General features: G+C 39.8%; 10 protein-coding genes and 2 pseudogenes across 10 annotated transcripts; 2 read left to right on the plus strand and 10 right to left on the minus strand.

Annotated features, from left to right (window-relative positions):
• Nucleotides 1–7536: 7536 nt before the first annotated feature.
• LOC137282606 (uncharacterized) lies at nucleotides 7537–12190 on the minus strand. The gene is made up of 4 exons (XM_067814384.1): nucleotides 11348–12190; nucleotides 10773–10841; nucleotides 8474–8563; nucleotides 7537–8197 (listed from the first exon to the last, which is right to left on the minus strand). The coding sequence occupies exons 1-4, from the start codon at nucleotides 12173–12175 to the stop codon at nucleotides 8090–8092; spliced, it is 1095 nt and encodes a 364-aa protein (XP_067670485.1). The 5' UTR covers nucleotides 12176–12190; the 3' UTR covers nucleotides 7537–8089.
• Nucleotides 12191–17768: 5578 nt separating this feature from the next.
• On the minus strand, nucleotides 17769–21850 carry LOC137282613 (uncharacterized; annotated as a pseudogene).
• A 4682-nt stretch (nucleotides 21851–26532) lies between these two features.
• On the minus strand, nucleotides 26533–30132 carry LOC137275264 (uncharacterized; annotated as a pseudogene).
• Nucleotides 30133–39344: 9212 nt separating this feature from the next.
• Nucleotides 39345–62698, plus strand: LOC137297162 (inactive peptidyl-prolyl cis-trans isomerase FKBP6-like). The gene is made up of 14 exons (XM_067829179.1): nucleotides 39345–39406; nucleotides 41160–41177; nucleotides 41797–41896; nucleotides 42871–43089; nucleotides 45014–45103; nucleotides 46306–46437; nucleotides 47063–47133; nucleotides 48927–48986; nucleotides 49804–50061; nucleotides 55415–55524; nucleotides 56653–56729; nucleotides 58807–58894; nucleotides 59516–59642; nucleotides 60196–62698. Exons 1-14 carry the CDS (start codon nucleotides 39401–39403, stop codon nucleotides 60235–60237), a joined length of 1398 nt encoding a protein of 465 aa, XP_067685280.1. The 5' UTR covers nucleotides 39345–39400; the 3' UTR covers nucleotides 60238–62698.
• A 13022-nt stretch (nucleotides 62699–75720) lies between these two features.
• Nucleotides 75721–76833, plus strand: LOC137275280 (uncharacterized). Its single transcript, XM_067808162.1, has one exon. The coding sequence runs from the start codon at nucleotides 75721–75723 to the stop codon at nucleotides 76831–76833; it is 1113 nt and encodes a 370-aa protein (XP_067664263.1).
• Nucleotides 76834–81071: 4238 nt separating this feature from the next.
• Nucleotides 81072–83753, minus strand: LOC137282623 (uncharacterized). The gene is made up of 3 exons (XM_067814406.1): nucleotides 83669–83753; nucleotides 81701–81759; nucleotides 81072–81299 (listed from the first exon to the last, which is right to left on the minus strand). Exons 1-3 carry the CDS (start codon nucleotides 83685–83687, stop codon nucleotides 81072–81074), a joined length of 306 nt encoding a protein of 101 aa, XP_067670507.1. The 5' UTR covers nucleotides 83688–83753.
• A 4438-nt stretch (nucleotides 83754–88191) lies between these two features.
• Nucleotides 88192–90517, minus strand: LOC137282630 (uncharacterized). The gene is made up of 3 exons (XM_067814417.1): nucleotides 90433–90517; nucleotides 88763–88821; nucleotides 88192–88419 (listed from the first exon to the last, which is right to left on the minus strand). The coding sequence occupies exons 1-3, from the start codon at nucleotides 90449–90451 to the stop codon at nucleotides 88192–88194; spliced, it is 306 nt and encodes a 101-aa protein (XP_067670518.1). The 5' UTR covers nucleotides 90452–90517.
• Nucleotides 90518–94972: 4455 nt separating this feature from the next.
• Nucleotides 94973–97321, minus strand: LOC137282640 (uncharacterized). The gene is made up of 3 exons (XM_067814429.1): nucleotides 97237–97321; nucleotides 95572–95630; nucleotides 94973–95200 (listed from the first exon to the last, which is right to left on the minus strand). The coding sequence occupies exons 1-3, from the start codon at nucleotides 97253–97255 to the stop codon at nucleotides 94973–94975; spliced, it is 306 nt and encodes a 101-aa protein (XP_067670530.1). The 5' UTR covers nucleotides 97256–97321.
• A 4433-nt stretch (nucleotides 97322–101754) lies between these two features.
• LOC137282649 (uncharacterized) lies at nucleotides 101755–104117 on the minus strand. The gene is made up of 3 exons (XM_067814440.1): nucleotides 104033–104117; nucleotides 102368–102426; nucleotides 101755–101982 (listed from the first exon to the last, which is right to left on the minus strand). The coding sequence occupies exons 1-3, from the start codon at nucleotides 104049–104051 to the stop codon at nucleotides 101755–101757; spliced, it is 306 nt and encodes a 101-aa protein (XP_067670541.1). The 5' UTR covers nucleotides 104052–104117.
• A 4452-nt stretch (nucleotides 104118–108569) lies between these two features.
• Nucleotides 108570–110934, minus strand: LOC137282660 (uncharacterized). The gene is made up of 3 exons (XM_067814451.1): nucleotides 110850–110934; nucleotides 109185–109243; nucleotides 108570–108797 (listed from the first exon to the last, which is right to left on the minus strand). Exons 1-3 carry the CDS (start codon nucleotides 110866–110868, stop codon nucleotides 108570–108572), a joined length of 306 nt encoding a protein of 101 aa, XP_067670552.1. The 5' UTR covers nucleotides 110869–110934.
• A 4449-nt stretch (nucleotides 110935–115383) lies between these two features.
• On the minus strand, nucleotides 115384–117664 carry LOC137282670 (uncharacterized). The gene is made up of 3 exons (XM_067814460.1): nucleotides 117646–117664; nucleotides 115981–116039; nucleotides 115384–115611 (listed from the first exon to the last, which is right to left on the minus strand). The coding sequence occupies exons 1-3, from the start codon at nucleotides 117662–117664 to the stop codon at nucleotides 115384–115386; spliced, it is 306 nt and encodes a 101-aa protein (XP_067670561.1).
• Nucleotides 117665–123117: 5453 nt separating this feature from the next.
• Nucleotides 123118–128116, minus strand: LOC137282680 (uncharacterized). Its single transcript, XM_067814470.1, has 3 exons — nucleotides 128098–128116; nucleotides 123638–123696; nucleotides 123118–123345 (listed from the first exon to the last, which is right to left on the minus strand). The coding sequence occupies exons 1-3, from the start codon at nucleotides 128114–128116 to the stop codon at nucleotides 123118–123120; spliced, it is 306 nt and encodes a 101-aa protein (XP_067670571.1).
• Between the last annotated feature and the right edge of the window lie 15702 nt (nucleotides 128117–143818).

Here is a 143818-nt window from a genome sequence, read left to right on the forward strand (position 1 = left end):
GAGTATTGATTCCGAAAATAGATGGAGAAATAGGCACTTGGAGGAAAATATGAAAGATTATCAACCTAACAGGAATTAATCAACAATGAGGAATGAGAAAACAATCTGAAATCGGGGAAATATCAACTGACAAACGACGACCAGAATAAAACGCCAGCCAGACAGCGGAAGGCATTTGAGAAGTGAGAGAAGTATTAGAGAATGTACGTACACTGAAAGAAAACGTTTGTATGCAGTCAAGTCGCAACAAACTGATATAGAAAAATTCAGATACAAGCATCTCGGGCAATAAACACTTGCATCGGAGATCCCTATTGAGAGTCACTAGGGAACGATACTACGGCGATGCACCTATTGGATCGGAAGGCAAAACGATACACACTTAGCAAAGTGTCCTATTCACCTGAGAAATCGGAATGTGGCCCTACAGGCAGTCGGCGAAGGAAGGATGATGATCATCTCATTTCCTCTGCATCGACGGTTGACAAAATTACCATTGTTAGACTTAATGACTTAAGAAAAGATCCCGCCAGTGTTTCTAAGTGGAGGGAAATAAAACAATGTTCACGAATAAGAACTGAAAGTATTAGAAAACTTTCGAAATGTATATTGTAACAAGACATTCTACATTATAATGCGTTTAACGAAATGACAGAATTTATGAATCGCCACAATCATTTCAATGATATCTAGCATGAGGCTGTGCCTCTAAAGTAACGGATACTGTACTGCGTATACAAACAAAAACAACAATAAATTTATTATCCAACCATTCTTGTCACCATGGAAATGAACGGTCCATGACGCTCAACATGAGAAACGTTAACGGACTGTGAACATCAGTGAAAAGCATATACCGCACCTTAAAGGTTCCAGGGGTGCAAATCTGTCTGACTGACCCTGTAAAACTCATCCAAATGAAAAGTCACATCACAGATATTAAAGAACGCTTATAATTTCAACAAAGGTTGAAGAGACAACTGTTTTGGCCATTTTTGTGAAGGGTCAAATCCGTATGCGAGGTACCTTATGTGAGAAAATCACACAAACGATGTGTTTTACCATGACCTGTGGCAATTGAAAGAAGAGAATCTTGCCAACAGAAGATCAATGGACATCTGAGGAAGCGATGAAGCGGAAGCATAAGGATCAGAAAATATGTTTTCAAGAACGTAAAACATTTCCCTGAAGATCTGAGATGAAACTCGGTGATTAAAACTAAGACGATAACAATAGACGCAACTAAAACACCATCAGCATCATGGCGAGGCCATGAATATTGGTCACACTTTTATGTGTGGTACAGTACTTGTGAATTTCGTGGCTGCAACTGACTATTGTACGTAGCCTGTATTTCTTTTCTATGAGGAAGATACCGTTAACCGTAATATCCTTGTTCCTTCATATGTCACATTGCTGTTGATAGTTTCGCCGACATATTAGCACCAATGTTGCTGTTCAATCATTATTCTATTTTAATTACATCATTTGTATTGGATTAAGATGGTATAATTCTAAAGAGACGTTGTGGCGGATTTCTTGTGCTAATCATTCTCATTATGCTCATGGCATGTGTTTATAGTAGTTCTAGCAGATCTTGAGGAATATTTCCTTACACAGAGTATAGGAAAACAATTAAATGAATATCACTCTGTCGTATCGTTTACCTGGATAATGATAAGCGAATGTTTCATTTTGTAAGGTTAAATATTTCAGTTAATGTTAATTTGGCATGTCTATAATTTGTTGCTTAACTTTTCTAAAAATTCACAGGCAAACACTTTAGAAGTCCACATTCATTACTCAGTTTTGTGTTGTTCTAAACGTTCATCAAACAGATCTTAAGTAAAGGTACAGGCAGTTTGAAATACACAAATAATGATTAAGTGTTCATGGTTCACTGGTTAATGTCGGGAAGGCGGGTACGTTAGTGGTTACAATGTTCGCCCGACACGTCAACTCATTTCTGGTGTCACCCGTCATGATAATGCTGGAATAGTACTAAAGCCCAACTCACTCACTCACTCACTTACGGCTGTATGCAATTAAAAACACAATATTCACCATATATTCATTCATATATTCATGTGCCATCGAATTAGTTTCTGGTGTGGTCTTTAGAATAAGGCTGGAGTGCAGCTTCTAAAACCTAATAGTCTGATAATTGGTATTCTCCTGATCACACGGAATGCCTAGAATCACAGAATACTGATAATGATAACAGTCCTCTGTTACAAATGATGTTTCCATTTACATATCACTCCCTGTGACATCCCTGAAACAGTTGCACAGACACGACGAATCTGATGGCTTGAACTGTACGACCACAATTATATAGGTCACCAGAATTCCGGCAATCTGGAAATAGAGGACAAATATGGTTCTAAGCATTCCACATGTTTCGTCATCTTGAATTCCTATTCTAAGACGATTATCAACTTTCACTTTCATTTTTTTTCTTGATAATGGCTATTCCTTAAAGACATGTGTAAACAGTAACAGTAATAACCCTGTTCGATTATTAAAAATACAAAAAAGTAACGCAAATAGCTGTCATACGTTCATATATGTATGCAAACACTTTCAATGAGCAAGCTGTGCCTCGCTATTTTCATGTTTTTGTTATGGACATAATGACTCACCCCAAATAGTGTTGGCATGGTGATGGTGAAGAGGCCGTGAATGTTGTAGCCTATACTGTCTCCCGTCAATCTTGACACAAACAGGCTCACCTACAATACGAATGAATCTTTCAAACCTGTTTAAAACCTCTGCAAATAGATATGTTTTGATAGGTTCAGGTAATATAAGTGTCATAAAAGACGGAAAGGAACCCTTTGTATACATTACACGTCTGACAAAATAACCTTGACCTTGTACAAAAGTACCTAGCTGAATGATATTAACAAATATGTAAAAAGAGAGGAACGGTTAAAGAAACTGCTGTCGTGGTTAAAACCTACAGAACCTGTGTTACAGATCACAAATAACTGTGGTTACGTCCGATGAAATAAATTCCATTTCCATTCTCAGGTCTGATGATCTGATCAAGATCAGTGGTCTCTTTTTAACTGTTCTAGCGTTTGATTAATTTAACAACAATCACAACGTAAGCACCTGATATTCTTTGATACTCCGTCCCAGAATCAGGTTTTACAATGTCCAAAAGTAACTTCAAAAAAGGGAAAGGATCTAATTATGTGTCTGTTTTAGTCGACATGTGTCGAATCTACGCTGAGGGTTGCATTGCTTTATGCCATCAACTTGCAGACCACATGGATTACTACTGAATGTTGTTGGGTTGTTTTCAATATTTTCTCCAATGACGTTGTCTTTGTAGAGATAGTGCAACATTCTAACATATATTGGCATCTGGGCGTGATAATCAAAATTAGATACTTATACTACGTCAGATGAATATAATCATCAAGGCAAGAATTCGTTGATATTCAATTTAGCAAAATAATTCGTACCAGCATAAGTAAAAATATAAAGCAGTTTAACATGAAACAAATTTGGTTTTTATCTTTCAGTATCACATCATTACATTTAATGGTGTATTGGTAAATTAGGTACAGTAGGTGACATGAAAGTCGATGAACCAGAGAGTGTAAGGGTAGCTTCCTGAATACCTTCTCCTTCGGCCTTTGCCAGAGAAACGTACTTTATCCAGCCCCCAAATATACTGAAGGGTCCCATGAGCCATAATGGTATACTGCGTATCTAGCAACTTTCAAATATGTTACAGCTCTGTCCATCAGAGCTTCTGATTCTTGGGGCATTAATCAGCCTCACAATGTGTAATAATTACCCAGTATTGTTTTCAGCAAATTGGTAAGCATATAGGAACTGTAGTCGTTTTGGTTTTCCTCTCACATTCACATTAGGTGCAATGAAATAGTATCAATAGTCATTATTATCTATGTCTAATGACACAAAAGAGCAAAACATTTACCTTCAAACTGACAAGTGCATCAATAAACAGTCCAAAGCTTACACATACAAGGGCCCACACACACCCTACACTGTACACCATCACGTCTTCAAAAGTGACTTGCTTGAATAGAATGGAATGTATGATGGCACAGGTCTTCTTCTTTTTCTTCTTCCAATTTGTTAGTTGCACTGCTTCAAAGTTTAACGTGTGTACGATAACAAATAACATCCCAGAGCACAATATCCCACAGCACAGTGTCAGTCATGGTCACCTTCTCTGCATTCACATTAACAGTACATTATAAACGACAGTGTGTTTTAAGTTTTTTATCTTTGATTGCCAACCACATGCAAATTAAACCTCTCTTGGTGTGTGTGTGTTATGTCGCTTCACTGTGACTCTCTAATACAGGCATCTGTAATGGAAAGCTAATGCCATGATTCGCCATCTAATATATTTCAATTAAACGGAATGCATTAGCACCCTTGAACGATTGCATAGGCTAGATGACTCAAATGCATTTGTGCCCACTCTCCAAACATTGTCAACAAATGTTTATAGAATCTAATGTCTTCTGCGATTAATCAATACTGGTTTGTTTGTCTTTGTGTAGTTCTGTTGTGTTGGTTCGTAAAAACAAATTGATTGATGGCATTGACAAGAACTTTGTTATTCCGGGTTCTATGTAGTGTTTGCCTATGGGGCATTGCCTTTCATCATACGTTAAGCAGTTCTTGTAATGTTTAACTGCTATAAACGCAAAGTGAAAACTGTTCTGAAATTAAGATCAGATATTCACGTGAGGAACACATGAACGAAACTGTGACGTTACCGTCTTGTCTTCTGATGGTTGCATGTTCTGTCCAAATATGACTCGCGTTATTATATGATCCGTCTATAAACCTCTGTTAAAGAACCACAACTTATGCAGCGACCAGAACTAGGAGAACAGTCCATAATTTCCTAAACCGTTAACCCTAAAAACTTTACGCGATCAGTAAGGGGAATATGATTTAGTTCATGTTACTCCCACATACAGAAACGAATTATCAAAAATGAAAATTCAGCTTAGAAAATTGCCGGGAATACCGAACCCAGTCAAAGCAGGTGGGCGTGAACGCAAATGTAAAGAAGACGTTCATTGACTGGTTTATTTGCCGATACGCCCTGGTGTGGGTAAATGGGGATGTTGGGTTTTGTGAATACATGCTCAATTTTTCTGCATTTGCCTTCGATTCAATCAATACTGGCATGGTGAATTTAAATGACCGACCCTGTGAAATCAGAATCAAATGAAAGGCCATATCCTTGATATGAATGCATATTAAATGCCAGGGCAAGTATATTCATCACTCTTTAAGTGACAGCAGTTTCAAACCATCAATGTGTGATCTTGAAATGTCTGCTGCAAAACTACGCGCGGTCCAAAATATTTTCCGTTACCGGACATCTTTCTCACATTGGAGCTAAATATGGCATTTATCTGTTAAATATTTTGCGGACTTATGTTCAGTAGTGAAAGTTGCTGTGCAATTATTTTCAAGTATTTGCTGGTATAAATCTATATAGATATAGATCTATATAGAATATAGATCTTGTGTTTCTGTTTTATCGTGGTCATCTTTTTTCATGATTTTTTTATACTTTCAGCCAGTCTTGAAGAACCAGTCTAACACTGATACTGAAAATTGGGGTGGTCCTTAACTTTTATTGCTGTTGTTGTTGTTGTTGTTGTTGTTGTTGTTGTTGTTGTTGTTGTTGTTGTTGTCGCTGTTGAATATGCTAAAACTATGACTGAAATACTATCCTGTCTTATTACTTAGGTCACATGCAACGTAAAACACAACTTTACGTTGCTGAAACCTTTCTGTATGCACTTACCGAAACAAATCATCAGACATGCCAATTCAAACTATAAAGATGAAAAAAGTGCGATGAAAAAAGCCCGCGAAATCGGAGGTGAAACGATTCAACATTTTTCTACAAGCGCTGTCGGAAAACGTGGTTTCAGCAGCTATGTTGCGCTGCGATCGTAACACATGCGCAGTGAGTAGGTTCGCGGAGCTTGAAACAGTATGCCTGCCCAGACTATGAGCCCGTGAGCAGTAGTCTTATCTTGGTTGTGTACACAAACAAATAAATAATATAATCGTTACATAAAACACTTGTTGAAAGCAGCCTCTGTCACAGAGAAAACTCAATGTCTGGTTTACTGACACTTATATGTCTGTCTGTCTGATCATGACAATATACAATGCACAACTTCAATCACTGACCACATGCAATTAACACCTATCGGGCTTATAAGCTATAAACAAAGAGCCCGCTAAACGTATCGGCCGATGAAAATTCTGTTTTACACTTGAGTGCACATCCACCAGATCTGACCGGGTTCGGTATCACGGCTGCTTTGTTTTGAGAGAGGGAAACCCAAGTACTAAATATTGCACTTTTGATTTGCGATTATACGCTTACATTTTTGTTTATTTGGGTTATTTTTCTTTATCAGCAACACATTCTATGTATCTTGAATAAGTGATAACTGTGTTTTAACTGTGGTTGATGTTTTGGTTGCATGTGACCTTTGTTACCAGTGTGTTTATTTCTGTATAACTTGTTATTAATTAGGTAATAAATATCATTGGGTCACAACGTTTAGTGTTTTGAATAATAATTATGATGGGTCACATTTCGTATAATAGATGGTCAATACTTTTAGGATTCTGGCAGCAGGTTTTCCGGATATTATGTGCCCTTGGCTGTCTATTATTTGACTTCCGGGAGACATTGTTCGAGGGCATTCTACGGTGTTGGCAATGGCCGTAAGTGCTGGAACTTTCGGAAAGGACTGAAAGTATATATAAAGGCTAGTTGCCGTGTTGTGGGGGACACGTTCACATTCATTCACTGGAGTAGTATCATCAATCGCTGCCAACGTTCGATCTTCCTAGCCGCCGTCAGTGCGCTTACTGTGTTACATTCTGCACAACTGTTTCTCTCTCGCACTAAGACTTTGGTGAGTTTGTTATATATGTGACCCATTGCCTTAGATTTTGTCGCTTTTGTATTGTACTTGAAATCGGGATTGTGAAATTGACTTGTGCCTTTGTATAACTTGCTCTCGTTGCCGAAATAATACAATTTTTGAATGTTTTAGACTTGTCTTTGTTCTGTTTTGCTGGTTCACAAGGGGGTTTCCTACATCATTTGTCACTTGAGTGTACATCCACCGGCTCTGACTGGGTTCGGTATTACGACTGCTTCGTTTCAAGCGTGTGGGCCAATGAAAAAGCTGTGTTACACTTGAGTGCACATCCACCGGCTCTGACTGGCTTCGGTTTCAAGGGAGGTAAACCTAAGTACTAAATATTGTACTTTTGATTTGCGATTATACGCTTATGGTTTTGTTTATTTGTTTTTACTATATCAGGAACGCATTTTATGTATCCTTTTATGATAACTGTGCTTTAATTATGGTTGATTTTTTGGTTGCATGTAACTCGAATATGAGAATATGTCATTGTTAGGTGTAAATCTTTTTTCAGCAAATGATACATTTTCGTGTTTAGTTTGTTTTAAACATTAATGATCAAACACCATTTGTTCTTTAACCTTTAATATAGTACTCCACACGCATTTTACTGTAATACAGTCTTGTGCAGATCAAAGAGTTAATCAAACATAGCCTAAATAAACAGATGCGTGCATACTTAATTACGCAAATAATAAAATGTCTTCATGCACCTCCTGTCTCTGGTGAGCTGGTGCAGCTGCTAAAGATTCCTCTTCATCACAACGAGAGATATAAGACAGTAAAAGCCTTCTCTTTGTAACACATATGGTGCTCTTATTCACACATCACTCCCTGGGACATTCCCAAACCAGATGCACTGACACGATGAATCTGATGTTTTGAACCGAACAACGATACAATTTCTGAAATGCCTCTCAAAGAACACAATTATGAAAATGGATGGCATTGGTACAGTCACGTTTTGAGAGTGTCAGTCAGAATATATGATGTCATTGGTGATATTAATGCAGTTTTTAGAGTATTCACCATCTAAACGAAATGCCTCACATTACAAGGACCAATCAATAGTGTTAGTGATGGTAAAACCATTCTCTTAATAACATAATTAGTGTTCCAATTCACATATCATTCCCTGTAAAATTCCTGAAACCGTTGCACTGATACGACGAGTCTGATGGTTTGAACTGAACAACCACAATTATGTAGGTGATCAGTGTTCCAGCGATCTGAAAATAGGTGACATTTTGGTTGTATGTATCGGATATATGTATATAAGTACATATGAAAATTTGTGATATATTAAGAGTATTGGACATAGACACGTTTCAGGTACATTGTGTCTTGACATCGTTAATCATGGATCATACCTATTTAATAATGATAGTACTTACTTATGTAATAAAGGATTACTTGTCAAAATATAAGTGATATTTCTGTGCAAAGTTACCATGTCATTGTGTCTTGTTTTTTTCGTGATTTTTGTTATAGACATTATGACTTACCCCAAGCAGTGTTGGCAGGGTGATGGTGAAGAGGCCGTGAATGTTGTAGCCAATAGTGTCTCCCGTCAATCTTGACACAAACAGGTTCACCTACAATACGAACGAATCTTTCAAATCTGTTATAGTCTCTGCAAAGATATATGTTTCCACTAGTATTATCAATCAGGTGTCATAAAAGACAGAAAGGAATATTTTGCCACCTAAAATATGTTACAAGAACCCAACAGTGAAAAGCTTTCAAATTGCTATCATGAATAACAGAGGTAAAGCCGTTGTTATCTATGGTACAAAAAAAGTTTATCTATATCGTCAAATATAACGTCTATTTGTCTAGTACTCATAGAATTAGGAAACATCTACCTACTGCATTGGAATGTAATTGAATGCTTTATGCCAATATCTCTCACCATAGTAATGTAAGAGTCTCACACCATAACATATAATTCCTATCTCGTAAATGGTAATTGCCACTTTTGAGAAAACAGGATTTCTGACAAGACATTTCTTCTAAATGTTTCAAAACAAATACTTAATAATGTTTCTACGGTCATATCAAAAGTAATGACATGTTTATAATGTGATTTAATTAACTTAACAAGTTTCTCTTTTAAACGTTGATACACGTTGTAAGCACCTGGTCATCATTGATACATTGTCCCAGTATCAGTTTCACCAAATCTCAGGAACCTATACTGTACGCAGTGTTCTTTACGCCTATACCTTTGTGTGACCAAATCGATTTGAACTGTTGAACCCTTAAGCCCACTTGTAGATGACGAGGATTGGACCATGTGTGTGTGTGTGTGTGCGTGCGTGCGTGTGTGTGTCTGTCACTCTCTCGCTCTCCCCACACTCTCTCTCTCCCACTCTCTCTCTCTCTGTCTGCGTGTGTGTGTCTCTCACTCTCCCCACTCTCTCTCTCCCACTCTCTCTGTGTGTGTGTGTGTGTGTGACATTAGTTGTCAGTGACAGTAACATCTGCTAGTTTCTCACGTTGTCACATAGTTGTCTGATTAAATGCATGTTCATTTCAAGGCGTAGGGAAATAAGAACACACGAGCACTCCATCCTACCTTACTGGCCCAATAAAAAAAATCTGCAGTTATGTTATAAGTGGTATGAGTTTGCCGACTCTAGTGTTCACACAGCTAAATATTTCATTGATTTGTTTTAATTAATACCATATTATGCATATGAGGGGGATGTTAGCTGCTATTTGTTAGGTCAAAAGGGCATATCAGAGCGCATTTTCTTGTATCAATGGTGTTAATAGGCCGTTTATAATAAATTGTCATTGGTGATTTAGTGCACAAGGACAACACCGAAGATTTCATATCTGTGAACAATAAACGATTGTAGCTGTCTGAATGGGTCGCGTGGCCTATGCACTACACTATAGCAGAGATCCCTTGCTCACTGAGCCGGATCGTAACGAAAGAGACATGTGACAACTGTGATTGGATCAAATAATGTAAGATGTTTATGTTTCTTAAACACACCAGTTTATAAAACTGACCACCATTTTAAGTACTTAGTGCTGTTGTTCCTTTCACCATGCCTTATGTGTACAGATATGTTCAAGTAGGTGCGGGCCTGGGGCTGATGTGTTCAGCTTCCTGTGGGTGGCTTCCCGTGCAATAGTTGCTACAGCTGAGGACTAATGATCACTGAACATCTCAAGTAGGGTTTCAAGTAGTTGTACACGTTGCTGGGCAGTGATGAAATGGTTTATCATTTGTTATCATGTTAATGAAAACAAGGGGACACTCATCTACAAGGGGACTTAAGGGTTCAACAGTCCAAATGGATGAGGTCACACGAAGGTCACACACATATATATATGCATGTGACGCAATGAAAGCAAAATGGTGGATATAGGCCTAAAGAACCCTGTGTACATCAAACCTACGGGTTTGTTGGAGCTGATAACTAGAATCCACACTGAGGCTTCGGCCCAAGGCAATAATGAATGTCATTAAGTCTTGGACATCATGAAATAATTTCTAATTGCTTTGTGGTAATATTTTCGATAATCACATTGACCTTTTATAATTGTTACACCAATTTAACATTTATAGATATTGGGTCATGATAAATAAGAATAAGATATATTCAAGTCTTCTTTTCATAGGTGATTGTTGGAAATCTAAAAAAAACATATTGGCACTAATATTGGTCAGAAAATGCAGTAGTTTAAGATGAAAGAAATGTTTTCTTTATCATTTAGTGGCAAATTTCATACGGATTTAACATGAATCACACATACACGTAACAAGTGTAGACATAGTTTCTTAGATACCTTCTGCAGGCCTGTGCCAGAGAAACGGTCTTTATCCAACCCCCAAACATACTGAAGAGCCCCATGAGCCTGCAAAGAGAGCCATAGTGGTAAACTGCATATCCAACAATTTTCAAATATGTTAGAATTCTATCCATCAGATCTTCTGATTCTTTGGGAATTAATCACTCACAATGGGTAATAACTAATCATCCTACAACAATAATGTTTTGCAGCAAATTGGTAAACATCTAGGATCTGTAGTCATTTTCGTTTTCAAGTCACATTCAGATTACGTGCACTGAAAAAACTATCAATAATTACACTCCAAAGCCTACACATACAATCGCCCACACACACCCTACACCGTAAACCATCACTTCTTCAGAAGTGACTTGGTGGGATAGAATGGAATATAGTACACTACTTCTCAAATACTTTCAGATGACGTAGCTGTATCCGACTAAATTGTTTCTAGGACCTTCCGTCCTTTTGATTTCTTATTAACTCATGAAGCTCTTGTGAAATAATTATTTTTAAAGCAGCATATCTTTTCATTGTCGAAATCTTGAGACATGAAACAATAAAACCCTTACCTTCAAACTGACATGTGCATCAAGCAGTAGTTTACCGCCAATACATAGAAGGATCCATGCACACCATACACTGTAAACCATCACTTCTTCAGAATTGATGTTCTTGGATAGAATGGAATATAGGACAGCACTGGTCACAGGCACAGTCATGAATACATAAGTGAAAAGAGAATGTTGTACATAGTTGCTGACATCCTCAAGGACTTCAGTAATGTGGCCATGATGGATGACCAACGCGTTGAACCTAGTTTCAGTGTCTACACGGTGACTGTTGGGAAGTTCCTTGAATTGTGTTTCAACACGTTTGAATTCATGAAACAAAAACAGCGAAAGAAATGGTATAGCAATATAGTTACCTGTCCACTGAAACTCTGACAATAAGTATCCAAGGCACATGATACCTAGACCAAATGATTTCCAAGGTTCGGTGAAAGACATTGCAGGGAACATATCGTACATAACTTCAGGGTAGCTTTGTGTCATGTAGTATTTCAGTGGAGCAAATGATGTCATGTACAAAAGACTGAAAACAAGCATTGGTCTCAGCCTCTTCACCCATTTCTTGAATTCATCAGTCAATCCATACAGTTCCTCGTACTTGCGGAACCGTACATGCAGCTGATGGTACGTTTTTGAGAGAAAGATGTTGTAGATCAATGATAAGTATAAATTAATGGCTATCAGGGTACAGAAGTATACAAGACGCAAAACTGGTCTAGAGCCAATTGCATAGATATACGTTGCAACGAGAAAGAAAACAATGCAGGTCAGAAATATTATTTCAACAAATATGACATACACACGTTTAAGTCTGTCACAGCATGTCATTTTCTTCCCATGATTCGCACGACGATAGATTCCTCCTAGACAAGAAATGAGACACAAATGTTTGAAGAGTACATCTGAAACGACGGGCTGTTCATCATTGTGCTCAGTTGGTCTTCCATCTGTGTGAGGATGTTCCTTGGGAAACATTTTGTCTGACTGTTATTTGAAAATAATAATGACACTGCTTGAAAAAATAGTACAGTCCTCTCACTTCCACTTTGTCTCTGTGAGAATGTTTTGTGACGTTCCTGTACCAGAGACAGCTATTCGAGAAGGACAGCACGAAACACTAGAGTTGTGTTATCTGACTTGTCAGACCAGAAATATCTCACAATGACGCCTTTAGTAGAAAGGGGTCAAACTGTGAAACAAGTAGTTGCACCACTAGACGTTTGCAATGTGTTCACGATTCAAATCTCTCTTTCAGAAGTCTATAACTATTTGGTATACACGTTCGTTGCAGTGTATAGCGTTGAGCAAATGTCCTTTTACTTCAGAAAGTTTGAGTTGGTAAAAACACGATCTCTCCAAATACCTTGTTTTTGTGTCTACAGGAGACTTTTCCTGTTGAATTTCCAAAATTGCATTCAACCCTTCCTGCGTTTCTGATTTCATACGATGTTCTGTTTCATTCCATAATCTATAAAAATATTCCAGAGCAAACTGCACCTCAAATATTATGAGTCCGTTGATTTCCTCATGTACCAATAACAGTGTATGACCAGAGTCATTCCTGTACACCGTGACAGTGAAGTAGACTCTGGAAACTCAAAATCCCAAACCGTTCATAAATACTATCTCCACTGTTTGTGTTCCACTCCACATTGTCACCAATCCACTCACACCTTACAACGCCACGTTAAATCATCACGTCATTATTGCCCACGTGTAATCAATACTGTTTAATGATATTGTTGATTCTGTGTTTCTGGTTTGCAGGATTGTGGGGCCGTGCAATTTATGGCTTTCCCAGACGTGTACTTTGCTAGTTCTCATAAATACTTCGTGCCCGGCTATTGTTCTTGTTTGTCCCACAAATAAAGCAACATATTTACATTGTACATGCTTCTTTACTTTTGGAATAACAGGTGCATCAACGACTTCGTTCGATCGTTTGTTCGATTTACTGATGTGTCTCCCCGCCTTGATCTTGCTGGAATATTGTTCAAAGCGGACTAAATCTAAAAGGCACTCACTCATAAATCATAAACCATCTCGGCCAAAAACCAGTGCACAATTCTGACTATATTACGTATTTTATCAAGCAGGTGTTCATGAAACACTCGGGGCGGTGGGGTAGACTTATAGTTAAAGCGTTCAAGTCGAAGACCCGGGATCGATTCCGTAAAGTGATCTTCCCCACCGTGACATTGCTGGAAACCTATTTTCGCTTTCACGAAACACTCTGAAATAGTTCTAGTACCACATGTTCGCGAAAACATGTCATTTCACTACGTGATTGGTCTTTAAATCAATATGGAAATCAATCGGATCATTATTTAATTGTCACAGGTGGTGGTGGGACAGCCTAGTCGTTAAAGTGTTTGTCCGTCGCACCGAAGACTAGGGTTCGATTCGTCACATAGGTACAATGTATGAAACCCATTTCTGGCGTCTTTCCGCCACCATAATATTGATGGAATATTGCCAAAGGCAGCGTAAAAATGAACTCACTCACTCACTAATTGTGACAGACACCAAATACGTCCGTGTAGGTTAAAATGCTGTCTGATTTTCCTAATGCTGTAAGTAACGATATTCGACACCACACTTTCCTGTGTTCCCATCACATGACAATGGCAGTCACAGCGATCGCGTGTGAGCACTGTTTGCACTACTCTCATCTAGTCAGACTGATAAAATATCAATTTACATGGCGTTTTACCTTGTTGACGTAACGGAGCCGCATTTCTGATTATTGCTGGGAGGGGGGTGTTGACGGGTGTAGTGGTTGTCTCGTGGTTCTTCCTTGTAGATCTTGTTTGGCTGTGTTGATGTTGTTGGCGTTAGGGGATTTGGGCGTGTTGTTTGCTTGGTTGTTGTAGGTGTTGTTCTTGTTGTCGTCGTCATCGTCGTTGTTAATTGAATGGAGGTGGATGCGGATTACCTAATGGTTTACTTATAATTATATGAACACTTAATTGATTACTTTACTAACTCGTGCTACACACCGCCTGTATTCTGGACATATCACTAAAATGTGTAAACAACTAAATACCAGGTACCAGAGTAAAACTAACATTTAACAAACCACTGGCTTCCATGTAACGGAGAAAGAGACAGACAGACAGACAGAGAAAGGGGCAAAGAGAGACAGAGAGACAGAAACAGAGAGAAGCCTGAACCTGCTCTAGAAGTTTCCTGAATACACCTGACAGCTAAAGCATTAAAATGTAGTAACACCAAACAGTTACTTATGATAGGTGGTAATAAATTACGGACAACAAATTATTGTTACAACACAATATCATCAACTTCTTTTGGATCTTGACAAAAACAATGAAAGTTTATGACAACAATATTTAACAATACATTGCCATAAATAATAGCTATTTTAACATTTCCATCATACCGGCTATTTAGACTTCTTGATTTTTATCATTAAACTACTTTTAACTCCATTCCATTTACGTAGAATATACACAACACTGGAAAAAAAGTTCACCTTTACAAGCTTGTAAATCTGTTGTAAAGATGATGTTTACAAGACATTTACAATTTTGGAAAGATGATGTTTACAAGACATTTACAATTTGTAAAGATCCACAAGGGGAGATAACTGGTGGGTGATGGTAAAACGGTCTGCAGGGCCTCAAGTTCACACCTAATAAATCCCAAAGGCTAATTACAGTTTGACCCCTCGACATAATTAATGACATAATTAATTTTAACATTTCCATGATACCGGCTATTTACACTTCTTGATTTTTATCATCAAACTATATTTAACTCCATTCCATTTACGTAGAATATACACAACACTGGAAAAAAAGTTCACCTTTACAAGCTTGTAAATCTGTTGTAAAGATGATGTTTACAAGACATTTACAATTTTGGAAAGACGATGTTTACAAGACATTTACAATTTGTAAAGATCCACAAGGGGAGATAACTGGTGGGTGATGGTAAAACGGTCTGCAGGGCCTCAAGTTCACACCTAATAAATCCCAAAGGCTAATTACAGTTTGACCCCTCGACATAATTAATGACATAATTAATTTTAACATTTCCATGATACCGGCTATTTACACTTCTTGATTTTTATCATCAAACTATATTTAACTCCATTCCATTTACGTAGAATATACACAATTCTCGCCATTTAGTGAAACTTTAATAGTAAATAGTAAATGCCGTTATTCATCCATTAGACGGACTGACTGGGCATAATATTTGTAGTCGGTTCATGCATATTAAGCAAAACAGTGAAAAGGAGCATTGATTCCGAAAATAGATGGAGAAATAGGCACTTGGAGGAAAATATGAAAGATTATCAACCTAACAGGAATTAATCAACAATGAATGAGAAAACAATCTGAAATCGGGGAAATATCAACTGACAAACGACGACCAGAATAAAACGCCAACCAGACAGCGGAAGGCATTTGAGAAGTGAGAGAAGTATTAGAGAATGTACGTACACTGAAAGAAAACGTTTGTATGCAGTCAAGTCGCAACAAACTGATATAGAAAAATTCAGATACAAGCATCTCGGGCAATAAACACTTGCATCGGAGATCCCTATTGAGAGTCACTAGGGAACGATACTACGGCGATGCACCTATTGGATCGAAAGGCAAAACGATACACACTTAGCAAAGTGTCCTGTTCAGCTGAGAAATCTGAATGTGGCCCTTCAGGAAGTCGGCGAAGGAAATCAAGATGATGATCATCTCATTTCCTCTGCATCGACGATTGACAAAATTACCATTGTTAGACTTAATGACTTAAGGAAAGGTCCCGCCAGTGTTTCTAAGTGCAGGGAAATAAAATAATGTTTACGAATAAGAACTGAAAGTATTAGAAAACTTTCGAAACATACATAGTAACAAGATCCAGACATTCTATATTATAAATGCATTTAGGGAAATGACAGAAGATATGAATCGACACAATCATTTCAATGGTATCTTGCATGAGGCTATGCCCCTAAAGTAACGGATACTGTACTGCGTATACAAACAAAAACAACAATAAATTTATTATCCAACTATTCTTGTCCTCGTGGAAATGAACGTTCCATGACGCTCAACATGAGAAACGTTAACGGACTGTGAACATCAGTGAAAAGCATTTACCGCACCTTAAAGGTTCCAGGGGTGCAAAATCTGTCTGACTGACCCTGTAAAACTCATCCAAATGAAAAGTCACATCACAGATATTAAAGAACGCTTATAATTTGAGAAAAGGTTCAAGAGACAACTGTTTTGGCCATTTTTGTGAAGGGTCAAATCCGTATACGAGATACCTTATGTGAGAAAATCACACAAAGGATGTGTTTTACTATGACCTGTGGCAATTGAAAGAAGAGAATCTTGCCAACAGAAGATCTATGAACATCTCAGGAAGCGATGAAGCAGAAGCATAAGGATCAGAAAATATGTTTTCAAGAACGTAAAACATTTCCCTGAAGATCTGAGATGAAACTCGGTAATTGAAACTAAGACGATAACAATAGACGCAACTAAAACACCATCAGCATCTTTGAGGCGAGGCCAAGAATAATGGTCACACTTTTATTTGTGGTACAGTACTTGTGAATTTTGTCGCTGCAACTGACTCAATTATTGTACGTAGCCTGTATTTGTTTTCTATGAGGAAGATACCGTTAACCGTAATATCCTTGTTCCTTAATATGTCACATTGCTGTTGATTGTTTCGCCGACATATTAGCAACAATGTTGCTGTTCAATCATTATTCTATTTTAATTACATCATTTGTATTGGATTAAGATGGTATAATTCTAAAGAGACGTTGTGGCGGATTTCTTGTGCTAATCATTCTCATTATGCTCATGGCATGTGTTTATAGTAGTTCTAGCAGATCTTGAGGAATATTTCCTTACACAGAGTATAGGAAAACAATTAAATGAATATCACTCTGTCGTATCGTTTACCTGGATAATGATAAGCGAATGCTTCATTTTGTAAGGTTAAATATTTCAGTTAATGTTAATTTGTCCTGTCTATAATTTGTTGCTTAACTTTCCTAAAAAATGCACAGGCAAACACTTTTTAGTAGTCCACATTCATTACTCAGTTTTGTATTGTTCTAAACGTTAATCAAACATATCTTAAGTAAAGGCACAGGCAATTCGAAATACACAAACAATGATTAAGTGTTCATGGTTCACTGTTTTATGTCGGGAAGGCGGGTGCGTTAGTGGTTATAATGTTCGCCCGACACGTCAACTCATTTCTGGTGTCACCCGTCATGATAATGTTGGAATAGTACTAAAGCCCAACTCACTCACTCACTCACTTACGGCTTTATGCAAGTAAAAACACAATATTCACCATTTATTCATTCATATATTCATGTAACAGCGAATTAGTGTCTGGTGTGGTCTTTAGAATAAGGCTGAATTGCAGCTTCTGAAACAAGATGGATACTGTTGTGTTCCTCAGTCGGGGTTGAGTGTCAATCATCACCTAATAGTTTCATGATTCGGAATCTGATGGCTTGAACTGTACGACCACAATTATATAGATGACCAGAGTTCCGACAATCTGGAATTAGAGAACAAATATGGTTTTAAGCATTCCATACGTTTCGTCATCTTGAATTCCTATTCTAAGACGATTATCAACTTTCACTTTCATATTTTTTCTTGATCATGGCTATTTCTTAAAGACATGTGTAAACAGTAACAGTAATAACCCTGCTCGATTATTAAAAATGCAAAATAGTAACGCAAAGAGGTGTCATGCGTTCATATTTGTATGCAAACCTGTCAAAGCTTAGGTAAACGAAACTTCCAATGAGCAAGCTGCGCCTCGCTATTTTCATGTTTTTGTTATGGACATAATTTATGTAATTTATGTAATAAATTATTAATTGTCAAAATATAATTGATATTTGTGCCTTGGTTTTCTCGTGATTTTTGTTATAGACATTATGACTTACCCCAAGGAGTGTTGGCATGGTGATGGTGAAGAGGCCGTGAATGTTGTAGCCGATAGTGTCTGCCGTCAATCTTGACACAAACAGGTTCACCTACAATACGAATGAATCTTTCAAACCTGTTTAAAACCTCTGCAAATATATAGTCTGGTTCATAATTATTGAGAATTTTTCTTCTTACTTTGAGCTATCCTAACACCTCAACTGATTCACTGATACTTAAAACTAAGTAATGGTATAAGGGAGGTAACTCATCTTGGCCTACTGAGTATAGTACAATTAGAGTTACCTCCCCTGAATTTGTAGCAGACGTCATTTTCCTCAGCACTGTCAACAATGTCTGCTGAAGATTAAAGAAGGTTGATTTTTGAGTTGTGTAATCAAGGAATTGATGATGTAAATACATTGGCAGAGAGAACAGGAACTCCTCTTTCTTCTGTGTATAGGATTAGGAAGAATTTTAAAGAGGGAAAGGATTTTGGGCACTAGAAAGGAGCAGGGAGACCCACAAAATTGGACTTCTCAGATCGCGTCCGGCTGGGAATTTTAGCGTCTAAAAAGCAAAGGGCAAGCATCTCCAACATCAGGTATGAAATGATAGAAAGGGGATCAACAGTTGTATCAAAATCTACAGTTAGAAGAAATTTGATTGATTTTGGATGGGAGAAAAAGACTGGAATTCCTTCTCCTCTCATGAAACAAGAACATAAAGACAGGCGTGTTGAGTGGTGTTTGGCACATGAAAACTTTGACTGGGAAAATGTGATTTTTACTGATGAAAGCTCAATATGGGTATATCCCAATAATGTGAAAATATGGACAAAGTCTGCTTCAGCACCGTTGTATCGACGACCTAAATACAGCCCAAAGTTTCATGTGTGGGGAGGGATATCCTTATTAGGAACGACCCCGCTGTGTGTGTTTGAGGGAAATCTGACAAGTCAACGCTACACTAACATATTAGATAATTTTCTCATTCCAAGTGCACATGTGTTTTATGGAAATGACTGGATTTTGCAGCAAGATAATGATCCTAAACACACCGCAAAACATGCCAAGCAGTGGTTTCAGGAGAAAAATGTGACTGCATTACCATTTCCTGCATATAGTCCTGACTTAAATCCCATTGAGAACATTTGGGGGATGATGAAGGAATGTGTGAATCAAAAGGGGTTGACAAAAATTGAAGACATGAAGAGAGAAGTGGTCCGATACTGGGACAGCATAACTCATGAGACACTAACCTCTCTGATAGGAAGTATGCCTACCCGTCTTAGACTGTGCCGTGAAGCTCAAGGAGACTTGATAAAATATTAAATTGTTACCTACACAACATGAAAAGGTCAGTTCACTTTCACAATACATTCAATTTTATCTGATTTGTTCTCGTTTAATAATATGAAATGCTTTAGCTATTCTCAATAATTTTGAACCATACTGTATATGTTTTGATAGGTTCAGGTAATATAAGTGTCATAAAAGACAGAAAATAACCCTTTGTATACATTGACAAAATAACCTTGACCTTGTACAAAAGTACATAGCTCAATGATATTAACAAGTATGTAAAAAAAGAGGAAGGGTTAAAGAAACTGCTCTCGTGGTTAAAACCGACAGAACCTGTGTTACAGATCACAAATAGCTGTAGTCACGTTCAATGACAAACAAACTTTTATTTTCAAGTATCATGATCTGATCAAGATCAGTGGTCTCTTTTTAACTGTTCTAGCGTTTGATTAGTTTTACACTACGAAAGCACCTGATATTCTTTGATACTCCGTCCCAGAATCAGTTTTTAAAATGTCCAAAAGTAACTTCAAAAAAGGGAAGGATCTAATTATGTGTCGAATCTACACTGAGGGTTGCATCACTCTATGCCATCAACTTGCAGACCACATGGATAACTACTGAATGTTGCTGGGGGGTTTTCAATATTTTCTCCAATGTCGTTGTTCTTGTACGGATAATGCAACATTCTAACATATATTGGCATCTGGGCGTGATAATCAAGATTAAATACATATATTACGTCAGATGAATATAATCATCAGTGCAAGAATTCGTTGATATTCAATTTAGCAAAATAATTCGTACCAGCAAAAGTAAGAAAATATAGCAGTTTAACGTGAAAGAAATTTGACATTTTTATCTCTCAGTATCACGTCATTACATTTAATGGTGAATTAGTACATTAGGTAGGTATGACATGAAAGTCGATGAACCAGAGAGTGTAAGGGTAGTTTTCTAGATACCTTCTGCAGACCTTTGCCAGAGAAACGGTCTTTATCAAGCCCCCAAACATACTGAAGGGTCCCATGAGCCTGCAAAGAGAGCCATAATGGTATACTAGGAATCTAGCAGCTTTCAAATATATTACAGCTCTATTCATCATATCTTCTGGTTTTGGTTGCATGAATCAGCCTCACAATGTCTACTAACTACCCATTATTGTTTCACCAAATTGGTAAGCATAAAGGAACTGTAGTCGTTTTGGCTGTTCTCTCCCATTCAGATCAAATGCAATGAAATAATATCAATAGTTATTATTATCTTTCTCTAATGACACAAAAGAACAAACATTTACCTTCAAACTGACAAGTGCATCAATAAACAGTCCAAAGCCTGCACATACAAGGGCCCACACACACCCTGCACTGTACACCATCAGTTCTTCAGAAGTGACTTGATTGGATAGAATGGAATATATGATGGCACAAGTCACAGTCAAAGTCAGGAATACAGTCGTGAAAATAGAATGTTGTAGATAGTTGCTGATATCCTCGAGCACTTCCGTGATCTGATCAAAATGGACGACTAAAGCATTGAACCTGGATTCACTGTCTTCACGGTAACTTTTTGCAAGCTCCTTGTATTGTGGTTGAACGCGGTTCAGTTCTTGCCACAAAAGCATTGAAAGAATGTTTTCAATAATGTAATTGCCGTTCCAGTGCATCTCCATAAACATGTACCCCAGAAATGTGATACTTAAACCCACTATCTCCCAGGCTCAATGAATGTGCTAGAAGGGAAGGGATCGTTCATTACATTAGGATAGACCCCCATCAAGAAGTACTTTATTGGCGTAGATAATGCAGTTAGTAGAGAAACGACAATATCGATTGCTCTCAACTACTTCACCCATTTCTTGAACCCATAGCTGAATCCGTCCCGTTCTTCGTACTTGCAACAACGTGCATACAAGATTTGGAAAGATTTTGATAGACAGGTGCTGTATACAAAGGATAAGTACAAACATATGAGAAAAACAAAAAAGAACGACAAAAGACGGGTAACTGGTCCATTGCATAGTTGTTGGTCGCAAAGATGTAGAACACAATGTTTGTCAGTAGTACTATTTCAAAACATATGACGTGCACCAGTTTAAGTATGTCCCTCCATGTCATTTTTGCTCCAGGGTTCGCACTACGATAGATCCCTCCGAAACACGAAATGGCACGCAAATGTTTAAAGAGTGAAGCTGTAACAACAGATCGTTTGACTTGATTTTGATTTTGCATCTCCCCAGTATGGTTCATTTTCTCTTCAAACATTTTCTTTAATATGTGAAAAAGTACTTTGCTTCCAGATATTGACGACCATGCAGTTGTCACAAAAACTGGTTGCGATTCAAAAATGATTTACACCTCTTCTGTAGAGTCCATGAAGAATGTGCGCCATCTTCTTCTTCGTCTTCGTTGCACTGCTTCAATGTTTAACGAGTGTACGATAACTTATACCATCCCAGAGCACAATATCCCACAGCACAATGTCAGCCGTTGTCACCTTGTCTGTATTCACACTAACAGTACAGTATACACGACAGTGTGTTTTAAGTGGTTTATCTTTGATTCCCAACCACATGCAGAATAAACCCCTCTTGGTGCTTGTGTTATGTCACTTCACTGTGACCCTCTAATGCAGGCATCTGTAATGGAAAGCTAATGCCATGATTCGCCATCTAATATACTTTATTCAAACAGAATACATTAGCATTCCTGAATGATTGAATTAGTTTGATGACTCATTTCTGCCCATTCCCCAAACATTGTCAACAAATGGTCATAGAATCTAATGTATCTTGCGATCAATCAATACTGGTTTGTTTGTCTTTGTGTAGTTCTGTGATATTGGTTTGTAGAAACGAAAAGATTGATGGCATTCCCGGTGGTATCTAGTGCTTTGTATGTGGCATGGTCTTCCAATGGGGCAATAAGCTAAACACTTATTGTAATGTTTAACTGCTATAAATCAAAATGAAAACTGTTCTGAAACTAAGTTGAGATATTGCGACGTTACCGTTGAGTCTTGTGATGATTGCAAATACACAAAATAGCACGGGAATGTAGAGAATTGTCATGTTCTGTCCAAATATGACTCGCGTCATTAACCATCCGTTGTCTACAAGATCGCGTTTTGGTTGTTCTTTGTTAAAGAACTTCAATATATGCCGCGACCAGAATTAGGATAACAGTCCACAATTTCCTAAAACCCTATCTACGGCCATACTACTACTGGTTAACCCTAAAAACTTTACGCGATCACTAAGGGGAATATGATTTAGTTAATGCTTTCGTTGAGAAACACCCAAAATTATCATTTGCATACTCCCACACATAGAAACGAATTATCAAAAATGAAAATTCAACTTAGAAAAATGCCGGGAATACCGAACCCAGTCAGAGCGGGTGGGCGTGAACGCAAGTGTAAAGAAGACGTTCATTGGCTGGTTTATTTGCCGATACGCCCTGGTGTGGCTAAATGGGGCATTTGCGTTCGATTCAATCAACAAATACTGGGATGGTGAATTTAGATGACCAACCGTCTGAAACTAGAATCAAATGATGTGAATGCACATTGAATGCCAGGGCAAGTTTATTCATCACTCTTTAAGTGACAGCAGTTTCAAACCATCAATGTGTGATCTTGAAATGTCTGCTGTAAAACTACGCGCGATCCAAAATATTTTCCGTTACCGGATATCTTTATCACATTGGAGCTAAATATGGCATTTATCTGTTAAATATTTTACGGACATATGTTCAGTAGTGAAAGTTGTTGTTCAATTATTTTCAAGTATTTGCTTGTTTAAATCTAAACTAACATTGATCTTATGTTTCTGTTTTATCGTGGTCATCTTGTTTTCATGATTCACTTATACTTTCAGGTAGTCTTGAAGAACCAATCTAATATTCACTGTTTAGGTGATAAATGGATCACAACATGAACTATTGACTACTTTGATAATGAACATTGGGGTGGTCCTTAACTTTTGTTATGACTATGACTATGACTGAAATGCTATCCTGTCTTATTACTTAGGTCACATGCAACGTAAAACACAACTTTACAGATTCTGATACCTTTCTGTATGCACTTACCGAAACAAATCATCAAACATGCCAATTCAACCTATAAAGTTGAAAAAAATGCGATGAAAAAAAGACCGCGAAGTCGGAGTTCATACGATGCAATAATTTTCTCCAAGCGCTGTCGGAAAACGTGGTTTCAACACCTATGCTGCGCTGCGATCGTAACACATGCGCACTGAGTAGGTTCGCGGAGCTTGAAACAGTATGCCTGCCCAGAGTATGAGGCCGTGAGAAGTAGTCTTATCTTGATTGTGTACACAAACAAATATAATCTACTCGTTACATAAAAAACTTGTTAACTGTGGTAAGCACCCAAAGAAAGCTCAATGTCTGGTTTATTGACACTTATATGTCTGCCTGTCTGTCTGATCATGACAATATGCAATGCACAACTTCAATCACTGACCACATGCAGTTAACACCTATCGGGCTTATAAGCTATAAACAAAGAGCCGGCTAACCGTATCGGCCAATGAAAAGGCTGTGTTACACTTGAGTGCACATCCACCAGATCTGACTGGGTTTGATACTAAATATTGCATTTTTGATTTCCGATTATACGCTTACATTTTTATTTATATATTTTTTTCTTTATCAGCAACGCATTTTATGTATCATGAATAAGTGATAACTGTGTTTCAATTATGGTTGACTTTTTGGTTGCATGTGACCTTTGTTACTAGTGTGTTTTTTCTGTATAATTTGTTATTAATTAAGTAATAATTATTATTGGCTCACAACATTTAGTGTTTTGAATAATAATTATGATGGGTCACATTTCGTTTTAATAAATGGTCAACACTTTTAGGATTCTGGCAGCATGTTGTCCGGAAATTATGTGCCCCTGGCTGTCTATTATGGCGATGGCCATAAGTGCTGGAACTTTCGGGAAATGACTGAAAGTATTGTAATATACAACCCAAATTAACATCTGGCCTCGGAATAATTCCGCAGGTATTTGCATGCGACGAGTTTTCCCATATTGACATAGTGGCAGGGAGCGTCATCGCATTTATCCTCAGTCTTTAGATTAGGAGACGTAATACAGTTTGAATGACATTCAATAGATATTCAGTGTTATGTACACTCTAATGCATATCCTTGTTACCTGACAAAAACTTATACTTAACTGCCGTCTCGTCAGAGCTATTGCTACGGCAATGTTATCCATCGAGGCGGGCATATTGATGATGACGTCATGAGTTTATGTGTACACAGTTCGTTGACAAAATTACTTTTGCAAATTCTATATTTTGAGCGTCAAAAGGCATTTCCGTATTTATATTGAGACTCACAACGCTCTACATGTAATAGTACTGCACCGCTACTGCACCAATAGGAAATTAAAATATTTTGCTTGTTTATGTAAACAAATTACGTCAAGAGGATTGTGACGTAATTCTCGTCAGTTAGCAGTTCCTGACAGTTGGTAGTTGTTGACTAACTGCGGCGCCTGCAAGTAGAGGTTTCTCCGTTGTGTAACACTACGAATGTAAGTGTTTTACTGCCCAAGCTTTGCTTGAGACTTTTATTCATAGACAATTACACTCGTCGATATCAAAATTTAGTGAAGCGTCCCATAAATGTTCTATGACTGACTGTAGAAATTGAAAAACTGCTCTGTTTCGTTTTGGGGAAACCGCCATCTTTAATGTTTGTCATTATTAATTCAGATAAATTTATATGTAATAAATTCTTGTTCATTGTTTCAACCATTTGTGAACAAGTTATTTCTTAATCAGTAAAAATTGTAATTAACAGGGTAAAGTGAGAGTGGCTACTTAAACTAGTACTTACCTGAAGAATAACTTTCTCATTTTACCTCAGTAACCGTTACAGTATGTATAAAGGCTAGCTGCCATGTTGTGGGGTCACATTCACATTCATTCACTGGAGTACGATCTTCCTAGCCGCCGTCAGTGCGCTTGCTGTGTTACATTCTGAACAACTGTTTCTCTCTCACACTAAGACTTTGGTGAGTTTGCTATATATGTGACCCATTGCCTTAGATTTTGTCGCATTTGTATTGTACTTGAAATCGGAGTTGTGAAATTGACTTGTGACTTTGTATAACTTGCTCTCTTTGCCTAAATAATACAATTTCTTAATGTTTTAGACTTGTCTGTGTTGTTTTGCTGGTCCACAATGAGGTTTCCTACATCGTTTGCAAATTCTTAACCGTAACACCTTTAACTCGATTTTGAGAATATGTTACTGTTAGGTGTAAATCTTTTTTTCAGTAAATGATACATTTTCGTGTTTAATTTGTTTTAAACATAAATGATGAAACACCACTTATTCGGTAAACTTTACTATAGTACTCCACACGCATTTTACTGTAATACAATCTTGTGCAGATCAAAGGGTTAATCAAACATAGCCTAAATAAACAGATGCGGGCACACTTAAATACGCAAATAATAAAATGTGGTCATGAACCTCCTGTCTCTGGTGAGCTGGTGCAGCTGCTAAAGATTCTTCTACATCACAACGAGAGATATAAGACAGTAAAAGCCTTCCCTTTGTAACATATATGGTGCTGTTATTCACACATCACTCCCTGGGACATTCCCAAATCAGATCCACTGGCACGATGATTCTGATGTTTTGAACTGAACAACCGCAATTTTCCTTCCCCGATACAATTTCTAAAATGCCTCTCAAACAACACAATTATGAAAATGGATGGCATTGGTACAGTCACGTTTTGAGAGTGTCTGTCAGAATATATGATGTCATTGGTGATATTAATGCAGTTTTTAGAGTATTCGCCATCTAAACGAAATGCCTCACACTACAAGGGCCAAACACTAGTGTTAGTGATGGTAAAAGCATTCTCTTAATAACATAAATAGTGTTCCAATTCACATATCACTCCCTGTCAAATTGCTGAAACCGTTGCATTGATACGATGAGTCTGATGGCTTGAACTGAACAACCACAATTATGTAGGTGATCAGTGTTCCTGCGATCTGAGAATAGATGACATTTTGCTTGTATGTATCGGATATATATATATATATACATGAAAATTTGTGATATATTAAGAGTATTGGACATTGGACATAGACACCTTTCAGGTACATTGTGTCTTGACGTCGCGAAGCAAAGCAAAGGTTAATCATGGATCATACCTATTTAATAATGATAGTAGTACTTACTTATGTAATAAATGATTAATTGTCAAAATATAATTGATATTTGTGTGCAAAGCTATCATGTTATTCTGTCTTGGTTTTTTGGTGAAGAGGCCGTGAATGTTGTAGCCGATAGTGTCTCCCGTCAATCTTGACACAAACAGGTTCACCTACAATACGAATGAATCTTTCAAATCTGTTAGAACCCCTGCAAAGATATATGTTTCCTCTAGTATTATTAATCAAGTGTCATAAAAGACAGAAAGGAACATTTTGCCACCTAAAATATGTTGCAAGAACCCAACAGTGAAAAGCTTCTAAACTGCTATCATGAATAACAGAGCTAAAGCCGTTGTTATCTGTGGTACAGAAAAAGTCAATTTATATCGTCAAGTACGACGTCTATTTGTCTAGTACTCTAAACATCTACCTACTGCATTGGAATTTAATTGAATGCTTTGTGCCAATATCTCTTACCATAGTAATGTAAGGGTCTCACTACAATAAGATATAATTCCTATCTTGTAAATGGTAATTGCCACTTTTGAGAAGACAGGATTTCTGACATTTCTTTTAAATTTTTCAAAACAAATACTTAATAATGTTTCTACGGTCATATCAAAAGTAATGACATGTTTGTAATGTGACTTTTTTAAGTTTCTCTTTTAAACGTTGATACACGGTGTAAGCACCTGGTCATCATTGATACATTGTCCCAGTATCAGTTTCACCAAATCTCAGAAACCTATACTGTACGCAGTGTTCTTTAGGCCTATACCTTTGTGTGACCAAATCAATTAGGACTGTTGAACCCTTAAGCCCCCTTGTAGATGACGAGGATCGGACCAGGTGTGCGTGCGTGCGTGCGTGCGTGCGTGCGAGCGAGCGTGCGTGCGTGCGTGCGTGCGTGCGTGTGTGTGTTTGTGTGTCTGGGTCTGTCTGTGTGTCTGCGTGTGTCTCTCTCTCCCCCTCCCTCCCTCCCTCTCTCTCCCTCTCTGTGTGTTTGTGTGACCTCAGTTGTCAGTGACAGTAACATCTGCTAGTTTCTCACGTTATCACATAGTTGTGTGATTAAATGCATGTTCATTTCAAGGCGTGGGGAAATAAGGACACACGAGGATTCCATCCTCCCTTACTGGCCCATTCAAAAAAATGTTCAGTTATGTTATAAGTGGTATGAGTTTGCCGACTCTAGTGTTCACACAGCTAAATATTTCATTGATTTTTAAAAATTAATATCACATTATGCATATGAGGGGGTGTTAGCTGCTATTTGTTAGGCCAACAGAGCATATCAGAGCGCATTTTCCTGTATCAAAGGTGTCAATAGGCTGTTTATAATAAATTGTCATTGGTGATTTAGTGCACAAGGACAACACCGAAGTTTTCATATCTGTGAACAATAAACGATAGTAGCTGTCTGAATGGGTCGCGTGGCTTATGCACTACACTATAGCAGAGGGTTCAACAGTCCAAATGGATGAGGTCACACGAAGGTCACATACATGTGACGCAATGAAAACAAAATGGTGGATATAGGCCTAAAGAACCCTGTGTGCATCAAACCTATGGGTTTGTTAGAGCTGACAACTAGTATCCACACTGAGGCTTCGACCCAAGGCAATAATGAATGTCATTAAGTCTTGGACGTCATGAAATAATTTCTAATTGCTTTGTGGTAATATTTTCTTAAGTCACATTGACCTCTTACAAATGTTATACCAATTTAACATTTATAGATATTGGGTCATGATAATTAAGAATAAGATATATTCATGTCTTCTTTTCATAGGTGATTGTTGGAAATCTGAAAAAAACACTAATATTGGTCAGAAAATGCAGCAGTTTAAAATGAAAAAAATGTTTTCTTTATCATTTAGTGACAAATTTCATACGCATTTAACATGAATCACACATACGCATAACACGTATAGACATAGTTTCTTAGATACCTTCTGCAGGCCTTTGCCAGAGAAAAGGTCTTTATCCAAGCCCCAAACATACTGAAGGGTCCCATGAGCCTGCAAAGAGAGCTATAATGGTATACTGCATATCCAACAACATTCAAATATGTTAGAGCTCTATCCATTAGATCTTCTGATTCTTGGGGCATTAATAAGCCTCACAATGGGTAATAACTAACCATTATACAATAATAATGTTTTGCAGCAAATTGGTAAGCATCTAGAATCTGTAGTCATTTTCGTTTCCTGTCACAATCAGATTAAGTGCAATAAAAAAGCTATCAATAATTATCATTATCTATATCTAAAGACACAAAAGAACAAAAACCTTAGTTTGGAACAGACAGGTGCACCAATACACACTCCAAAGACTACAAATACAATCGCCCACACATCCCCTACACCGTAAACCATCACTTCTTCAGAAGTGACTTGATGGGATAGAATGGAATATAGTATACTACTTCTCGAATACTTTCAGATGGTGTAGCTGTATCCAACTAAATTGTTTCTTAGACCTTCCGTCCTTTTGATTACTTACCAAATAATGAAGTTCTTGTGAAATAATTTTCAAAGCAGCATATCTTTTCATTGTCGAAATCTTATGACATTAAACAATAAAACCCTTACCTTCAAACTGACATGTGCATCAAGCAGTAGTTTACCGCCAATACATAGAAGGATCCATGCACACCATACACTGTAAACCATCACTTCTTCAGAATTGATGTTCTTGGATAGAATGGAATATAGGACAGCACTGGTCACAGGCACAGTCATGAATACACGGTGTCTTCACGGTGATTGTTGGAAAGTTCCTTAATAATGTTTCAACACGTTTGAATTCATGCCACAAAAACAGCGAAAGAAATGGTATAGCAATATAGTTACCTGTCCACTGAAACTCCGACAATGTGTATCCAAGACATATGATACCTAGACCAACTGATTTCCAAGGTTCGGTGAAAGACATTGCAGGGATGATATCGTACATAAGTTCAGGGTAGCTCTTCGCCATGTAGTATTTCAGTGGAGCAAATGATGTCGTGTACAAAAGACTGAAAACAAGCATTGGCCTCAGTCTCTTCACCCATTTCTTGAATTCATCAGCCAATCCATACTGTTCCTCATATTTGCGGAAACGTACATGCAGTTGATGGAACGCTTTTGAGAGAAAGATGCTGTAGATCAATGATAAGTATAAATTAATGGCTATCATCACACAGAAGTACACAAGACGCAAAACCGGTCTAGAGCCAACTGCATAGATGTAGGTAGCAACGAGAAAGAAAAGAATGCAGGTCAAAAATACCATTTCAACAAATATGACATACACAAGTTTAAGTCTGTCCCAGCATGTCATTTTCTTCCCATGATTCGCACGACAATAGATTCCTCCTAGACAAGAAATGTGACACAAATGTTTGAAGAATACATCTGGAACGAAATGGGAAACATTTTGTCTAACTATTATTTGAAAATAGTAATGACACTGCTTGAAAAAATAGTACAGTTCTTTCACTTCCACGTTGTCTCTGTGACAATGTTTCGCAACGTTCCTGTACCAGAGACAGCTATTCGAGAAGGACAGCACGAAACACTAGAGTTGTGTTATCCGACTTGTCAGACCAGAAATATCTCACAATGACGTCTTTGGTAGAAAGGTGCCAATCTATGAAACCAGTAGTTCCACCACTAGAAGTTTGCAATGTGTTCCAGGATTCAAATCTCTCTTTCAGAAGCCTATAACTATTTGGTATACACTTTCGTTGCAGTGTATAGCGTTGAGCAAATGTCCTTTTACTTCAGAAGGTTTGAGTTGGTGAAAACACGATCTCTCCAAATACCTTTCTTGTGTGTCTACAGGAGACGTTTCCTATTGAATTTCCAAAATTGCATTGAGCCCTCTTCCAGCGTTTCTGATTTCATACGATGTTTTGCTTCATTCCATAATCTGCACAGACAAGTAAATATTCCAGCGCAAACTGCTGCTCAAATATTATGAGCCCGTTGATTACCTCATGTACCAATAACAGTGTACGACCAAAGTCATTCCTGTACACCATGACAGTGAAGTACACTCTGGAAAATCAAAATCCTAAAACGTTCATGTCGATATTTCTCATTATAATGACAAAATACGATCTCCACTGTTTTTGTCCTCTCACACCTTACAACGCCATGTTAAATCATCACGTTATTATTGTCCACGTTTAATCAATACTATTTAATGACACCGTTGATTCTGTGTTTCTGGTTGGCAGGATTGTGGGGTCGTGCAATTCATGGCTTTCCCAGACGTGTACTTTGCTAGTTCTCATAAATACTTCGTGCCAGGCTATTGTTCTTGTTTGTCCCACAAACAGAGCAACGCATTTACATTGTTCATGCTTCTTTACTTTTTTACTAAGTGCATCAACGAGTCTGTTCGATCGTTTGTTCGATTTACTGATGTATCTCCCCGCTTTGATCTTGCTGAAATATTGCTCAAAGCGGGCTAAATCTAAAAGTCACTCACTCATAAATCATAAACCACCTCGGAAAAAACAGTCCACAATTCAGACTATATCACATATTTTTAACAAGCATGTGTTCATGCAACACTCGGGGCGGCGGGTTAGCCTTGTGGTTAACGCATTCGCTCGTCAAGTCGAACACCCGGGTTCGATTCCCCACATCGGTACAGTGTGTAAAGTCCATTTCTGATGTTCCCCACCGTGACAATGTTGGAATACTGCTAAACACGTTGTAAACTTATACTCGCTGTCACGAAATTCTCTGAAATAGTTCTAATACCACGTGTTCGCGAAAACATGTCATTTTACTACGTGACTGGTTTGGGAAATCAATCGGATCATGTGCGTGTTTTCATTTTCGAAACTCATTATTTACTTGTCACAGGTGGCGGTGGGGCAGCCTAGTGGTTAAAGTGTTTGTCCGTCACGAGGAAAGCTCGGGTTCGATTCCCCACATAGGTACAATGTATGAAGCCTATTTCTGGTGTCTTTCCGCCATGATATTGATGGAATATTGCTAAAAGCTGAAAGTTAAAAACTGAAATCATTCGCTCACTAACTGTGGCAAATATTGAGACTTGGGATCGATTTCGTGTAGGTTAAAATGCTGACTGGTTTTTCCAATGTTGTAAGTAACGAGATTCGACACCACACTTCGGTTCCTGCTTCCCATCATATGACAATGGCAGCAACAGCGATTGCGTGTGAGCACTGTTGGCGTTACTCTCATCTAGTCCGACTGATAAAATGTTAATTTACATGGAGTTTTACATTGTTGACGTAATGCTTTAACGGAACCGCATTGCTGATTATTGCACTATTCATCTGGTTAATGGAGTGAGTGAATCAGTTTAGGTTTACGCCGACTATAGCAGTACTCCAACGAGGCGGGGAACACCAGTGATGGGCTGCACCTATTGCACACATTTGCTGAGGGGTTGAGTGGTTGTCTTGGAGTTGTTTTTTGTTCTGTTCTGTTTTGGTTGTGTTGAGTTGTTGCTCTCTCTCTCTCGCTCTCTCTCTCTCTCTCTCTCTCTCTCTCTCTCTCTCTCTCACTGTGTGTGTGTGTTGTTGTTGTTGTTTGAAGGGGAGGGGGAGTGTAGGTTTCCTAATGGACTGCTTCTAATTATATCAACACTTTACTGACATACGCAACTCGTGCTAAACACCGCCAGGCCCTGTATTCTGAACATGTACTAAAATGTGGCTGAGATTGATCGTTTTGAACAATCCATGAGGTCCGACAGGATTGAAACAAGGGGTTACACTCCCTGTTTGTTTTTAATAATAGCACATACCTGATCCTTTAGGACGTTTGTTCTGCATGCAATGTAATTCGATTTAAACATAAATTAGCCTTCAATAGTTTGTGATAAGTAAACCCCCATCACGTAACTAGATCGTCAATAGTTTCCAAAAGGCCTTCAATAGTTTTTTAACCATTCAATAGTTTGCAACTATTGACCGCTACTTTTGATGAAACGGATATAGGGGGAGGGGTGTTAATTACATGTATCTGCATCAGGGAGGTGGGGTGCCCTCGAATATGAAACATGCAACGACTTTATTACATTTTTTATTGAATTTCGTCATTACAACCAAATGTTTACATTTGGAGTGTAGCTTTAGCTCCGTCTCTTTCTACGGTGAAACTGATGGGAGCGTTCGAGACGTCACCAATGATACTTTCAGCTTTGGAGACAGCGGTGCCGATGTTGGGAAGCGCTGGGAAACGTTTTTCCACCACGGACGTCGATGGTGACGAGGACGCCACATAGAACTTTGGTGCGAGAGGACGGGTGTCTAAAGTATTTGTCACCTTACCCTGCACGACATCGTCGACAACCTGTAGCATTTCCTCGCTTGTCTTTTGTAGCTGAAACATTCATTTGATAAACGTTTAATCCATGGGTACGTGAAGTATATTCGCCCTTGTTAAACATCCTCCTAAATATTCATTGGCGTTTACTTATTCTCTCCAAGTAACTAGACTGTAGGCTACAGTTATTTGGTTAAACGTGTATGACAGCGAGTCTGGGTTGTTGATACGTTGTAACTGGTATCGTGTCAGCGGAAATACGATGAGCATTAACACTCTTCTTATGTATAACCTATTACAGTGTTTCTGTATTGTATGGTTATGATTTCAACTTGAGTGTTTTCAGTTCTCACTAGCTAGAGAATGCGGTGCAATATTTAAGTTGTTTGGTTTAATTTTAACATTCAAACACACTACTCACCCTCGGGTAGCAGATGACCTGTGACCTGTCCGCTCCGCAATTAGCTGTTCATCAAGCCCGATCTCGTACAGTCGGGTTGCCGTGGTTGCTCGCAATGAGTAGTTGGTACAGTAGCCCTCAAATCCTGCGGCTCTGCAGAGTCTCCGCATGGTCCCTCTCACCGTCTGCCTACCAATGGGTAAGGCGCAGTACCACACATCCGATCTCTGGTACATTTGCCGGCCTGCATCAAACGAAAGGCATTTACGTTCACAGGGCTCAACACAACTAGTAACCTGTGTAACAGTACCAGCAAAAATTTTGCCCACCCTCTTCATTTAAAAAACTCTCAGTCCTTCGAGTGAGTAAGTGAGTGAGTGAGTGAATACAATATCAGGTTAATGAGGGAAAAAGCGCCCGAAGTCATGCAAGTCTCTCACGTTTGTCCTTTAGGTGGAGCCCAAGAGCACGAGTATGCTGTTGACACACTCACAACCATCACCGCAGCGATACGGAATCGAACCCACCATCACTCTATTCCGTTTAAAGAGGGATGCAGTAACAAATGTGATATAATTTATAATTTTCAAGAATAAATTATCGATCAATAATTCCATTGTCTACAATTGACAGCCTAATGTAATAGTTACCTGAGTGACATGTACTTTTCGTGAAGCCGGACAGGACATCTCAGAGGATTTTCTATATTGAGTCCAACTGTGACACACTTTCAAGGAATATTCTTGTGGTTCAATCCATCGATGTTGGTTTTAGTCACACCTTCTAAATACCTCAAATGCTTTGAACCATACTTCATGATAATTTCAAAATTACCAAATTCTCCAACCGATAAATCATGGTGTTCAGCACCAGCCCTCAAACAAAAGCAGATGCCGTATAAGTAGAATACTGTGTCTAACAGTTTTTGCGGCGTGTCTTCTCCTAGGATCCCCATTTCCCACAGTATTTCCTCCTGTCTACGGGTCAACAAATCGGCTTTCCTCTTGTGAATTCCAATGCCTTTTCGCGCGAGAGCTTTCATTTTTGCGTCCAAAATTCGGCGAACAGCAGCAAATTCATAATGACTAAATATGTTTATATCTTTGCCGTTTTGTCTAAGAAAGTACTGAAATGAGCTCAAAATTTCATTGATGGTGTTCCCATGATACTCCTCCCCTTTCTGGTTCTTTGCTTCCGTTATACAGGAAACCAAATGTCTACAGAAATCGTCTTCACTGAGATTGAGGAGACACTGTCCCAGACCACAACTGACACCTTTCCTTTCAAGATACCGTGCATCAAAAACCCGTACAGCCCACTGACTTTTCTTTTCCGTATGTTTATTTTTGGCCAACCTTTCCAAATTGGAGATTTCCTCGACAGTTAGAGGTGTGCCGAATCGGGACTCAGATTCTTTATTTAATACATTTTCAGGGAGCTGTTCTTGCGCCTTTTCAAAGTTTTGTGTTGCATGTAATAGTTCTTCATCAGAAGAATTATTTTGGTCAAAGTCATCTTGCACTGACACAACAAAGTCTAGATCTATATTAGAAATGTCACTTTCAAGAAGATGTTCAAAGTCTGAATTAATATCACTTTCCGTAAATCTATCTGGCGAAAACATATTCTGTGTCAAAAATAGGTTATCATCACTATCATCCGTCATTGCTGCCTCCGTACCTTTCACCGTGCAGTCACGCTTGTGTATGCATGGACACTATGGTTTGTGAGTTTTATATAGCGTCAATAGGAATTTACACGTCTGTGCGGCCAGTTCGAAGCGTGCAGCAATATGCACGTGCTCTTACGGCGAATACTACACTGAAACCCGTTTCGATATTCCGAATGCCGAAACCGGTTACGAATTTAGGTTTAAGTAGAATAGACTCTGAAGAGCACGGGAGGAGTTGCCATAGGTACCAATGCACCTCACGATGGGACGTACGACATTTGCATCTCTCTCCATGACCGCCCGCCCGTACATACAACTGTTTATTAGCATATCATTTTGTGGAAACACGAACTGAAAAACAAACAAAAAAGGCGGTTTAACAAGAAAGGTGCCAATGTCATACGTTTCAGAGACAGGAATCACACATTTGTTTCACATAACAACCGACGACAACATGTATAGGACACCCACTATTTGTTATGAACAATCATTGCACACACGCACATACGCGGGAGACGCCAAATAGCGAGTCGTCGTCAGGGTCGAATCCGGGAGACTTCACCCGAAGCTGTGATAGATTATCCCTGGTTTAACAGAGCTTCAGTCAGTTTATTGTATCAGTCGGAATTTTACAATGAATGAATGAATGAATTATAATAAGAATTAAGAGCAAGAATTATGTGAATGAATGAAAGAAAGAAAGAAAAAGAATAAAAGAAAGAAGTTCATATGTGAATGAATGAAAGAATAAATGATACACCGCGGCCTTCCCTCCAAAAACATGTTAAAGAAGAACACGTGTTAACATCAGCTGTCCTTTTAAAAAATCTACTTTGAAACATTTTTGTTTACATTAATAATTAATTCAGATATCTTATTACATGTGGGGAATGGAATGGACATTAACAAAATGTTAACTGACACTGTCACACTGCCCTCATAAATAAAGTGTAAAACTCTCACAAAGCGCCCTAATACACCTTTCCAGTTTGTCAAATAATAAGATCAACAAGACAGAAAGAAGTTATGGAACTATAACCCTCAAGCATCAATGGCGAATCAGATCAGATCGGCAATATGTCATATTTTTCAAGCACCTCAAATATATCCTCACATTTTGTTTTAGATTATGAAAATATCACTATTACTTGCAATCACATTTCACCTGATAGTATATTCCCCTCATAAGAATTAAAGGTGTATGTGAAAGATGTATTTGAAGTAATAACTAGAAACACTCAAACAACGGCGTATAGTATTTTAATGGCGGATCAGAGCAGATCGCCGATATGTCACATTTTTCACACACCTCAAATACACCCTAACATTTTGTTTTAGATTATGGAGCTATCACTATTACTTGCAATCACATTTCACCTGATAGTATATTCTCCTCATAAGAATTAAAGGTGTATGTGAAAGATGTTTTTGAAGTAATAACTAGAAACACTCAAACAACGGCGTATAGTATTTCAATGGCGGATCAGAGCAGATCGCCGATATGTCACATTTTTCACACACCTCAAATACACCCTAACATTCTTTTTTTAGATTATGAAACTATCACTATATTACTTGCAAACACATTTTGCCTGATAGTATATTCCCCTCATACGAATTAAAGGTGTATGCGAAAGATGTTTTGAGGAAGTAACTAGGAATACTAAAACAACGGCGTATAGCATTTCAATGGCAAAATGTCATATTTTTCACACACCTCAATTACACCCGAACACTTTTTAAGCCATAAAACTGTCACTAATACTTGCGAATACATTCCAACTAAAGGTATGTTCTCCTAAAAATTAAACGAATGTGTGAAAGAAGTTTCTATCGGCACAATTTAGTCTATCTTCGCGGTGAATCGAGAATAGAAGCCAGTGAGCTATAACATACCGACTTGAAACTTTACTACAAATCTACTGTCCTAATACGGACACTAATACCAATTATTTCACTTAAATTGAAGCGACAAAATAGTTACCCTATCTACTACATGTTGGATTTCAGTTGTTATAACAACAGCGAACGAAATCACCTGTTGAAAATAAACCGGGCTCGCTTATGGCTAACCAGAAGTCTTTCATACGCAGTGATAAAAAGAGTACCCAAAAATTCAGTTTAGTGGTCCTTTAAATACTACGCTGCCACCATATTGGCTACACTGGTTACGTAACGACCCGAGACATACGTTCAGCGGCTTTTAGAGGAGTTTTTTCTCCCCCTCTATATAGTCTCCCTGATCACAGACAAATCAGGAGCACACAACAAGCAACGTCATGTCATTAACATTGGGGACCACTGGCCTCTCAAAACATGCAAGAAGGTCATCAGTAGCTGGTAGGACCCCCTTTCCTTCCTCGAGACATGTTGCGTTAGTCTCTTACCGTGCGCTAGCTCGCTTCTTCGCCTCTTCTCGTCTTTGTCGGCCTTCCAACCAACGCATTTTTGCTCTCATACAGGGCGTCGCGTCCTTTAATGCACAGGTCCGTCTCTCCTTTCCCCGGATCTCTGTTGCGTTACTCCCTCACCCACGGCGAACCACCGTATATGAGATAGACCCCGGTGTATATTCCGTTTTTGCAACCTGCCGACGGCCACCTCCCTCACTAGCAGCACTCATCCGTTGTACATCAACGATACGTCCCGCTGCTCGGTAGTGAATGATCGGGGTACTCCGGTCATTCCTCCTCCAGGACAATGCCGAACGCACACCACCCCGGAAATCGTATCTTTTCAGGAGACGGGAAGAACCTGTACCCCGCCTTGTACAACCCGGGTAAACCAGCTAACAAATTCAGCATACACCTGTTTTTTTAATCCAACGCGCGACACACAGACGGGGCAAGGTCCGTTCAAACTTCCATGAATAACATGAGTCAATATTTACGAAACATTACCCTATATGTGTCATTACAACTTAGACTCCGCCAAAGTTTACAAGGCACGTACATTTAGACAAATTTCAGCAAATTAACGTTACTCAAAATTTGCCGTTGCCCTATTTACGGGCATGTGGATACGCGTATTAGCCACTCACAGCTAAATCAGTGTGACTGCCCACTATAGGCCTTATGTGAGTGCATAGGGGTTTGCATTAAAGTATCTATGTTCAAGAACTTGTTTTACTGGCTCGTCAACTGTTTCGTGATAAAGTCATGTCAGTTGGTCTTCACTCTTGGTTTCTACATAGATAATCAATTGTTGTTACCCTTCGCATTTCAGGGTTACTTATTCAACCATCGCCACATACATACGCATTTCCAAATAACATTCACACTTGGATACCTAAATCGTGAAAGTTTTAATCACAGTTCATACTTTTGACGTGATCTCCGTTCAGTGGAGTTTCGGGAGAAGAAATTCAGTGTAGTGTTACTCAATATGTCAGTTTAAAGCCAAAATGTATTCACTGTATTAAGTCTAAGCAAACATCAATCCTAATTTTCATATTTAACCACGATCAAGTTTCGTTGACTATTTGACGTATCGTCTATAGTCCGTTTGCAGTAAAATCCTACCGATGAATTTCACTTTAAACAAAAAAGTAAAGGTAAAAAAGTAACCAATTGAAATGAAGATTGCGAATTCTCATAATTTTATCTTACCAGTTGTATATTATATTTTAAAATTTTATTTACCTCAAGACAAGAGTGGTTTACGAATGAGATAGTTTCAGATCGCTATTATCGGTCAGTATTACAAGGGGATGTGAATATTAAATGAAACACCGAAAACAGCTAGGGTTGGTCGATGCTAACGCTGATCAGGTACTGTACGTGCATTTGTTTGAAATTTTGGATGTGCATGTATTTTTAATGTACAAATAAAGAGTGTGCACTGACTCACACGCCGACTGATGCCAATTCCAATCGATGGTTTCAACTTTATTACCACGTTTCTAGAAGAGATTGAATGAAAGCATTGCTGTTAGTAAACTCCTTTTATCTCTTGCTTGAAAACGGTATATGAATCTATACCGAAACATCGCATGATAGAAATAAAGAAGTTGTTATCCATAAAGTATTATACTTTCCTTTTATCTTGTTTTCGATTTCAGTGAAGAATATGCAGTCCAAAGCCATGAAAAGGCTTGTGCTAATAATCCTGGTTCGTTGCAGACATAGCTTGGGGGAAATCCATCTTTTCTAATTTTTTCCCAACTTCCGGTTCACCAGGCGGCTGCTTCAAGGGAACGGAAAGTTGAGAATTGTTTAGTACGAGATGAGTGTGAGTGTAAACATTATGCACTTTTGAGTCATGCTTTTTGTATGTGCAACTTATCCTTATCGTAAATGTAAAGCTGGCATTGCCTATGAGGTATTATTTCAGTTCAATGGAATCGTAAACGTGCATCTTCAGCTGCGGCGATACACCATGGCTTTTACCAAGTTTAGTTTTACTTGACAGTTAGGACCCTGTCGCGTTAAAACACCTCAGTGTAACGCGAATGATCACTGTTAAGTGTGTGATGTTTTTAAAAGGGGGTCACTCATTTTGTTCTGGGTAGATGTGGCAATTTGGGGGATTTTGTCCATCTTGAACTTGAAAATATTTCAAATTGTTCAGGTCATTGATTTTGTATATGACATGCAGATATGTACTTACACCGCACATGAATTTTAGGGTGGATTAAGCGGGTGGGGTGTTGGATGGGGTTGTCATTCATATTGTACATGATTCTCCATAGAATTTACATATCATCATTATCATCATCCCCCTAGAGCTAAATTATGAATGGTCCCTTACTATTACATACTTGTCAATAATTACCATTAGGTATGTTTTGTTTCATAACACTTCATGTCATATATTTATTACCTTGTTATGTGCACATAGTTTTAATGGGTAGGTTTTATTAATCTTGAAGGATGTGACATAACAGATATATGGTTCATACTCTATGTTTACTACACTGTGCCCAACTCAGAAATTCAAAAGCAGCCTTACCTGCAGTCACAGCACTTTTTGCTCCTTGACATGCACAGTAATCTACTACACTGGCTGCCAAACAGTTATCACCATATGTTAGCAGCATATACAAAATTACTCTGCCGTTTGTTAAATTCGTGAAAGAGATTTTATTGATACGTAATCGTGTTAATTAGCTATTTGCTGATATGTCCAGCACATTCACTGCCAACAATATGTTTTTATATTACAGGGTGGAAGGGAATCATGGCAGTATAAATAAGTGTTTTCTCACAACAAACTTGAACAGTTATCACCATTTCAGAATTTTGCATGTCATTCGTAAAATAAGATAAATTTACATCATAAAGTAATCTCAAATAATTGATTGTGTGACTAGTTTAGTGTTTTTTACAATACATTGATAGGGAATGAAGCAATATGAATTTTGTGAACTTAAATTTAATTCATAGGATTCATAATCATATTAATCATAACATTTTCTTAATTTTTCTCTTATGCTACTTACCATGGAGAATTTTCTTTTGCTGTCAAATTGTTGTCGAATGCCATGGGAAAAAAATAGTGGCATTGTAATTGACCAGAGCTGCACACACTTAAATACTGATGGATTGATGATGACTGGTAAGCAGTGATAAGATCAGTGTTCACGAATAGTCTGACCCTCCGACAAGTCCAGCAGATTCTCCGACAGTCCACTGGAAGTCTACAACCCTCCAACCCTAGTGTCTGGCTGTATATTCACAATGACTTAGGCTGAAGTTGTCATAGTGTGACACGTCACACTTGTTTGTTTTGTATCAATTTGTGTTTGTTAATAATTTCAATGCCCGTTACAAGGACTGTTGAATCTGAAACGTGTGTTTAATTTTTATTCTATGGGTCTGTGAATTTTCAGTGGGTCAGACAGACATCAGAAACTTACAGGAGCCAATGTCTTCTGACCTTCAAACACCATTCTTGAACTCTATGAGATAATGCATTCTATTCACATGTAATGTTTAGCTTCTGAAGACTTTTTATCACATCTACCATTGTTCTCTCTTTTCAGGCTGATCTGCAGTTGGAGGTATGTCTTCTTATCAACATTTCCCACTGTGATTTCAAACAGTATGATAATGATACTGATATGAAGTACAGTTCCAATTAGATACTTAATAGAGATAACTAATTAACCAGAAGAACAAAGGGATTAAAGGTGGATTAGAGAGAAACCAGTCCAATCAATGATTTCAACTAATATGTAACAATAAGAGAGCAGTACTTAAGTAAGTAACGACACCAAAAATCAGACTCTTCCACTTTTTCTTGTGGGGAGGTAGGGTCAAGCAGTATCTATCACTTTCTCATTTTGCCTGCACAGTTGTGACCAACAGACCATGACTTGTGTTGTTTTTAGCTGTAGGCAGAATGAGAGAACGCCGAAAAGTAAAATAGACACTGGCTTCATTATGGTATGGGATCGAATGATCTGATACAAGGAAGAAATAATAATGTGACAACCACTCCGCTAAAAGTTGTGATCATGGCATGTCAGTCTGTGAGGTTTTCTTGTTATGTAAATGGGGTTGTCTAGCGGGCTTTATTCCCCTCATGAGCACAGTTTGTGAAGCCTATTTCTGGTGTCCCCTACCAAGATATTGCTGGAAAACTAAAACTGCACTCACTCACATTCTTGTGTTATCCAGGCTGACAACATGGCAGTTCGTCTGCAGGAAGGTATCGACCTGAATGACCTGAGAGAAAGTAAAGACGTAATCCTTTCCTTGGCAGAGAATCAGGAACAAGGTATGGACATCACATCTTTGATTTTCATCTGCATATCAAAGAGGAGTTAAACCAAACATGTTTTAACATGTTTGTTTATTGGTATTTCAAGGTTGTTTAAAGTTCTGTCTTTTTCTAGAGTCCTGTTACGGACAGGAGCTATTAACCAGGATTACATCAAGTTTCCAGGCATGAAAACTGAAAGTGTTATATGGGAGTCACAAGCTTCTGCCAATACACTCATTTACACTACAACCCATAAAGATCAGTGTTGGAATTGGTCTTCAGTAACCCATGCTTGTCGTAAGAGGCGACTAATGGAATTGGGTGGTCAGAGTGCTGACTTAGCTGATACAGAGCATCATATCCCATCTGCGCAGAATGATGCACATACTGTTGATCAGTGGATTGTGTGGTCCAGACTCAATGATTTGCAGCTTGCCACCAGAGATTTGCAGTCTGCCAAATATGGTGTAAAACTAAACTCACCCACTCACTCGCATTCACACTGGTCTACTTCACACTCAAACACAAGCACACACATTCAGCAGGTTTGCAACAAGTACAGTATGACTCAGAGTATTTTTTTCAAATTTGTAGTGGCAAATACAAATATTTGTTTATGAATACATGTTCTGCATGCTAACTGTCTTGTGTTTCAGGAACAAGTAACCACAAAACATTTTTAGCAGAAGGAACAGCAAAATAAATTAAAGTTTCTCTCGTCAAATTTTGTTTGCAAATGATGACAGCATGCTCAAAAATTAATATTTGTATGGGGGAATCCCCCAGGAAACCTTGCTGCTTTATGGCTGGAACATACGTCTGCTGTGCATGTATATGCAACATTGATAGGGCTGTGTTTTAGGAATGCAAAGTGTTTTTCCTACTGCAAACACTGTACATTATTTTTAAAAAATTGCACTGCTGACTTCTATGCGCTGAAAATATTTGAAAGTCACACCCTCCAATTTGGATGTTTCATTCATTTTCAGACGAAAGTCGAGACCTCCAACTGGACAATGATTATTTTGATCCAGAAGATGTGCTACAAAATGTTTTTCCTATGGAGGAATGTGACTCAGATGAGTCGGAACCATTTTTTGTTCGGATGGCCAGAAACATGCTTGATGTGACAGGAGATGGTGGAGTGATGAAGAAGATCCTCACCCCAGGGGTTGGTTCAGAAATAGATCCAGATGCCCTTGTACGGGGTAAGGTTCTCTTCCAGAGCTCTAGATAGCTTTTGCAATCTGGGTATTGTCCCTTGGTGTCTGTAATAAGTGGGTACTACTGATCTTCAGTGGGTACTCACATTTTCTGATACCCACTCTTTTTTCAAAATGTTGGTATTTTCTATGTGAATACAGTCTAAGTAAACTTATCCTCAGTACTTTTCATTACACTCCATGACTGAGTCTAACAAAACCTTATAGGAGGTCATGTCAGGTAACCTTTGAGATTGACCAATCAGAACACAGCTTACCAAATTGCAAAGGTGAACATTCTCACATACCTTTTGAACTTTTTATCTCGAAAAGGTTTGTACCCGAACTATTCCGACTGCTATTTAGCGTATGCTCGCTTCCGGGTGATGCACGTACAAGCATGATAACTGTAAGTCAACTATCGCTGAAAATAGTGTTTTTGGCAATATTCAAGGATGTCATCTTGCGGAAATATTAGCTAATTGTAACCATGTCAACAGAAACCCCCCAAGCGTATATACTGCAGGTCAAATAACTGTGTCATATGCGGATTTTTGTTTGTGGAGAGATCTGTGTCAGTGACCTGAATATTTTGAAAGTCCCTCCCATCCCTAAATAGTAGCCGTTCTGATTGGTTAAATCTCTCTAACTGTCTCACGTTTGATTGGACGGTTGTTAGTCGCTCAAAGGTTTCCTGACGCAACCTTCTACTAGGTTTTGTTAGACTCAGTGGTGGAGTGTACCAAAATACACTGACACTAAGTTTACTTAGACTTTGTCAATATTGTGAAAAAATGTTTAAGAAGATAATTATAACCAGTTGTTTGTACTTCAGCTGTTTATGTGGTTGTTTAAAAAGAAATGCAAAAAATGTGAAGCCTTAACAAGAAGAGCGATTTCATTGGATGCTGTTTTCATAAGAACTGATAAAAATGAGTGTTACAAACATAATTGGCTGGATTGTGCAAATGTTTCTTTCACACACGAATGTTTCTTTCACACACATCCATCATTCATAAAGTGTACAGTTACATAGTGAAATTCATTCGGTAATCCACCCCGTCCACTCGTAACATTTGACAGTTGGCTACTTTCTGTTACACATTTGTTTTCACTGGTATATGTGTGCAAATCAGCAACTAACCAAAGTGTTCCTGTAATTTCCTTGGTATATCTGGGACACTACAAGTACATTTTAATGTATATTTTGGAAATTTCGACGCATATTTTACACGGATATGCAGGTTATCTAGACTTATGTTTTACTTGAGTGTAGCAGCATCAAAACTTTGTCTTTTGTGGAGACTTGGAGTGTAGTTTTCAACGGAATCACAAAAGAACACGCAGAACTGAAATTAGCTTCCTTTTTCACATGATATAAGCATGATAGAGTCAGGTTGTCAGTGATGGCTAGTGTTTAATGGTTACCAAACATTCAGTTATCAGGCCATCTGATTTAATAGTTAAATACATGTATGTAATCTGACAAACTGTGTAGTACTGACATGTATTCCATGATGTGAAATACAGTCGTCCCCCGCAAAAACGCGGGTCTCAGGGGGTCTCTAACCCCCCGCGTTATTAGACACCCACGTTATTGCTCACATGAATATAGGTCAAGTGAAAGACCCAGCAACAAGAGCGTATATATACATTGCATTTGGTACATGTGTGCGTGTGTATATACAAAACGTAACCATACAATATGTGCATCTGTGAATGGTTACGAAACTAGCCTTTGATGGAGAAAATAAAACTTACAAAAGTGTTTCTGTGTTTTCTTTCCGATGCAAATCTGTTTAACCGAATCCGCGGTATCGCGAAGTGCGTTATTGCAAGGGACGACTGTACTGGCATATTGCATCTTTAAATTATACTGCAGCATCAAACCTACGTCATTAACTCACTAACGTACTTTTGCTGTTTTCAGTACACTATAATGCATATTTAGAAGATGCGATTGAGCCTTTCGATTCCAGTCGTTTGCGAAAAACTATCAAGAAATTTCGACTCAACAAAGGTAATGAAATGTTTGGACATTGAAATGAGAAATGTGATGTTTCACCTGTGTCTTTGACTGGGACCCGTGAAGGTCCAGGGGTAGAATAGGCCTTCAACAACCCATGCTTGCCGTAAAAGGCGACTATGCTTGTCGTAAGAGGCGACTAACGGGATCGGGTGGTCAGGCTCACTGACTTGGTTGACACGTCATCGCTTCCCAATTGCGCAGATCGATGCTCATGTTGTTGATCACTGGATTGTCTGGTCCAGACTCGATTACTTACAGACCGCCGCCATATAGCTGGGATATTGCTGAGTGCGGCGTAGAACTAAACTCACTCACTCACTCTTTGACTGGTATGGTTATGGGAGAGAATGTCTTTGTCCTTATGAATACTTTTTCTACCCTTAGAAATATACAGAATATATCCAAGTCTTTAATCCCAGCTTACTCAGATTATGTGTTTGGTTTGTAGTGCCCCATATATGCTGGTCGGTTTTGAAAACACATGCATCCCTTTAGGATTTTAGGTACCTCTTAGATGCTAGGATATGGCATGATGTAATTGAAAGCACTGTAAAAGAATATGAAAACCCAACTCACTCACTAGGGTTGGTAATTGCTAAACATTCCAAATCGCGATATATTGTGATGTGTTGGCGTATTGCAGTAGGTATTGTAGCATATTTTGAAAGTGAAGCACATGGTTGAAGTAATGAAATTACTTTTTCCTTTCTTTTGAAACAATGCCACAGGGCATTGTCAGGACTCAGTTGTGATTGTACAAGAGATCAATTGAAAATAGACTTCGCTCTGGAGTTTGGAACTTGAGTAAAAGCTTCCCATCTTCCATTTTGCTTTGTTTATCCCTAAGAGTGCCTGTGATTTATCTATAATGATGTAAAGGAAACACAAATGTTATCAGTTTCCTTACTACATCATGAAAATTACCGATCATGTTTGCAGTAATTGCCAATTATATTGGGTGAACCAGTGCACAAGAATGTACCATAATATATCACCCACCCCATCTCTTATCTACTCATCAACTCTTTCTGTAACATGCAACATCCTCTGAAAAATGGAAAGATTTAACTGCAATTTGAGACCAGATTGTGCACACACTATTTACGTTTTTGTGATGAAACCACATAAAGAAAAAACTACTAAACACAAAAAAGTACCCTATTTAACAAAATATCTTTGAACTGTGTTTGCAGGAGAAGTTTTCACCGGGTTTAACGTGGCTGTGAGTTCCATGAAGAAAGGGGAATTATCCAGGTTCCTTATTAAACCTGAGTATGCCTTCGGAGCCATGGGCTGTCCTCCTCGTATCCCGGCTGATGCAACATGTAAGACATTCCTTCCTGGATTTAAGTTCAATTAGGTCTCCATTTCAGGTGATTTCTGGGCCAGAACAGTCTTTGACTGTATATTACCAAATCATCGTATCTCCATGGTGTGGATCTCTCGCATTGTGATAGAGTGACTGTTTTGTATGGTTTGACCTCGATTAATTACTGCCTGCTGTGGTTTAACTTTAGGCTTTAGCAAGGTGAATGTCTGTCTGTCTCTGTTTCTGGAACAGAGCCCGGATCCACAAAGTGTTCTGAGCACTATGTAAATTTTGTGGATAGAGATTTTCTTCATAAGTTTGATTTGATAATTTGCAGTGGGGGATTATCCCACCTTAGTGACAATGCATGTAGTTCATAAAAAACACAGAAAGATGACTGGCCATTGTGAGTTGTGATCCTGGGTTGTAGGATTGAGACCTGGTTGGTTGCCTGTCACGATACTCTAATCAGTGGTTGAACTGCTCTGTCTGAGTTTCATTGTAGAAATTGATGAGCAATACGAAAACTGGCATGTTAAGGGATGACAACTTCTTTATTATGTTATGATGTGGTTTCTTATTCAGTTGTCAAGCTTGATGATGATGATGATGATGATGATGATGATGATGTCTTATTTCAGTAATGTATGAGATCCAGCTGTTGAGTTTTGTGGAAAAGGAAGGAGTTGACGACTACTACAGCATGACGGATGTAAGAGAAATGTTTACACCATACAACTGTTGCCTTTCTTAGTAATGTTAATACATTGGTACTGCTCCCTATATGAATGTTGCCAAACATTATAGCCTGTGAAGATCTGGTTTATGATTGCTCTTTAGTAAACCCTGCTTGTAGAAAGGATTTGACTTATGGGATCGAGTGGTCAGATTCGCTGACTTCGTTGACACGTCATCATATCCCTTTTGCGTGGATTGATGCTCATGACTTTGACCACTGAATTGCCTGTTCCATTTACAGACTTCCGCTATATGGCTGGCATATTGCTGAGTGTGGTATAAAACTAAAGTCACTCACTCACCAGCCTATTTTGCCAAAATATATTGCACTAATTTACATGTGACTGAAAAAAAAGTCATCTAATCAAATTGTCTTTTTTCACATTTGTGTGACGGAATGTATGAAAATATTGAGGATAAATGCTCTTTGCTGCAGTTATTTCAAATTACTTTAGTTACCTCCCTTCCTCTGTGCAGCACCTGCTCTCAACAAATACTTCCGTTTATGGTTTTAAGCATTATTGATAACCTCCAGGGTATACATTCTGATAAATCTCCTGTATTCCCTGGATGGATCTACCAGCATTTTATCCAAGCAGGTGTCTACTTTGGGAAATTGAGCATACCAATCACATCTCACTTTCGCTCCTTAAATTGTTAAGATGATTAAACCTGGTAACACAGATGATGCAGAGGTACTCTGAAAGAGGAAGGAGTTCTTGCTTATGGTTATTTATTGTTGCAGACCTGATTTGTCTGTATGAGTTCCCCCTCCAAATCTGAGTGGCACTTAGAACAAATGTCATAGCTGTGATCATTGGTTGTAATGGTGGCTTAACCGATTGGCTACTGTGAGAATGCAGAGCCATGGGAGGTAATAAAATTAGATGCATCCAGGGTATGGTGGAGATTTACTGGAACATTTAGCCTGGAGATTATCGAGGATGGGTTTTTAAGTTGCCTACCAACCAGTGTAACTGCATTTTAATGCTGGAAGCCTAGATGGCAATGAACTCATGGTGGACAAAACCATTCTGTTGCCTTATTGCTGAAATATGTCCTTGAAAATGTTCATTCATTGCCCGAAACAGCATAAAATGTCAGAATTTTACTGAGCTGCATTTACTTGAGCATATAGTAGAATAACCTTTCAAAACATCTTCCCAGCTATGTCATGACGCATGTGGATTGAGATACTTGAGGTGATGCAGCTGTTAGACCTTTTTCTACTTTGGTGATGACACACTATGAAACATACTCGTAATATAATTTATGTAAAAGGTTCACTTCTGAAAGTTTTTAAAAGATACATTCAAAGTTGAAAAATATATTTCCAAACAAAACACTGATTTTGATATATTTTCATCAAAATGGCCCTTATTCTCCGTCTTGGAGCCTGATGACTTTGGTTAACTGGTGATATTTTACATGTATTTTTTCCAGTTGTATGAACAAAGTCTGTTTACACTTTATATACTTTGCATACTTGATTTGTGATCAATAAAAATACATCCATGCATGTATCCATCCATCTGAGGTACACATGCACTGAACTGGGACACATACAGTACTTTGTCCAAGTCCTTTGCACGTTGCTGAACCCGCAACTAAAAGTTTGCACATGTTCATGTGGCCACCATATGGTCATATACCAGTGGAGGTCTGCAAAGTCAGTTGCTGCGCCTTAGACAACTCTGCCACAAGATCACCAAATTTTGTAGCCATAGTGACTGACAAGGCATGTTTTATTTCATTGCTTTCTTTCAGGAGGAAAGAAGACAGCTGCCATTTTCTAAGTTACGTCAAGTTGCTCACTCAGAAAAGCAGGTATGTTGCAGTTTATGTGCACCCTAACAGGAGAGTTCATGAATCATGTTTGATAAAACTTAGAACTGATATCTGTGTTGGATGACCTATAAATGATGAAACTTTGTTCAAGGTTCATAAACCTTTGGATGGATGAAAACTCCAAAGTTTTTGCAGAAATAATTCATATTAGTATGAACTTGAGTAACGCTTAACACTTATCATGTGTGAAATTTGTTTTAGAGGTCAAGGTCAGAGGTTATGGTCACTTTCTCATGACAAGTTATGTCTGTATCATAAGAAGACCACGTATTTGATGCACCACATACATATGCAACGTTTGATGTTTATGTATGTGATTTCTGGATGTGGGAGGTCAAGGTCAAATTTCTATTTGGAATTGACAACACTCGAAACTTCCATACTTATATACTTGCAAAGCCTGTTGTAGTGTTGCAATCACTTTAAGGACCTTATCTGTAGGCAGTTCAGTGTTGTGACTTAAGGTCAAGGTCATCAGACCAAAAACGCTTTGACCATTGTTGTGATGGGGACAAGAGGCTAGCATTGGTGGATGCAGAAGGTGTATCTGCCCCAGGATTGTGTTTCCGGTCTCACTATTGTGCTTTGGTGGGTTTTTCCAAACCAAACGTTTGGTTTTAGAAGGTTTAGACTGGAAATTTATTGGCAGGGATGTATTGTTTCAGATTTCAGATTCAGATAACAGACATATAAAGATAAGCATTCATGTGGAGTGTAATCTCCTTTCAAATAATCAAGGATCCATTTTCAACCAATCAGAATGCAGCACACATTTATTCAGGCTACAATATTTTAGGAAGGCAATGAGTACTACCATTGCAACAACTTTCGCAAAGCTGTGGGGAAGTACCAGCTGGCGGTGAGGATCATGGAGGATGCACACCTGAAGGACTACAAGGAACAGCAGGAGCAACGAAAGCTGCTACTGAAGCTCTACCTCAACCTGGCCCTGTGCTGTGAGAAGATGGGGGAGGTCAGACGTGCCCTCCACAACTGCGCCAGTGCCTACAGGCTGGATCCAAAGAATGCCAAAGTGCTTTACCATTATGGAAAGGTAAGATATTGTTTGCTCTTTGGTGTATGTTTGATCAGTGATTGTTGCACTGTTGAAAGAAAATGTGACCAAATTTTACAGTGAAAAGTGTCAACTATTTACATTAATGTACAGTTTGTTCAGCTTGACCTGAGCTACTCTACATATGCATGATCCGGGAGGTCAAATGGCACAAACAGCTGGTCGAGTTGCTGCGAAACATGCGTACATGGATTCGTTACAGAACTTGTCCCAGAGAAAACAATTCTTCTGAAAAAACAATCCTTTTCATGTTTTAATTGGATTGTTTTTTTATAGTCATAAGCTGTCTAGTATGGTTTACTAACTTTACAACGTAGAGTCGGTTTCTTTCAAAATCCGATTCACTGCTGCTGCTCACTGCCTAAATGCCTCAAAAGGAAACAATAAACCATCTGTAGCTAATAGTTGATATCAAATGGCGACCTCATGTCGGCTGTTCAAAAATGTTGACCATCAGCTGATGATGAAGTGGTCGCAGAATCAACAGTCTACTACAAAGAAGTCCTTTGGTGACGAGATCGTCCCTCTACAGGAGCAACATGTCTACGATGAGTCGGTGTTGATGCTACACTTGGAGCAGTCAGTCATCAAAGCAGACATCTCTATGAGTCAGCCATGACTGCACTCAACGCAGCTGTGTGCAACATGAGCCTGGTAAAGGTCATGTTGAAGAAGAACAAAGACTATAATCTCCAACTACATCGACTGCTGCTCCAGGTGAGCACTCAACTAGGTGTGCACTCACTCCAGAGGATGAAGAGGAGGCGTATGCACACACCTTTCAGGAAGATCGTCACCATCATTCTTATCATCCCGTTTCGGAGAGAGATCCTCTTGGGTCGAGTGAGTGCACCCGCACAGGTGAGTGCACTCACGTGGATGACTACGCTCGCTTGAGTGAGAAAGCTAACGTGGGTGTGCACTCACAGGTCACCTCGTCAACGGAGAAGATCTTCAGCAGTCTCCCCAGTTTGTCAAAGGCGCCGTCAGTACTTGTCCCCTTCAGACCCGGACTGGCATAAGAAGGATCGTCGGGATTCATCGAATGCATCGCACTCACGGAAGGATGAAGACGGATATTACTGATCGTCTTCTGTGAAGGAAGTTCTCAGACTCAGAAGTCATATCGTGAATCACAAATAGTGTGGACTTAGTCTCACCATCCAAGGACTCCAACTCACCCAACTTTTGCCACCTTTCAACGCTCGTCGCTTTCCTCTTCACCATAGGGAGCCCTCCATCAGAAGGACACCTCTACAAGGCGCACCTTCTTTCGGAGCCGATTTAGAACCGTCAACGAGACTCTCATCTCAAGGTCAGCAATCCTGCGAACAAGGAATGATCCTATCAACTTTCATCACTCAGAAGGATCAGTAGTTTTTGTTCGAATACATCGTCTCAACTACCAAGGGACGGAATTTACTTCCTTGACAAGATTGAAGAGATAGCAAGGATGATCGCCCAAGACTTCAGAGAAGTCATGATGTCAAGTCCATTGTCAACTTGACAACGGTGCTCATGCAGACAAGTCAGCTTTGCACTAACAAATCCGAGTTCTCCAGAGTCCAGAGAACGAGAGATAAGAAGTTTATTACCGGTGCACCCAGGAGGTTGAAGATCAGGGTCGGAACGACTGGAGTTTTCCACCCTCAGCCATTCCCATACAACCGTCTCCAGTGGGTGAATGTTTTCAACTCTACTGGAAGAATTGGGGAATTCTTAATGATGAATACGTCACAAAGGTTTTTGGAGACGACTACATACCACTGCAAACTACACCTCCGATCACAAGAGATGATGGTATTATCTTCGGGGACATATCTACCTGGAAGACAAATTGTCTACATCAGCTTCAAGAGGCTGAAGTTTTTTCGCGCGCTTTACTCATCTAGACACATGCTCGCCAAACAGCATGGTTGCAAACAAACCTAAATACTAGCAAGGGTATCACTGTTTGAACCGATTTCATGATGATCAGTTGTCTGCTACACAGGTGACATCACGTCTACAGTCTGATTGGTCTGACTGGCAAAGAAAGCTGGTGATGTTACATCTACATTCTGATTTGTCATTGAGAGACAACGCCCTGCGCTGAATGTCGTGTTATTGTTCCAGTATCAGGAAGTTGTCAGTGACTTTCAGTGCTGGAAAGATGTTGATTACACACTAGATTAACAGTTTAGAGCATCATTTGATTTGTCAGGCAGCATAGAGATCTTCTAACAGCAGACTCAATGTGGCCTATCAATGAATGACAGCTCCTGATCGGACAGGCTTCCAGCTATAACTAGACTTCCTGCAAATGTCAACACGCTCATAATGAATAGTATTGACAATCTGGACACGAAGAATGACGTATCTTCACAGCTTACAAGTTCATCATGAGAGAATTCAACTCAGTCTACAGTTGGATTTCACTATCAGGCTACTAACTCAGCTCGGATGGAATGTGAATCTAAATTCCTCTGGATTTGATTCATCACTACATGGAAATACACCGCTGTCCCAGAGAATCGGTGGGTCAAAGTTCAAGTTGATGTTAGAACAAGTTCTACTCTCTCCGCTATCATTACGATAGGGTCAGTGTCTACTCGGTCTGCTCGCATCTTCTCAGAATATGACCAGAAGAAAACGCCTACAACTATGTCTATGACAGCGATTCCTGAGTCATGGTTTCACGTCTTGACGGGTTTACGATGGACAACTTGAAACCAGACCCGCTATGGGGAACTCGCCAGTCAGATGTCTGTGCAGGAAGTTATATGTTACAGTTGGCATTCAAAAACCATCTCTATGTAGACAAGTCTCTCCAAGGATGGGGTGCCCATCTGAACAACGATGTTGCAGTAGGAATCTAGAAGACAGAAGATCGAACTCTTCCCATCAACCAGTTGGAAAGTGGTGATTCATGCTATCCATCACTGGTCGACAACACTGGGAGACAAGCTACTGATGATCCACACAGACAACAGTGGCTTTCTGCTTAAACAAGCAAGGGTAAATGAGATCGCCATCTCTACTACACCTGTTGTTTCAACTTTTCGACATGGTCGGAATCTCCAAATAAAAGCATGTCACATACCAGGAGTCTGCATCATTATGGCATAAGCGCTCACCTTATCTCGTCCTCTTCGTCCATCACCAACAGAGTGGATGCTGCTTCGAGAGGCGTTTTAACTAATCAGACAGACATTTGGATCGCCGCAAATAGACTTATTTGCAACAAGGTTCCACAAACAGACTACAACCTTTGTGTCACCGGTACCAGATCCTTTAGCCTGGACAACAGACACTCTCAGCATCCCATGGGAAGGACTAAACGCATTCGCGTTTCCCCTCGGTGCTGCTACCAAAAGTCATCAAGAAAATAAAACAGACCAGGAGGCTACAATTGACTTTGGTTGCGCCTTACTGGCCAACGAGACATTGGTTTCCAACACACATAGAGGAGTTAGGACAACCAACACTACAACTACTAGATTGGGAAAATCTTCTTGCCGATCCCTACACGAAAGCGGCACACAGCAACCCATCTGCGTTCCGACTTCACGTGTGGAATGTATCAAAATCTGTTTAAAACACAGGATACTCAATGAGAGCAGGGAAAGCAGTTACCTTAGCCTTACGGGAATCCACTCACAGCCTTTATGATGAAAAGTGGAAGCGTTCTGAGACATACACCAAGAAGAATGGCTTCACGGTGATAAGGCAGCATATCCACAGATAGCAGAATATTTATGTCACTTACGACATTCCTGAGGTCTGAAAGGCTCTACATTATCTGTATACTTAGCAGTTCTCAGCTCAGTTGTCACCATGGAAACAGGGACCAAGCTGACTAAAGTACCTGAGCTACTTGCCTTGCTGCACTCCTTCAAGTTGGAAGGTCATTAACATAGATTTAAAGTTCCAGCATGGGATCTAAACATCATACTCCGAAATCTCGCACGTGATGCGTACAAGACACTTGATCGGACCTCATTTGAACTGCTAACTCAGAAGACGCTGTTGTAACTTGCCTTGGCTACAGCTTCACGAATGTCAGAAATTCATGCTCTAGACTTCAACCACACAAGCTTTGATGCAAGTCATCAACAGACAGTGCATCGTGGTCTACGATGGGATTTTATTGCAAAAATCAACTGCCAGATCAACCGGATAGACAGTTCCACACACCGGCACTATCTTCAATCCCTAGACCCCATGATACTCAAGATTTATCATTATGTCCAGTCAGAGCATTGAAGATATACATCGCAAGTACCAAGTCTAGAAGCCAACGTTTCAAGCGCCTGTTCATCCCTATATCTACTGAGACACTTACGGAAGTGTCCCGCAACACTATCTTAGTGTGAATCAGAGCTGTTATATTGAAAGTCTTTAAAGCAGCAGGATTGGAACCTCCACAAGCCTTGAACCCACCTAATTTTCGTCGTTACAAGTTTCTGTTGGGGGGGGAATTATTGGACGTAATTTTGAACAGCCAGCAGAATCCAGCGTGGTCAGAATAAGGAAAAATATGTAATTTTCTGAATAAAATTGATATTTTACACTTATCCTGACTCATGACGAAAGCCCTCCCAGCCGCCCTCACAGACACACTGAATTCTCATATTCTCATGTCAGGCGATAATAGAAGAGAGTGAGTATCATGGCCGATCAGCTGACCATGTGTTCAGGAGGGAAGGTAACTCATGGGTGAGTGTGAATTTTACGTCCGCTTCTTTTAGAAGCGAACATCATGGGATTTCAAGGGATAAGCAATTAAGCATGAGTCAAGATAAGTATAAAATATCTCTGAACAACTGTAACCTTTGTCTTCAAATTTGGTGACACGAGTTGATTTAGATGATATTGACTTCATCTCAAGATCACCCAGACTCTATGACCACTTTTCAAATTCGTGTTAACGTGATATCTCATGCGCTGTTGTACACAATGTCATCAAATCTGTTAACAGCCTACATTACATTGGGGGATTGCGGAGACACCAGTTGATTTGGGTGACCTTGACCTTATTTTCAAGTTCACCATGATTATTGTTGACAGAATATCTCATGAACTGTTGTACCCAACGTCTTCAAATTTGGTGACAGCCTACATTGACCTTATTTTCAGACTTATGTTAACATGATATCTCATGAAACATTGCAACCAGTGTCTTCAAATTTTTTTATCATGTTGACAGCCTACATTGGATTATTATGCAGACACCTGTCATTTCATGCATCTTGTGTGTGACCAAAAAGTAAGAAGTAGTGAGTATGTTATAAATTCTTGATTCTTGTTTAGCAGCTATATCACTGGCAAATACTTGTTTTACTTGTTTCAGTCCTACAGAATGGATAAGAATTTCAAAATGGCAAGACAATTTCTTGAGAGGGCCCAGAAGCTGCAGCCAAATGATTCGAAACTCAACAAAGAGATTCAAGAGCTGAACAAGTGGGTTTATATATGAAAACTTAATAGAAGGCTAAAACCACATTGTAATACAGGAAATGACTTTAAGTCTCAATGGAGTTTTTGAACATTTTTTTTTAATATACACCTGAAGTCATGTTTGAGGAAAATATGAATTGTGTTTACAAAGCCTGTTTTGCCAAAAAAGTATTGTATGAGGTTAGAAATGTTTTTGTTTGTGGAAAGGGAAGAGTTTGCACACACACTACAATGACATCGAGATGTATGTGCACCTGCATGCATTGAATCTTAAATTGCCAGCTTGAATGGCAATTGTTTACTTGTTTTCTGAACATAGCAGCTATGGCTAGTTTAACGAGACAACAATGACAAGCCATTGGACGTCTACCCAATCTCCTGCGATGTTTCTTATTGCCTTTCAGTATAGTTGTGACAGGGTCAGTGCATAAGTGATGACAAGCAGAATGGGTTGAAAGTATTTGTCTCATCAACATGATTTGAGGCATGCACAGTATCTGGTACTATATGCTTTTTCCTCTGTGGAGATATTGGGCATGGTCAGTTTCCTGTACCTAATACCTAAAACCAGATTGGACCTGGTCCCAATGGTTGTGTCCCCAACAAGATTTTGGTCGTGCTCAGTTTCCAGTTCTAAAAGTCTGTTTCCCTCTGTATGAGAAACACACCTCTGGCTTTTTGTCAAGTTTTTTAAGAGAAGACCTAAACATGAATGCTTACTTTTATGAAATTTCCTTCTCTTTCTTTTTTTATCAAAAATTGCATTTCTTCTGCTGTAAAGCATCTAATAATGGAATGTTTTTCAAAACATGGTTTTCTGTTGGCGTTTTCAGCATTGCTTGGATAGTAGAACTCTAATGAAACCAGGCTACCACAGACTGGTAGTCATAGATATTTGTAGAATATTTGTAGAATAGAACCACAGGCTCTGGGCTCTTCCTGAAGTATATGCAATGAAATTGTTAGTTTTCTGTAAATGCTGAAACTGCATTGCCATGGTAACAATATTGCTTATATCATTTTGCTCACTACTTAGCTATTTCTGAAATGAGACAGGATGAAACAGAACAAGAAAACACATTCAACTGCTCTTTTGTTTCTCCTATGCTTTGACCTGTTTATGTGTTGCAGGTTTGAGAGGCAATTTGCTGAAATAGAGAGGGAGACTTGCAGAAGGATGTTCTCACAGCCAACCGGCATCACTGAAGGTGACCTGACACATCCTGCTGTTTGTTTTTTGTTTGTTTAATGCTACTCTGAGCAGTATACCAACCATATGTTGGCAGTCTGAAAATGGTTGAGTCTAGACCAGCCAATCCCGTGATCAACATCATGAGCACTGATCTATGCATTTGAGATAGGATGGCATGTGTTAAACAAGTCGGTGTTCCAGACCTATGGGGCCTCTCAGCATGTAACAGTGTCCTGCCCATCTGTGTCATCCTAGGATCCATGTCTTGGATTCAAAATTGGAAATTATTATTTGAATATTCAAGATTTATATTTTTCACTGAATTTAGTTTAATAGTAATAGTAAACTAAAATATGTCCTTTTGGTTCCTGCTGTCCATCACAGGTCAGTTCTAGATTACGCAGCATTGCAGTGAAAGCCCTCTAAACTGTCAGCTTTCCAATCAATCATGCTCTCATTCTCAATATCAGCACCAGAAGAAGCTAGTTAATTTATGATCATTTTCATGCCCTTTTATCTGACATCAGTCTGTTCCATATTTCACAACAAAAAACGCCTAAATGGCTGGCATCCAGTATCTCGGCTCTCTGATTGGCTGAACATGTATTAAGAACAAAGTGGATTACCATCGTTTTTAAGCTGGGCTACTACCATTTGTGAGACTCACACATTGAAGTGATACAGTGAAGGGAGTAATTAACAAAGAAAACACACCATACTCCATATGTGACAGAATGAATTAACCCTTGCTAGCTAGGGATTAGTTACGTAACTGGATATTGTGACAGACCAGGACAGACATTTTATTCTAAAAAGTCCCATATAGTGACATGCAGTACATAACCATAACCATATCTTTAAGCCAAACAATGCTAGGTACAAATTGGGTGAGCAAAATATAATACTACAATCCAGTATCCTGTTGGATACACTTGACACTTGTTAACAGTGGAAAATTAAAATCAGCATTTGAAGAACATAGAGTATACATACACATTATAAAATATTGTATTTAACTTGCTATTTCATCGTAACATTTTAGATGTTAGACTCAGCAATATTGCAGCTATATGATGAAAGGCTGTAAATAAGCGAGTCTGGACCTGGCAGTCCAGTGATCAACAGCATGAGGATTGATCTTCGCTTTTGGGAAACAATGACATGTCAAAAAAGTCAACAACCCTGACCACCCGATCCTGTTAGTTGCCTCTTATGACAAGCTTAGTCACCTTTTATGGCAAGCATGGGTTTCTGGAAGCCTGTCCATAACCCAGGACCTTCATGGGTCTCCAGTTTTGAAAAAGAACATGAAAAGTCATGCAAGTGAACTGTTTACAGCTTGGATAAGGTGGAGAGATTCTTCCCTGGACCTTGAGGGGCCTAGTTTACAGTCATGACGCTAGCAATACAGAGCATTGTTCATAAGTTTCTGGCTGCTCTCTTTTGAACTGGCGTTATAGAAACGAACTAATGTTAAGTGGGGCGTAATAAACAACATTCTTTCCTTTCACTTTGACATTAACAGGTCGCTATGATAGTTTGATAGCTGTAAAGTGACTATGGGGGCTGTGGAATAGTCTATAGTGGTGTTCCAGTGATTGAAAATAATCAAAAATCTATCAGAATAAGGATCCTAGGAATATTCACAAACCAACATGCACTCAACAGCTTTGTGCATTGTAGTCATAGTTTTACATCTATTGTGAACATAGTGAGATATACTGATTAATATTTGTTGTGTAAATAAACAGAATCAATACATTAACATTAACTAGAAAACGACTGGAGAAAAACCCTTAAAATTTGTGATTACATTGAAAATGTTTATATTTCAATTATAGTCGATGATTTTTCACCACAAGTCCTCTGATAATTGATAGTGGATTTGGTTTCTGATTCCCAACACTTGTTGTCAAGCATTCGGATGTCTCACTGAAGATCTGGCTTCAATTCCCCACATGGTTGCAATGTGTGAACCTTGTTTCTGTTGTCCCCTGTCTAACTATGGCTTGATTATGGCTTAAACCACTCACTATGATGAACATAGTGAGAACAATACTTGCTCACTTAATCACTCTCTCATTTACTTGTAGACCCTGCTGTGGAGGAGGCCAAGAAGAAAGCAAGAAAAAAGGAGGAATGTAGCCCAGATTTCAGGAAGTCAGTGTACCAAAAACTCAGGTGAGGCAACTTACCTAATCTACCCTGATACAATAATATCAGGGAGCATATTTGACATTAAGTTAGAGAGTCATGTTTTGTTATTCAGGTACGGCCTGATGTTTTATCCTAAACTAATTAGTTACAGTCCAAATGACTCAAACTCAGAAATGCAATATAACTCAACAACTAATAAACATATATACTCCATGAAATACTGATCATAATCCAAACATCAGACCAACTGTGTGAGGTTTTTGCAGAATTTATGCCTTAAAAATAAGAAATAAGTTTTCTAACAAATGGTCATTAAAATTCTGACACAGTTCATTATTTGCTATGAGGGAGGAGTGCAGTGAAAAGGACAACCATGTGTGCTAGAAAGGATGGAAATGGCACTGCACAGGTTAATGAATCAATAGGTTATTTGGCACTAGTGCACGTGCCTCAACCACACAGGTAACCCGTCATTACAGTAATTTTCACAGTTAACCCACACCACACAGTCAACCCACACCACACAGTTAACCCCTCGTCACTGTTAACCCCTCATCACACAGTCAACCCACACCACACAGTCAACTCACACCACACAGTTAACCCCTCATCACACAGTTAACCGTTAACCGTTTCTTGCTTCAGTGAGTTGAAAGAGGACAGTAGTATTGATGAGTTACCTATGACAACTTGCCAGCTCTCTCAACCTGAAATAGCGTGTATCTTGGAAATAGCAGAAGAGCTGGACCTTGATCCTGTCCTCCGTGGAACTGTGAGTAGCAGATAAGTCTGGTCTTACTATGAAGTGTGATGATAATGCTCTGTTGTAAGAAAGAAGGATGTACTTGGACTGAACTTCATGACACAGTGTGTCATTGGACAGAATGAATACCAAGGTTGTTGTGAAGCTCAATATGCCTATGGAAGAGGGTAGGTCCACATTACCTTTCTGTTATTATTTGGGGGCAGACTGGGTACAGAGAATTGGTTTTCTGCTCAAATTGCGACAACAGCATATTCTCTATGTGCAGAGTTGTATCTCATGTGCAAAAAGATAATACTGTCATTGATGATTACAATCATGATTAATGTCTAATTTCATTGGCACCAAACCCATGTTCATAGATTTTACCAGAGTGGTATACTTTAAGACCTGCATACTGTATCATTCATGGCTTCCTCCCATAGAATCATGATATGCTGTGAAGGACATGAAATTCTGCTCAAAGCCAAAGTCAACCTGAAGCAAACTCCCTAGCAGTCCCTAGCAGAATGATCAGTGATATAATCTCAGATCAGTTTGTACAGTAAATGTTGTTTTTCAGGGACAAAGTTCACATATGGTGGTGAAAAAGAAGAAGTCATAACAAGAGGGAGTTGGTGAGTGTCTCCCAGAGAGCTTCTAAATAAGTGGACTTGAGGACATTATCGTGACAATATTGTCAGATGGATCTTGTTTGCTTTATTCAGCTTCTGTTAGGATAAACTGGAGTTGTCCCACTTGTTTTATGGTCAGGTCCAAGAGAAGGATGCCTGGATAAAAACAGTTCAAGCACAGGACTGATCACATAATAGCCGATGATGTCAATGAAGATCTGTTCATATCTCATTTGGGTGAATGTCACCACTGGAACTTCATCATTACCATTGTCAAACAAATATCAAAATCTACTCAGTCTTTCCAGACACAAGGACCACGTTTCCCAAAGGTGTCATAGCTTAGGCTCACGCAGTATGGTATTGACTTGGGATAGATTCAGTGCTACCATGGCTGTGTTGAAGACCAGATACTGTTCTGTTTTTACATTCCTGCTGTATTACAAAGGCACCACTTGCACAGAGATCTTAGTGACTAATGATCTTAGTATCTTTGACTAATGTAGCTGTTTCAAATGCCGAATTAAGTAGATTACTGTGTGCCTTAGTGACTTGTGATCTCAGTGTCTAAAGATTACTACATGCAAGTGGGCCACTGGTCTTGGAGCTATCTTAGCACTATCATATTGTCGCTCATAAACCCCATGCATTAACACAGACTTATGACAGCCCTAAGACTATGATGGCTTTGTGAAACTGGGACCTGGTGGTAAGGTGCAAGGATGATAATCATCCACAGATTTCAGTAAGTAAAGAATCAATTTTATTATAAATGCCATGACGATGTACCCAGAAATCATGTAGTCCATCTAACATCTAACTTTCTCAACTGTGAATGTAATGGACCCACTAAACGCGAGCTTCCTCATAAACAGTGCATGGTATAAAACAAACCTTATACCATGTGTATTACATTAATGTTTTTGTTGGGTTTTTGTAGATTTCTGTACTTTTAGTTTGGGGATATATGCTGAGGGAAAGAAATAAGAGAATTCTACCTTATCACTGTCTTCGAGTCTTTGTTCTACGACTATCCACATTGTAATTTGAAGCTTGTCAGGGAAACCAGAAGAGATTAGTCCTTGCATATGTTCCCTCATTTATTTCTCACAGCATGTTATATTGATTTTAAAAAGATATCCATTAGGATTTGTTTGACGTAATCTTAGCTGTTTATTCTGAGGCTGGCCAGTATTCCAGTGCCAGTGTTCAAGAGTGGTTTATTCATTTTTCATTGAAACTTTTCTCATTAGTACACCTAGTATAGGTCAACAGTAAGTCTTTGCTTCTGGTTAATTATGTTATGCTGACAAATTCACATATCATTGTCATAAGACTCTTTCCAGTGTTTGTTTTTTCATTGTTAGTTTTATGTCACCTAAATCATTGTGGATTTATGTGAGGCAAGGTTAGTGTCACTAATCATTGAAAACAAAATTTTGTAACAATGGCAAAACATGAGTGCTTTCAAAAGTACTTTCAGAATCATGGCATCCATACAGAAAATGTCAGTTCTGTTCAGAATGCTCCCCCACACTTGAATGTTGTATTCTTGTATTAAACATCTGGCTATTTAGGTTTATGGTTTTGTACATGGATTTGAGATCTGTTAAAGCCTTCAAACTTGAAGCTCCATGTAATTCAAACATTGTGAGGGATATGGAAGTGACTCTGCCATATTTTGTAAACAGCACTAGTGATGTCCCAGAGACAGTAGTTTAAGCATTGAGAAGATGCGGACATCACACTGCCTTGTGGAGCAACGAAAAACACTGATCTCTATTGCAGAATTTTGTTTTATTTGTCAAAAGTATTTTTCCACAGTTTCTGTGATCTAACAGCTTGAAGACCAAGAGTTCGAGGTCTGCTTGAAATTGCCAGTCGTTCAGATCTTGGGAGATGTGCTTCCAAATATATTTTATTTCACTGGAAATCAACAAAATCAGTATGAGCTGCTGACAAATTTGAATACACTAAGTGCCTCTCACTGAGTGTGTTAATGACATCTGTGCCTAGTAAATATCAGGCAAGTATTACCATGGATTCAAGCCACTTTCAGTAATAATTTAGGGGTGATAAAGGCATGAAACTGGTGGTCTGAGGGTTCTGCTCTCTTGCCATCATGCCATTATGCTACTACAGTCATTTACAGTTGACTTCCATGATTAGTTGAACAGATATATAACCTTTGATAATTAGTTTTCTCATTGATCAAGTACAGTTTTGATAATTGTTTCAAGCAGGGGAACAGAGATCATGATGTTATTGGTTTTGTCCATTTTTATGTGCACAAGATGCAATATTTTGTGTTAATTGTAAGCCTGAATTCTGTCGGCAAAGTTGTGCAGATACATCACTTCAGATACTTCTGGATGTTAAGTGGATCCACATGGTGGTCTTATGTACACTTTGCTGTGAAATATATCAGCTTTTAATAAATTATTTATGTTTTGTGTTTTGTGGTGGTTTTTTTTTGTTGTTTTTTTCATTCAAACTATTTTCTGGCTCAAAACAAACTATCATAAAAATATTGACACAGTTCACTGTTATGAGGGAGGAGTGCACAGAAAGGGACAGCCAGATGTACGAGAAAGCATGGAAACAGCAAAGCACAGGTTAATGAATCAAAAACTTTGTTGGCACTTGTACACATGCTTCTCGAAATTAAAGTAATTTTTAGATATTCCAACTCTCATGCCTCTGATAGTAAAGTAGGCGTCCACAGGAGATGGCGTCTGCTTACATAATTTAGTCAGCTGTTGTCTGCAATCACTTGTCTGTGGACTATCACTTCACCTATCGATAAGTTGTTTACCTGCCCAGGTTTCAATTCATTTCTTTCCCACATTTCCCTACATCAGAATAAATAAAGTAAATAAGTCATGATAGAAAGGAAAAAGTTAACTAATGTAAAAATTTAGAAATGCCTTGATTGTTGGAATGCAACGTTACAACAACTGGCAATGAGCATATTATGGGTCAAGTGTCAGCTTAAAGTCAGTTGTATCACCAATGTATGACAGCATAAAAAAAGCAGTATCTGAAGTGTGTATCTCGTACAGTGCTGTGGACTGTGAACTGCAGTCGAAACATGGTTGGTGCTGTTTTCGCTCTTTTTGTGCCTTGTTTAAACTTCAAGCAAATAATGTCGAATTGTCACATGCACCTATTGATCACGCTCAGGGAAGGATAATGTCTTTACTTTTGGCTAATATCAAGTGTTCTGTGTTCTACAGTAGTGAGCCCTAACTATTTTGTATGACACTCAGACTGCCAAAATGCGAAGTACAATGAATAAACACGATTTGTGAAGAATGTTGTTGCTAATGGTCACAAGTAGTCAAAATAGGAAGTGAATTTGTGTGCGATTTTCCATTCATATCCCACTAAGATACCAAGCCATGTGCCGGGAAGTAAACCACAGGGTATTAACAGCAGCTCGCAAAGGTCCTGAATCAAGAGAGGCATGATAATAGTGTAACTACTAGTATGTGCTCAACCAGACAATGTAGTCATCCAATCCTTTGGGGAAGATCAGAGTGAGTGAGTTTAGGTTTACGCCGCACTCAGCAATATTCCAGTTACATGGTGGCGGTCTGTAAATAATCAAGTCTGGCCCAGACAATCCAGTGTTTAACAGCATGAGCATCGATCTGCGCAATTGGGAACCGAGGTAATGTGTCAACCAAGTCAGTGAGCCTGACCACCTGATCCCATGTCACCCCTTATGACAAGCATAGTCGCCTTTTATGGCAAGCATGGGTTGGTGAAGGCCTATTCTACCTCGGACCATGACAGGTCCTGGAAGATCAGATCTCAGAATACCACGACAGTGTCAGGAAGTGAATGCTTTGGCTCCCATTAGTGGATGTGTGACAGTACATGTCATTGATTCTCATCACTTCATGATTTCCTCCCAGGGATATAGTTATACCATAACATTCTGTAATGAGCTATACAGAAACCAGATCTGCTATGTTTCCATAGATTTTTTTACATTTGAGTGACATGTTCAGAACTGATGCGATACACATAACAAGGAGATGTTCGCTTTGATGATGGCTGATAGGTGACAAGTCTCTACTGAGAGGAGGGTAGCTTATCTGTGGACAGAAATGAGAAACTTCATAAAAATCCCTCCTAATAACAACTAAACGTATGATTTAATTATAAAACAAGTGTCTATGAATCACATCCCTGTACGAATGATTGATGTACATATATTGTGAATGCTCTGTGGAATGGTGGCAATACATTAGCATACGCAACTATGTATTACTTGTATATATACATATTAAACACAGGGCAAATGTATAAATGATTGGGGGCATTGTGAATGAATGTGCATATCCCAAATTAAATTGTGATGATGCTTATGTGTGTGCATGCATGTGTGAGGGGTGGGGAGAGTGGCACGTTTTCGTACATGTGGTTTTGCAACTACATCATTGTTTATGTACTGACACTTTTTGTTGTTTCATGCCACACTGAGCAATATTCCAGCTTTATGGCAATCTGTAAATCTCTTATGATGCGACTATGCTTGTCGTGAGAGGCGATGAGCGGGATCGGGTGGTCAAGCTAACTGACTTGGTTGACACGTCATCAGTTCCCAATTGCACAGATCGATGCTCATGTTGTTGATCACTGGATTGTCTGGTTCACTCAACTACTTACAGACCGCCGCCATATAGCTGGAATATTGCTGAGTACGGCGAAAAACTAAACTCACTCACTCATCTCTTATGACAATTATGGGTTGCTGGAGACCAATTCTAACCTGGATGGATATTCAGTGACACCCCTACACCCCTGGCCAAATTCACTTTGTGTTAATATTTATTTTGTAAGTGCAATAGAGGTGTTCCAGTATTTCATGTACTATGAAAGAGAGGCTCCAAGGGGTGCTGTCTAAATCATGTTTATCATTTCTGTACACATTTGATCAAATTATATTTCATCAGTACATCCACAGTTCTAGTCTGGAATATGTTCAGTTACAAAACAAACGAGAAAACAAGTTGGAAAGTGAAAGCAATATTTATTAGTTAATACGGATATGTGCCGAATAAATATTTTTAAAATGTCTCAAATCATGTCCAAAAAAGCCAAAATGAGCAAGGAGAAATAGTCCTTATGAAACAGATTTTATCTAGTATTAATAATCCAAAAACCACTAAATGTCTCGAAGATCCAAAAGAATGTCCGAAAGGTCCAAAAGTGTGGAAAGCCATCAAACATTCTGAAGTTAGCACAAAATGCAATTGATCATTACATTATAGAGCTTCCAAAGTGGTAACATATCACTCAAGGCATCCATCTTTAACACACTCAAGAATTCAAAAAATTTGCAACATGTCACTGTGAGCGTCCACCTCAAACACACTGCTCAATAATTCAAACAATTCCAAGATGTCACTCTAAGCGTCCATCTTAAACACACTCCTCAAGAATTCAAACAATTTCCAACATGTCACTCGAAGTGTCCATCTTAAACACACTGCTCAAGAATTCAAACAATTCCAAGATGAAACTCTAAGCGTCCATCTGAAAAAGACTCCTCAAGAATTCAAACAATTGAAAGATGTCACTCTAAGCGTCCACCTTAAACACACTCCTCAAGAATTCACACAATTTCAAGATGTCTCTCTATCCGTCCATCTCAAACACACTCCGCAAGAATTCAAACAATTGCAAGATGTCACTCTATGCGTCCACCTCAAACACACTGCTCAATAATTCAAACAACAGCAAGATGTCACTCTATGCGTCCATCTGAAACACACTCCTCAAGAATTAAAAAAATTGCAAGATGTCACTTGAAGCGTCCATCTGAAACACACTCCTCAAGAATTCAAACAATTTTCAAGATGTCACTCTAAGCGCCCACCTTAAACACACTCCGCAAGAATTCACACAATTTCAAGATGTCACTCTATCCGTCCATCTCAAACACACTCCGCAAGAATTCAAACAACAGCAAGATGTCACTCTATGCGTCCATCTCAAACACACTCCTCAAGAATTAAAAAAATTGCAAGATGTCACTTCAACGGTCCATCTCAAACACACTCCTCAAGAATTCAAACAACTGCAAGATGTCACTTGAAGCGTCCATCTTAAACACACTCCTCAAGAATTCAAACAATTTGCAAGATGTCACTCTAAGCGTCCACCTTAAACACTCCTCAAGAATTCAAACAATTGCAAGATGTCACTTGAAGCGTCCATCTTCAACACACTCCACAAGAATACAAACAATTACAAGATGTTACTCTAAGCGTCCACCTCAAACACACACCGCAAGAATTCAAACAACTGCAAGATGTCACTCTAAGCGTCCATCTTGAACATGCACCTCAAGAATTCAAACAATTTGCAAGATGTCGCTCTCAACGTCCACCTTCAACACACTCCTCAAGAATTCAAGGCTGATTTGCTAGATGTCACTCTAACGGTCCATATTAAACACACTCCTCAAGAATTCAAACAATTTCCAACATGTCACTTGAAGCGTCCATCTCAAACACACTCCTCAAGAATTCAAACAATTGCAATATGTCACTCTAAGCGTCCATCTTAAACACACTTCTCAAGAATCCAAACAATTTCAAAATGTCACTTTAAGCTTCCATCTCAAACACACTCCTCAACAATCCAGCCAATTTCAAGATGTCACTCTAAGCGTCCATCTTGACATGGAACACTCTCCTCAAGAATCCAGACACACGTGAAAGGAAGACTCGAAACGGGGACTGGGTCGGGGTGTCATCATCATCAAGGTTGATGTCAACGAAGTAGGGGCCAGCACAGAGGATAGGGGTAGAGAGAGGGGCAAGGAGAGAAGTGGAAGGAGTAGGCAGCTCCGACAGGGGTTCAAGGATGGTCATGTGCCTCCCAGTAGGACGCTAAGAGGGAGGGAGAAAAGAACATGTACAGAGTGATAGAAGATAGACGTACAGAAAGAGGGTACATGTTCATAAATGATCGACAGAGCTGTACCCATACTGTAAAAGGATTGTGCTTTAGATGTAGAATTCTTATTGCGCGAACACCTACACAAACACATGCACACACACACACACACACACACACACACACACACACACACACACACACACATATTGAGAATTGTGTCCAAATAAATAGTATATGTGGCAGTATGACTTTGTATTAGTGACAAATACGATGGTTAGATCCAGACACAAAACAGACAACACACAATTTCAGTTTTACAACAACACTATAAAAATGCTGATTCCCCAAGACACAAACTTGGCGAGGAGGGGCCCAGATGTCAAAGTTCAACGGGAACCGGATGACGAGGTCAAGGGCTGAGGGAAAAGAAGGAATGAAAGTCTTAGAAATAACCAAACAACAAAGTGAACCTGGTTCTATCAAAACTGAGTAAACCAGGACATTACGATGAGTAATCATTAAGCTGTGACACTAGATGTACCTAATTCATAAAGATGATATCAATAAATTATTACCCCATGTTTTCTGTACACAACCTTTTACTTTACCCCCCTGGATGCCGAGGTGTTTTTTTCAGGCGCACATTTTCGTAAGGTTTGAAAAGTGAGCGTTGTGCGAGATTTGCCCTCGCGTGGTACTGGATCTGCGTATGGCTATAAAATTGCACATGATATTAATACTGCCCCATGTTTCTGCACACAACGTTTTACTTTAAGCAGACAAGAATCTGTTTCATGTGCTGGTGCTGGCAATGTATGAAACAAAATCAAGTCACCATAATTGCACAGGTTTTTTTTCTTAAATATCAAAGATAGTGAATAGACACAAAGTCATCCAAACCAATGTTCACAGGACACAGAAATAAAGACTCCAGTGCTTATTTAGTTAATGGGGTTAATGTTTGGGGGTTAAACATTGAGCAATTATTTATCCTCCAACTGTGAGTACAAGGGGCCAATCTCACAATAAGACTTAGTGGCATTATTTATTTGGGATGACTTTGACATGTTGATTTGTCATAATCACGGACTGGTCAGACTTTCAATCTTGGTTATCCAAGTACTCGTAGGACCACCACCATACTGTAAAGGTGCTCGTAGCGTTGGAGTATGTTTCAGTAGAAACTAGACAAAGCGACACTTCATTCTCACCTCTGCCACTTCTGATGACTAGCAAGATCTTACAAAACATATACCTAAGGGCAACTTCACAACTTTATAAGGCAGCTCAAGAAGAATGTTCATTAACCACTTCAGCCGCGTTTTAGAAGTATTCGTAAAAGCATCACGACAATGGCCACTGTTCGTACTGCCAGTTGTTAACTGAACTTGCAGAATTCTCTTGGGTAACAATAAATAGCTAGCATGATCGAGACGCCCGTGTAGATATCTTTATCAACATGTTGGGAACTGACTTATCTGGGCGTTCCTGTCAAGATTGTCAATGTAACACTACAGTACAGCTGTGAACAACTGAACATGCTTCCTTATGAAGAATCAAACATTTGACCTTTTTGTACCTTTTCAAGACAAAATTTATAGGAACCCGGTTAACCCATAAAAGTAGTTAAAATATCCATTTGGTTAGTCACACGCGAAACGACCATCAGTGAGAAATAACGTTTAGTTACATTCTTCAACTGGGAAAGTTTTGATTCGTGATCGAGACTAATGACTGTCATAACGTAACACTTTTAGAAGTATTTCATTTAAAGTTGACACATTTTGCTAAATATAGGAGCTTTCTAGGACAATTCAGTGGCAGTTGAGGTCATTTACGGTTAACATTTCCATATTAAGGCTTGTTCAAGCCTGGGCTAACCCTGTAGAATACCAGCATGGGCACCCATACGAAAAAAACCTCATTACCCACCAGTTATCAGCTTAAAATGTTTATTTATTATATAATTGTGTGGAGCGACGTTGTATTCCTGTTGTCTGTAAACACTCTGAAACTTTGAATGGCCTCAATATTAATGTGAAAAAGATGCTAGAACAGGTGAATATTTGATGGCAGCCGGCAAGATCTTCTTAGCTTCCCTACAGCAGAATGAATGAAGTAAATAAGTTATTAACCCCCTGGATGCCGAGTTTTTTTTCAGGCGCACATTTTCGTAACGTTTGAAAAGTGAGCGTTGTGCGAAAATTGCGCTCGCGTGGTCCTGGATCTGTGTACGGTTATAAAATTGCACCCAAATGTGGAATATTTGATTTCCTATCCGTTGGTATAAATATAACTGCGACTACCTCAGGGGTCTGAGAAATAGACACTGCTAAATGTTGTGCAAAACTTTTGTGTGCGTTGAAAAACAGTAAATTTCTCCTTTTTTTATCGTGCACCGATAAAAGCACTCTGCTATGATTTCTTTCATTTGTCATCTTTACGTAAAGTGTGAGAGAAGAAAATATAGCTTGATATCTGAACGACATATGTGTATATGAAATGGATTTATGTGCTAATGCATAACGTCATACGCACAAAGTAAAAAATGACCCTCAATAAATGTAAAAAATCGATTTTCTCCAATGACGTCAAGCGTCGACAGAGAGGTCATGCACGTATGAAGATAAGGGGGCATAAGTCAGCTATGGTTTACATTAGGTCAATGTAACTCCGATCACATGGAGAGAATTTGCTGTGGGTACGGACAGTATATTTCCCTTATGTTTTGTTCACAGTGAACCAAACTATTCCAGAACACAGTTCCCCAATGTGAGAGGATACCTTTTGGTACTTTCACAATTTGTAAGAAAAGGTGCCAGTGTACTACATGAAGAAGCAGGTAATAACGATTTGGATGTCCCTATCCGATGCATATTTTAGTTCTTAGATTCCCATATTCTCTTGTTTGTGTAGATGTATTTTTATTAATTTTGCATCATTATTAACGGAGTAACAGCCACATTTTCAAATGTAATGAAATAACTGAAAATAATGCGACATTTTAGTTGACGTCACGACACGTTTTGTGCATTTTGTGACGTTGGAAAAAGACGACTCTGGTTGCTGAGTAGTATATATCTAACCTAATTTCCATTCAATGTGTAAAAGATCTCGGCTTCTGTGTCAGAATCCAACACTTTTTAGCCAAAATATAAAATGAATGGTTTTATCACTGAAATAGGGTCCTGAATATATCAACAATTGCACGGTTTTACTACATATCTTATTATAAGCAACACGTGCACCTGTCTAGCATCAATTTAGCGTAAATCACAATTTCACGACACCTGAATATTCATTGAGTATTTTCATTTAGGAAATAGACTTTTCTTCTTATGATTATGAAATCATTTCACTTCATATGTATGCAATGAAAGGTACAAAGAGATCGCTTTTTCAGTACAGAACTATTAGAATATTGACGTAAGGCTTGTCCAAATTAAGACATGACCTGGTTTATATATTTTTAACAATTTTCGTATAAATATTGTTTGAGTTAGATATTCTGCCATCAGATATATTTTATTCGAATTTGAATTGACTTTATGATCGAAAAAACTGATAATGAATCATGAAACGTTTTTGACAAACTCGCACCTGGTCAATCAATGTTCATAATTGTTTTGTCTATAAAAACGACACAAACCAATACACTGAACAAGACAATTCCTTTTTAAATACATGTAGTAGTATGTGTGCCCCTACATTTCATACAACGTACAAATCATTTTCATTAATATTATCAGTTTTACTTGGAATTAAATCGCTGTCTATTAACCTGTTCATATGAAACTGCAATATTTGTCCCAACGTATTGAATATTGTACATCACGGGAACTAAAGCACATGTTGCAGTAATGGCTACGTGTGATCTTCCAACACTTGTGTAGAGGATTAAAATGTGGTATAGAACACTTACTGAGTCAATTTCCCACGTAAATATTATTCAAACAATCAAAAGCTTTCAAAGAATAAAAACGCATACCTTAAATCCACAAATGATACGGTGTTGAACATGGACATATGTAGATACTGAAATCAGTTTCATGAAAAAATATCGGAACGATACGCAAAATATACATCACAATACAAAAAGTGCAATCGGAATGCTATGGGCATTGTGTTTACTCTTCTTCAACCGACCTTCACCTCAAAGAAATTGCCTAATATGTGCAACAATGTTGACGTGTGACATCGCTACCGATCACCGATTTCTTTCAAAATGGCGGCTTCGCTGACAAGAGTACACAGGATTTTGCGAGGACGTTTTCCTTGATTCGGGGATCTTTTGTATATAAATGTGAGATGTAAGTAATCAGAATTATTCTGAGTATCTGTGTATTGTTATATGTTTTTATCGTTTACACTGTAAATGACGGAAGAAGCCAGAAATGCCGACAAGTACCGTTGTCGTTCTGCGTGATTTTGCGTCAGTCATGGCGTCACGCTGCACTAAAGTTTGACAGTTTCTTATGAATTACCAGATTATTTCATTGTATCTATTTTTAATTTTTTTTAACTTAATCTTTTGCTACGACACTCTTCCCAGAATATACTAAGCGTATTGAGCCATTGTAAGCAATGATTAGACGCCTGGATGTTGGAATATTACCGAAAATGCTACGCAGTGTAAAATTGGATTTTTTTCTTTGGTACATTTCAAACAAGCGCTGTCTTTCGAGCACAGCGTTCGTTTTCATACCAATTATCTTTCGTTTCGTTTCGCCTAGACAGTTGGTATTGGTGACAAAGACCATTTGTAATTTGATTCTAAGATGAGTGGGGAATTCAATTATGCATTTGTCGCAGCTGACTATGAAATATACGTGATGCTATAGGCGTCTCAATACCGGCATTCTCGAAACGTGATTTTGTAAACACTAACCAATATGCCGGAAAGCGCACTTCGGCGTTCGTGTAAGTGTGTTTTCAAAAACATCCCAACCGATTCTGGATTCATCGGCGACGTTTCAGAATTATCATTACTGGTTACATGAAAACTTGACATCAGTGATCATTAATATGCTGTTTTTGAAATTCAATACTCCCAGTAATTATCCGATTTTCACATTTCAAAACATACTGCAAATAACGCTGTGAATCTCGATTTAGTACAGTTTGCAAAATGACGACATTTACGATGAAACCTATTTTGAAAGGCAATTTTGAGCACTTTAGCTTGGTCTGAGGTAATAGTGGATGGTATCAAGAAACAGGGAATTTTCCGCACCAAAACTGTGAGGTGCTTATATATACGTGGTATATTTAGAATGTTATTGGATTTCAAAGTGAGGGATGTAGAGGAGGGACATATATGTCCCTGTGGCATCCAGGGGGTTAAAGAAAGAAAAACAGGCAACAATAATTATCTTAGAAATAAAGAAATACCTTGGCTGTAGGAGTACATAGTGACAATAACTGGTGATGAGCAGATCGTGAGGCAAATGTCAGCAGAAATTCAACAGTATCACAGAGGTATGATAGCGTCAAAATGGCGGCATCAAAAGTGAAGCTGTCGTCATAGCGACGTCATAAATCTCGCGAGATCGTCATAGCATTACGTGAAGTTAATGACTAGTTCTCCCGTACCCTGCTCAAGTCACCTTTACCCAGCACTCATAGCAAGTCCCATTTACCCATCACTCAGCAGTATTCTAGCTATGTGCAAGCCGTCTGTATATAATGGAGTCTTGACTATACAATTCAGTGATCAACAGCATGAACATCGATCTACCACACAGATACGATGACATGTGTAAACCAAGTACACACCCACCCCACCCCACCCTAAAATACCCATGGGGTGACCTAGTTGTTTGAGTGCTCGTTCGTCACGCCGAAGACCCGGGTTCCATTCCCTTCATGTGAAAAATATCTGAAACGAATTTCTAGTGTCCCCGCCATGATATTGCTGGAATATTGTTAAACGTGGCGTAAAACCTAACACTCTCACCCACTTACCTACTTACCAGTTTGCTTTGTTGTTTAACACCGTATTGAGAAATATATTTCACCTATATGGCAACGGTATCTAAATAATCGTGTCTGGACAATCCACTGATCATCGATCTACACAAATGAGGTGTATGATGGTACATGTGTCAACCAAGTCGCCGACACTGACCACACGATCCCGTTAGACGATTATAATTTCTAGATTATTGTCATAAAATAGGAAGAAAAGAAGCCCTGGGAAGCCCTTCTTCTTCAGGGGCGAAAGACATCTGCAGTGAAAAAAATTGACTATAATTAATTGGATCAGTACAATTACAGATTCTTAAAAGAGAATGTTTTGTCTCTTGTACACGTGTATCACACAGTGACTGTATCGCCTCAGGATACGCAGCTGACACACATAGTCACTCATACAAGTGATACTTATAATTACACAGAAACATATTGAACCGAGCTATTCAGGAACACATCGTTTACGCTTCGACGGATTTTGTCACGCACACATTGTGATCACCCAATCCTCACTAGATCGGGGAGGATCAAATCTGCAAATACTCAGTGTTTCTGGGACAGTGTCTGCACGTCAGTGGGGTGTCTTCTCACTCTGAAGAGGTGCCAGAACTACACCCGTCCGTGTCAAGGGCTGCATCACTGCAGGCTCCCCACACTGAAGAAATGACAGTACCCTATCCGTACGTGTCAATGATTGATGCTTTAGCTCCCCACACCGAATGAGTGACAGTGCCATACCCGTACGTGTCAATGGCTGATACTTTAGCTCTCTACACTGAAGGGGTGACTGCACCATACCCGTACGTGTCAATGACTGATACCATAGTCCCCCACTGAATCGGTGACAGTACCATACCCCTACGTGTCCATGACTGATGTTTCAGCTAGGCATACTGAAGGGGTGACAGTACCATATCGGTACGTGTCAGTGACTGTTACTTTAACTCCCCACACTAAAGGGGTGACAGTAATATACCCGCACGTGTCAATGTTTCATGCTTTTGCTCCCCACACTGAAGGGTCAACAGCGCCACACCCGTACGTGTCAATGACTGATACTTTGGCACCCCACACTGAAATAGTGACATCGCCATACCCATACCTGTCCATGACTATGATGTTTTAGCTCCCCATACTAAAGGGGTCATAATACCATATCCGCAGATTTCCTCACAGACGATGATGACAAACCCACACACAGACACAGACCACATTCACTCACTCACACAAGTGGTAGTTACACCCAAACAGTTTATTGATACTGAGCCATAAAGAAACACATCAGTTACGTTTCAACACATTTTATTACATTTCACTGACACGTGTTTACGACAGACGCGATACATATATCAACTAGAGAGGTTTGGTATGACGCTGGCTGCTCTGTGATAAGGCTCTAGTTACTTGAGGGTCGCCTATCTTCAACCTGTGGACAGAAAAGAAAACAATCATAAAGACCAGTAATCAAAGCAAAGCTGCTTGCAACTTCCCAACTACATCATAAGTGTAAAATAATCACTGGCACTCTAGATATAGGATTTCTAGATTTCTGCTTTATCCAGTGCATAAAATTCAAAGTTCTGTGAACATTATCCCTTATATATATCTTTGCAAACTGGAAATAGTTGAAAAGGATCACATGCATTTATACCTTTGTACATTTACATTTTGATGTCCCAGGACACGTGTATGATCCAACGTAGTTACAACTACCGGCATGCTGATGAAACCGTGCATTAAACACTATCTCAAATGGCATCTAATGTTGTTACTTTTCATCTGATGTTTCGGGGTTTTGCATGAAGGTTTCGATAAATGTGGTCTCGACTCTTGAATACCACGAATTCCTCAACAAAATGGAATCGTGTAGAAAGAAAAACAACTTAAAACCCTGGTGACAAATTCTACCAGAAGACGGTAGAGTCAAGCAACTTATGTTTTCACTGATTCAGTCATTACTGCAAAATATTTACTCATAAGACACATTCATGCTCAAGGGAAACTGCACTTCTGGCCACTGTCAGTATCGTACTCGCATTCATTGTCCTGGCATGGTATCTGTAGTGCATGGCACTTAAGAGTACATAAAGTTAACAGTCTAAGGGAGACAACTCCGTAAGACTTAATGCCAGCTCTGATGCTAGAGGCAACTAGAGTGATTTCCCTTGAATGTAGTGTGGTGGAATAAACATGGCTGCTGTTATGACATGAATTGCTGTTCTGTCATTGACTGAGGTCAATCACGGTGGATACACGACAGAATTAATGGCGACGACGATGGGATCCCGTTCACCAGGCCAGGTTAAATTGGACTAAGTGTTCAGAAGGGTCTACGGATTCCTAAAACAGGGTGAATATTGATTTGAAGTTCCATGAACTGACATTCATAAAAATGGCGAGAAACCCGTGTCAAATTTCTGCAAGTGTTCAAATGACATTGCAAGTGATCTTAGGATCAGAATAAGTGAACTAAGTGTTCCAAACCACCATAATCAGCCAAACTATGTGTTTCTGATTATAAATTCAATCCCTATCACGATAAGGACAGTTTCTGTGACTTTGAATGACAGCGACCTAATTTCATCATGGCAAATCAGGAAGCAGCTCAAAATTATGGATTCTGTGTGCCTATTCCCAAGTTCTCAGGTAGAAAAGAAAATTTTTCATCATATGCTGAAAGGTTTGAATCAAGTATGGCAGCCAACAATGTTGTTGATCAGAAAAGAAAAATCCATATCTTCATGTCATCCATGGGAGACGAATTGTACAAGCTTGCTCATGATCTATTTTCCCCAGAGAAAGTTAGTGATCAGAAGTTTGAAAATGTTGTAAGCCAACTCTCTCTTCATCTCCACCCACCTCCAAACATCATTACTGCACGTTGTAACTTCAACAGAACTGTAAGGCCAGATGAAAGTATCAGTACATTTGTTGTTAATCTGAGAAGAATTTCAGAAGACTGTGATTGCAGCCACAACTTGCTGATGTGGTTCAGAAACAGATTTATAGCAGGAGTACACAATGAGGCAATTAGGCGTAGATTACTGCAAGAGAAATCAACTATGACTTTTGACCAAGCATACCAAATAGCCTTGTCAATGGAAACAGTCAACAAGGAAACTAAAGCCATCCAAAATCAAGGTACAAGCACAAGTTCTGTACACAAGTTGTCACAACACAAGGGAAAGCAACAACAGAAGAAAACTCCCAAGAGTAAACCCAGTAATTACAAACCATGTATCAGGTATAACCTAGAAGATCACAAGCCTCCAGACTGTCACTACATCTCAGCAACTTGTAACAGCTGTAAGGAGGTTGGACGTCTCTCCTGCGCTTGTTGTGCACCTAGATCTGGGAAGAAGAAAGAGTACAGTAAAAACAAGAAGTCAACGAACATGATTGAAGTTGAGGAATCGGAGGTTACTCTGGAAGATGATGATGTTTTTGAAGAGATTTTTGTGGTTTCCTCAGTACATGAAGGAAAGACAGGTAAATGGAAGAAAACCATACTTGTCAACGACAAGCCAATGAAGTTCGAGCTAGATTCCGGATCAGGCGTCACTCTGATCAAAAAAGAGGTCTACAGATCCACCTTTCCAGAGATACCACTGTCTAGAACAGCTTGCCAACTCAATGCATATTTGGGAACAGACATTCCGGTGTTGGGAAAACTGAAAGTCAAGGCCCACATAGAATGAGAGATCATGGATCTATCCATAGTGGTTGTCGAGGGAAACGGAGCTACACTGGTAGGCAGAAACTGGCTCAAGTACATGGAACTATGGAAGAGTATGCTCTCCATCAATAGTATCAGTCTGGTAGACACCACAGTTAATACACAAGATGACTTGTTGATAGAATTCTTCCAAGTGTTTGATAAGAGATTAGGCCACCTGAGGGAATGTAAAGTCTTGCTAGAAGTAAAAGACCATGCTCACCCATATTCTGCAAGGCTCGCATAGTCCCACTGGCACTCCGGGAGAAGGTCGAGAAGGAAATCGACAGGATGGAGAAGGAAAACTATCATTGAAGCAGTGAAATACTCACAATGGGCAACTCCTGTCGTTCCGGTACTCAAGTCATCAGGAGAAGTTCGTCTATGCAGAGACTACAAGACGACACTCAACAAGTACTTGAAGGTGAAAACTTACCCTATTCCTAAAGTCAAAGAGCTACTTGCTGAACTTAATGGAGGGAAAGAATTCACAAAGCTGTACCTGAAACATGCCTACCAGCAACTTCAACTGGATGAGAAGTCGTGCATGTTGACCACGATCAACACAATGAAAGGACTGTACCAGTTCAGAAGATTACTGTATGGTGTAAGTACTCCACCAACATTGTTCCAAAGACCAATTGAGATGATACTGAAGGGTATCAGAGGCGTCCTAGTCTTTATGGATGACATCTACGTCATTGGAAGAAATTGAGAAGTGCACATGTCAAACCTGAGAGCAGTGTTAAGGGCATTACAGCAGGACTCAAACTGAGGCCAGACAAATGCAAGTTTTTCTTGAAGCAAGTCCCATTCCTAGAGAACATTATAGATGAGAAAGGAATCCACCCAAAGAAGGAAAAGGTCACAGCAATCCAGCAAGCACCAGAACCCAAAAATGTATCTGAATTGAGGTCCTACCTCGGAATGCTGAACGACTACAGAAAGTTCACGCCCAACTTAGCGAGTACAGTAGCACCCCTGTACGACCTTCTACAGAATAATCAAGAGTGGAAATGGTCCAAGAAAGAACAGGAAGCCTTCAAGAAATCCAAGGAGTACTTGATGGATGCGTTTTTCCTAGTTCAATACAGTTTGGACAGACCACTAGTGCTCTCCTGCGATGCTTCACCCTATGGCATAGGAGCAGTTCTACAACACAACGTTGATGGAGAGGAGAGACCAGTCGCATATGCGTCACGAAAGTTGTTCAGCACAGAGCAGAACTACTCACTGCTTGAGAAGGAGGGGCTTGCCATCATCTTTGGAGTGACCAAGTTTAGGCAGTACCTACTAGGCCGAAGCTTCACACTCGTAACTGATCATCGCCCACTGCTCCGACTGTTCTCACCGACGAAAGAAACTCCAGTCATGGCGGCGTCACCCATCAAGAGATGGGGACTGATTCTTGCTTCATTCAACTACAAGATAGAGTAGCGAACATCCAAGCAGAATGCACCAGCTGATGGGTTATCGAGATTGCCACAGGCACCGCTGAAAGATGAAACCACAGAGAACCACACAGAGTTGATTCTACTGGTGAAAAGATTCTGGATGAAATCAGTGGCACGATCAATCTTGTGGTGGCCAGGACTGGACCACAAGACTGAAAACAAAGTCAAACACTGCCTCAACAGCCAAGAGACAGCGAATCAACCTCCCGCAGTTCCACCTACCAACTGGAAAAGGCCTTCATCTCCATGGTCTCGACTTCACATTGACTTCGCAGGACCATTCCAAGGACACACATTCTTAGTGGTCGTTGACGCGCACTCCAAGTGGATGGATGTCATACCACTTCAATCAACGACATCAACTGTCACTCTCGCACAGCACCAAAGCAACCAGCTACGAACGGACAAGCTGAACGAGCAGTTGAATCATTCAAGACGGCGCTGAAGAAAATGAAGAATCAACCAGGTGACACCTCTGACATGCTATAGAGATATTTGTTCTCCTACAGAACAACCCCACATGCAGCAACAGGGTAAACCCCAGCAGAATTGCTCATGCGGTGACAACTACGAACACGATTGTCAGCACTAAGACCTTCAAGAAAAAGTCTGATGTCCAGCAAAGAAGCACCGACTGAGAAAACAGCACAGTTCTTCAATGCAGGTGAGTTCAAGGTGCCCAATGGGTACACGGAACTGTTCTAGAGAGACACGGTGACAGAAACTATCATGTGTCAGTAGGGCAGCAAGTCTGGAAGAGACACATAGATCAAATCAGGTCACGTTCAGCTGATTTGATCCCAGAACTCACTAAAGGTCACAGTGACCTACCTGAAATTCCAGTGACTCTAACCCCTCCAAATCAGCAACTTGAAGTTGTTGATAAACCTGCAAAACCAGCTGTACCAGCAGAGAAACCTGATTTCTCATCAGCGGCTGCACCTGAGACAACCACAGCTCCACAGACATGATACACACAACGAGACCGACATTCACCAAAGACGTTCGAAGTCTGAGGGAGACCTGTGAAATATGACTCTAATTTCTAATGTTAAAGTTCTAGTGTTAAAATTCCCACAAGAAATTTGTGTTAGGTTTACCCCCCCCAAACAAAAATGTCCAGAGACTTTGAAAGTTGTAGGTTTTACATCGCTTTCAGTTAATTATTTTAAAGTTCACATTTTAAAGTTAATCCAAGTTTATTGTAAAATCAAGTTTTTAAGTGTTAAAAACTTTGGAGAGAGTGGAGTAGTGTATGGCACTTAAGAGTACATACAAGTTAACAGTCTAAGGGAGACAACTCTGTAAGACTTAATGCCAGCTCTAATACTAGAGTCAACTACAGTGATGTCCCTTGAATATAGTATGGTGGAATAAACATGGCTGCTGTTATGACATGAATTCTTGTTGTCATTGACTAAGGTCAATCACGGTGGATACACGACAGTATCATTATCTATAACAGTGGAGATAGACCACACTCGCTCACTAACACGTAGGCAGAACAATCATGGCATGTTAAGGTGTTTCTGTGTACCAGTTACAGAGGACATCTAGGACAGCAACTGCATTTATATAGTACTTAGGACCAACTACTCAAATTGTAGTACCACAGTTTGCTCAAGTGATAGGTAAAAGTTGGTGGCCACGGGATTTATTGTAGTAGTGCGGTGGCATTGCTTAACCAAGCAGAGGGTGGTACGGGTACTCAAGTCATTATAGTGTTCGCAGGTCAGTCTGAAGACCAGGTTACAATGTGTGAGATCCCTTTCTGGTGTCATACTGCTGGACTAAAAGTAACTACTCACACACTACTCACTACTACTTACGACCACACACGCAATCAAAACAAAAAACAGACAAATGACCTAGAAAGAAAAAGCAATATTTAATAGTTAAAACTAATAAGAGCCGAAAATATGAAAGAAAAACTCTACTTAAATCTTGTCCGACAAGAGCCAAAAGAAGCAAGGACAAATAGTCCTTTTTGATGCAAAACAGATTTGATCTCAGAATAAGCCAAAGCCTCTAAATAGCCAAAAGGTCCAAAAATGTATAAAGTCACCAGACATATTGTATTTATGATTCAGTGCAATTAATTATTATATGTCAAAAAAACTTCCAAGTTTTCATAATGCAGCTCTAAGTATCCACCCTGCTTCGCTCCTCAAGAATTCAAACATTCACAAGACGTCACTCTAAGTGTCCATCTTCAACATACTCCTCAAGAATCCAAACAATTGCAAGATGCCACTCGAAGTGTCCATCTCAAACACGCTCCTGAAGAATTCAAACACAAGCTGTCACTCAAAGCGTCCATGTTAAACACACTCCTCAAGAATCCAAACAACTGCAAAATGTCACTCGAAGTGTCCATCTTCAACACTCTCCTCAAGAAACCCGGCTATTTCAAGATGTCACACTAAGCGTCTATCTTTTTAAACACACTCCTCAACAGTCCAGACAAATGCAAGATGTCACTCTAAGTGTCCATCTTAAAGTGATAACATGACTATGCACAATTCCAAGATGTCACTCGTAGCATCCATCTCAAACACACTCTGCTCAACAATCCAAACACTTGCAACATGTCACTCTAGCCGTCCACCTCAAACAATCTCCTCAAGAAAGCAGGCAATTTCAAGATGTCACCCTAAGTGTCCCTCTTAAACACACTCCACAAAAATACAAACAATTGCAAAATGTCACTCTAAGTGTCCATCTCAAACACACTTCTCAACAATTCAGGCAATTTCAAGATGTCACTCTAAGCGTCCATCTTGACATGGAACACTCTCCTCAAGAATCCAGACACACGTGAAAGGAAGACTCGAACTGGGGACTGGGTCGGGGTGTCATCATCATCAAGGTTGATGTCAACGAAGTGGGGGGCAGCACGGAGGATAGGGGTAGAGAGAGGGGCAGGGAGATAGGTGGAAGGGGTGGGCAGCTCCGACAAAGGTTCAAGGATGGTCATGTACCTCCCAGTAGGACGCTAACAGGGAGGGAGAAAAGAACATGTACACAGTGACAGAAGATAGAAGTACAGAAAGAAGGTACATGTTCATAAATGATCGACAGAGCTGTACCCATACTGTAAAAAGGATTGTGCTTTAGATGTAGAATTCTTATTGCGTGCACACCTAAACAAACACATGCACACAAACACACACACACACACACACACACACACACACACACACACACACACACACACACACACACACACACACACACATATATTGAGAATTGTGTCCAAATAAATAGTATATGTGCCAGTATGACTTTGCGTTAGTAACAAATACGATGGTTAGATAAAGACACAAAACAGACAACACACAATTTCAGTTTTATAACAACACTATAATAAAAATACTGATTCCCCAAGACACCCACTTGGCGAGGAGGGGCCCAGATGTCAAAGTTCAAAGGGAACCGGATCACGAGGTCAAGGGCTGAGGGAAAAGAAGGAATGAAAGTCTTAGAAATAGCCAAACAACAGAGTGAACCTGGTTCTATCAAAACTGATCATCAGTAATCCAGGACATTACAATGAGTAATCATTAAGCAGTGACACTAGATGTAAATAATTCATTAAGATGATATCAATAAATTATTACCCCCATGTTTTCTGTACACAACCTTTTACTTTAAGCAGATAAGAATCTAGTTTATGTGCTGGTGCTGGCAATGTAGGAAACAAAATTAAGCCGACATAATTGCATAGGGCTGGGTTTTTTTTCTTAAATATCAAAGACAGTGAATAAACACAAAGTCATCGAAACCAATGTTCCCAGGATACAGAAATAAAGTTTCCAGTGTTTATTTCGTTAAAGGGATTAATGTTTTGGGGTTAAGCATTGAGCAATTATTTATCTTCCCACTGTGAGTACAAATGACCAATCTCACAATAAGACTTAGTGGCTTTATTTATTTGGGATGATTTTGACATGTTGATTTGTCATAATCACGGACTGGTCAGACTTTCAATCTTGGTTATCCAAGTACTCGTAGAATCATCAACATACTGGTAGCTGTTGGAGTATGTTTCAGTAGAAACTAGACAAAGCGACACTTCATTCTGACCTCTGCCACTTCTGGTGATTAGTAAGATCTTACAAAACATATACCTAAGGACAACTTCACAACTTTATAAGGCAGCTCAAGAAGAATGTTCATTAACCAGTTCAGCCTGGTTGTAGAAGTAATCGTAAAAGCATCACGACAATGGCCACTGTTCATACTGCCAGTTGTTAACTAAACTTGCAGAATTCTCTAGGGTAACAATAAATAGCTAGCATGATCGGGACACCCATGTAGATATCTTTATCAACATGCTCGGAACTGACTTATCTGGGTGTTCCTGTCAAGACTGTAACACTCAATGTAACACTTACAGTACAGCTGTGAAAAACAGAACATGCTTTGTTATGAATAATCAAACATCAGTGTTCAAGAATAGTGTCTGACCCTCTGACAAATCCTGCAGATTTAGCTGACGGTATGGTGGAAGTCAAGAACCTGCCGGCCCCAATGTCTGACTGTATATATCACAATGACTTTGATTGAAGTACTAGTTGTCATATGTGACGCATGACACTTGTTTGCTGTTTATAAATTGTATGTTTGTTAATTTTTTTCCATGCACATGACATCACAAGAAATGTTAAGTCGGAAATATGCATTCAACTTCTGTTGAATTTTCATTGCGTCAGACAGACATCCGAAACTTACCGGACCCAATGTCCTGTTATTTTGAATCACTATTCGTGAACACTGAAACATTTGGCCTTTTTGTACCCTTTCAAGACAAAATTTATAGGAACCCGGTTAACACTTAAAGGTAGTTGAAAATATCCATTTGTTTAGTCAAATGCAACGACCATCAGTGAGAAATAACGTTTAGTTACATCCCTGCACTGGGAAAGTGATGGAGACTAATGACTTTCATTAAACGTTGACACATTTTGCTAAATATAGGAGCTTTCTAGGACAATTCAGTGGCAGTTAGGGTCATTTAAGGTTAACATTTCCATATATCAAGCTTGTTCAAGTCTGGGCGAACCCTGTACAATCCTACCATGGGCATCCATACATGAAAACCTCAATATCCAAAAGTTATCAGCTTAAAATGTTTATTTATCATATAATTGTGTGGACAGACGTTGTATTCCTGTTGTCTGTAAACACTCTGAAACTTTGAATGGCCTCAATATTAATGGGAAAAAGATGCTAGAACAGGTCAATATTTGATGGCAGTCGGCAAGATGTTCTTAGCTTCCCCTCATCAGAGTGAATGAAGTAAATAAGTCATTAAAGAAACAAAAACAGACAACAATAATTATCCTAGAAATAAAGAAATACCTTGGCTGTAGGAGTTCATAGTGACAATAAATGGTGATGAGCAGATCGTGAGGCAAATGTCAGCAGAAATTCAGCAATATCACAGAGATATGATAGCGTCAAAATGGCGGCATCAAAAGTGAAGCTGTCGTCATAGCGACGTCATAAATCTCGCGAGATAGTCATAGCATTACGTGAAGTTAATGAGTAGTTCTCCCGTACCCTGCGCAATTCAGCTTTACACAGCATTCATTGCAAGTCACATTTACCCATCACTCTGCAATATTTTAGCTATATGGAAGCGGTCTGTATATAATGGAGTCTTGACTATACAATTCAGTGATCAACAGCATAAACATCGATCTACCACACAGATACGATGACATGTGTAAACCAAGTACACCCCCACCCCACCCCACCCCACCCTAAATTACCCGTGGGGTAGCCTAGTTGCTAGAGTGCTCGTTCGTCACGCCGAAGACCCGGGTTCCATTAACTACATGTGAAAAATATCTGAAACGAATTTCTAGTGTCCACCGCCATGATATTGCTGGAATATTGTTAAACGGGGCGCAGAACCTAACACTCTCACCACTTACCTACTTACCACTTTGGTTTGTTCTTTAACGCCGCACTCAGAGATACATTTCACCTATATGGAAACGGTATCTAAATAATCGTGTCTGGACAATCCACTGATCATCAGCATAAGCATCGAAATTGAGGTGTATGATGGTACATGTGTCAACCAAGTCGCCGACACTGACCACACGATCACCTTAGTCGATTATGGTTTCTAGATTATTGGCATAAAATAGGAAGAAAAGGAGCCCTGGGACGTCCTTCTTCTTCAGGGACGAAAGACATCTGCAGTGAAAAAAATGACGATAATTAATTCGATTTTCACAATACAATTACAGATTGTTAAAAGAGAATGTTTTGACTATTATACACGTGTATCACACAGTGACTGTATCGCCTCAGGATTTCCTTCCATACGGAGCTCACACTCTAACACATAGTCAAAATTGGTTCGATTAACTTCACTCACTCATACAAGTGATACTTACACAGAAACATATTGAACCGAGCTGTTCAGGAACACAACGTATACGCTTCAATGAATTTTGTCACGCACACATTGTGATCACCCAATCCTGACTAGAAAGGCGAGGATCAAATCTGCAAATACTCAGTGTTTCTGGGACAGTGTCTACACGTCAGAGGGGTGTCTTCTCACACTGAAGGGGTGCCAGAACTACACCCGTCCGTGTCAAGGCCTGCATCACTGCAGGCTCCCCACAGAGAAGGAATGACAGTACCCTATCCGTACGTGTCCATGACTGATGCTTTAGCTTCCCACACCGAAGGAGTGACAGTGCCATACCCGTACGTGTCAATGGCTGATACTTTAGCTCTCTACACTGAAGGGGTGACTGCACCATACCCGTACGTGTCAGTGACTAATACCTTACTCCCACACTGAATCGGTGACAGTACCATACCCGTACGTGTCCATGACTGATGTTTTACCTAGGCATACTGAAGGGGTGACAGTACCATATCGGTACGTGTCAGTGACTGTTACTTTAACTCCCCACACTAAAGGGGTGACAGTAATATACCCGTACGTGTCAATGATTCATGCTTTATCTCCCCACACTGAAGGGTCGACAGCGCCACAGCCGTACGTGTCAATGACTGATGCTTTAGCTCCCCACACTGAAATGGTGACAGCGCCATACCCGTATGTGTCCATGGCTATGCTTTTTTAGCTCCCCATACTAAAGGGGTCACAGTACCATATCCGCAGATTTCCTCACAGACGATGATGACAAACCGACACACAGAGAAAAGGGAGTTCGACCACATTCACTCACTCACACAAATGGTAGCTACACCCAAACAGTTGATACTGAGCCATACAGAAACACATCATTATGTACCCAATAAAGACATGAAACTTTGTTTAAGAGTAATCAATTTTAGAAATCAGTGCGAGTATACAAACTCCTAGTTTTTCCTCAAAACTGTAATTACACACACATAAACAGACATGGAGGAAATGCCCAACTGTTTGAAAAATTATCTAGAGCTCTCCGTACGTGTGCATGACTGATGTCTTAGCTACACACACTGAAGGGGTGGTAGCACCATACCCGTACGTGTCAATGACTGATACTTTAGTCCCATACTGAAGGGTCGACAGCACCATACCCGTACGTGTCAATGACTGATGCTTTAACTCCCCACACTGAAATAGTGACAGCGCCATACCCGTACGTGTCCATGACTATGATGTTTTAGCTCCCCATACTAAAGGGGTCACAGTACTATATCCGCAGATTTCCTCACAGACGATGATGACAAACCCACACACAGACAAAAGGGGGTTCGACCACATTCACTCACTCACACAAATGGTAGCTACACTCAAGCAGTTGATACTGAGCCATAAAGAAACACATCAGTTACGTTTCAACACATTTTATTACATTTCAGTGACACGTGCTCACAACAGACGCGATACATATATCAGCTAGAAAGGTTTGGTATGACGCTGGCTGCTCTGTGATAAGGCTCTAGTTATTTGAGGGTCGCCTATCTTCAACCTGTGGACAGAAAAGAAAACAATCATAAAGACCAGTGATCAAAAGAAAGCTACTTGCAACTTCCCGACTACATCATTAGTGTCAATTAATCACTGGCACACTAGATATAGGATTTCTAGATTTCTGCTTTATCCAGTACATAAAATTCAAAGTTCTGAGAACATTTTCCCTCCTGTATATCTTTGGAAACTGGAAATTGTTGAAAAAGATCACACGTATATTTGTACATTTAACGCACATTTTGATGTCCCAGGACACGTGTATGATCCAACATACTTACAACTACTGGCATGCTGATGGAGCCATGCATTAATACACTATCTCAAATGGCATCTAACGTTGTTACTTTTCATGTGATGTTTCGGGATTTTGCATGAAGGTTTCGATAAATGTGGTCTCGACTCTCAAATACGGCAAACTCCTCAACAAAATGGAATCGTGTAGAAAGAAAAACAACTTAAAACCCCGGTGACAAATTCTCCCAGAAGACGGTAGAGTAGACTTCTGCCGTCACCCGCCACCTTGCTGTCACGTCATGACCATGATGAGTCATTGCTGAGGCAAGCAACTTATGTTTTCACTGATTCAGTCATTACTGCAAAATATTTACTCATAAGACATATTCATGTTCAAGGGAAACTACAGTTCTGGCCACTGTCAGTATCGTACTCGCATTCATTGTCCTGGCATGGTATCATTATCTATAACAGTGGAGATAAACCACACTCGCTCTCTAACACATAGGCAGAACAATCATGGCATGTTAAGGTGTTTATGTGTACCAGTTACAGAGGACATCTAGGACAGCAACTGCGTTTATATAGTACTTAGGACCAACTACTCAAATTGTAGTACTACGGTTTGATCAAGTGACAGGTAAAGGGGTGTCCACGGGATTTATTGTAGTAGTGCGGTGGCATTGCTTAACCTAGCAGAGGGTGTTACGGGTACTCAAGTCATTATAGTGTTCGCAGGTCAGTCTGAAGACCAGGTTACAATATGTGAGATCCATTTCTGGTGTCATACTGCTGGACTAAAAGTAACTACTCAAACACTACTCACTACTACTTACGACCACACACGAAATCAAAACAAAAAAACAGACAAATGACCTAGAAAGATAAAGCAATATTTAATAGTTAAAACTGATAAGAGCCGAAAATATGAAAGATAAACTCTACTTAAATCTTGTCCGACAAGAGCCAAAAGAAGCAAGGACAAATACTCCTTTATGATGCAAAACATATTTGATCTAAGAATAAGCTAAAGCCACTAAATAGTCAAAAGGTCCAGAAAACGTCCAAATGGTCCAAAAAATGTATAAAGTCACAAGACATACAGTATTTATGATTCAGTGCCATTAATTATTATATGTCAAAGCTTCCAAATTTTCAAAATGCAACTCTAAGTATCCACCCTGCTTCACTCCTCAAGAATTCAAACAATCAAAAAGTGTCACTGTAAGTGTCCATCTTCAACACACCCTTCAAGAATCCAAACAATTGCAACACTATCCTCAAGAATCCAAACACAAGCTCTCACTCGAAGCGTCCATCTTCAACACTCTCCTCAGGAAACCCGCCTATTTCAAGATGTCACACTAAGCGTCCATCTTAAACACACTCCTCAACAATCCAAACAAATGCAAGATGTCACTCTAAGCGTCCATCTTAAAGTAATAACATACTCCTCAAAAACGCAGGCAATTTCAAGATGTCACTCGAAGCGTCCATCTTAAACACGCTCCTCAAGAGTCCAAACAATTAGTATCCACCCTGCTTCACTCCTCAAGAATTCAAACAATCAAAAAGTGTCACTGTAAGTGTCCATCTTAAACACACTTCTCAACAATCCAAACAATTGCAAAATGTCACTCTAAGCGTCCATCTCAAACACACTCCTCAACAATCCAGGCAATTTAAAGATGTCACTCTAAGCGTCCATCTTGACACGAAACACTCTCCTCAAGAATCCAGACACACGTGAAAGGAAGACTCGAACGGGGGACTGGGTCGGGGTGTCGTCATCATCAAGGTTGATGTCAACGAAGTGGGGGGCATCACGGAGGATAGGGGTAGAGAGAGGGGCAGGGAGAGAGGTGGAAGGGGTGGGCAGCTCCGACAGGGGTTCAAGGATGGTCATGTACCTCCCAGTAGGACGCTAACAGGGAGGGAGAAAAAAACATGTACACAGTGACACAAGATGGAAGTACAGAAGGAGGGTACATGTTCATAAATGATCGACAGAGCTGTACCCATACTGTAAAAAGGATTGTGCTTTAGATGTAGAATTCTTATTGCGTGCACACCTAAACAAACACATGCACACACACACACACACACACACATATTGAGAATTGTGTCCAAATAAATAGTATATGTGGCAGTATGACTTTGCGTTAGTAACAAATACGATGGTTAGATAAAGACACAAAACAGACAACACACAATTTCAGTTTTATAACAACACTATAATAAAAATACTGATTCCCCAAGACACCCACTTGGCGAGGAGGGGCCCAGATGTCAAAGTTCAAAGGGAACCGGATCACGAGGTCAAGGGCTGAGGGAAAAGAAGGAATGAAAGTCTTAGAAATAGCCAAACAGCAGAGTGAACCTGGTTCTATCAAAACTGATCATCAGTAATCCAGGACATTACAATGAGTAATCATTAAGCAGTGACACTAGATGTAAATAATTCATTAAGATGATATCAATAAATTATTACCCCATGTTTTCTGTACACAACCTTTCACTTTAAGCAGATAAGAATCTAGTTTATGTGCTGGTGCTGGCAATGTAGGAAACAAAATTAAGCCGACATAATTGCATAGGGCTGGGTTTTTTTTCTTAAATATCAAAGACAGTGAATAGACACAAAGTCATCCAAACCAATGTCCCAAGTATACAGAAATAAAGTTTCCAGTGTTTATTTCGCGTCGTTAAAGGGATTAATGTTTTGGGGTTAAGCATTGAGCAATTATTTATCTTCCCACTGTGAGTACAAATGACCAATCTCACAATAAGACTTAGTGGCTTTATTTATTTGGGATGATTTTGACATGTTGATTTGTCATAATCACGGACTGGTCAGACTTTCAATCTTGGTTATCCAAGTACTCGCAGAATCATCAACATACTGGTAGCTGTTGGAGTATGTTTCAGTAGAAACTAGACAAAGCGACACTTCATTCTGACCTCTGCCACTTCTGGTGATTAGTAAGATCTTACAAAACATATACCTAAGGACAACTTCACAACTTTATAAGGCAGCTCAAGAAGAATGTTCATTAACCAGTTCAGCCTGGTTTTAGAAGCACTCCTAAAAGCATCACGACACTGGCCACTGTTCATACTGCCAGTTGTTAACTAAACTTGCAGAATTCTCTAGGGTAACAATAAATAGCTAGCATGATCGGGACACCCATGTAGATATCTTTATCAACATGCTCGGAACTGACTTATCTGGGCGTTCCTGTCAAGACTGTAACACTCAATGTAACACTTACAGTACAGCTGTGAAAAACAGAACATGCTTTGTTATGAATAATCAAACATTTAGCCTTTTTGTACCTTTTCAAGACAAAATTCATATGAACTCGGTTAACACATAAAAGTAGTTGAAAATATCCATTTGGTTAGTCAAATGCAACGACCATCAGTGAGAAATAACGTTTAGTTACATCTCTGTACTGGGAAAGTTTTGATTCGTGATCGAGACTAATGACTGTCATTACGTAATACTTTTAGAAGTATTTCATTAAAAGGTGACACATTTTGCTAAATATAGGAGCTTTCTAGGACAATTCAGTGGCAGTTAGGGTCATTTAAGGTTAACATTTCCATATATCAAGCTTGTTCAAGTCTGGGCGAACCCTGTACAATCCTACCATGGGCATCCATACAAGAAAACCTCAATATCCAAAAGTTATCAGCTTAAAATGTTTACTTATTATATAATTGTGTGGACAGACGTTGTATTCCTGTTGTCTGTAAACACTCTGAAACTTTGAATGGCCTCAATATTAATGGGAAAAAGATGCTAGAACAGGTCAATATTTGATGGCAGTCGGCAAGATGTTCTTAGCTTCCCCACATCAGAGTGAATGAAGTAAATAAGTCATTAAAGAAAGAAAAACAGACAACAATAATTATCCTAGAAATAAAGAAATACCTTGGCTGTAGGAGTTCATAGTGACAATAAATGGTGATGAGCAGATCGTGAGGCAAATGTCAGCAGAAATTCAGCAATATCACAGAGGTATGATAGCGTCAAAATGGCGGCATCAAAAGTGAAGCTGTCGTCATAGCGACGTCATAAATCTCGCGAGATAGTCATAGCATTACGTGAAGTTAATGAGTAGTTCTCCCGTACCCTGCGCAATTCAGCTTTACACAGCATTCATTGCAAGTCACATTTACCCATCACTCTGCAATATTTTAGCTATATGGAAGCGGTCTGTATATAATGGAGTCTTGACTATACAATTCAGTGATCAACAGCATAAACATCGATCTACCACACAGATACGATGACATGTGTAAACCAAGTACACACCCACCCCACCCCACCCCACCCCACCCCGCCCTAAATTACCCGTGGGGTAGCCTAGTTGCTAGAGTGCTCGTTCGTCACGCCGAAGACCCGGGTTCCATTAACTACATGTGAAAAATATCTGAAACGAATTTCTAGTGTCCACCGCCATGATATTGCTGGAATATTGTTAAACGGGGCGCAGAACCTAACACTCTCACCACTTACCTACTTACCACTTTGGTTTGTTCTTTAACGCCGCACTCAGAGATACATTTCACCTATATGGAAACGGTATCTAAATAATCGTGTCTGGACAATCCACTGATCATCAGCATAAGCATCGAACTACGCAATTGAGGTGTATGATGGTACATGTGTCAACCAAGTCGCCGACACTGACCACACGATCACCTTAGTCGATTATGGTTTCTAGATTATTGGCATAAAATAGGAAGAAAAGGAGCCCTGGGACGTCCTTCTTCTTCAGGGACGAAAGACATCTGCAGTGAAAAAAATGACGATAATTAATTCGATTTTCACAATACAATTACAGATTCTTAAAAGAGAATGTTTTGACTATTATACACGTGTATCACACAGTGACTGTATCGCCTCAGGATTTCCTTCCATACGGAGCTCACACTCTAACACATAGTCAAAATTGGTTCGATTAACTTCACTCACTCATACAAGTGATACTTACACAGAAACATATTGAACCGAGCTGTTCAGGAACACAACGTATACGCTTCAATGAATTTTGTCACGCACACATTGTGATCACCCAATCCTGACTAGAAAGGCGAGGATCAAATCTGCAAATACTCAGTGTTTCTTGGACAGTGTCTACACGTCAGAGGGGTGTCTTCTCATACTGAAGGGGTGCCAGAACTACACCCGTCCGTGTCAAGGCCTGCATCACTGCAGGCTCCCCACAGAGAAGGAATGACAGTACCCTATCCGTACGTGTCCATGACTGATGCTTTAGCTTCCCACACCGAAGGAGTGACAGTGCCATACCGGTACGTGTCAATACCTGATACTTTAGCTCTCTACACTGAAGGGGTGACTACAACATAGCCGTACGTGTCAATAACTGATACCTTAGTCCCACACTGAATCGGTGACAGTACCATACCCGTACGTGTCCATGACTGATGTTTTAGCTAGACATACTGAAGGGGTGACAGTACCATATCGGTACGTGTCAGTGACTGTTACTTTAACTCCCCACACTAAAGGGGTGACAGTAATATACCCGTACGTGTGAATGATTCATGCTTTATCTCCCCACACTGAAGGGTCGACAGCGCCACAACCGTACGTGTCAATGACTGATGCTTTAACTCCCCACACTGAAATGGTGACAGCGCCATACCCGTATGTGTCCATGGCTATGCTTTTTTAGCTCCCCATACTAAAGGGGTCACAGTACCATATCCGCAGATTTCCTCACAGACGATGATGACAAACCGACACACAGACAAAAGGGAGTTCGACCACATTCACTCACTCACACAAATGGTAGCTACACCCAAACAGTTGATACTGAGCCATACAGAAACACATCATTATGTACCCAATAAAGACATGAAACTTTGTTTAAGAGTACTCAATTTTAGAAATCAGTGCGAGTATACAAACTCCTAGTTTTTCCTCAATCCTGCAATTACGCACACATAAACAGACATGGAGGAAATGCCCAACTGTTTGAAAAATTATCTAGAGCTCTCCGTACGTGTGCATGACTGATGTCTTAGCTACACACACTGAAGGGGTGGTAGCACCATACCCGTACGTGTCAATGACTGATACTTTAGTCCCATACTGAAGGGTCGACAGCACCATACCCGTACGTGTCAATGACTGATGCTTTAACTCCCCACACTGAAATAGTGACAGCGCCATACCCGTACGTGTCCATGACTATGATGTTTTAGCTCCCCATACTAAAGGGGTCACAGTACTATATCCGCAGATTTCCTCACAGACGATGATGACAAACCGACACACAGACAAAAGGGAGTTCGACTACATTCACTCACTCACACAAATGGTAGCTACACCCAAACAGTTGATACTGAGCCATAAAGAAACACATCAGTTACGTTTCAACACATTTTATTACATTTCAGTGACGTGCTCACAACAGACGCGATACATATATCAGCTAGAAAGGTTTGGTATGACGCTGGCTGCTCTGTGATAAGTCTTTAGTTATTTGAGGGTCGCCTATCTTCAACCTGTGGACAGAAAAGAAAACAATCATAAAGACCAGTGATCAAAACAAAGCTACTTGCAACTTCCCGACTACATCATTAGTGTCAATTAATCACTGGCACACTAGATATAGGATTTCTAGAGTTCTGCTTTATCCAGTACATAAAATTCAAAGTTCTGAGAACATTTTCCCTCCTGTATACCTTTGGAAACTGGAAATTGTTGAAAAGGATCACATGCATTTATACCTTTGTACATTTAACGCACATTTTGATGTCCCAGGACACGTGTATGATCCAACATACTTACAACTATTGGCATGCTGATGGAGCCATGCATTAATACACTATCTCAAATGGCATCTAACGTTGTTACTTTTCATGTGATGTTTCGGGATTTTGCATGGAGGTTTCGATAAATGTGGTCTCGACTCTCAAATACGGCAAACTGCTCAACAAAATGGAATCGTGTAGAAAGAAAAACAACTTAAAACCCCGGTGACAAATTCTCCCAGAAGACGGTAGAGTAGACTTCTGCCGTCACCCGCCACCTTGCTGTCACGTCATGACCATGATGAGTCGTTGCTGAGGCAAGCAACTTATGTTTTCACTGATTCATTACTGCAAAATATTTACTCATAAGACACATTCATGTTCAAGGAAAACTACAGTTCTGGCCACTGTCAGTATCGCACTCGCATTCATTGTCCTGGCATGGTATCATTATCTATAACAGTGGAGATAAACCACACTCGCTCTCTAACACATAGGCAGAACAATCATGGCATGTTAAGGTGTTTATGTGTACCAGTTACAGAGGACATCTAGGACAGCAACTGCGTTTATATAGTACTTAGGACCAACTACTCAAATTGTAGTACTACGGTTTGATCAAGTGACAGGTAAAGGGGTGTCCACGGGATTTATTGTAGTAGTGCGGTGGCATTGCTTAACCTAGCAGAGGGTGTTACGGGTACTCAAGTCATTATAGTGTTCGCAGGTCAGTCTGAAGACCAGGTTACAATATGTGAGATCCATTTCTGGTGTCATACTGCTGGACTAAAAGTAACTACTCAAACACTACTCACTACTACTTACGACCACACACGAAATCAAAACAAAAAAACAGACAAATGACCTAGAAAGATAAAGCAATATTTAATAGTTAAAACTGGTAAGAGTCGAAAATATGAAAGATAAACTCTACTTAAATCTTGTCCGACAAGAGCCAAAAGAAGCAAGGACAAATACTCCTTTATGATGCAAAACATATTTGATCTAAGAATAAGCTAAAGCCACTAAATAGTCAAAAGGTCCAGAAAACGTCCAAATGGTCCAAAAAATGTATAAAGTCACAAGACATACAGTATTTATGATTCAGTGCCATTAATTATTATATGTCAAAGCTTCCAAATTTTCAAAATGCAACTCTAAGTATCCACCCTGCTTCACTCCTCAAGAATTCAAACAATCAAAAAGTGTCACTGTAAGTGTCCATCTTCAACACACCCTTCAAGAATCCAAACAATTGCAACACTATCCTCAAGAATCCAAACACAAGCTCTCACTCGAAGCGTCCATCTTCAACACTCTCCTCAGGAAACCCGCCTATTTCAAGATGTCACACTAAGCGTCCATCTTAAACACACTCCTCAACAATCCAAACAAATGCAAGATGTCACTCTAAGCGTCCATCTTAAAGTAATAACATACTCCTCAAAAACGCAGGCAATTTCAAGATGTCACTCGAAGCGTCCATCTTAAACACGCTCCTCAAGAGTCCAAACAATTAGTATCCACCCTGCTTCACTCCTCAAGAATTCAAACAATCAAAAAGTGTCACTGTAAGTGTCCATCTTAAACACACTTCTCAACAATCCAAACAATTGCAAAATGTCACTCTAAGCGTCCATCTCAAACAAACTCCTCAACAATCCAGGCAATTTAAAGATGTCACTCTAAGCGTCCATCTTGACACGAAACACTCTCCTCAAGAATCCAGACACACGTGAAAGGAAGACTCGAACGGGGGACTGGGTCGGGGTGTCGTCATCATCAAGGTTGATGTCAACGAAGTGGGGGGCATCACGGAGGATAGGGGTAGAGAGAGGGGCAGGGAGAGAGGTGGAAGGGGTGGGCAGCTCCGACAGGGGTTCAAGGATGGTCATGTACCTCCCAGTAGGACGCTAACAGGGAGGGAGAAAAAAACATGTACACAGTGACACAAGATGGAAGTACAGAAGGAGGGTACATGTTCATAAATGATCGACAGAGCTGTACCCATACTGTAAAAAGGATTGTGCTTTAGATGTAGAATTCTTATTGCGTGCACACCTAAACAAACACATGCACACACACACACACACACACACACACACACACACACACACACACACACACATATTGAGAATTGTGTCCAAATAAATAGTATATGTGGCAGTATGACTTTGCGTTAGTAACAAATACGATGGTTAGATAAAGACACAAAACAGACAACACACAATTTCAGTTTTATAACAACACTATAATAAAAATACTGATTCCCCAAGACACCCACTTGGCGAGGAGGGGCCCAGATGTCAAAGTTCAAAGGGAACCGGATCACGAGGTCAAGGGCTGAGGGAAAAGAAGGAATGAAAGTCTTAGAAATAGCCAAACAGCAGAGTGAACCTGGTTCTATCAAAACTGATCATCAGTAATCCAGGACATTACAATGAGTAATCATTAAGCAGTGACACTAGATGTAAATAATTCATTAAGATGATATCAATAAATTATTACCCCATGTTTTCTGTACACAACCTTTTACTTTAAGCAGATAAGAATCTAGTTTGTGTGCTGGTGCTGGCAATGTAGGAAACAAAATTAAGCCGACATAATTGCATAGGGCTGGGTTTTTTTTCTTAAATATCAAAGACAGTGAATAGACACAAAGTCATCCAAACCAATGTCCCAAGTATACAGAAATAAAGTTTCCAGTGTTTATTTCGTTAAAGGGATTAATGTTTTGGGGTTAAGCATTGAGCAATTATTTATCTTCCCACTGTGAGTACAAATGACCAATCTCACAATAAGACTTAGTGGCTTTATTTATTTGGGATGATTTTGACATGTTGATTTGTCATAATCACGGACTGGTCAGACTTTCAATCTTGGTTATCCAAGTACTCGCAGAATCATCAACATACTGGTAGCTGTTGGAGTATGTTTCAGTAGAAACTAGACAAAGCGACACTTCATTCTGACCTCTGCCACTTCTGGTGATTAGTAAGATCTTACAAAACATATACCTAAGGACAACTTCACAACTTTATAAGGCAGCTCAAGAAGAATGTTCATTAACCAGTTCAGCCTGGTTTTAGAAGCACTCCTAAAAGCATCACGACACTGGCCACTGTTCATACTGCCAGTTGTTAACTAAACTTGCAGAATTCTCTAGGGTAACAATAAATAGCTAGCATGATCGGGACACCCATGTAGATATCTTTATCAACATGCTCGGAACTGACTTATCTGGGCGTTCCTGTCAAGACTGTAACACTCAATGTAACACTTACAGTACAGCTGTGAAAAACAGAACATGCTTTGTTATGAATAATCAAACATTTAGCCTTTTTGTACCTTTTCAAGACAAAATTCATATGAACTCGGTTAACACATAAAAGTAGTTGAAAATATCCATTTGGTTAGTCAAATGCAACGACCATCAGTGAGAAATAACGTTTAGTTACATCTCTGTACTGGGAAAGTTTTGATTCGTGATCGAGACTAATGACTGTCATTACGTAATACTTTTAGAAGTATTTCATTAAAAGGTGACACATTTTGCTAAATATAGGAGCTTTCTAGGACAATTCAGTGGCAGTTAGGGTCATTTAAGGTTAACATTTCCATATATCAAACTTGTTCAAGTCTGGGCGAACCCTGTACAATCCTACCATGGGCATCCATACAAGAAAACCTCAATATCCAAAAGTTATCAGCTTAAAATGTTTATTTATCATATAATTGTGTCGACAGACGTTGTATTCCTGTTGTCTGTAAACACTCTGAAACTTTGAATGGCCTCAATATTAATGGGAAAAAGATGCTAGAACAGGTCAATATTTGATGGCAGTCGGCAAGATGTTCTTAGCTTCCCCACATCAGAGTGAATGAAGTAAATAAGTCATTAAAGAAAGAAAAACAGACAACAATAATTATCCTAGAAATAAAGAAATACCTTGGCTGTAGGAGTTCATAGTGACAATAAATGGTGATGAGCAGATCGTGAGGCAAATGTCAGCAGAAATTCAGCAATATCACAGAGGTATGATAGCGTCAAAATGGCGGCATCAAAAGTGAAGCTGTCGTCATAGCGACGTCATAAATCTCGCGAGATAGTCATAGCATTACGTGAAGTTAATGAGTAGTTCTCCCGTACCCTGCGCAATTCAGCTTTACACAGCATTCATTGCAAGTCACATTTACCCATCACTCTGCAATATTTTAGCTATATGGAAGCGGTCTGTATATAATGGAGTCTTGACTATACAATTCAGTGATCAACAGCATAAACATCGATCTACCACACAGATACGATGACATGTGTAAACCAATTACACACCCACCCCACCCCACCCCACCCCGCCCTAAATTACCCGTGGGGTAGCCTAGTTGCTAGAGTGCTCGTTCGTCACGCCGAAGACCCGGGTTCCATTAACTACATGTGAAAAATATCTGAAACGAATTTCTAGTGTCCACCGCCATGATATTGCTGGAATATTGTTAAACGGGGCGCAGAACCTAACACTCTCACCACTTACCTACTTACCACTTTGGTTTGTTCTTTAACGCCGCACTCAGAGATACATTTCACCTATATGGAAACGGTATCTAAATAATCGTGTCTGGACAATCCACTGATCATCAGCATAAGCATCGAACTACGCAATTGAGGTGTATGATGGTACATGTGTCAACCAAGTCGCCGACACTGACCACACGATCACCTTAGTCGATTATGGTTTCTAGATTATTGGCATAAAATAGGAAGAAAAGGAGCCCTGGGACGTCCTTCTTCTTCAGGGACGAAAGACATCTGCAGTGAAAAAAATGACGATAATTAATTCGATTTTCACAATACAATTACAGATTGTTAAAAGAGAATGTTTTGACTATTATACACGTGTATCACACAGTGACTGTATCGCCTCAGGATTTCCTTCCATACGGAGCTCACACTCTAACACATAGTCAAAATTGGTTCGATTAACTTCACTCACTCATACAAGTGATACTTACACAGAAACATATTGAACCGAGCTGTTCAGGAACACAACGTATACGCTTCAATGAATTTTGTCACGCACACATTGTGATCACCCAATCCTGACTAGAAAGGCGAGGATCAAATCTGCAAATACTCAGTGTTTCTCGGACAGTGTCTACACGTCAGAGGGGTGTCTTCTCATACTGAAGGGGTGCCAGAACTACACCCGTCCGTGTCAAGGCCTGCATCACTGCAGGCTCACCACAGAGAAGGAATGACAGTACCCTATCCGTACGTGTCCATGACTGATGCTTTAGCTTCCCACACCGAAGGAGTGACAGTGCCATACCCGTACGTGTCAATGGCTGATACTTTAGCTCTCTACACTGAAGGGGTGACTGCACCATACCCGTACGTGTCAATGACTAATACCTTACTCCCACACTGAATCGGTGACAGTACCATACCCGTACGTGTCCATGACTGATGTTTTACCTAGGCATACTGAAGGGGTGACAGTACCATATCGGTACGTGTCAGTGACTGTTACTTTAACTCCCCACACTAAAGGGGTGACAGTAATATACCCGTACGTGTGAATGATTCATGCTTTATCTCCCCACACTGAAGGGTCGACAGCGCCACAACCGTACGTGTCAATGACTGATGCTTTAACTCCCCACACTGAAATGGTGACAGCGCCATACCCGTATGTGTCCATGGCTATGCTTTTTTAGCTCCCCATACTAAAGGGGTCACAGTACCTCACAGACGATGATGACAAACCGACACACAGAGAAAAGGGAGTTCGACCACATTCACTCACTCACACAAATGGTAGCTACACCCAAACAGTTGATACTGAGCCATACAGAAACACATCATTATGTACCCAATAAAGACATGAAACTTTGTTTAAGAGTACTCAATTTTAGAAATCAGTGCGAGTATACAAACTCCTAGTTTTTCCTCAAAACTGCAATTACGCACACATAAACAGACATGGAGGAAATGCCCAACTGTTTGAAAAATTATCTAGAGCTCTCCGTACGTGTGCATGACTGATGTCTTAGCTACACACACTGAAGGGGTGGTAGCACCATACCCGTACGTGTCAATGACTGATACTTTAGTCCCATACTGAAGGGTCGACAGCACCATACCCGTACGTGTCAATGACTGATGCTTTAACTCCCCACACTGAAATAGTGACAGCGCCATACCCGTACGTGTCCATGACTATGATGTTTTAGCTCCCCATACTAAAGGGGTCACAGTACTATATCCGCAGATTTCCTCACAGACGATGATGACAAACCGACACACAGACAAAAGGGAGTTCGACCACATTCACTCACTCACACAAATGGTAGCTACACCCAAACAGTTGATACTGAGCCATAAAGAAACACATCAGTTACGTTTCAACACATTTTATTACATTTCACTGACACGTGTTCACGACAGACGCGATACTTATATCAACTAGGCAGGTTTGGTATGACGCTGGCTGCTCTGTGATAAGTCTCTGGTTACTTGAGGGTCGCCTATCAACCTGTGGACAGAAAAGAAAACAGTCATAAAGACCAGTGATCAAAACAAAGCCACTTGCAAGTTCCCGACTACATCATTAGTGTCAATTAATCACTGGCACACTAGATATAGGATTTCTAGAGTTCTGCTTTATCCAGTGCATAAAATTCAAAGTTCTGAGAACATTTTCCCTCCTGTATACCTTTGGAAACTGGAAATTGTTGAAAAGGATCACATGCATTTATACCTTTGTACATTTAACGCACATTTTGATGTCCCAGGACACGTGTATGATCCAACATACTTACAACTATTGGCATGCTGATGGAGCCATGCATTAATACACTATCTCAAATGGCATCTAACGTTGTTACTTTTCATGTGATGTTTCGGGATTTTGCATGGAGGTTTTGATAAATGTGGTCTCGACTCTCAAATACGGCAAACTGCTCAACAAAATGGAATCGTGTAGAAAGAAAAACAACTTAAAACCCCGGTGACAAATTCTCCCAGAAGACGGTAGAGTAGACTTCTGCCGTCACCCGCCACCTTGCTGTCACGTCATGACCATGATGAGTCGTTGCTGAGGCAAGCAACTTATGTTTTCACTGATTCATTACTGCAAAATATTTACTCATAAGACACATTCATGTTCAAGGAAAACTACAGTTCTGGCCACTGTCAGTATCGCACTCGCATTCATTGTCCTGGCATGGTATCATTATCTATAACAGTGGAGATAAACCACACTCGCTCTCTAACACATAGGCAGAACAATCATGGCATGTTAAGGTGTTTATGTGTACCAGTTACAGAGGACATCTAGGACAGCAACTGCGTTTATATAGTACTTAGGACCAACTACTCAAATTGTAGTACTACGGTTTGATCAAGTGACAGGTAAAGGGGTGTCCACGGGATTTATTGTAGTAGTGCGGTGGCATTGCTTAACCTAGCAGAGGGTGTTACGGGTACTCAAGTCATTATAGTGTTCGCAGGTCAGTCTGAAGACCAGGTTACAATATGTGAGATCCATTTCTGGTGTCATACTGCTGGACTAAAAGTAACTACTCAAACACTACTCACTACTACTTACGACCACACACGAAATCAAAACAAAAAAACAGACAAATGACCTAGAAAGATAAAGCAATATTTAATAGTTAAAACTGGTAAGAGCCGAAAATATGAAAGATAAACTCTACTTAAATCTTGTCCGACAAGAGCCAAAAGAAGCAAGGACAAATACTCCTTTATGATGCAAAACATATTTGATCTAAGAATAAGCTAAAGCCACTAAATAGTCAAAAGGTCCAGAAAACGTCCAAATGGTCCAAAAAATGTATAAAGTCACAAGACATACAGTATTTATGATTCAGTGCCATTAATTATTATATGTCAAAGCTTCCAAATTTTCAAAATGCAACTCTAAGTATCCACCCTGCTTCACTCCTCAAGAATTCAAACAATCAAAAAGTGTCACTGTAAGTGTCCATCTTCAACACACCCTTCAAGAATCCAAACAATTGCAACACTATCCTCAAGAATCCAAACACAAGCTCTCACTCGAAGCGTCCATCTTCAACACTCTCCTCAGGAAACCCGCCTATTTCAAGATGTCACACTAAGCGTCCATCTTAAACACACTCCTCAACAATCCAAACAAATGCAAGATGTCACTCTAAGCGTCCATCTTAAAGTAATAACATACTCCTCAAAAACGCAGGCAATTTCAAGATGTCACTCGAAGCGTCCATCTTAAACACGCTCCTCAAGAGTCCAAACAATTAGTATCCACCCTGCTTCACTCCTCAAGAATTCAAACAATCAAAAAGTGTCACTGTAAGTGTCCATCTTAAACACACTTCTCAACAATCCAAACAATTGCAAAATGTCACTCTAAGCGTCCATCTCAAACAAACTCCTCAACAATCCAGGCAATTTAAAGATGTCACTCTAAGCGTCCATCTTGACACGAAACACTCTCCTCAAGAATCCAGACACACGTGAAAGGAAGACTCGAACGGGGGACTGGGTCGGGGTGTCGTCATCATCAAGGTTGATGTCAACGAAGTGGGGGGCATCACGGAGGATAGGGGTAGAGAGAGGGGCAGGGAGAGAGGTGGAAGGGGTGGGCAGCTCCGACAGGGGTTCAAGGATGGTCATGTACCTCCCAGTAGGACGCTAACAGGGAGGGAGAAAAAAACATGTACACAGTGACACAAGATGGAAGTACAGAAGGAGGGTACATGTTCATAAATGATCGACAGAGCTGTACCCATACTGTAAAAAGGATTGTGCTTTAGATGTAGAATTCTTATTGCGTGCACACCTAAACAAACACATGCACACACACACACACACACACACACACACACACACACACACACACACACACACACACACACACACATATTGAGAATTGTGTCCAAATAAATAGTATATGTGGCAGTATGACTTTGCGTTAGTAACAAATACGATGGTTAGATAAAGACACAAAACAGACAACACACAATTTCAGTTTTATAACAACACTATAATAAAAATACTGATTCCCCAAGACACCCACTTGGCGAGGAGGGGCCCAGATGTCAAAGTTCAAAGGGAACCGGATCACGAGGTCAAGGGCTGAGGGAAAAGAAGGAATGAAAGTCTTAGAAATAGCCAAACAGCAGAGTGAACCTGGTTCTATCAAAACTGATCATCAGTAATCCAGGACATTACAATGAGTAATCATTAAGCAGTGACACTAGATGTAAATAATTCATTAAGATGATATCAATAAATTATTACCCCATGTTTTCTGTACACAACCTTTTACTTTAAGCAGATAAGAATCTAGTTTGTGTGCTGGTGCTGGCAATGTAGGAAACAAAATTAAGCCGACATAATTGCATAGGGCTGGGTTTTTTTTCTTAAATATCAAAGACAGTGAATAGACACAAAGTCATCCAAACCAATGTCCCAAGTATACAGAAATAAAGTTTCCAGTGTTTATTTCGTTAAAGGGATTAATGTTTTGGGGTTAAGCATTGAGCAATTATTTATCTTCCCACTGTGAGTACAAATGACCAATCTCACAATAAGACTTAGTGGCTTTATTTATTTGGGATGATTTTGACATGTTGATTTGTCATAATCACGGACTGGTCAGACTTTCAATCTTGGTTATCCAAGTACTCGCAGAATCATCAACATACTGGTAGCTGTTGGAGTATGTTTCAGTAGAAACTAGACAAAGCGACACTTCATTCTGACCTCTGCCACTTCTGGTGATTAGTAAGATCTTACAAAACATATACCTAAGGACAACTTCACAACTTTATAAGGCAGCTCAAGAAGAATGTTCATTAACCAGTTCAGCCTGGTTTTAGAAGCACTCCTAAAAGCATCACGACACTGGCCACTGTTCATACTGCCAGTTGTTAACTAAACTTGCAGAATTCTCTAGGGTAACAATAAATAGCTAGCATGATCGGGACACCCATGTAGATATCTTTATCAACATGCTCGGAACTGACTTATCTGGGCGTTCCTGTCAAGACTGTAACACTCAATGTAACACTTACAGTACAGCTGTGAAAAACAGAACATGCTTTGTTATGAATAATCAAACATTTAGCCTTTTTGTACCTTTTCAAGACAAAATTCATATGAACTCGGTTAACACATAAAAGTAGTTGAAAATATCCATTTGGTTAGTCAAATGCAACGACCATCAGTGAGAAATAACGTTTAGTTACATCTCTGTACTGGGAAAGTTTTGATTCGTGATCGAGACTAATGACTGTCATTACGTAATACTTTTAGAAGTATTTCATTAAAAGGTGACACATTTTGCTAAATATAGGAGCTTTCTAGGACAATTCAGTGGCAGTTAGGGTCATTTAAGGTTAACATTTCCATATATCAAGCTTGTTCAAGTCTGGGCGAACCCTGTACAATCCTACCATGGGCATCCATACAAGAAAACCTCAATATCCAAAAGTTATCAGCTTAAAATGTTTATTTATCATATAATTGTGTCGACAGACGTTGTATTCCTGTTGTCTGTAAACACTCTGAAACTTTGAATGGCCTCAATATTAATGGGAAAAAGATGCTAGAACAGGTCAATATTTGATGGCAGTCGGCAAGATGTTCTTAGCTTCCCCACATCAGAGTGAATGAAGTAAATAAGTCATTAAAGAAAGAAAAACAGACAACAATAATTATCCTAGAAATAAAGAAATACCTTGGCTGTAGGAGTTCATAGTGACAATAAATGGTGATGAGCAGATCGTGAGGCAAATGTCAGCAGAAATTCAGCAATATCACAGAGATATGATAGCGTCAAAATGGCGGCATCAAAAGTGAAGCTGTCGTCATAGCGACGTCATAAATCTCGCGAGATAGTCATAGCATTACGTGAAGTTAATGAGTAGTTCTCCCGTACCCTGCGCAATTCAGCTTTACACAGCATTCATTGCAAGTCACATTTACCCATCACTCTGCAATATTTTAGCTATATGGAAGCGGTCTGTATATAATGGAGTCTTGACTATACAATTCAGTGATCAACAGCATAAACATCGATCTACCACACAGATACGATGACATGTGTAAACCAATTACACACCCACCCCACCCCACCCCACCCCGCCCTAAATTACCCGTGGGGTAGCCTAGTTGCTAGAGTGCTCGTTCGTCACGCCGAAGACCCGGGTTCCATTAACTACATGTGAAAAATATCTGAAACGAATTTCTAGTGTCCACCGCCATGATATTGCTGGAATATTGTTAAACGGGGCGCAGAACCTAACACTCTCACCACTTACCTATTTACCACTTTGGTTTGTTCTTTAACGCCGCACTCAGAGATACATTTCACCTATATGGAAACGGTATCTAAATAATCGTGTCTGGACAATCCACTGATCATCAGCATAAGCATCGAACTACGCAATTGAGGTGTATGATGGTACATGTGTCAACCAAGTCGCCGACACTGACCACACGATCACCTTAGTCGATTATGGTTTCTAGATTATTGGCATAAAATAGGAAGAAAAGGAGCCCTGGGACGTCCTTCTTCTTCAGGGACGAAAGACATCTGCAGTGAAAAAAATGACGATAATTAATTCGATTTTCACAATACAATTACAGATTGTTAAAAGAGAATGTTTTGACTATTATACACGTGTATCACACAGTGACTGTATCGCCTCAGGATTTCCTTCCATACGGAGCTCACACTCTAACACATAGTCAAAATTGGTACGATTAACTTCACTCACTCATACAAGTGATACTTACACAGAAACATATTGAACCGAGCTGTTCAGGAACACAACGTATACGCTTCAATGAATTTTGTCACGCACACATTGTGATCACCCAATCCTGACTAGAAAGGCGAGGATCAAATCTGCAAATACTCAGTGTTTCTCGGACAGTGTCTACACGTCAGAGGGGTGTCTTCTCATACTGAAGGGGTGCCAGAACTACACCCGTCCGTGTCAAGGCCTGCATCACTGCAGGCTCCCCACAGAGAAGGAATGACAGTACCCTATCCGTACGTGTCCATGACTGATGCTTTAGCTTCCCACACCGAAGGAGTGACAGTGCCATACCCGTACGTGTCAATGGCTGATACTTTAGCTCTCTACACTGAAGGGGTGACTGCACCATACCCGTACGTGTCAATGACTAATACCTTACTCCCACACTGAATCGGTGACAGTACCATACCCGTACGTGTCCATGACTGATGTTTTACCTAGGCATACTGAAGGGGTGACAGTACCATATCGGTACGTGTCAGTGACTGTTACTTTAACTCCCCACACTAAAGGGGTGACAGTAATATACCCGTACGTGTGAATGATTCATGCTTTATCTCCCCACACTGAAGGGTCGACAGCGCCACAACCGTACGTGTCAATGACTGATGCTTTAACTCCCCACACTGAAATGGTGACAGCGCCATACCCGTATGTGTCCATGGCTATGCTTTTTTAGCTCCCCATACTAAAGGGGTCACAGTACCATATCCGCAGATTTCCTCACAGACGATGATGACAAACCGACACACAGAGAAAAGGGAGTTCGACCACATTCACTCACTCACACAAATGGTAGCTACACCCAAACAGTTGATACTGAGCCATACAGAAACACATCATTATGTACCCAATAAAGACATGAAACTTTGTTTAAGAGTACTCAATTTTAGAAATCAGTGCGAGTATACAAACTCCTAGTTTTTCCTCAAAACTGCAATTACGCACACATAAACAGACATGGAGGAAATGCCCAACTGTTTGAAAAATTATCTAGAGCTCTCCGTACGTGTGCATGACTGATGTCTTAGCTACACACACTGAAGGGGTGGTAGCACCATACCCGTACGTGTCAATGACTGATACTTTAGTCCCATACTGAAGGGTCGACAGCACCATACCCGTACGTGTCAATGACTGATGCTTTAACTCCCCACACTGAAATAGTGACAGCGCCATACCCGTACGTGTCCATGACTATGATGTTTTAGCTCCCCATACTAAAGGGGTCACAGTACTATATCCGCAGATTTCCTCACAGACGATGATGACAAACCGACACACAGACAAAAGGGAGTTCGACCACATTCACTCACTCACACAAATGGTAGCTACACCCAAACAGTTGATACTGAGCCATAAAGAAACACATCAGTTACGTTTCAACACATTTTATTACATTTCACTGACACGTGCTCACAACAGACGCGATACATATATCAGCTAGAAAGGTTTGGTATGACGCTGGCTGCTCTGTGATAAGTCTTTAGTTATTTGAGGGTCGCCTATCTTCAACCTGTGGACAGAAAAGAAAACAATCATAAAGACCAGTGATCAAAACAAAGCTACTTGCAACTTCCCGACTACATCATTAGTGTCAATTAATCACTGGCACACTAGATATAGGATTTCTAGAGTTCTGCTTTATCCAGTACATAAAATTCAAAGTTCTGAGAACATTTTCCCTCCTGTATACCTTTGGAAACTGGAAATTGTTGAAAAGGATCACATGCATTTATACCTTTGTACATTTAACGCACATTTTGATGTCCCAGGACACGTGTATGATCCAACATACTTACAACTATTGGCATGCTGATGGAGCCATGCATTAATACACTATCTCAAATGGCATCTAACGTTGTTACTTTTCATGTGATGTTTCGGGATTTTGCATGGAGGTTTCGATAAATGTGGTCTCGACTCTCAAATACGGCAAACTGCTCAACAAAATGGAATCGTGTAGAAAGAAAAACAACTTAAAACCCCGGTGACAAATTCTCCCAGAAGACGGTAGAGTAGACTTCTGCCGTCACCCGCCACCTTGCTGTCACGTCATGACCATGATGAGTCGTTGCTGAGGCAAGCAACTTATGTTTTCACTGATTCATTACTGCAAAATATTTACTCATAAGACACATTCATGTTCAAGGAAAACTACAGTTCTGGCCACTGTCAGTATCGCACTCGCATTCATTGTCCTGGCATGGTATCATTATCTATAACAGTGGAGATAAACCACACTCGCTCTCTAACACATAGGCAGAACAATCATGGCATGTTAAGGTGTTTATGTGTACCAGTTACAGAGGACATCTAGGACAGCAACTGCGTTTATATAGTACTTAGGACCAACTACTCAAATTGTAGTACTACGGTTTGATCAAGTGACAGGTAAAGGGGTGTCCACGGGATTTATTGTAGTAGTGCGGTGGCATTGCTTAACCTAGCAGAGGGTGTTACGGGTACTCAAGTCATTATAGTGTTCGCAGGTCAGTCTGAAGACCAGGTTACAATATGTGAGATCCATTTCTGGTGTCATACTGCTGGACTAAAAGTAACTACTCAAACACTACTCACTACTACTTACGACCACACACGAAATCAAAACAAAAAAACAGACAAATGACCTAGAAAGATAAAGCAATATTTAATAGTTAAAACTGATAAGAGCCGAAAATATGAAAGATAAACTCTACTTAAATCTTGTCCGACAAGAGCCAAAAGAAGCAAGGACAAATACTCCTTTATGATGCAAAACATATTTGATCTAAGAATAAGCTAAAGCCACTAAATAGTCAAAAGGTCCAGAAAACGTCCAAATGGTCCAAAAAATGTATAAAGTCACAAGACATACAGTATTTATGATTCAGTGCCATTAATTATTATATGTCAAAGCTTCCAAATTTTCAAAATGCAACTCTAAGTATCCACCCTGCTTCACTCCTCAAGAATTCAAACAATCAAAAAGTGTCACTGTAAGTGTCCATCTTCAACACACCCTTCAAGAATCCAAACAATTGCAACACTATCCTCAAGAATCCAAACACAAGCTCTCACTCGAAGCGTCCATCTTCAACACTCTCCTCAGGAAACCCGCCTATTTCAAGATGTCACACTAAGCGTCCATCTTAAACACACTCCTCAACAATCCAAACAAATGCAAGATGTCACTCTAAGCGTCCATCTTAAAGTAATAACATACTCCTCAAAAACGCAGGCAATTTCAAGATGTCACTCGAAGCGTCCATCTTAAACACGCTCCTCAAGAGTCCAAACAATTAGTATCCACCCTGCTTCACTCCTCAAGAATTCAAACAATCAAAAAGTGTCACTGTAAGTGTCCATCTTAAACACACTTCTCAACAATCCAAACAATTGCAAAATGTCACTCTAAGCGTCCATCTCAAACACACTCCTCAACAATCCAGGCAATTTAAAGATGTCACTCTAAGCGTCCATCTTGACACGAAACACTCTCCTCAAGAATCCAGACACACGTGAAAGGAAGACTCGAACGGGGGACTGGGTCGGGGTGTCGTCATCATCAAGGTTGATGTCAACGAAGTGGGGGGCATCACGGAGGATAGGGGTAGAGAGAGGGGCAGGGAGAGAGGTGGAAGGGGTGGGCAGCTCCGACAGGGGTTCAAGGATGGTCATGTACCTCCCAGTAGGACGCTAACAGGGAGGGAGAAAAAAACATGTACACAGTGACACAAGATGGAAGTACAGAAGGAGGGTACATGTTCATAAATGATCGACAGAGCTGTACCCATACTGTAAAAAGGATTGTGCTTTAGATGTAGAATTCTTATTGCGTGCACACCTAAACAAACACATGCACACACACACACACACACACACACACACACACACACACACACACACACACACACACACACACACACATATTGAGAATTGTGTCCAAATAAATAGTATATGTGGCAGTATGACTTTGCGTTAGTAACAAATACGATGGTTAGATAAAGACACAAAACAGACAACACACAATTTCAGTTTTATAACAACACTATAATAAAAATACTGATTCCCCAAGACACCCACTTGGCGAGGAGGGGCCCAGATGTCAAAGTTCAAAGGGAACCGGATCACGAGGTCAAGGGCTGAGGGAAAAGAAGGAATGAAAGTCTTAGAAATAGCCAAACAGCAGAGTGAACCTGGTTCTATCAAAACTGATCATCAGTAATCCAGGACATTACAATGAGTAATCATTAAGCAGTGACACTAGATGTAAATAATTCATTAAGATGATATCAATAAATTATTACCCCATGTTTTCTGTACACAACCTTTTACTTTAAGCAGATAAGAATCTAGTTTGTGTGCTGGTGCTGGCAATGTAGGAAACAAAATTAAGCCGACATAATTGCATAGGGCTGGGTTTTTTTTCTTAAATATCAAAGACAGTGAATAGACACAAAGTCATCCAAACCAATGTCCCAAGTATACAGAAATAAAGTTTCCAGTGTTTATTTCGTTAAAGGGATTAATGTTTTGGGGTTAAGCATTGAGCAATTATTTATCTTCCCACTGTGAGTACAAATGACCAATCTCACAATAAGACTTAGTGGCTTTATTTATTTGGGATGATTTTGACATGTTGATTTGTCATAATCACGGACTGGTCAGACTTTCAATCTTGGTTATCCAAGTACTCGCAGAATCATCAACATACTGGTAGCTGTTGGAGTATGTTTCAGTAGAAACTAGACAAAGCGACACTTCATTCTGACCTCTGCCACTTCTGGTGATTAGTAAGATCTTACAAAACATATACCTAAGGACAACTTCACAACTTTATAAGGCAGCTCAAGAAGAATGTTCATTAACCAGTTCAGCCTGGTTTTAGAAGCACTCCTAAAAGCATCACGACACTGGCCACTGTTCATACTGCCAGTTGTTAACTAAACTTGCAGAATTCTCTAGGGTAACAATAAATAGCTAGCATGATCGGGACACCCATGTAGATATCTTTATCAACATGCTCGGAACTGACTTATCTGGGCGTTCCTGTCAAGACTGTAACACTCAATGTAACACTTACAGTACAGCTGTGAAAAACAGAACATGCTTTGTTATGAATAATCAAACATTTAGCCTTTTTGTACCTTTTCAAGACAAAATTCATATGAACTCGGTTAACACATAAAAGTAGTTGAAAATATCCATTTGGTTAGTCAAATGCAACGACCATCAGTGAGAAATAACGTTTAGTTACATCTCTGTACTGGGAAAGTTTTGATTCGTGATCGAGACTAATGACTGTCATTACGTAATACTTTTAGAAGTATTTCATTAAAAGGTGACACATTTTGCTAAATATAGGAGCTTTCTAGGACAATTCAGTGGCAGTTAGGGTCATTTAAGGTTAACATTTCCATATATCAAGCTTGTTCAAGTCTGGGCGAACCCTGTACAATCCTACCATGGGCATCCATACAAGAAAACCTCAATATCCAAAAGTTATCAGCTTAAAATGTTTATTTATCATATAATTGTGTGGACAGACGTTGTATTCCTGTTGTCTGTAAACACTCTGAAACTTTGAATGGCCTCAATATTAATGGGAAAAAGATGCTAGAACAGGTCAATATTTGATGGCAGTCGGCAAGATGTTCTTAGCTTCCCCACATCAGAGTGAATGAAGTAAATAAGTCATTAAAGAAAGAAAAACAGACAACAATAATTATCCTAGAAATAAAGAAATACCTTGGCTGTAGGAGTTCATAGTGACAATAAATGGTGATGAGCAGATCGTGAGGCAAATGTCAGCAGAAATTCAGCAATATCACAGAGGTATGATAGCGTCAAAATGGCGGCATCAAAAGTGAAGCTGTCGTCATAGCGACGTCATAAATCTCGCGAGATAGTCATAGCATTACGTGAAGTTAATGAGTAGTTCTCCCGTACCCTGCGCAATTCAGCTTTACACAGCATTCATTGCAAGTCACATTTACCCATCACTCTGCAATATTTTAGCTATATGGAAGCGGTCTGTATATAATGGAGTCTTGACTATACAATTCAGTGATCAACAGCATAAACATCGATCTACCACACAGATACGATGACATGTGTAAACCAATTACACACCCACCCCACCCCACCCCACCCCGCCCTAAATTACCCGTGGGGTAGCCTAGTTGCTAGAGTGCTCGTTCGTCACGCCGAAGACCCGGGTTCCATTAACTACATGTGAAAAATATCTGAAACGAATTTCTAGTGTCCACCGCCATGATATTGCTGGAATATTGTTAAACGGGGCGCAGAACCTAACACTCTCACCACTTACCTACTTACCACTTTGGTTTGTTCTTTAACGCCGCACTTAGAGATACATTTCACCTATATGGAAACGGTATCTAAATAATCGTGTCTGGACAATCCACTGATCATCAGCATAAGCATCGAACTACGCAATTGAGGTGTATGATGGTACATGTGTCAACCAAGTCGCCGACACTGACCACACGATCACCTTAGTCGATTATGGTTTCTAGATTATTGGCATAAAATAGGAAGAAAAGGAGCCCTGGGACGTCCTTCTTCTTCAGGGACGAAAGACATCTGCAGTGAAAAAAATGACGATAATTAATTCGATTTTCACAATACAATTACAGATTGTTAAAAGAGAATGTTTTGACTATTATACACGTGTATCACACAGTGACTGTATCGCCTCAGGATTTCCTTCCATACGGAGCTCACACTCTAACACATAGTCAAAATTGGTTCGATTAACTTCACTCACTCATACAAGTGATACTTACACAGAAACATATTGAACCGAGCTGTTCAGGAACACAACGTATACGCTTCAATGAATTTTGTCACGCACACATTGTGATCACCCAATCCTGACTAGAAAGGCGAGGATCAAATCTGCAAATACTCAGTGTTTCTCGGACAGTGTCTACACGTCAGAGGGGTGTCTTCTCATACTGAAGGGGTGCCAGAACTACACCCGTCCGTGTCAAGGCCTGCATCACTGCAGGCTCCCCACAGAGAAGGAATGACAGTACCCTATCCGTACGTGTCCATGACTGATGCTTTAGCTTCCCACACCGAAGGAGTGACAGTGCCATACCCGTACGTGTCAATGGCTGATACTTTAGCTCTCTACACTGAAGGGGTGACTGCACCATACCCGTACGTGTCAATGACTAATACCTTACTCCCACACTGAATCGGTGACAGTACCATACCCGTACGTGTCCATGACTGATGTTTTACCTAGGCATACTGAAGGGGTGACAGTACCATATCGGTACGTGTCAGTGACTGTTACTTTAACTCCCCACACTAAAGGGGTGACAGTAATATACCCGTACGTGTGAATGATTCATGCTTTATCTCCCCACACTGAAGGGTCGACAGCGCCACAACCGTACGTGTCAATGACTGATGCTTTAACTCCCCACACTGAAATGGTGACAGCGCCATACCCGTATGTGTCCATGGCTATGCTTTTTTAGCTCCCCATACTAAAGGGGTCACAGTACCATATCCGCAGATTTCCTCACAGACGATGATGACAAACCGACACACAGAGAAAAGGGAGTTCGACCACATTCACTCACTCACACAAATGGTAGCTACACCCAAACAGTTGATACTGAGCCATACAGAAACACATCATTATGTACCCAATAAAGACATGAAACTTTGTTTAAGAGTACTCAATTTTAGAAATCAGTGCGAGTATACAAACTCCTAGTTTTTCCTCAAAACTGCAATTACGCACACATAAACAGACATGGAGGAAATGCCCAACTGTTTGAAAAATTATCTAGAGCTCTCCGTACGTGTGCATGACTGATGTCTTAGCTACACACACTGAAGGGGTGGTAGCACCATACCCGTACGTGTCAATGACTGATACTTTAGTCCCATACTGAAGGGTCGACAGCACCATACCCGTACGTGTCAATGACTGATGCTTTAACTCCCCACACTGAAATAGTGACAGCGCCATACCCGTACGTGTCCATGACTATGATGTTTTAGCTCCCCATACTAAAGGGGTCACAGTACTATATCCGCAGATTTCCTCACAGACGATGATGACAAACCGACACACAGACAAAAGGGAGTTCGACCACATTCACTCACTCACACAAATGGTAGCTACACCCAAACAGTTGATACTGAGCCATAAAGAAACACATCAGTTACGTTTCAACACATTTTATTACATTTCACTGACACGTGTTCACGACAGACGCGATACTTATATCAACTAGGCAGGTTTGGTATGACGCTGGCTGCTCTGTGATAAGTCTCTGGTTACTTGAGGGTCGCCTATCAACCTGTGGACAGAAAAGAAAACAGTCATAAAGACCAGTGATCAAAACAAAGCCACTTGCAAGTTCCCGACTACATCATTAGTGTCAATTAATCACTGGCACACTAGATATAGGATTTCTAGAGTTCTGCTTTATCCAGTACATAAAATTCAAAGTTCTGAGAACATTTTCCCTCCTGTATACCTTTGGAAACTGGAAATTGTTGAAAAGGATCACATGCATTTATACCTTTGTACATTTAACGCACATTTTGATGTCCCAGGACACGTGTATGATCCAACATACTTACAACTATTGGCATGCTGATGGAGCCATGCATTAATACACTATCTCAAATGGCATCTAACGTTGTTACTTTTCATGTGATGTTTCGGGATTTTGCATGGAGGTTTCGATAAATGTGGTCTCGACTCTCAAATACGGCAAACTGCTCAACAAAATGGAATCGTGTAGAAAGAAAAACAACTTAAAACCCCGGTGACAAATTCTCCCAGAAGACGGTAGAGTAGACTTCTGCCGTCACCCGCCACCTTGCTGTCACGTCATGACCATGATGAGTCGTTGCTGAGGCAAGCAACTTATGTTTTCACTGATTCATTACTGCAAAATATTTACTCATAAGACACATTCATGTTCAAGGAAAACTACAGTTCTGGCCACTGTCAGTATCGCACTCGCATTCATTGTCCTGGCATGGTATCATTATCTATAACAGTGGAGATAAACCACACTCGCTCTCTAACACATAGGCAGAACAATCATGGCATGTTAAGGTGTTTATGTGTACCAGTTACAGAGGACATCTAGGACAGCAACTGCGTTTATATAGTACTTAGGACCAACTACTCAAATTGTAGTACTACGGTTTGATCAAGTGACAGGTAAAGGGGTGTCCACGGGATTTATTGTAGTAGTGCGGTGGCATTGCTTAACCTAGTAGAAGGTGGTACGGGTACTCAAGTCATTATAGTGTTCGCAGGTCAGTCTGAAGACCAGGTTACAATATGTGAGATCCATTTCTGGTGTCATACTGCTGGACTAAAAGTAACTACTCAAACACTACTCACTACTACTTACGACCACACACGAAATCAAAACAAAAAAACAGACAAATGACCTAGAAAGATAAAGCAATATTTAATAGTTAAAACTGATAAGAGCCGAAAATATGAAAGATAAACTCTACTTAAATCTTGTCCGACAAGAGCCAAAAGAAGCAAGGACAAATACTCCTTTATGATGCAAAACATATTTGATCTAAGAATAAGCTAAAGCCACTAAATAGTCAAAAGGTCCAGAAAACGTCCAAATGGTCCAAAAAATGTATAAAGTCACAAGACATACAGTATTTATGATTCAGTGCCATTAATTATTATATGTCAAAGCTTCCAAATTTTCAAAATGCAACTCTAAGTATCCACCCTGCTTCACTCCTCAAGAATTCAAACAATCAAAAAGTGTCACTGTAAGTGTCCATCTTCAACACACCCTTCAAGAATCCAAACAATTGCAACACTATCCTCAAGAGTCCAAACACAAGCTCTCACTCGAAGCGTCCATCTTCAACACTCTCCTCAGGAAACCCGCCTATTTCAAGATGTCACACTAAGCGTCCATCTTAAACACACTCCTCAACAATCCAAACAAATGCAAGATGTCACTCTAAGCGTCCATCTTAAAGTAATAACATACTCCTCAAAAACGCAGGCAATTTCAAGATGTCACTCGAAGCGTCCATCTTAAACACGCTCCTCAAGAGTCCAAACAATTAGTATCCACCCTGCTTCACTCCTCAAGAATTCAAACAATCAAAAAGTGTCACTGTAAGTGTCCATCTTAAACACACTTCTCAACAATCCAAACAATTGCAAAATGTCACTCTAAGCGTCCATCTCAAACACACTCCTCAACAATCCAGGCAATTTAAAGATGTCACTCTAAGCGTCCATCTTGACACGAAACACTCTCCTCAAGAATCCAGACACACGTGAAAGGAAGACTCGAACGGGGGACTGGGTCGGGGTGTCGTCATCATCAAGGTTGATGTCAACGAAGTGGGGGGCATCACGGAGGATAAGGGTAGAGAGAGGGGCAGGGAAAGAGGTGGAAGGGGTGGGCAGCTCCGACAGGGGTTCAAGGATGGTCATGTACCTCCCTGTAGGACGCTAACAGGGAGGGAGAAAAAAACATGTACACAGTGACACAAGATGGAAGTACAGAAGGAGGGTACATGTTCATAAATGATCGACAGAGCTGTACCCATACTGTAAAAAGCATTGTGCTTTAGATGTAGAATTCTTATTGCGTGCACACCTACATAAACACATGCACACAAACACACACACACACACACACACACATACACACACACACACATATATTGAGAATTGTGTCCAAATAAATAGTATATGTGACAGTATGACTTTGCGTTAGTAACAAATACGATGGTTAGATAAAGACACAAAACAGACAACACACAATTTCAGTTTTATAACAACACTATAATAAAAATACTGATTCCCCAAGACACCCACTTGGCGAGGAGGGGCCCAGATGTCAAAGTTCAAAGGGAACCGGATCACGAGGTCAAGGGCTGAGGGAAAAGAAGGAATGAAAGTCTTAGAAATAGCCAAACAGCAGAGTGAACCTGGTTCTATCAAAACTGATCATCAGTAATCCAGGACATTACAATGAGTAATCATTAAGCAGTGACACTAGATGTAAATAATTCATTAAGATGATATCAATAAATTATTACCCCATGTTTTCTGTACACAACCTTTTACTTTAAGCAGATAAGAATCTAGTTTATGTGCTGGTGCTGGCAATGTAGGAAACAAAATTAAGCCGACATAATTGCATAGGGCTGGGGTTTTTTTTTTAAATATCAAAGACAGTGAATAGACACAAAGTCATCCAAACCAATGTCCCAAGTATACAGAAATAAAGTTTCCAGTGTTTATTTCGTTAAAGGGATTAATGTTTTGGGGTTAAGCATTGAGCAATTATTTATCTTCCCACTGTGAGTACAAATGACCAATCTCACAATAAGATTTAGTGGCTTTATTTATTTGGGATGATTTTGACATGTTGATTTGTCATAATCACGGACTGGTCAGACTTTCAATCTTGGTTATCCAAGTACTCGCAGAATCATCAACATACTGGTAGCTGTTGGAGTATGTTTCAGTAGAAACTAGACAAAGCGACACTTCATTCTGACCTCTGCCACTTCTGGTGATTAGTAAGATCTTACAAAACATATACCTAAGGACAACTTCACAACTTTATAAGGCAGCTCAAGAAGAATGTTCATTAACCAGTTCAGCCTGGTTTTAGAAGCACTCCTAAAAGCATCACGACACTGGCCACTGTTCATACTGCCAGTTGTTAACTAAACTTGCAGAATTCTCCAGTGTAACAATAAATAGCTAGCATGATCGGGACACCCATGTAGATATCTTTATCAACATGCTCGGAACTGACTTATCTGGGCGTTCCTGTCAAGACTGTAACACTCAATGTAACACTTACACTACAGCTGTGAAAAACAGAACATGCTTTGTTATGAATAATCAAACATTTAGCCTTTTTGTACCTTTTCAAGACAAAATTCATATGAACTCGGTTAACACATAAAAGTAGTTGAAAATATCCATTTGGTTAGTCAAATGCAACGACCATCAGTGAGAAATAACGTTTAGTTACATCTCTGTACTGGGAAAGTTTTGATTCGTGATCGAGACTAATGACTGTCATTACGTAATACTTTTAGAAGTATTTCATTAAAAGGTGACACATTTTGCTAAATATAGGAGCTTTCTAGGACAATTCAGTGGCAGTTAGGGTCATTTAAGGTTAACATTTCCATATATCAAGCTTGTTCAAGTCTGGGCGAACCCTGTACAATCCTACCATGGGCATCCATACAAGAAAACCTCAATATCCAAAAGTTATCAGCTTAAAATGTTTACTTATTATATAATTGTGTGGACAGACGTTGTATTCCTGTTGTCTGTAAACACTCTGAAACTTTGAATGGCCTCAATATTAATGGGAAAAAGATGCTAGAACAGGTCAATATTTGATGGCAGCCGGCAAGATGTTCTTAGCTTCCCCACATCAGAGTGAATGAAGTAAATAAGTCATTAAAGAAAGAAAAACAGACAACAATAATTATCCTAGAAATAAAGAAATACCTTGGCTGTAGGAGTTCATAGTGACAATAAATGGTGATGAGCAGATCATGAGGCAAATGTCAGCAGAAATTCAGCAATACCACAGAGATATGAAAGCGTCAAAATGGCGGCATCAAAATTGAAGCTGTCGTCATAGCGACGTCATAAATCTCGCGAGATAGTCATAGCATTACGTGAAATTAATGACTAGTTCTCCCGTACCCTGCGCAATTCAGCTTTACACAGCATTCATTGCAAGTCACATTTACCCATCACTCTGCAATATTTTAGCTATATGGAAGCGGTCTGTATATAATGGAGTCTTGACTATACAATTCAGTGATCAACAGCATAAACATCGATCTACCACACAGATACGATGACATGTGTAAACCAAGTACACACCCACCCCACCCCACCCCACCCCACCCCACCCTAAATTACCCGTGGGGTAGCCTAGTTGCTAGAGTGCTCGTTCGTCACGCCGAAGACCCGGGTTCCATTAACTACATGTGAAAAATATCTGAAACGAATTTCTAGTGTCCACCGCCATGATATTGCTGGAATATTGTTAAACGGGGCGTAGAACCTAACACTCTCACCACTTACCTATTTACCACTTTGGTTTGTTCTTTAACGCCGCACTCAGAGATACATTTCACCTATATGGAAACGGTATCTAAATAATCGTGTCTGGACAATCCACTGATCATCAGCATAAGCATCGAACTACGCAATTGAGGTGTATGATGGTATATGTGTCAACCAAGTCGCCGACACTGACCACACGATCCCGTTAGTCGATTATGGTTTCTAGATTATTGGCATAAAATAGGAAGAAAAGGAGCCCTGGGACGTCCTTCTTTTTCAGGGACGAAAGACATCTGCAGTGAAAAAAATTGACGATAATTAATTCGATTTTCACAATACAATTACAGATTGTTAAAAGAGAATGTTTTGACTATTATACACGTGTATCACACAGTGACTGTATCGCCTCAGGATTTCCTTCCATACGGAGCTCACACTCTAACACATAGTCAAAACTGGTTCGATTAACTTCACTCACTCATACAAGTGATACTTACACAGAAACATATTGAACCGAGCTGTTCAGGAACACAACGTATACGCTTCAATGAATTTTGTCACGCACACATTGTGATCACCCAATCCTGACTAGAAAGGCGAGGATCAAATCTGCAAATACTCAGTGTTTCTGGGACAGTGTCTACACGTCAGAGGGGTGTCTTGACTATACAATTCAGTGATCAACAGCATAAACATCGATCTACCACACAGATACGATGACATGTGTAAACCAAGTACACATCCACCCCACCCCACCCTAAATTACCCGTGGGGTAGCCTAGTTGCTAGAGTGCTCGTTCGTCACGCCGAAGACCCGGGTTCCATTAACTACATGTGAAAAATATCTGAAACGAATTTCTAGTGTCCACCGCCATGATATTGCTGGAATACTGTTAAACACGGCGTAAAACCTCTCACCCACTTACCTACTTACCACTTTGGTTTGTTCTTTAACGCCGCACTCAGAAATATATTTCACCTATATGGAAACGGTATCTAAATAATTGTGTCTGGACAATCCACTGATCATCAGCATAAGCATCGATCTACGCAATTGAGGTGTATGATGGTACATGTGTCAACCAAGTCGCCGACACTGACCACACGATCACCTTAGTCGATTATGGTTTCTAGATTATTGGCATAAAATAGGAAGAAAAGGAGCCTTCTTTTTCAGGGACGAAAGACATCTGCAGTGAAAAAATTGACTATAATTAATTTGATTTTCACAATGCAATTACAGATTCTTAAAAGAGAATGTTTTAACTCCTGTGCACATGTATCACACAGTGACTGTATCGCCTGCACCGCCTATACGGAGCTGACACACTGACACAAAGTCAAAATTGGTTCGATTAACTTCACTCACCCATACAAGTTATACTTACACAGAAGGATATTGAACCGAGCTATTCAGGAACACATCGGTTACGCTTAGACGGATTTTGTCACGCACACATTGTGATCACCCAATCCTCACTAGAACGGTGAGGATCAAATCTGCTAATATTCAGTGTTTCTGGGACAGTGTCTAGTTGTGAATGGTGTGTCTTCTCACACTGGAGGGGGTGACAGTACTATACCCGTACGTGTCCATCACTGATGCTTTAGCTCCCTACACTGAAGGAATGACGGTACCATACCCATACGAGTCAACGACTGATACCTTTGTCCCATACTGAAGGGGTCAGAGTACCATACTCATACACAGAGCTCCAGATATTGCGCTTATTTGCGTATTTTACTCAATAAAAATCACATTTACTCAATCTGGGAGTATGTAAAACGCACAAGAATTACTTATAACCCAATAGGTCTATAATACCTTGCGCACTTTGCTCAATTAACTAACTTGCCTTGAGTATGATTCGTCGTGGCGCCTAAACTCTTCAACAGCATTAGCAAATGGTATTCGATGCCTATACAAATTACATATATACTGTTACAGATCGTAGCCACTGTCCGGAGTTTACAATAATGGTCCCATGACTTCCACGTTGAGTATTTGAAAATGACTGAAATGTATTTTGCAATATAACAATTAATAACAACTTTAGACCATTGAGAAGCATTTTAATTTACATAAGTAGGAACGTTATTTACCCAATAAGGATATGAAACTTTGTGTAAAAGTACTCAATTTTTTAAATTAGTGCGAGTATACAAGCTGCTAGTTATTCCTCAAAACTGCAATTACGCACACGTAAACAGACATGGGAGTAAATACCCAAGTGCTTGATTAAATATCTTGAGCTATGCGTACGTGTCCATGACTGATGTTCTAGCTCCCCACACTAAAGGGGCGACAGTACAATATCAGTACCAGTGTTCACGAATAGCGTCTGTCCCTCTGACAAATCTGGCAGATTCGCCAGTGGTCAGATAGAAATCAACAACCCACCAGCCCCAGTGTCTGACTGAATATTTCACAATGTCTTTGTGTTATCTGCGGCATGTAACACTTCTTTACTGTTCATAAATCTTATGTCTGTTGTCATACAATGTTAATAATTTCAATGCCAATTATAAGAAATGTCAAATCTGAAATTTTTGTTTAACTTTATTCTGTGGGTCCTGTGAATTTTCAGTGGGTCAGAGAGAGATCTGAAACTTACAGGACCCAGTGTCCCGTTACTTTGAAACATCATCGTGAACACTGCAGTACGTGTCAATGACTGATGCTTTAGCTCCCCACACTTAAGGGGTGACAGCACCAAACCCGTACGTGTCAATGACTGATACTTCAGCTCCCCACACTGAAGGGTCGACAGCGCCATACCCGTACGTGTCCATGACTATGATGTTTTAGCTCACAGTACTATATCCGCAGATTTCCTCACAGACGATGATGACAAACCGATACACAGACAAAAGGGAGTTCGACCACATTCACTCACTCACACAAGTGGTAGCCACACCCAAACAGTTGATACTGAGCCATAAAGAAACACATCAGTTACGTTTCAACACATTTTATTACATTTCACTGACGTGCTCACGACAGACGCGATACATATATCAGCTAGAAAGGTTTGGTATGACGCTGGCTGCTCTGTGATAAGTCTCTAGTTATTTGAGGGTCGCCTATCTTCAACCTGTGGACAGAAAAGAAAACAATCATAAAGGCCAGTGATCAAAACAAAGCTACTTGCAACTTCCCAACTACATCGTTAGTGTCAATTAATCACTGGCACTCTAGATATAGGCTTTCTAGAGTTCTGCTTTATCCAGTACATAAAATTCAAAGTACTATGAACACTTTCCCTTCTATATATCTTTGGAAACTGGAAATAGTTGGAAAAAAATCACACGTATATTTGTACATTTAACGCACATTTTGATGTCCCAGGACACGTGTATGATCCAACATACTTACAACTACTGGCATGCTGATGAAGCCGTGCATTAATACACTATCTCCATTGATATCTAATGTTGTTACTTTTCATGTGATGTTTCGGGATTTTGCATGGAGGTTTCGATAAATGTGGTCTCGACTCACAAATACCGCGAACTCCTCAACAAACGGAATCGTGTAGAAAGAAAAACAACTTAAAACCCCGGTGACAAATTCTACCAGAAGACGGTAGAGTAGACTCCTGCCGTCACCCGCCACCTTGCTGTCACGTCATGACCATGATGAGTAGTTGCTGAGATAAGCAACTTATGTTTTCACTGATTCAGTCATCACTGAAAAATATTTACTCATAAGACATATACAAATTCAAGGGAAACTACACTTCTGGCCACTGTCAGTATCAAATTCGTATCCATTCGTACAGAGGACGTCTAGGACAGCAACTTCACTTATATAGGACTTACGACCAACTACTCAAATTGTAGTACTACAGTTTGCTCAAGTGATAGGTAAAAGGGTGACTACGGGATTGTAGTAGTGCGGTGGTATTGCTCAACCAACCAGAGGGTGGCAGGGGTACTGAAGTCATTATAGTGTTCGCAGGTCAGTCTGAAGACCAGGTTACAATGTGTGAGATCCCTTTCTGATGTGACACTGATGGACTAAAAGTAACTACTCACACACTACACACTACTACTTACGACCACACACGCAATCAAAACAAAAAACAGACAAATTACCTAGAAAGAAAAAGCAATATTTAATAGATAAAACTGACAAGAGCCGAAAATATGAATGAAAACCTCTACTTAAATCTTGTCCGAAAAATGCCAAAAGAAGAAAGGACAAATACTCCTTCATGAAGCAAAACAGATTTGATCTAAGAATAAGCTAAAGCCACTAAATAGCTAAAGGGTCGAAAAAAAGTCCGAATGCTCCAAAAATGTATAAAGTCACCATACATATTGTATTTATGATTCAGTGCAATTAATTATTATGTCAAAGGTTCCAAGGTCCCAAGATGCCGCTCTAAGTATCCACCCTGCTTCACTCCTCAAGAATTCAAACAATCACAAGATGTCACTCTAAGTGTCCATCTTCAACACACTCCTCAAGAATACAAACAATTGCAAGATGCCACTCGAAGCGTCCATCTCAAACACCCTCCTCAAGAAGTCAAACACAAGCTCTCACTCGAAGCCTCCATCTTCAACACTCTCCTCAGTAATCCTGGCAATGTCAAGATGTCACACTAAGCGTCCATCTTGAGGACACTCCTCAAGAATTCAAACGATTGCAAGATCTCACTCTAGCCGTCCATCTTAAAGTAATAACATACTCCTCAAGAATTCAAACAATTGCAAGATGTCACTCGTAGCATCCATCTCAAACACTCTCCTCAAGAATGTAGGCAATTTCAAGAGGTCACACTAAGTGTCCATCTTAAACACACTACTCAAGAATCCAAACAATTTCAATATGTCACTCTAAGTGTCCATCTCAAACCCACTCCTCAACAATCCAGGCAATTTAAAGATGTCACTCTAAGCGTCCACCTTGACACGGAACACTCTCCTCAAGAATCCAGACACACGTGACAGGAAGAGTCGAACTGGGGACTGGGTCGGGGTGTCGTCATCATCAAGGTTGATGTCAACGAAGTGAGGGGCATCACAGAGGACAGGGATAGAGAGATGGTTGGCTAGGGAGGTGGGAGGTGTGGGCAGCTCAGACAGAGGTTCAAGGATGGTCATGTATCTCCCAGTAGGACGCTGACAGGGAGGGAGAAAAGGTAAAATAGACAGTGACAGAAGATGGCAGTACAGAAAGTGGGTAGATGTTCATAACGGATTGATAGAGCCATATTCATATTTGCGAGCACGCGCACGCACGCACGCGCGCACACACGCACACACACATATACTGAGAATTGTTTCCAAATCAACAGGACATGTATCTGTGTTAGCAACTGATACAATGGTTAGATCCAGACACAAAATAGATATCACACGACTTCAGTTTTATGACAACTCTATAAAAATACTGATTCCCTAAGACACCCACTTGGCGAGGAGGGGCCCAGATGTCAAAGTTCAAAGGGAACCGGATCACAAGGTCAAGGGCTGTTGGGAAAGAAGGAATGAAAGTCTTAGAAATAACCAAACAAGAAACAGGACACTGTCTGTATCAGATCTCATCATTAACAAACAAGGACCTCTTTTCACAAAACACTGAGGTGATGTTATTCACTAAGGCAGCCTTAGGGCAACGTTAAAGAATGGGAATTGACCTTGCAGTCTAGTAAAGGTTGGTTTATGAAAGGAACCCCACGACATCAAATTGAGTAATCATTAAGTTATGATACTAACTCTAGCATATTCATTAAGGTGACATTATGCATATAAATATTTATTTATTAATTTTATTTTAACAAACAAGCATGGTCAATCTGACCCATCTGCTTTTTTTAAATATGTGTTTTGTTAGTGTCAGGTTAAGATTACCCAAAATCTTCAATTAGTTTATGGTTCCTCAGTAAAGGGATGCATCCATTAAACCTTCATTATGACCAAAGTTAATGTTGAATAATTATTAGAGTTTTAATGACACCTTATGGTATCACATCATATCAGTTTCATACAACCAGGGTCCAGTTGCACAAAGCAGTCTTAGTGCTACGCCTGTCTTAAGCCTATGTTCCAGAATGGGAGTTACAATCATTGTAGCACTAAGATCGCTTAGTGCAAATCAGCCCAGATCTTATAAACATATACAAAACAACATTTAAACCTATTGTGTTGAATCACTGTTAGTTGCGTAAGTCAGTTTATCTAACTTTATATGTTTTGATGTAATTCAGTATTTTAGAGAAAGAGAATGAGGTACTAGCATGTGCACTACAGATTAAATGGTAAGGCATAAATCAAAATCAAGCCAACATAACTACATTGGGCTTTTAGTACATCAATGCTTGAGAACAGACACAATGTCTGCAGATTCCCAAACCAATGGGGTCTGTCAACTAAAATAATATGGCTGGTATGTATCCGGTATATACCAAAACTATAGCTATGGGCAATTCCACAACCTAATATGGCAGCTGGAAAATCAATAAACCTGCTCATACTGAACGTTTTGATCCTACCTAGGAATACACTAATGGTGCTTGGTTGGAACACGACGTATAGGTGTCTTAACCCCCTGGATGCCGAGTTTTTTTCAGGCGCACATTTCCATAAGGTTTGAAAAGTGAACGTTGTGCGAGATTTGCGCTCGCGTGGTCCTGAAGCTGCGTACGGCTATGAAATTGCACAGACATGTAGAATATTTGATTTCCTATCCGTTGGTATAAATATAATTGCGGCTACCTCAGGGGTTTGAGAAATAGACACTGCTAAATGTTGTCCAAAACTTTTGTGTGTGTTCAAAAAAAGTAAATTTCTCAGTTTTTTATCGTGCACCAATAAAAGCACTCTGCTACGATTTTTTTAAATTTGGCATCTTTACGGAAAGTGTGAGCGAAGAAAATACAGCTTGATATCTGAACGACATAAGTGTATATGAAATGGATGTATGTGCTAATGCATAACGTCACACTCACAAAATCAAAAATGACCCGCAATAAATGTCAAAAATCGATTTTCTACTATGAGGTCAAAAGTCGACAGAGAGGTCATGTACGTATAAAGATAAGGGGGCATAACTCCGCTATGGTTTACATTAGGTCAATGTAACTCAGATCACATGGAGAGAGTTTGCTGTGGATACGGACAGTTTATTTCCGTTATGTTTTGTTCACAGTGAACCAAACTATTCCAATACAAAGTTCCCCAATGTGAGAGGATACCTTTTGGTAGTTTCACAATTTGTAAGAAAAGATGACAGTGTACTACATCAAAAAGCAGGTAATAGCGATTTGGATGGCCCTATCCGATACCTATTTTAGTTCTTAGATTCCCACATTCTCCTGTTTGTGTCGATGTATTTTTGTTGATTTTGCATCATTATTACGGGCGCCACTGCTGTCCTTCTGCGTGATTTTGCGTCAGTCATGGCGTCACACTACACTAAGAGTTTGACAGTTTCTTATCAATTACCAAATTATTTCATTGTATCTGTTTTCACTTTGCAGTTGTTTGCTACGATACTCTTCCCCTGAATATACTAAGCGTATTGAACCATTGTAAGCAATGACTAGACGGCTGGATGTTGGAATATTACCGAAAATGCTACGCAGTGTAAAATTGGATTGTTTTCTTTGTTTACATTTCGAACAAGCGCTGTCTTTCGAGCACAGCGTTCGTTTTCATACCAATTATCTTTCGTTTCGTTTTATCTAGACAGTTGGTATTGGTGGTAAAGACCATTTGTAATTTGATTCTAAGATGTGTGGGGAATTCAACGATGCATTTGTCGCAACTGACTATGAAATATACGTGATGTTATAGGCGTGTCAATACCGGCCTTCTCGAAACGTGATTTTGTAAACACTAACCAATATGGCGGAAAGCGCACTTCGGCGTTCGTGTAAGTGTATTTTCGAAAACATCCCAACCGATTCTCGGTTCATCGGTGACGTTTCAGAATTATCATTACTGGTTACATGTAAACTTTATATCAGTGATCATTAATATGCTATTTTTGAAATTCAGTACTCCCAGCAATTATCCGATTTTCACATTTCAAAACATACTGCAAATAACGCTGTGAATCTCGATTTTGTACAGTTAGAAAAATGACAGTTTTGAACAAAATCACTTGCAAATACGTAAAATAGTATTATGACGTGTTTTAAAGTTTGTGGTGCTGTAAAGGTAGGCCCTCCCAGCAATTATCCGATTTTCACATTTCAAAACATACTGCAAATAATGCTGTGAATCTCGATTTTGTACAGTTTGAAAAATGGCGACATTTATAACGAAGCCTATTTTGAAAGGCGATTTTAAGCATTTTAGCTTGGTCTGAGATAATAGTGGATGGTATCAAGAAACTGGGAATTTTCCGCAGAATTCAAAACTGTGAAGTATTTATATACGCGTGGTATATTTAGAATTGTATTGGACTTCAAAGTGAGGGATGTAGAGGAAGGACATATATGTCCCTGTGGCATCCAGGGGTTTAAGCAGATAAGAATCTATTTTATGTGCTGGCAATGTATGAAACATAATTAGGCCAACATAATTGCATAGGGTGTTTTTTTTCTTCTTAAATATCAAAGATAGTGAATAGACACAAAGTCATCCAAACCAATGTCCCCAGGATACAGAAATAAAGTTTCCAGTGTTTATTTACTTAATGGGATTAATGTTTTGAGGTTAAGCATTGAGCAATTATTTATCTTCCCACTGTGAGTACAAGGGACCAGTCTTACAAAAAGACTTAGTGGCTTTATTTATTTGGGATGACTCTGACATGTTGATTTGTCATAATTACGGACTGTTCAGAGTTTCAATCTTCGTTACCCAAGTACTCGCAGAATCACCAACATATTGGTAGCTGTTGGAGTATGTTTCACTAGAAACTTGACAAAGCGACACTTCATTCTGACCTCTGCCACTTCTGATGATTAGTAAGATCTTACAAAACATATACCTAAGGGCAACTTCACAACTTTATAAGGCAGCTCAAGAAGAATGTTCATTAACCAGTTCAGCCTGGTTTTAGAAGCACTCCTAAAAGCATCACGACACTGGCCACTGTTCATACTGCCAGTTGTTAACTAAACTTGCAGAATTCTCTAGGGTAACAATAAATAGCTAGCATGATCGGGACACCCATGTAGATATCTTTATCAACATGCTCGGAACTGACTTATCTGGGCGTTTCTGTCAAGACTGTAACACTCAATGTAACACTTACACTACAGCTGTGAAAAACAGAACATGCTTTGTTATGAATAATCAAACATTTAGCCTTTTTGTACCTTTTCAAGACAAAATTCATATGAACTCGGTTAACACATAAAAGTAGTTGAAAATATCCATTTGGTTAGTCAAATGCAACGACCATCAGTGAGAAATAACGTTTAGTTACATCTCTGTACTGGGAAAGTTTTGATTCGTGATCGAGACTAATGACTGTCATTACGTAATACTTTTAGAAGTATTTCATTAAAAGGTGACACATTTTGCTAAATATAGGAGCTTTCTAGGACAATTCAGTGGCAGTTAGGGTCATTTAAGGTTAACATTTCCATATATCAAGCTTGTTCAAGTCTGGGCGAACCCTGTACAATCCTACCATGGGCATCCATACAAGAAAACCTCAATATCCAAAAGTTATCAGCTTAAAATGTTTACTTATTATATAATTGTGTGGACAGACGTTGTATTCCTGTTGTCTGTAAACACTCTGAAACTTTGAATGGCCTCAATATTAATGGGAAAAAGATGCTAGAACAGGTCAATATTTGATGGCAGTCGGCAAGATGTTCTTAGCTTCCCCACATCAGAGTGAATGAAGTAAATAAGTCATTAAAGAAAGAAAAACAGGCAACAATAATTATCCTAGAAATAAAGAAATACCTTGGCTGTAGGAGTTCATAGTGACAATAAATGGTGATGAGCAGATCGTGAGGCAAATGTCAGCAGAAATTCAGCAATATCACAGAGATATGATAGCGTCAAAATGGCGGCATCAAAATTGAAGCTGTCGTCATAGCGACGTCATAAATCTCGCGAGATAGTCATAGCATTACGTGAAATTAATGACTAGTTCTCCCGTACCCTGCGCAATTCAGCTTTACACAGCATTCATTGCAAGTCACATTTACCCATCACTCTGCAATATTTTAGCTATATGGAAGCGGTCTGCATATAATGGAGTCTTGACTATACAATTCAGTGATCAACAGCATAAACATCGATCTACCACACAGATACGATGACATGTGTAAACCAAGTACACACCCACCCCACCCCACCCCACCCCACCCTAAATTACCCGTGGGGTAGCCTAGTTGCTAGAGTGCTCGTTCGTCACGCCGAAGACCCGGGTTCCATTAACTACATGTGAAAAATATCTGAAACGAATTTCTAGTGTCCACCGTCATGATATTGCTGGAATATTGTTAAACGGGGCGCAGAACCTAACACTCTCACCACTTACCTATTTACCACTTTGGTTTGTTCTTTAACGCCGCACTCAGAGATACATTTCACCTATATGGAAACGGTATCTAAATAATCGTGTCTGGACAATCCACTGATCATCAGCATAAGCATCGAACTACGCAATTGAGGTGTATGATGGTATATATATGTGTCAACCAAGTCGCCGACACTGACCACACGATCACCTTAGTCGATTATGGTTTCTAGATTATTGGCATAAAATAGGAAGAAAAGGAGCCCTGGGACGTCCTTCTTTTTCAGGGACGAAAGACATCTGCAGTGAAAAAAAATGACGATAATTAATTCGATTTTCACAATACAATTACAGATTGTTAAAAGAGAATGTTTTGACTATTATACACGTGTATCACACAGTGACTGTATCGCCTCAGGATTTCCTTCCATACGGAGCTCACACTCTAACACATAGTCAAAACTGGTTCGATTAACTTCACTCACTCATACAAGTGATACTTACACAGAAACATATTGAACCGAGCTGTTCAGGAACACAACGTATACGCTTCAATGAATTTTGTCACGCACACATTGTGATCACCCAATCCTGACTAGAAAGGCGAGGATCAAATCTGCAAATACTCAGTGTTTCTGGGACAGTGTCTACACGTCAGAGGGGTGTCTTGACTATACAATTCAGTGATCAACAGCATAAACATCGATCTACCACACAGATACGATGACATGTGTAAACCAAGTACACATCCACCCCACCCCACCCTAAATTACCCGTGGGGTAGCCTAGTTGCTAGAGTGCTCGTTCGTCACGCCGAAGACCCGGGTTCCATTAACTACATGTGAAAAATATCTGAAACGAATTTCTAGTGTCCACCGCCATGATATTGCTGGAATACTGTTAAACACGGCGTAAAACCTCTCACCCACTTACCTACTTACCACTTTGGTTTGTTCTTTAACGCCGCACTCAGAAATATATTTCACCTATATGGAAACGGTATCTAAATAATTGTGTCTGGACAATCCACTGATCATCAGCATAAGCATCGATCTACGCAATTGAAGTGTATGATGGTACATGTGTCAACCAAGTCGCCGACACTGACCACACGATCCCGTTAGTCGATTATGGTTTCTAGATTATTGGCATAAAATAGGAAGAAAAGGAGCCTTCTTTTTCAGGGACGAAAGACATCTGCAGTGAAAAAATTGACTATAATTAATTTGATTTTCACAATGCAATTACAGATTCTTAAAAGAGAATGTTTTAACTCCTGTGCACATGTATCACACAGTGACTGTATCGCCTGCACCGCCTATACGGAGCTGACACACTGACACAAAGTCAAAATTGGTTCGATTAACTTCACTCACCCATACAAGTGATACTTACACAGAAGTATATTGAACCGAGCTATTCAGGAACACATCGGTTACGCTTAGACGGATTTTGTCACGCACACATTGTGATCACCCAATCCTCACTAGAACGGTGAGGATCAAATCTGCTAATATTCAGTGTTTCTGGGACAGTGTCTAGATGTGAATGGTGTGTCTTCTCACACTGGAGGGGGTGCCAGTACCACACCCGTCCGTGTCGAAGGCTGCATCACTGCACGCTCCCCACTCTGATGAGGGTGACAGTACTATACCCGTACGTGTCCATCACTGATGCTTTAGCTCCCTACACTGAAGGAATGACGGTACCATACCCATACGTGTCAACGACTGATACCTTTGTCCCATACTGAAGGGGTCAGAGTACCATACTCATACACAGAGCTCCAGATATTGCGCTTATTTGCGTATTTTACTCAATAAAAATCACATTTACTCAATCTGGGAGTATGTAAAACGCACAAGAATTACTTATAACCCACTAGGTCTATAATACCTTGCGCACTTTGCTCAATTAACTAACTTGCCTTGAGTATGATTCGTCGTGGCGCCTAAACTCTTCAACAGCATTAGCAAATGGTATTCGATGCCTATACAAATTACATATATACTGTTACAGATCGTAGCCACTGTCCGGAGTTTACAATAATGGTCCCATGACTTCCACGTTGAGTATTTGAAAATGACTGAAATGTATTTTGCAATATAACAATTAATAACAACTTTAGACCATTGAGAAGCATTTTAATTTACATAAGTAGGAACGTTATTTACCCAATAAGGATATGAAACTTTGTGTAAAAGTACTCAATTTTTTAAATTAGTGCGAGTATACAAGCTGCTAGTTATTCCTCAAAACTGCAATTACGCACACATAAACAGACATGGGAGTAAATACCCAAGTGCTTGATTAAATATCTCTATGCGTACGTGTCCATGACTGATGTTCTAGCTCCCCACACTAAAGGGGCGACAGTACAATATCAGTACCAGTGTTCACGAATAGCGTCTGTCCCTCTGACAAATCTGGCAGATTCGCCAGTGGTCAGATAGAAATCAACAACCCACCAGCCCCAGTGTCTGACTGAATATTTCACAATGTCTTTGTGTTATCTGCGGCATGTAACACTTCTTTACTGTTCATAAATCTTATGTCTGTTGTCATACAATGTTAATAATTTCAATGCCAATTATAAGAAATGTCAAATCTGAAATGTTTGTTTAACTTTATTCTGTGGGTCCTGTGAATTTTCAGTGGGTCAGAGAGAGATCTGAAACTTACAGGACCCAGTGTCCCGTTACTTTGAAACATCATCGTGAACACTGCAGTACGTGTCAATGACTGATGCTTTAGCTCCCCACACTTAAGGGGTGACAGCACCAAACCCGTACGTGTCAATGACTGATACTTCAGCTCCCCACACTGAAGGGTCGACAGCGCCATACCCGTACGTGTCCATGACTATGATGTTTTAGCTCACAGTACTATATCCGCAGACTTCCTCACAGACGATGATGACAAACCGATACACAGACAAAAGGGAGTTCGACCACATTCACTCACTCACACAAGTGGTAGCCACACCCAAACAGTTGATACTGGGCCATAAAGAAACACATCAGTTACGTTTCAACACATTTTATTACATTTCAGTGACGTGCTCACGACAGACGCGATACATATATGAGCTAGAGAGGTTTGGTATGACGCTGGCTGCTCTGTGATAAGTCTCTAGTTATTTGAGGGTCGCCTATCTTCAACCTGTGGACAGAAAAGAAAACAATCATAAAGGCCAGTGATCAAAACAAAGCTACTTGCAACTTCCCAACTACATCGTTAGTGTCAATTAATCACTGGCATTCTAGATATAGGATTTCTAGAGTTCTGCTTTATCCAGTACATAAAATTCAAAGTACTATGAACACTTTCCCTTCTATATATCTTTGGAAACGGGAAATAGTTGAAAAGAAATCACACGTATATTTGTACATTTAACGCACATTTTGATGTCCCAGGACACGTGTATGATCCAACATACTTACAACTACTGGCATGCTGATGAAGCCGTGCATTAATACACTATCTCCATTGATATCTAATGTTGTTACTTTTCATCTGATGTTTCGGGATTTTGCATGGAGGTTTCGATAAATGTGGTCTCGACTCACAAATACCGCGAACTCCTCAACAAAATGGAATCGTGTAGAAAGAAAAACAACTTAAAACCCCGGTGACAAATTCTACCAGAAGACGGTAGAGTAGACTCCTGCCGTCACCCGCCACCTTGCTGTCACGTCATGACCATGATGAGTAGTTGCTGAGGCAAGCAACTTATGTTTTCACTGATTCAGTCATCACTGAAAAATATTTACTCATAAGACATATACAAATTCAAGGGAAACTACAGTTCTGGCCACTGTCAGTATCAAATTCGTATCCATTCGTACAGAGGACGTCTAGGACAGCAACTTCACTTATATAGGACTTACGACCAACTACTCAAATTGTAGTACTACAGTTTGCTCAAGTGATAGGTAAAAGGGTGACTACGGGATTGTAGTAGTGCGGTGGTATTGCTCAACCAACCAGAGGGTGGCAGGGGTACTGAAGTCATTATAGTGTTCGCAGGTCAGTCTGAAGACCAGGTTACAATGTGTGAGATCCCTTTCTGATGTGACACTGATGGACTAAAAGTAACTACTCACACACTACACACTACTACTTACGACCACACACGCAATCAAAACAAAAAACAGACAGATTACCTAGAAAGGAGAAGCAATATTTAATAGATAAAACTGACAAGAGCCGAAAATATGAAAGAAAACCTCTACTTAAATCTTGTCCGAAAAATGCCAAAAGAAGAAAGGGCAAATACTCCTTCATGAAGCAAAACAGATTTGATCTAAGAATAAGCCAAAACCACTAAATAGCTAAAGGGTCGAAAAAAAGTCCGAATGCTCCAAAAATGTATAAAGTCACCAGACATATTGTATTTATGATTCAGTGCCATTAATTATTATGTCAAAGCTTCCAAGGTCCCAAGATGCCGCTCTAAGTATCCACCCTGCTTCACTCCTCAAGAATTCAAACAATCACAAGATGTCACTCTAAGTGTCCATCTTCAACACACTCCTCAAGAATACAAACAATTGCAAGATGCCACTCGAAGCGTCCATCTCAAACACCCTCCTCAAGAAGTCAAACACAAGCTGTCATTCGAAGCCTCCATCTTCAACACTCTCCTCAGTAATCCTGGCAATTTCAAGATGTCACACTAAGCGTCCATCTTGAGGACACTCCTCAAGAATTCAAACGATTGCAAGATGTCACTCTAGCCGTCCATCTTAAAGTAATAACATACTCCTCAAGAATTCAAACAATTTCAAGATGTCACTCGTAGCATCCATCTCAAACACTCTCCTCAAGAATGTAGGCAATTTCAAGAGGTCACACTAAGTGTCCATCTTAAACACACTACTCAAGAATCCAAACAATTTCAATATGTCTCTCTAAGTGTCCATCTCAAACACACTCCTCAACAATCCAGGCAATTTCAAGATGTCACTCTAAGCGTCCATCTTGACACGGAACACTCTCCTCAAGAATCCAGACACACGTGACAGGAAGAGTCGAACTGGGGACTGGGTCGGGGTGTCGTCATCATCAAGGTTGATGTCAACAAAGTGAGGGGCATCACAGAGGACGGGGATAGAGAGATGGTTGGCTAGGGAGGTGGGAGGTGTGGGCAGCTCAGACAGAGGTTCAAGGATGGTCATGTATCTCCCAGTAGGACGCTGACAGGGAGGGAGAAAAGGTAAAATAGACAGTGACAGAAGATGGCAGTACAGAAAGTGGGTAGATGTTCATAACGGATTGATAGAGCCATATTCATATTTGCGAGCACGCGCACGCACGCACGCGCGCACACACGCATACACACATATACTGAGAATTGTTTCCAAATCAACAGGACATGTATCTGTGTTAGCAACTGATACAATGGTTAGATCCAAACACAAAATAGATATCACACGACTTCAGTTTTATGACAACTCTATAAAAATACTGATTCCCTAAGACACCCACTTGGCGAGGAGGGGCCCAGATGTCAAAGTTCAAAGGGAACCGGATCACAAGGTCAAGGGCTGTTGGGAAAGAAGGAATGAAAGTCTTAGAAATAACCAAACAAGAAACAGGACACTGTCTGTATCAGATCTCATCATTAACAAACAAGGACCTCTTTTCACAAAACACTGAGGTGATGTTATTCACTAAGGCAGCCTTAGGGCAACGTTAAAGAATGGGAATTGACCTTGCAGTCTAGTAAAGGTTGGTTTATGAAAGGAACCCCAGGACATCAAATTGAGTAATCATTAAGTTATGATACTAAATCTAGCATATTCATTAAGGTGACATTATGCATATAAATATTTATTTATTAATTTTATTTTAACAAACAAGCATGGTCAATCTGACCAATCTGCTTTTTTCAAATATGTGTTTTGTTAGTGTCAGGTTAAGATTACCCAAAATCTTCAATTAGTTTATGGTTCCTCAGTAAAGGGATGCATCCATTAAACCTTCATTATGACCAAAGTTAATGTTGAATAATTAATAGAGTTTTAATGACACCTTATGGTATCACATCATATCAGTTCCATACAACCAGGGTCCAGTTGCACAAAGCAGTCTTAGTGCTACGGCTGTCTTAAGCCTATGTTCCAGAATGGGAGTTACAATCATTGTAGCACTAAGATCGCTTAGTGCAAATCAGCCCAGATCTTATAAACATATACAAAACAACATTTAAACCTATTGTGTTGAATCACTGTTAGTTGCGTAAGTCAGTGTATCTAACTTTATATGTTTTGATGTAATTCAGTATTTTAGAGAAAGAGAATGAGGTACTAGCATGTACACTACAGATTAAATGGTAAGGCATAAATCAAAATCAAGCCAACATAACTACATTGGGCTTTTAGTACACCAATGCTTGAGAACAGACACAATGTCTGCAGATTCCCAAACCAATGGGGTCTGTCACCATGATACGTTGTATTTAGTTAATGGGGTTAATGTTTTGGGGTTAATGTTTGGGTGTTAATGCCATTAATTATTTGTATTATCTCTGTGAGTGCAAGTGACCATATTGCAAAACAATCTTACAATATGGCTTCGTGGCAATATTTGTGGGTTTGGTTTTGACACGCGTCACAGATTTGTCATTATCAGACATTTATTCTGTGTTGTGGAACCACTGGATACTGTTCGTGATACTGCTAAGATACTAGTAGTTATTGCTGTACACTTGGTAGACTTGTGCTTCTCAAGGTGATCATCAAGATCTTCAAAACATATGGTAAGACTACAGAATACCCATATCTTCCATCATCTTTGAAAGCAAGCATCAGGTTAGGGTTAGAGTACGGTTCAGGTGACTTGACACTAAACAATATGGCTGGTAGGTATCCGGTATGTACCAAAAACATTGTTATTCGAAGTTCCACACTCTAATAAGTTCCCACTTGTGCAGATCGATGCTCATGTTGTTGATCACTGGATTGTCTGCTCCAGACTCTTACGACAAGCATAGTCGTCTTTCATGGCAAGCATGGGTTGCTGAAGGCCTATTCTACCCCGGGTTAGGTTTAGGGTAAGCATTACGGTTCGGTAATGTGGCACTAAATAATATGGTTGGTATGTATCCGGTATATACCAAAACTATAGCTATGGGCAATTCCACAACCTAATATGGCAGCTGGAAAATCAATAAACCTGCTCATACTGAACGTTTTGATCCTACCTAGGAATACACTAATGGTGCCTTGGTTGGAACACGATTCTTAACCCCCTGGATGCCGAGTTTTTTTCAGGCGCACATTTTCATAAAGTTTGAAAAGTGAACGTTGTGCGAGATTTGCGCTCGCGTGGTCCTGGAGCTGCGTACGGCTATGAAATTGCACAGACATGTAGAATATTTGATTTCCTATCCGTTGGTATAAATATAATTGCGGCTACCTCAGGGGTTTGAGAAATAGACACTGCTAAATGTTGTCCAAAACCTTTGTGTGTGTTCAAAAAAAGTAAATTTCTCAGTTTTTTATCGTGCACCAATAAAAGCACTCTGCTACGATTTTTTTTAATTTGGCATCTTTACGGAAAGTGTGAGCGAAGAAAATACAGCTTGATATCTCAACGACATAAGTGTATATGAAATGGATGTATGTGCTAATGCATAACGTCACACTCACAAAATCAAAAATGACCCGCAATAAATGTCAAAAATCGATTTTCTACTATGAGGTCAAAAGTCGACAGAGAGGTCATGTACGTATAAAGATAAGGGGGCATAACTCCGGTATGGTTTACATTAGGTCAATGTAACTCCGATCACATGGAGAGAGTTTGCTGTGGATACGGACAGTTTATTTCCGTTATGTTTTGTTCACAGTGAACCAAACTATTCCAATACAAAGTTCCCCAATGTGAGAGGATACCTTTTGGTAGTTTCACAATTTGTAAGAAAAGATGACAGTGTACTACATCAAAAAGCAGGTAATAGCGATTTGGATGGCCCTATCCGATACCTATTTTAGTTCTTAGATTCCCACATTCTCCTGTTTGTGTCGATGTATTTTTGTTGATTTTGCATCATTATTAACGGCGCCACTGCTGTCCTTCTGCGTGATTTTGCGTCAGTCGTGGCGTCACACTACACTAAGAGTTTGACAGTTTCTTATCAATTACCAAATTATTTCATTGTATCTGTTTTCACTTGGCAGTTGTTTGCTACGATACTCTTCCCCTGAATATACTAAGCGTATTGAACCATTGTAAGCAATGACTAGACGGCTGGATGTTGGAATATTACCGAAAATGCTACGCAGTGTAAAATTGGATTGTTTTCTTTGTTTACATTTCAAACAAGCGCTGTCTTTCGAGCACAGCGTTCGTTTTCATACCAATTATCTTTCGTTTCGTTTTATCTAGACAGTTGGTATTGGTGGTAAAGACCATTTGTAATTTGATTCTAAGATGTGAGGGGAATTCAACGATGCATTTGTCGCAACTGACTATGAAATATACGTGATGTTATAGGCGTGTCAATACCGGCCTTCTCGAAACGTGATTTTGTAAACACTAACCAATATGGCGGAAAGGGCACTTCGGCGTTCGTGTTAGTGCATTTTCGAAAACATCCCAACCGATTCTCGGTTCATCGGTGACGTTTCAGAATTATCATTACTGGTTACATGTAAACTTTATATCAGTGATCATTAATATGCTATTTTTGAAATTCAATACTCCCAGCAATTATCCGATTTTCACATTTCAAAACATACTGCAAATAACGCTGTGAATCTCGATTTTGTACAGTTAGAAAAATGACATTTTTGAACAAAATCACTTGCAATTACGTAAAATAGTATTATGACGTGTTTTAAAGTTTGTGGTGCTGTAAAGGTAGGCCCTCCCAGCAATTATCCGATTTTCACATTTCAAAACATACTGCAAATAACGCTGTGAATCTCGATTTTGTACAGTTAGAAAAATGGCGACATTTATGATGAAGCCTATTTTGAAAGGCGATTTTAAGCACTTTAGCTTGGTCTGAGATAATAGTGGATGGTATCAAGAAACTGGGAATTTTCCGCAGAATTCAAAACTGTGAAGTATTTATATATGCGTGGTATATTTAGAATTGTATCTTCAAAGTGAGGGATGTAGAGGAAGCACATACATGTCCCTGTGGCATCCAGGGGTTTAAGCAGATAAGAATCTATTTTATGTGCTGGCAATGTATGAAACATAATTAGGCCAACATAATTGCATAGGGTGTTTTTTTTTTCTTAAATATCAAAGATAGTGAATAGACACAAAGTCATCCAAACCAATGTCCCAAGTATACAGAAATAAAGTTTCCAGTGTTTATTTAGTTAATGGGATTAATGTTTTGAGGTTAAGCATTGAGCAATTATTTATCTTCCCACTGTGAGTACAAGGGACCAGTCTTACAATAAGACTTAGTGGCTTTATTTATTTGGGATGACTCTGACATGTTGATTTGTCATAATTACGGACTGTTCAGAGTTTCAATCTTCGTTACCCAAGTACTCGTAGAATCACCAACATATTGGTAGCTGTTGGAGTATGTTTCACTAGAAACTTGATAAAGCGACACTTCATTCTGACCTCTGCCACTTCTGATGATTAGTAAGATCTTACAAAACATATACCTAAGGGCACCTTCACAACTTTATAAGGCAGCTCAAGAAGAAAGTTCATTAACCACTTCAGCCTGGTTTTAGAAGTACTCGTAAAAGCATCACGACACTGGCCACTGTTCATACTGCCAGTTGTCAACTAAACTTGGGTAACAATAAATAGCTAGCATGATTGGGACGCCCATGTGGATATCTTTATCAACATGCTCGGAACTGACTTATCTCGGCGTTCCTGTCAAGACTGTCAATGTAACACAACAGTACAGCTGTGAAAAACAGAACATGCTTTGTTATGAATAATCAAACATTTAGCCTTTTTGTACCTTTTCAAGACAAAATGTATAGGAACCCGGTTAACACATAAAAGTAGTTGAAAATATCCATTTGGTTAGTCAAATGCGGAACGACCATCGGTGAGAAATAACGTTCAGTTACATCCCTGTACTGGGAAAGTTTTGATTCGCGATAGAGACTAATGACTGTCATTACATGATATTTTAGAAGTATTTCATTTAAAGTTGACAGATTTTGCTAAATATAGGAGCTTTCTAGGACAATTCAGTGGCAGTTGAGGTCATTTACGGTTAACATTTCCATATTGAGGCTTGTTCAAGTCTGGGTGAACCCTGTAGAATACCAGCATGGGCACCCATACGAAAAAAACCTCAATATCCAAAAGTTATAAGCGTAAAATGTTTATTTATTATATAATTGTGTGGAGCGACGTTGTATTCCTGTTGTCTGTAAACACTCTGAAACTTTGAATGGCCTCAATATTAATGAGAAAAAGATGCTAGAACATGGTCAATATTTGATGGCAGCCGGCAAGATGTTCTTAGCTTCCATACATCAGAATGAATGAAGTAAATAAGTCATTAAAGAAAGAAACACAGGCAACAATAATTATCCTAGAAATACCTTGGCTGTAGGAGCTCATAGTGACAATAACTGGTGATGAGCAGATCGTGAGGCAAATGTCAGCAGAAATTCAACAGTATCACAGAGGTATGATAGCGTCAAAATGGCGGCATCAAAAGTGAAGCTGTCGTCATAGCGACGTCATAAATCTCGCGAGATCGTCATAGCATTACGTGAAGTTAACGACTGGTTTCATCCTTACCCTGCGCAAGTCAGCTTTACCCAGCACTCATAGCAAGTCCCATTTACCCATCACTCAGCAATATTCCTGCTGTATGGAAGCTGTCTGTATATAATGGAGTCTTGACTATACAATTCCGTGATCAACAGCATGAGCATTGAGCTACCATAGGTATACGATGACGTGCGTAAACTAAGTACACAATCAAACCTCTCCCAAATTATTGTCATTATTGGCAGCCCGTCACCACTCTCCTCAAATATTGGTGACAATGGCCTTAACTCTCTTCGTGCTACAAATCAATGCAATACGATAATAACCCCAATTTTTCTCATCTAATTCATGCTACGGATTGTGAGATTAGTAACGTGTGGTTACCACACTTCTCTTCCCTTTACTGCCATACTTAAACGCCCAGCAAAGGTCGTCAACTGTTGCTTGGCACCCATGTCACATACACCTGTGGGGTAGCCAAGTTGCTAGAGCGTTCGTTCGTCACACCGAAGACCCGGGTTCCATTCCCTATATCGCGACGGTCTGTAAATAATCGTGGCTGGACAATCCACTGTCGCCAACACTGAACACACGATCCCGTTAGTCGATTATGGTTTCTAGATTATTGTCATAAAATAGGAGGAAAAGGAGCCCTGGGACGCCCTTCTTTTTCAAGGACGAAAGGCATCTGAGGTGAAAAAATTGACTATAACTAATTGGATTTTCACAATACAATTACAGATTCTTAAAAGAGAATGTTTTGACTCTTGTACACGTGTATCACACAGTAACTGTATCGCCTCAGGATACGGAGCCGACACACATAGTCAAAATGGATTCGATTAACTTTACTCACTCATACAAGTGATGCTTACACAGAAACATATTGAACCGAGCTATTCAGGAACACATCGTTTACGCTTCGACGGATTTTGTCACGCACACATTGTGATCACCCAATCCTCACTAGAACGGCGAGGATCAAATCTGCAAATGCTCAGTGTTTCTGGGACAGTGTCTACAAGTCACTGGGGTGTCTTCTCATACTGAAGAGGTGCCAGAACTACACCCGTCCGTGTCAAGGGCTGCATCACTGCAGGCTCCCCACACTGAAGGAATGACAGTACCCTATCCGTACGTGTCCATGACTGATGCTGTAGCTCCCCACACCGAAGGAGTGACAGTGCCATACCGGTACGTGTCAATACCTGATACTTTAGCTCTCTACTATGAAGGGGTGACTGCAACATAGCCGTACGTGTCAATAACTGATACCTTAGTTGCACACTGAATCGGTGACAGTACCATACCCGTACATGACAATGACTGATGTTTTAGCTAGACATACTGAAGGGGTGACAGTACCATATCGGTACGTGTCAGTGACTGTTACTTTAACTCCATACACTAAAGGGGTGAGAGTAATATACCCGTACGTGTCAATGATTCATGCTTTTGCTCCCCACACTGAAGGGTCGACAGCGCCATACCCGTACGTGTCAATGACTGATACTTTAGCTCCCCACACTCAAATAGTGACAGCGCCATACCCGTACGTGTCCATGACTATGCTGTTTTAGCTCCCCATACTATGTCCGCAGATTTCCTCACAGACGATGATGACAAACCCACACACAGACAAAAGGGGGTTCGACCACATTCACTCACTCACACAAGTGGTAGCTACACCCAAACAGTTTATAGTGAGCCATAAAGAAACACATCAGTTACGTTTCAACACATTTTATTACATTTCACTGACACGTGTTCACGACAGACGCGATACTTATATCAACTAGGCAGGTTTGGTATGACGCTGGCTGCTCTGTGATAAGTCTCTGGTTACTTGAGGGTCGCCTATCAACCTGTGGACAGAAAAGAAAACAGTCATAAAGACCAGTGATCAAAACAAAGCCACTTGCAAGTTCCCGACTACATCATTAGTGTCAATTAATCACTGGCATTCTACATATAGGATTTCTAGAGTTTTGCTTTATCCAGTGCATAAAATTCAAAGTTCTGTGAACATTTTCCCTTCTATATATCTTTGGAAACGGGAAATAGTTGAAAAGGATCACATGTAGTTATACCTTTGTACATTTAACGCACATTTTGATGTCCCAGGACAAGTGTATGATCCAACATACTTACAACTACTGGCATGCTGATGGAGCCATGCATGAATATACTATCTCAATTGATATCTAATGTTATTACTTTTCATGTGATGTTTCGGGATTTTGCATGGAGGTTTCGATAAATCTGGTCTCGACTCTCAAATACCGCGAACTCCTCAACAAAATGGAATCGTGTAGAAAGAAAAACAACTTAAAACCCCGGTGACAAATTCTACCAGAAGACGGTAGAGAAGACTTCTGCCGCCACGCGCCACCTTGCTGTCTCGTCATGACTATGATGAGTAGTTGCTGAGGCAAGTGATTTATGTTTTCACTGATTCAGTCATTACTGAAAATTATTTACTCACACGACATATACAAATTCAAGAGAAACTACACCTCTGGCCACTGTCAGTATCAAATTCGTATCCATTCGTACAGAGGACGTCTAGGACAGCAACTTTACTTATATAGGACTTTCGACCAACTACTCAAATTGTAGTACTACAGTTTGCTCAAGTTATAGGTAAAAGGGTGACTACGGGATTTATTGTAGTAGTGCGGTGGCATTGCTCAACCAACCAGAGGGTGGTAGGGGTACTGAAGTCATTATAGTGTTCGCAGGTCAGTCTGAAGACCAGGTTACAATGTGTGAGATCCATTTTTGGTGCCACACTGCTGGACTAAAAGTAACTACTCACACACTACTCACTACTACTTACGACCACACACGCAATCAAAACAAAAAACAGACAGATTACCTAGAAAGGAGAAGCAATATTTAATAGATAAAACTGACAAGAGCCGAAAATATGAATGAAAACCTCTACTTAAATCTTGTCCGAAAAATGCCAAAAGAAGAAAGGGCAAATACTCCTTCATGAAGCAAAACAGATTTGATCTAAGAATAAGCCAAAACCACTAAATAGCTAAAGGGTCGGAAAAACGTCCAAATGGTCCAAAAATGTATAAAGTCACCAGACATATTGTATTTATGATTCAGTGCAATTAATTATTATATGTCAAAGCTTCCAAGTTTTCCAAATGCAACTCTAAATATCCACCCTGCTTCACTCCTCTAGAATTCAAACATTCACAAGATACCACTCGAGGTGTCCATCTTCAACACACTCCTCAAGAATCCAAACAATTGCAGATGTCACTCGAAGCGTCCATCTTAAAGTAATAACACACTCCTCAAGAATTCAAACAATTGCAAGATGTCACTCGAAGCGTCCATCTCAAACAACCTCCTCAAGAAGTCAAACACAAGCTGTCATTTGAAGCATCCATCTTGAACACTCTCCCCAGGAATCCCGGATATTTCAAAATGTCACACTATGCGTCCATCTTAAGCACACTCCTCAAGAATTCAAACGATTGCAAGATGTCACTCTAGGAGTCCATCTTAAAGTAATAAGATACTCCTCAAGAATTCAAACAATTGCAAGATGTCACTCGTAGGATCCATCTCAAACACTCTCTTCAAGAATGTAAGCAATTTCAAGAGGTCACTCTATGTGTCCATCTCAAACACACATCCTCAACAATCCAAACAATTTCAAAATGTCACTCTAAGCGTCCATTTTAAACACACTCCACAAGAATCCAGGCAATTTCAACATGTCACTCTAAGCGTCCATCTTGACACGGAACACTCTCCTCCAGAATCCAGACACACGTGACAGGAAGACTCGAACTGGGGACTGGGTCATGGTGTCGTCATCATCAAGGCTGATGTCAACAAAGTGAGGGGCATCACAGAGGACGGGGATAGAGAGATGGCTGGCTAGGGAGGTGGGAGGTGTGGGCAGCTCCGACAGGGGTTCAAGGATGGTCATGTATCTCCCAGTAGGACGCTGACAGGGAGGGAGAAAAGGTAAAATAGACAGTGACAGAAGATGGCAGTACAGAAAGTGGGTAGATGTTCATAACGGATTGATAGAGCCATATTCATATTTGCGTGCACGCGCACGCGCACGCACGGACGCACACACGCACACGCACACGCACACGCACACGCACACGCACACGCACACGCACACACATACATACTGAGAATTGTTTCCAAATCAACAGGACATGTATCTGTGTTAGCAACTGATACAATGGTTAGGTCCAGACACAAAATAGATATCACATGACTTCTGTTTTATAACAACTCTATCAAAATACAAAATTCCCTGAGACACCCACTTGGCGAGGAGGGGCCCAGATGTCAAAGTTCAAAGGGAACCGGATCACAAGGTCAAGGGCTGTTGGGAAAGAAGGAATGAAAGTCTTAGAAATAACCAAACAAGAAACAGGACGCTGTCTGTAT

This window comes from Haliotis asinina, chromosome 1, assembly GCF_037392515.1.
Source record: "Haliotis asinina isolate JCU_RB_2024 chromosome 1, JCU_Hal_asi_v2, whole genome shotgun sequence".
In the NCBI taxonomy this organism is placed as follows: Eukaryota; Metazoa; Mollusca; class Gastropoda; order Lepetellida; family Haliotidae; genus Haliotis; species Haliotis asinina.

Coding starts and splice junctions, on each gene's coding strand:
- LOC137282606 (XM_067814384.1), bottom strand. CDS start 12,175: ATGACATGCTGTGACAGACTTAAACGTGTGTATGTCATATTTGTTGAA. Junction 8,564..10,772: donor CTGGCACAGGCCTGCAGAAG/GTATCTAAGAAA, acceptor TTCGTATTGTAG/GTGAACCTGTTTGTGTCAAG. Junction 8,198..8,473: donor CCCTGCCAACACTGCTTGGG/GTAAGTCATAAT, acceptor ACCTATTTTCAG/ATCGCTGGAACACTGATCAC.
- LOC137297162 (XM_067829179.1), top strand. Junction 47,134..48,926: donor ACTACTACAGCATGACGGAT/GTAAGAGAAATG, acceptor GCTTTCTTTCAG/GAGGAAAGAAGACAGCTGCC. Junction 56,730..58,806: donor GCCAACCGGCATCACTGAAG/GTGACCTGACAC, acceptor ATTTACTTGTAG/ACCCTGCTGTGGAGGAGGCC.
- LOC137275280 (XM_067808162.1), top strand. CDS start 75,721: ATGGCAAATCAGGAAGCAGCTCAAAATTATGGATTCTGTGTGCCTATT.
- LOC137282623 (XM_067814406.1), bottom strand. Junction 81,300..81,700: donor TCTGGGCCCCTCCTCGCCAA/GTGGGTGTCTTG, acceptor CCTCCCTGTTAG/CGTCCTACTGGGAGGTACAT.
- LOC137282630 (XM_067814417.1), bottom strand. Junction 88,420..88,762: donor TCTGGGCCCCTCCTCGCCAA/GTGGGTGTCTTG, acceptor CCTCCCTGTTAG/CGTCCTACTGGGAGGTACAT.
- LOC137282640 (XM_067814429.1), bottom strand. Junction 95,201..95,571: donor TCTGGGCCCCTCCTCGCCAA/GTGGGTGTCTTG, acceptor CCTCCCTGTTAG/CGTCCTACTGGGAGGTACAT.
- LOC137282649 (XM_067814440.1), bottom strand. Junction 101,983..102,367: donor TCTGGGCCCCTCCTCGCCAA/GTGGGTGTCTTG, acceptor CCTCCCTGTTAG/CGTCCTACTGGGAGGTACAT.
- LOC137282660 (XM_067814451.1), bottom strand. Junction 108,798..109,184: donor TCTGGGCCCCTCCTCGCCAA/GTGGGTGTCTTG, acceptor CCTCCCTGTTAG/CGTCCTACTGGGAGGTACAT.
- LOC137282670 (XM_067814460.1), bottom strand. Junction 115,612..115,980: donor TCTGGGCCCCTCCTCGCCAA/GTGGGTGTCTTG, acceptor CCTCCCTGTTAG/CGTCCTACAGGGAGGTACAT.
- LOC137282680 (XM_067814470.1), bottom strand. Junction 123,346..123,637: donor TCTGGGCCCCTCCTCGCCAA/GTGGGTGTCTTA, acceptor CCTCCCTGTCAG/CGTCCTACTGGGAGATACAT.